Below are 136,139 nucleotides of genomic sequence, written 5' to 3'. Positions count from 1 at the left end.
TGTGTGTGTGTGATGCACATTGCCCCTTTAAGTATGCTGACCCCACTCTAAGTACATTGCCTTTTTAAGTAGATCAGCAAGTTGAGACAGCAGCTGCGGTCAGCAAGCTCCCTCTGTCCTGAGCTTGTTGTGTACCCCACCCGCCTCTTGGGAGCAGCTCCAAGGCAGAGGGCAGGAGCAGCACATGGCAGTGGGGGGAGCGACAACTGAACTGCTGGCAATTGATAGCCTGCTGGGCGGCTGCTGCACAGGGAACCTAGGGGAGCAGGGAGATGATGGGGGGGCTGCTGATCCACCCTGGTTCCAAGCCCCCACCGGCTAGCTCCAATGGGCTGCTCTTTCTGCAAGCAGTGGACAAAGCAGGCGGCTGCCAAACAACGTTATAAGGGAGCATTGCACAACTTTAAGCAAGCATGTTCTCTAATTGATCAGCAACCTAACAATGAAACAACGTTAACCGGGACGACTTTAAGTGAGGAGTTACTGTAGATGACTTGGCTGTCTTCTTACCATGTCTCACCCCTAGAGGGCAATAAATCATAGTTCTTCCATCTTGACACTTCTGAGTCCTGATTGAAAACAAACAAGGAAGATTTTCAGTTTTAATTGATATGGGTTTAGGAACTGCTGTGTGTGCGGTGGGAGAGGGAGCGAGGTTAAGAGGCTGAGGCCCAGTGCTTCAGGAATACCTGTGGAGGGCTCCATGTTTGGAAAACTAGAGGCTTATGCGGACACGGTCGAGAGCATTTTCGTACCTAAACAAATGACATTTATTGCCCTAATGCTTTTTGCAAACACTGACTTCATTCCTTGCTCTGAGCTGTATGGAGCATCTGTCAACATGGCAATGGATTGTTTGCTGCTTGTTTACCTGAGTGTGACCAGTGAACAACGCCATCAGCCTGTCACCCCTGCCCTGGGGATAGCTTGGGGATGGTAAATCCTAATCCCATCCAAAGTACTGCAGGCTCTTAGAAGAGCCATTAGCAGACCGCACTCCTCTCGCTACTTTTTACTCTCTAGTCTCAAATTTCAGTGGAGTTTGCCCAGCCTGAGCCAGCAACCTCCTGAGATATTTGAGGTTGAGTTCCAGCCTCTTTTGCTGTCCGAAATATAGGGATGAAAGAAGTCTCTCTTTTTCATTCATGAGCTCAGACCAGCTGAGTGGGGCATGGACCTTGCCTTAGTTTTTGGCTCTGAGGGACACAGAGTATGGATACGGTAAGGGTGAGGGAATGCTGTGCCCTGGGATGGGAGGCCAAGCACTAGTATTGCTTTGGCCTGGCAATGCCTAAAAGTGACTGTAGGTGCACTACAAAGGTTCATGAGACTAGTGAGGGACGAAAATGTTTTTTTATTCAGGTGTCTGTTCATGGTAAGGAAATTCTAGCAGTCGACATCACTTGGATGACAGAGGATGTTCCAGAGCTTTCCCATGATGTTCCACAGAAAATATAGGACTTGAGGATCTGTACAATGGTATCTGGATTTTAGCTTTGGTTCCTCATTGAGTTCCTCATAGCTCTTCTAGCTGAAAGTGGAGGGAAATGCAGGGCTCCCTGGGTCAGGGCTCAAGATCATCGAGTCTTCCAGCCTTGGGGCTGGCTGGAGGTTAGATCATCCTGAAGAACACAATGAAAGAGTCTGATTCTCATTTACACTGACATCCCTTCACACCACTCTGGTAGGGTAAGCGTAGTGTAGCTTGCAAGCACTTTAAGCCTCATTGGTATTTCCAGAGAGTTGTAAAGGGGGCCTTCTCTTCCAGGACACACTCTGTCATGCCTCTCAGCCGGCTAAAGGACTCAGAGTGCAACAAAGACCCAAAATGAGGGACATAGAAAAATCACTTATGCAGGAACATCAAATGCTGTCAGATTCCTTTCGTTAGAGACAATAACTCTTCCTACAGCCTCAGCAACAGGGTTTTGCATTTCTGATTTTAACCACTTTCAACAATGGCAGTGAGAGAGCCTCAGGTGGGGGTACAATGGTGGGGCTAAGACGAGTGATGTCCCCCAAAAGGAGGGACCCGAGAGAGCTCTGTCCATGGTTTAATCCTGGCTAGATTTCATCTGGAGTTCACAATGGCTACTTTCAGATCGGGCGTCATCTAGTCTGAGGCACTTTCACTTATCAGCTCATGCTTGTCTTTATTTGCATCTTTCATTATTACTGATTAATATTTGTATGGTAGTGCCCAGACACAGGCAGACATCATTTCAGCTCCAGAGATTACAGTCTCACTATCTTAGTTTGCATTTATTCTTGTAGAAATTAAATAAACCTCATAATTGGTGCAAAGTAAATTCCCCTTTTAAAAAAAAATTCCTTTCCGTGTTAATTATCTAAGGTCTTATTTCTAACATAGGTGAGAAAAATGGCCAGGTCGGCAGCTGGTGTGAATCAATGTAGCTCCACTGAAGTCAATGGAGACATGCCAATTTGGTCTACCTGACAATCTGGCCGATGATTTGTAACCTGACATGGCCCCTTTAAATCACAGCAAATGATTCTGTGCTGCCTGAGAAAAACAAATAACAGAAAGAATCTCTTCTTGGGAATGTCCCATGTAGCACCAGTTCCCTTACCCACTACCCCGTCAAATCTGGGCTGCTTTCCTAGCGGGATGTGAGGTCATGATAGCCAGAGATAATTCAACGGAATAATAATGCTTGGAAATAAAATATCAGAGTGGTAGCCGTGTTAGTCTGTATCCACAAAAACAATGAGTCCGGTGGCACCTCAAAGACTAACAGATTTATTTGGGCCTAAGCTTTCATGGGTAAGAAGTGGGGGGGTTTACCCACGAAAGCTTAGGCCTAAATAAATGTTAGTCTTTAAGGTGCCACCGGACTTCTCATTGTTTTTGTGGAAATAAAATGAAACTTGGAGAGTTCAGTCACTCCCTAGATACAACATGGATGCCTGCTACCATGCCAGAGGCTATGTCTGTGCCCTAGGGAGTGTGAAGACATGGTGTTCCTCCAGCCATTAACACTGTATCATGGGCAAAGAGCAAGGGAATAGATGCTTTGTGACTTCACAGCATTGGAAGGTGGAGGTGGCCCATGTTCCAGCTCAGAGGAGACTCTGTTCCATCCCTGGAAGAGGCAGACACTGTGAGGAAGAGGGCACGAAATCCCACCTGAATGGGACAAGTGAGATGCCCGATGCCACACGGCGAGTTGGTGGAAGAGTGAGGAACAGAATCCAGATCTATTGTCCTCCCAGGAGTCCTCAAAGTTCTCCCTCCTAATGGGAGGTTCTGGCAGGGCGACGACTCACTGGCATGGGACCTCTTGCTGATTGTCCAGAGAATTAGCTCTTTTTCAGCTTCTGGAGCACCCTCTTCCGGCTGATGCCTCGCCTGCCGTTGGCCCCAGTGTCCCTCCCAGACCCCGGTGCCCTTGTATACCAGGGTTCTGCCCCCAGCAGTAACCCCTCTGTCTCTGGGTCTCCCCTTCCAGGGGACTCCCCACCCCTCTACCCCCATCTTGCCTCAGTGGCTACTGCCAGTCATCTTCTAGTCCCTGCTCCCTGGGGCCGACTGCAGTCTATAAACCACTCATCATTGGCCAGGGGGGTTGGACCAGCTGCCTCTGCCTATTCCTGGGCCGTCCCTCTGCAGCCCTGGTACCCTTGTGGGCCCTTAACGTGGCCTGCAGCCTGGGGCTTAGCTAGGTTGGAGCTCCCCAGCTCCCTCTGCCCTTCCCCAGCACTGCTCCTCCCTAGGTACCCTTCTCCGCTTCACAGGCAGCCAGGTCCTTCTGTCTCAGAAAGCTAGAGAGGGTGTCTGTCCTTCTGGCCCACAACCCTCTTATAAGGGCCAGCTGGGCCCTGATTGCACTATCTACAGCTGTGGCTGCTTTCCCAACCAGCCCAGCTTTTCTCCACCACAGCCCTCTCTACAGGGGCGGCTCCAGGTACCAGCGCAGCAAGCACATGCCTGGGGCAGCAAGCCACAGGGGGTGGCCTGCCGGTTGCTGAGAGGGCCTGGAATAGCAGAAGCAGCTGCAAGTCAGGATTGTGGTGCATAGGCAGAGCTGTGATGAGGCAGCCCCATCCCAAAGGACATGGACAAAAGGCTGGACCATAGGGAAAATCCTACCTTGGCAAGGGGGACAGACTGAGAGGACTAACAGGTCTTTCTCCAACATTAGTCTCTATGATTTAAAGCATCTATCCACTCTGCACCTGGTGTTAGCCACCACTATCCACCCGCCTTTCTCATGAACCCTGAATTCACCCCAAAGGGTTAAAGAAGCAGAGGAAAAGAAAGTTTGGATCAAGTCTCTTCTCACAATAATTAGCCATCGAATTATGCTGCTCCAGTCTGGGCCCCTCGCCCTGGGCAGCACATGGTTCTGTCTGATTCTATACACTGGACCAAGCTGGGACTTGGTCACTGCTCATGGCGATTGTTCAATTCACCTTTCAGCAAAGGAGGCTAAAAATGGCACAAGAGGGGAAATGGTGTGTATGGAAATGTGCTTGCCTGTGACAACTAAAAACAACAGTCCCAGTCACTGTGCCCGCCAAAGAGTGTGGTAGAAATCTCCCTGCAATGGGAATTACTAGAGATGAGCATGGGTTCTAGCACATGCATTTCCAGCAGTTGCTCTCAGTCACGCAGAGTCTGCTCTCACTCACGCAGAGTTTGCACCAGTCTAACTCCACTGACTTTAGCAGTCACTCCTGATTTACACCAGCGTGAGAGCACAAGCTGGCACTCCGTGTTCATATTCTGTTAATGCCTCAGGGCCCTTTTATGGGCCTGAAAGAAAGGGAGATCGGATTTCAGTTCTTGGACAGTGGAAATACCACGAGAAGAACAGCTCTTGTGTTTCGGAGCCCCATAAATGGCTTCCCAAGGCACAAAAAAAACCAAACCAAGCCAAGAAAACCCTCTGAAAAATGTATCTCGAGATAAAGACAGAAATGTCAAGAACGCTGGTTTCATTTGGTTTAACATGCTACCCCTATTTCCTGAGGAAGATGGATGCCCAACAATAATAACAATTACAAGATTTTGTACAATACTGAGATGTCAAACAACAGCCCTCCGAACCTCGGAGGAAAATACCTTAGTTACCCAGCAAGTTGAGTTAGCCACCCAAAGGTGTTAAGTGGTGTTAAAGTCTTTATATCATCATATATATAAATGTAAGGGAGTATAACAGAATGTTAAATATATAAGTGGGTTATGGCAGTCATGTTTAATTTTGCTATCTCAAATAAATATGACGGAAGGGATGTTGTGACGGTAGCTTCCAAGTAGGGGATAGTATGCTTCTCTACAGGATAATGTCTGGGAATGTGGAGAACTCCACTTTCAGGAAGTGCGTGATAAGAGAAGATATGTGGAAGATAGGGTTGCCACTTGCCTAGGTGTTCCCAGGAGAATAGCTGTCCCGGGAGATCCATGAAGGTACACAGTACCTCAGTATGCAGTGCCAGTTTTCCATTCTTATGGATCATCCTGGATGTCCCAGTTTTTTGTACCTCAAAATTGGGAACCCTAGTAGAGGCAGGCCTAAAACCTGAATGTTGCACGGTCTTGGCTCTTTTGTCTTATCCTTTAATATTGAACAGAAGTATCAAGTTGGTACAAACTAACTGTCGTGCTTTTATTATGAAAATGAAAATATAACTCTGAAATGTTGCAATATAAATTGTGCTGCCTGGTGCCACGAGGTCTGTGCACCAAGTGAAAAAGGAAGGAAAGAAAGAGAGAGAGCAAGTGTTGAGTTCTGTTCTGTCCTCTATCTTTGACTCATGGCATGACTAGGGACACTCAGTTTGCTCATCTGTAAAATGGAGCTTATCCCACTTTGGGAAGGTGCCTGGAGATCCCCAAATGAGACATGCTGTAGAACAGCAAAGCTTTAGTGTCAAATCACTAATTTCCAAAGGAATGCCCTGGCCCGCTAACACCCTGCACCAACATTTCTTAATCGTTTTATAACTAGATTGTTACACAAGTTACTTACATAATGCAAATATCCAGGCTTGTCCAACAAAACCCCCCAACTACGATAAAACCAGACAAAAACCTCTTTCATGTAATAAGGGATCATAAGACACAGGGTGTATCTTCACAGCAAACAAATGTGTTCTGCATTTGGGTTTGTTAATGGCTTAAAATAGCAATGAAGACAGGGCAACTGAGCTTTAACTCAGGTTATCAGCTCAACTTCAAGCCTATAAGGGAGTGGGGATAAACTCGAGCTGAGTTAACTAGAGTTAAAAGCCGACTTGCCGTGTCTTCCCTGCTGTTTTAGCCCAAATTAGATAACCAGAGTTAAGAACCTTTTATTTGCGGCATAGATGTATCCCAAGGGTGAGATATTCAGAACTGCTCAATGGTCCCTAACTGTATGCCCATTGAGGTTAATGGGGAGCTTTAGAAAATCCCACTCTCAGTGTAAGGGATCTTTTTTTCCTCAAAGAAACGTGCTGACATTTGGAGCTACGCTGTGGCTGGAAGCTTCAGCCTGCACTGCTTAGGGGTACAGAAGGGCTGTGCTGCTGTGAAAGCCCGTTTGAGGAGTTCTAGCTGCCCCAACCAGAATTTGGTTTGGGTAGGGTAAGCTAGGGAAGAAGTACACACTGCCCAGGACACTCACCATACAAATATGCTCTTATTCGGTCCCATGACCATAGAGTCAGAGCACCTGCTTTGTGTTTAATTATAGAAATAACTACAGCTGGTTGTAAAATGAAAACAATATGCCAGGGGTTAGGTAGGAAGGTACTTAGTGCTCTTGTTATGTAAGAATTTGTTCTTCCTCTTTCGAAGGCTCTCTGGTGATCAGGGGCCAGTTTCTTTGTTTTCGTTCTGATTCCTGGATTGTGTCACGACAGCCCTCATAGTGCTTGAGCATTGAGCCTTTTCTTTTTATCCGGTTTAACATCATTAAGCAGCGTGACAGGAATCATTGGCACTTTGGGCTGTTTCCTATGCTAGTGACAGGCGCTCACGCGAGGCGAGATGGCTGCTGCCAGATTTCCTGTGCACGTTTCCCTCTCGGTGACGCGCAGGAGCCATCCGGACCTCACGGTGTCGTGCATGAGCGGGGAAAGCTATCAGGCAGGCAGATTGTTCAGGACTTCAGCAGTGTCCTGCATCTCAGTCTCAGCCCACCATGGCACCATGATCCATCCCATCCTCCCTGGAGCCAAGGCAAAATGAGGAAGAATTAACAGGGTAGCAGGATGGAAGGCAGATACCAAAAAGCAGCCTACAATTAAAATACTTCCCATCCAGTCATCATTTGATACCACAATGTCACTGCCACCCGTCTGCAGGTTTCCATCCCAACAGCATACACTTCCTGCCAATCGTCTCTATTTGGAGGGGACTGTATTTGAAGCCAAATGTTTACCCTGTTCCCTACTCTGTCCTCTTCTAGTCCAAATAGATTTCAGAAAGAGAGTGTCTATTTGTCATTGTTTCCCTGTCTGGCTTTCAAATGCTAGCAGGGCTGTCTATGCCCCAGGGCTCCCTTGTGGGTGTGACACACCATGGGCTGCATGAAAGGTAACCTAGAAACCACACACCCCCTACTTGTCTTGCATCTGAGGAAGTGGGTATTCACCCATGAAAGCTCATGCTCCAAAACGTCTGTTAGTCTATAAGGTGCCACAGGATTCTTTGCTACTCCCTACTTTGGTCTGCCAGACATAAATAACACACCCGAAACCTAACCTTTTAGCCTGGGGGGTGTGGTTAGTTGCCGGTGGCCATTTGTGGAGGGTAAATGGGCAACCCATTATATTATGATACAGATTGTTGTGTGCTGTAGCTTTGTAGTTCAAATTTTAAAAGGTGCCTACAGCATGGGTAATGTGCTTGCTATCAATCCGGTCTCAAATTTGGGAATACTTGGCGGTACAGCGTAACCAAACTGCCGTCTTCTGTTCCAGAATCTCAGCTCCTGATTTAAAAATGTTTTTATCCCTTTGTTGTGAAGTTGTGAAGAAACCCTTTGAAATATGGCATGAGTGTAAATGATGTAGCAACATCTGATTGAGTCTGCAGAGAGTCCGGAACAAAAGCTAAGAGAAGTGTGACTTGCCCCATTCATCTCAGTGAGGTGTTAACTCAGAAGCTTTGCAAGGATCATTTAAATGTCAGCATTGTTACCTATTTCATTAATGATGAAGGCATAGAAGAAAAGACAAGGACAATTGTATCATGAAGAGCTGCACAATCTATTCTGAGTGGCATCTAATTTTGGCATCTAAGTGGGCAGAGTTCCCGAGAGCACCACTACTTTTTTGCAATTTGACCCATACTTTACATCTCACTCAACTAATCAAATCAAATAAATGTTTTAAGCATCATGTCTCAGTGGTAGCTGGCTATCTTATCCTTTATCTTATCTTTGCTTCAGCTTCCCTATCAGCTCTTACATGTTATCGAGCTGTTGGCCCCCTTCTCTGCTCTGCCAGCACTGCCAGCTTTCATTGCCCATTAGTGCAAAGGCATTTGAGGGGATGATGAATTTTCTCCCACATCATCCCTTGCGTAAGGGAGGGTCTCTGTCAAAAATTCCATAAAGCCACTACCTTTTCTTCCTTCAAGTCCCTTTTTAAAACTCAAATCAGGTGCAGTGGTAGAGCTGTTCACTATCCCCAGCTCTGTCGTTTCCATGTTCCCCATCCTTCATCCCACTGAATTGCTTTTGTCCACGTGTTGTATCATTGTATGCTTGGATTGTAAACTCTTCGAGGCAGGGGCTGTCTTTTTAATTTCACATGTGCACAGCTCCTAACACACTGAGGTCCCAATCCCTTCCTGTAGGGGTGCTACCACAGTTCAAATCAATAATAACTCTTCAGTCACTCTGCCCGTACTGCATACCAGATCCCTACCATTCAAAAGCTTGGTACTGCATTCTGAACGTGTTGAGTCATCCAGGCATTTCTCCCCCACTCTTTTAATGCACACTAACAGGTTGTAGTCAAGAGGCCCACTGCATTGTATACAATGCACTGTGTGAGAAGGGCGGGTTTAATTTAAGCAAGTTATGTTATGTTTAGTGCCTCTTGGCTCTTGCTGGGGCTCCTACCATTCATCTCTTATAGGCTGCCAACCATGCATATTTATGATCTCAATTATAGTTGAAACAAAACCCGTGCTGCTGGGAAAATAAGTTAATTTTAATTTAAATTGCCCACTTTATATACTTCATGCACCTCTGTGTGGCTGAACAGCTGGTGTTTACCAGTCTCTTCATTACCTTCCCATGTCAACTCAGGGAGATGCTGATCGAAGGCTATCATTCCCCCCATAACGCTCACTGGGATTCTTCCCCAGAGCCAGTCTGCCCTTCAGATCTACCCAAAAGTTCAGCCAACCAAGAAAGAAACCAAAGCACAATGTTAATGAAAATGGAGAACTAAAGGAACACTCATGGGCTGTCTCCACCTGTGAAACACGTGGGTCTGTGTATGAGTCTCTTTGGGCAGAGTATAATGCTACAGTAGACCTCAGTTACGAACACCTTCGGAATGGAGGTTGTTCATGACTCTGAAATGTTCAGCACTCTGAACAAAACATTAGGGGTGTTCTTTCAAACGTTTACACTGAACATTGACTTAATACTTAATTGAAACTTTACTCTGCCGAAGAAAAATGCTGCTTTTTAACTAGTTTAATTTAAATGAAACAACCACAGAAATAGTTTCCTTGCCCTTGTCAAGTCTTTTTTTTAACTTCTACCTTCATTTATTTTATGTTTAACACAGCACTGTACTGTATTTGCTTTTTCTTTTCTTTCTTTTTTTTTTTTTTTTTGGCCCTGCTGCTGCCTGACTGCGTACTTCCAGTTCCAAATGAGATGTGTGGTTGACTGATCAGTTCATAACTCTGAGGTTCTACTGTACAGTGGTCAGACAGATGAAGAGAAAGGTGCCATTTCTGAGGTCCCAGTTCCTGACAGCAGCCCCCCAGTGCATGCGTGAGAATCTCAGGACTGATTAGCAGCTCGTTAGTATTTCCTGACACACAGGCTAGCGTCTGTCATATTGGGCGGCCACACAGACGCGGCTCTGGCTCTCGCAAGCATCCTGAAACGCTCCCTCTGCCAAACCGCAGCTGCCGTTTCTGTGTGATTGGGGGAAACGAGCCCTTTCCTTCCCCGCCTTCGACAGGGGTGAGAGGCCTTGGGTGGTATGAAAATAAATGTGAACCACGGTCAGACAAAAGCGAGTCCCAGAGCCAGATACTATTGTAAACAGCGTCTTTCCTTCCCCTCCCCCAGGCCCTGAACATTCCTGGTGGTTCCCCTCCTGCCCCTGACAGCAAGGCTACTGTCTCAGGGTTTGGCTTAGCATGAAGACTTGGTTGGTTTTGGTGGAATTTTCAGATAAACACGTACCCTGGACCAGAGAGATGGGCAAATCCTCCCTAGTAATTATGCAAGCACCTCAAAGGAAGTTGAGGAGGGTAGGGCTGGGGAGGAGGGCGGGGGAAGGAGTATCGGGGGGATGGTGGAGGAACTGGCTACTTGTTTTACTTCTAATGTTCTGGTAGTTCAGAGCAAGGGTGGTGGTGCTTGATTTCATTCACCCGCTGCTATTCCAAATCAGCAAGGAAAGGGATTTTAACCCAGCTCCCTCTCTTCCTTGGAAAGTCAGTACATGTGTGTCCATATCAATGGGATGATGACCCTCCCAGGTGGATGTGAGCTCCCCTCGGGACATAACAGAGCAAGTTTTGGTTAGTTTGCAATGGAAATGGAGCAGATCTCTCTCTCCTTCTCCTTCCTTCACTTTCTAAGCAGCAGGAGTTTAGGGCAGGAGGAAATAGCCTCGAGTGAACAAGAAAGATGGAGGTGCTGGTGTGAAAATCAAGTAAAGGCATGTTACCCTGAGTTCCCTTGAGTGGAGGGAGCTAGGGTGTAGAAATAGAGACTAGACGCGTGGCTCATCAGTTCCACAAACTCAGGACCATATTAGACCCTAGCGCAGAGGGAGGACACCCTTAACTGGCAGTAGTAGAAGTTCTTTTATCATTTCTGTAGACTAGCCACTGGGGCGATATTTTTCTCTCTCTCTCTCACACACACACCATTACACAGCAGTCAGTGTGGGCACACAAACAGTTGGACAAAAGACAACACGGGTCTCGGTCACTATTGATTACCCGCAGCCCTGTGGTGGCTTCTCCACTCTGGGCTAACTCCATGCAGGCCAGTGTTCCCACCTCAGAGGAAGGTGAAGGAATGACCAAGACCAAGCTCAATGCCCAAGAAAACACACTGAGTGACTGCAACCAGGTCCGCTTACATTCTTTGTAAAAGGGGAAGCATAATACCAATCCACCTGTGAGCATCTCAGGCCCAAAGTGCTCAGAGCCAATAACTCCTTGATGGCTACAGCACTAGAGCTGAGACTCAGGAGAGTCTCCCACAAAGGAAAAGGTTAATCTCCTGTTTTAACAATTTTTTGACTGGGCATGTCGGCTCTTCCTGATCTTGCCAAGACACCCATGCTCCAGGGTTCTCCTGGGACAGAGAACCAAGTTAATTTAAAAGATATGACAGCTTTTAACTGAACAGGTGTGGAAGGAGCAGGTCCCGAAGGAAAAGGCTGAAGGTATCTGGAGTGGAGAAATCTTCACAGAGGACAGCTGGAAGGCTTGATTGGAGCCCTTCTCTGGAGTGAGACAGTGAGGGGTGCCTCAACTGTGTGACAGAGGTGGCAATTTCCTGCAATACCTCTGGGAGATCTCAGTGATTTAAGTTTAAATAACTTGGGATTCAATTGTATTATGAATACAAAATTTATGTATCATGGCAGGCTTGGTTAAGCAGTCTGACTTGTGGAGGAATTCATGGTGTAGGCAGAGAACTGAGCATCCAGGAAATATCTGATCGAGAGGGAGAAAGATATGGGTCTCTCTCTGCCCAAGAGAGGTGACAACTGAGGAGCCTGGAGTCTAAAAGTGAGTGCCCACACTGGACCACAGAGGGGGAATACAGGTGCAGTAGCCCTTAACTGTAACAATCTGGTCCTTAAATTGCCTTGTATATGTTCCTGTATTCTGAATGAGAGACGTGCACGCAGACATATGTCCCCAGGCTGCTGTTGTGATAGTTGTGTGACAAAGTGCTGGGCCATGTGATAAATTGCTTTTGTCATGGGTCTTTGACCACCTCACCAGCACTTGGCTCATTAAACTGTCTCTGTAGCATATATATATATATATATGTATAAAAGCAACCCATTAAACTGTCTCTGTAGCATATATATATATATATATATATATATATATATATATATATATATATATATATATATATATATCTATAAAAGCAACCCACACAGTTCTCTGCAGATTATCCTATAAATAGAGAGATGAGCTAACATTTAACTCATTTGGGAACTTGGCACGCAGAGTCTATGCATTCATCGCTCTCTCTCTTTTTTAGAAGCTTTAATTAAGCTAGATTTAGCTGCAGCAGGCCTGGGGACATCTCAAGTCAAGACATGTTATGGGTAAATGTTTACACATAGTAAATATTTCTTCTCATTTAGTTAGAGGGTGATAATTGTTATCAGATTCTGAAGGACTCAGAGCTTGTGTAAACACTTAAATTATCCTCCTCGGTTTCAAGAGACTAGTCAGGGACTGTTTGGAAATCTCTTAAGTTTCCATAGAGCCCATAAACCATCCATTTGGGTTCTTTATTCCCCTCGAAGAATTGCTCATCGTTAGCCATGCTGCCAATAGGCAGTCTTTAGCTACCACAAGATTACAGGCGCCAGCCTCACAATAAGCATCACCATAGCCGGAACTGATTGGCAGCACCAGTAGATGCCAAATCCTGGATCAAAATGAACCAACCACAAAAATGTAAGAGTAAAATACTTCCGAGTGCTGTAGCAACCTGCCTCTCCAGGGCCTGATCCTGTGAGAGACCGAGGGCCAATTCCCACTGATTTTAAAGGGAGCTGAGGGGCCTCAGTATCATTCAAGGATTTTGTGGTGTGCAGTGAAAGCATTTCCATGGACAGGATATACTTCAGCTAATGTTGGCATAGGCATGATGTTGCATTCGTTATGGATCTGACAGTTATTGTTGCAACAGCAGCCACTGGGGACTGAATTGAGGATTATAGCTGATTGGGCATTTTTCGGTGAAACGTTTTTTTTGTCTGAAAATGCCAAGATGCAGGTTTAAGTCCCTGCTCTGAATCACGCTATCGTCTATTCTTGGATAGCTCTTGTGCTCATCCCCTGACTAGGATGATTTAGTTGGGGATTGGTCCTGCTTTGCGCATAAGGGTTCGACTAGATGACCTCCCGAGGTCCCTTCCAACCCTGATATTCTATTATTCATGTTTTTCAGTGAACATTTTTGAGAGGTCTCATTTTTGTTCCAACATGGAACAAAATCAAATTTTAAAACCTCTAAACATTTTGTGAAACAGAATGTTTGCTTTTTTGGCCAGCCCTGCCAGGGATCTCCTGAAATAAAAGCATGAGTTGCTACAGCTTGAGCAAAAGAACTAAGCCTGTATCTAGGAGCTGTAGCAGGCTCACACCCTCTGAGGACTGGGCACAGTGAGGAGCATAACACACAATGAACAGTGTATTGCATAGTCACCACAGATCCATGGCACTCACATATTTCAGGCTGGGCTTCTGCAAGGAGCCTGAGGAAGCTAAGCACTCAACTCCCATTGAATTCCAGTGGGCTTCAAACACCTTATTTCATAGATTTTTAAGGTCAGTGATCGGAGTCATTAGGATCATGTTATCTGACTTCTTGCACGACACAGGTCATTCCTCAAGTCCATATCTTCTGGTTAACATATATATAGCATGTCTTTTAGAAAGATATTCGGTCTTGATTTAAAGACTCCGAGTGATGAAGAACCAAGCACACCTCTAGGTTATTTTTTCTCATGATTAATTACCATCACCATTAAAATCGTGCATTATTTCTATTCTGAATTTATCTCATGTTAGCTTCCAGCCACTGGACCTTGTTATACCTTAGTCTGCTAGAATGATGAGCCCTCTATTATAAGAAATCTTCTTCCTGTGTTGGAACGTACTGACTGTGATCAAGTCACTCCTCAATGGTCTCTTTGTTAAGCTAAATAGATTGAACTTATTTCATCTCTCACTGTAAGGCCAGTTTTCCAGACCTTTATAATTTCCTTATACATCCGGCCAATCTCTACAAATAATGTGTGTGAGTGAGTGTATAGATGGAGTCTTTCTAAGGGGGTAAATTACCTTTTCGGGGTAATTTAATATTCTGCAGAATTCTACAGTCAGGTTGGGGAGGACACACAGAGTTTGATAATTTTCCTGTCTATTACAACATTCATTTGATGTTCAGTTCATCAGTTTAATAAAAATGGCCCTGTTCTTGCAGCCTTTACTCACACAAAATGCTATATAAACATATATCAAGAAATGCTGAAGCATTTAAGATTCAATAAGTGGATGTAATAAACAGTCAGAGAGGACTGAGGAGGGAAGACAAGGGTAGCAGCTAGAGGAGCATGTGGTTATGTTGACTTGCTATGTACAGAGTGAGATGGTCTGAGTCATTTGATGTTTTTAAAATGACAGACATAAGTACTTACAAGAGATCAGCACTGGGCCAGCGACATGTGGTAGTAGAATATATTGCCTGGTTTTTAGGGGGGCTGAGGAGGGGTAGGAGCCGTGGGTCTTCTAGTACCTAAAAAAAAAAAAATCAGGCTTTGCGGATTGGGATTTCCATCTGGTATCCCCCATTGACTGGCTAGGCTTGTGTGGACAGTGGTGGGATTCTTCAGTTCTCTATGATCCCGCTGGCCGTTCCTGAGAAAGATGCCAAGATTTAACAGTCACTGGTGGGATAAGAACTGGCTCAGATAACCCTTAAATAAACGAGAAGCAAGGTTCTAACAATGTGACTAATGTGTGACAGATAGATGTCTGGATGGCACGTTCCAGAACAGACTGGTTTGTCTGCATGTACAGCAGAGACAGCGTGTTGCATGAACATGTATTTGTTTTAGATGTGCCACACAGGAGGTTCCTCATTCCGGCAAAGCAGGTCAGATTTAAAACATTTTGATTTCACAGCTGAAGCCATAGAATGACACAAAAGCAGGCCTGATGAAAGCCACAGTGCAAAATCCCTGAGAATGGGGCTCTGTGCAGCTGGCTATCCTTATTTGGCAGTGGGGCTGCTTGCTGCTTTTCCAATACCATAGTACAGTCCTCTGTGCAGTCCTCCCAGTCTATTATATTTCAGTAACATTAAATATTTGTATTCCTAGTTTTCTCTCCCAGTGCCCCTGTTTTTACCACTCAAAGCAGGGGCAACTCCAGGCCCCAGCACGCCAAGCGCGTGCTTGGGGTGGCAAGCCACAGGGGGCGCTCTGCCAGCCGCTGCGAGGGCGGTAGGCAGACTGCCTTCGGCGGCTTGCCTGCAGAGGGTCCACTGGTCCCGCGGCTTTGGCAGACCTCCCAAAGGCAGCCTGCCTGCCGTGCTTGGGGCGGCAAAATGCCTAGAGCCGCCCCTGACTCAAAGGCTGGCAGATGTGGGAGTATGTCTGTCTCTCATTACAGCCCCCACCACCAAGTATCTGAGCTCTCTCAATATCTGTTTTTGGAAGCAGCGTGTAGTAACTCCCCTCCCCTCTCTGAAGCCAGTACTGGGTCTTGGATCAGCCCTATTGATATCAGCCTGTCAAACAGCAGATGATTTTCAGGATCTCCACCACATTCCCATCAACATGTGGGTGTCGACACCTCCTGTGATGGGTCTCTAGGTACCTGGGCCTGTGAGTCATCTTGTCACCAGTGAGAGGAAGACTAGCTTGTGCTTAACTGGGTGTCAGCTCCCTGACACCTCTGCTCTGGTAGCCACCCAAACAATCTTCCCCAGGGCTATGCCACCCTTACTTTGCCCTGCAGGCTAACAATAGCTGCACCCCATTCCCCAAACCCTTTAGAAGTGTTCTTGTGTAGAGTCCAGCCCCTTATTCACTGAAGACTCATAGTAATAACCAGTCTGCTGTCCCAAGGGAACAGTGTTTGCACCAGCTTGTATGATTCAACTCAGGACCAGCTCCTTGTACAATACCACAGCACTGAGATATATTAATAATGAAGACAATGATAAATTTACTATTAAAGGTTTAATATTAAAGAGACACTGAGTAAGGATAATGGAAACAAAAGGTTTACATATAAAACAAAATCATTACACAATCTCTAGAGGCTAACCTCCTGTCTAAGGAAATTTATCTCACCCCAAATGTCCTTTGGCACTATACCAGCCAAGGCTAACTGTGATCCTGTTTTCCTGAATGTAATCACACTGCCTGAAGTGCAAGATAAAGGGGTATTTTCCTTACCTTCTCCTTATATCCCCCAAAGTTCATTGACTGTACACCAGAGTCAGGATAACCCTCCCCCACCATAGCTTATGCTCTAGTGTGCTGCTTCTCTGTTGATTTGATATCTCCCAGTTGACTTAATAAGTAAATGAAGCTTCCACTGTGTTGGCTTACAATGTTTAATTTACATGCCGACAGACAGACAAGTGAATAAGAACGGTCTACTGGCTCAGACAAATATTCCATCTAGACCAGTATCCTGTCTTCTGACAGTAACTAGTGCCAGATGCTTCAGAGGCAATGAACAGGAACAGGGCAATTTACCAAGTGATCCATCCCCTGACATCGAGTCCCAGTTTCTGGCAGTCAGAGGATTAGGGACACCCACAGCATAGGGTGACTCTTCCCCCAACATATTGTGTTCATCTGTATGTCTGATAACTCTGTTCTTTACTATAGTTTCAACTAATTTGCCTGCTACTGAATTTGGGCTTACCAGCAAGGTAATTAACAGGACCACCTCTGGAGCCTGATTTAAGCAGCAGTTTACATACCAGGGTTAGTAGCTCTGCAATTTCATATTTGAGTTCCTTTAGAACATCTTTTGTCTGACAGAAAACCCATTTGTCAACCCTTTCTTGATACAGGCTTTAGAACACATTTTCAGTATACCAGCATAACACACTACAGTCTCTGTGCATACATTTCACAATGATAGTAATGACCAACATGACCCACATGATATCTTTGGTGAACCAGAATGTACATACCAGAATCAAGATATTCGTGTAATGCCCTTGCCAGCTGGCACTGAGAGGTTCTTAGGGTCACACCTCCTCACTATGCATATAAGATTTTCAGCAGAAATCTGGCTTTCCCAGAGTGTCCTGGCCTCAAAGAGAGGAGAGCATTCAAATCTGACTGGCTGCTCTGGTGCTGCCTCTCATGTCATCCCCAGAGCAGATACATCAGTGCTCCAAACCAATATCTTCCCCCTTCCCAAAAGTGGGTCTCCAACATTCAGTTCACTTTAAATAGGCAACTTCTGTTCAGTAACTCTGCACAGTCTGCCTCTCTCAACATCTGTAGAGCTCACAGTAGAGATTAGCTGGACTGGAGCAGCCAACCCAACTTGATCAGCCCAATACGGACTCTTGTCTGGATTGTAGACACCATTATATTTACCATTAAGAAGGGAGAATTTTTCATGCAGCATCTGATCTTTGGTCCATCAACTCTGGAATCCTGCCTCTAGCAGTGACCAATACCTGGTGCTTCAAAGCAAGGGGAAAAACCCACAATGCACCTTGCCTTTTCAAACAACAGTGTACCAGTCTGTCTGTGTCATTGCCACAGTGTGGTCTGCTGAGCAATTACAGAGCCTGGAGGGGTGTCACTCTCCAATGACTCAGGAGGCCCCTATCAAAGGGAACATTTGTAATCTAGGCAGAAGGCCTGACTCTGGGAGCCTCCAAAGAAGTACCTTGATAGTTAAAAATGCCAGAGAATAGCTGAGAGTATGGAGAATATGGGAGATATCTGTATTATGTTTTATAAATATTGTATGTGCCTCTGTCTATGAGATTACTGTCACACTGTCTGCTACATGGGGCAAAGAGTTAACTCAATCCAAGCTGATTTTATACATGTTCACGAAGAAGATAATTTCTGGTATTTAATGGACAGTACAGTGAATCCAGTGCTGGAAGGCTACCTCCAACCTCCTGGTTTGGTACATAAATTGGATTGACCAGAGTCAGGGGTCCCAGGGAAGACAAAGGAACTTTGAAATGGATAGAGAGATTGGGAGCTCAGAGGGGAGACCCTGACTGAGAATCAGACAGAGGCAGAGACTGGACGGGGTGCAGACTGTCTCACCCAGCCCAATGCTAAGGGGTGCCTGGGACAAGTGACGACTACCTAAACTGGAAAGGAAAGGCTAAGGTTTAGGTAAGGTGATATGCCTATAACTCTTTCCCTCTGTTTGTTATGCTCCTATGGATAAATAAATAATACTTTGCTGTGACTAGGCTGATTTCCATCGCTGCATTTTCGTACTGAGCACAGGCTTTAGAAGGAGGAGCCAAAACCCAGTTAGGACTGCTGAGGACACCCGGTTGGAGAACCTGGAGACCCAATTTAGGAGTGTGGATGAATTGTGGGCTTACACCATGAGAGCAGGGGTGGCTTCAGGCACCAGCACAGCAAGCGCGTGCCTGGGGCAGAAAGCCGTGGGGGGTGGCCTGCCAGACGCTGAGAGGGCAGCAGTCAGGCAGCCTTCGGCAGCGCGCCTGCAGGAGCTCTACCGGTCCCACGGCTTTGGTGGCAATTCGGCGGCGGGGACGCCAATGGCATGGCACCGGTGGACCTCCTGCAGGCATGCCGCTGAATCCGCGTTACCGCCCACAGGCACACCACCGAAAGCCGCCTGCCTGCCGTGCTTGGGGTGGCAAAAAACATAGAGTCGCCCCTGCATGAGAGCAGTAAGGGCGTAGGCCTGTCGCTTAGGGGTACCTCAAAGACAGGGAGTAAGGGGTAAAAAGTACAGCTCACCCCTGAACTGTAACAGGCAGTATCTCATTATCTGCTCCAGGACAGTTTGTGTGGCTGAAGACCTGATCCATTGTGGGCCTGATCCAGAGAGATTCTGAGCATTTGCAAATGCCTGCGCTCAGCATCCCACAAGGTCAAACCTGATAGGGGATAAATCCAACACCTGAAGCTGTGGGGACTACCTCAGCTAACTGCACCAAGGTCTAGTCCAGGTACAGGACTTCCTGGATCCAAATTTGCCAAATTCAAGTGCAGTAAGACAGCAAGAGTATGGCCTTAAAATAATTGAAAATACCTTCACTGAGGTTCAGCAACTATCTGGGGGAGTGTACACACACACACACACACACACACACACTTGCTAGCTGTCAATCATCTGCCAATCTTTAATTATTATTTTGCAGCACTGTGTTTAGTTTTCTAAATAAAGATAACAAAACCCACAGAGAATACCATTAGCCACACATTATTTAATTAATAGATAACTGCCTTATTAGCCTGAAGTCTGGAACATACTAGGAGAGTTACTGTGGTGCGTGGTATACAGATACAAATGGATTTTATTTTCCACAGAGCACTTTGTATTTCTGTAAAATATATCTGTTACACAATTAATCTAGAAGTTGGTCTCAGTTGGTTATCCTATTAATGGTTCAATGATCATCTAGGTTAGGCCCTGATCCTACAAGGAATTCCCCATGGGTCCCCACCTGTTCCTACACGAAGTCACACTGAAGTTAATGGTCTATTCCAGAAACAGCAATCTGTGCCACTCAGCTGCATTGGTGAGCATGCTGGGGGTGGTTAGCAAGTTAACTTAAAACTTTCTGAGGACTTGAGTTCAGTTCCCCAACTGCCACAGACTTCTTGTGTGACCTTGGGTAAGCCACCTAGGCTATGTCTTCACTGCCAAAACAGTGGGTTCTTTTGCAGGTGGGGGAGGCAATATCTTTTATTGGACCAACTTCTGTTGGTGAAAGAGACAGACTTTTGAGTCACACAGAGCTCTTCTTCAGCGTTTTTGGTGTGGGATTGACCTTGGCTAGTTTACTTCACAGTAAAACTACAGCCCTTTGTCTCTACTGGGCTTTTACAGCTGGATAGCTGATAGGTGTTAGTTATCCTTTGGTAAAACACTCCTTTTTTTAGCAGTCTAGTGGTAGAATACAAAGGCTAAGTCTCTGAGCCTCAGCTCCCCCTCTTTACAACAGGGTAAATAGCACTTTCCACTTCCCTTCCTCACAGGGGTGTTGGGAGGGTAAATACATTAAAAGATTGGGAAGTGCACAGCTTCTGTGGTGACTGGGTCATACAGTACCACGGATAGATTCCCTGTCTCTCCCCAATCACCTGCTATAGGTGGGGAGTAAGCAGCCATGGTTAGCCCAGGCAGGGGCATAAGGGGGTGATTCTTACTTGCCCTCACTCCCCTGTGCACGTGCCTAGCTCAGGTCACAGCCTAACTCTGAAACCTTGGTACTTTTCTCTGACTGGGGTTGAATTCTCCCAGAAGCAGGAACCCCGGCATTGTGACTCTCCAAAGAGCAAATGAGCAATGATGGCCTTGAGTCAATTGATAAAGGAGATGTTAGCAAGCAATTGAACCCATGTTTGAGAGATTCCCTTTGGCAGCATCCAAGTGGGAACATTATGCAAGACAGAGATAAGGGACACCATTGACATAATAGTACTAATTTTCTAAAGCTGCAGATGGTTGCTTTGTTGTTCGTAATAACTGTCTGGAAAGTTGTAGCTGAAATCTATGTCCTTAAAACACATATTTTTCTTCACTGTGTGTGCAGACCAGTTTGTTATTGTATGGCTGTTTGTAAGTTTGGAGCTGCAGACTCTGATTTTTTTGTTTGTTTGTTTAGAAGTCGAAGCGTTTGTTTTGAGGGGGGAAAATGTAAAGAATTGCCTGGATTTTGCAGAATGCTGGTAGGTCAAGTTTGGGAATCAAACTGGACGATGTCCCTTTAAAATGGATGGAAAGAAGATACATTCCGTCTGCTTAAATGTATGTTGTTGCAGCATGTGTGAAACTTGGCCTCATGCCTGATGCCTCATAGTGCGCCTGACGGGAGTACCACAGTGAACAATTAAATTACCCTGTCATGTCGTGTCCTTGTCATGGCTTAATAATAGGTTATTATTAATTAATTAAAAGGTGGATGGCAAACACTGGAAATGAAAAGGCCTCAAAAGGAATTTGTAAGGATTTCAAACTGCTAAACTATGGTGAATTTGGAAAGTTAAGCAGAATGTACTAAGCTTTCTGAAGCCTGCAATTTAGTCTTCTTGTTCCTGTCACCACAAGGCCTCACAGGGGGAGAATGAGCTCAAGAGGAAAGCGGACCATAAGGTAACACCTGTTTTATGCCTCAGGAAAACAGAACTGTCCCATGAAGTTCTTTACTTTATTCCACGAACACACTGTACGCTTGCGGAAGCCTCTGTTCACACATCATCTGAAGCCACCAATGGACACATGGCAGCTTACACACTGAGTCGCTCCCTTCCTGCAGAAAAAGAGCAAGGTGAGCCAGGAGGATTCCCCAGAAATCTTCCTATACATCAGTTATTCACATGTTGCAGCCGCCTACTCTGCCATCAGAGCCACCTTGACGTATGTCTGTACATCCTGATTGGTTGGCTGCCTGTGAATCCATCATAAGCTACATCCTCATGAGTGAATTCCCGTGCTCTGTGTTTTTCCTAAGCCTGGTAGGTGATTTTTGTTGCTCTGAGTCACCTGAGAAGTGTTGTTATTAGTCTTATGATTGGTGATTGTTTTGTTTCAATTTTGCTCAATTCCCTTCCTGCAGGATGGGTGGTAGTGTTAATCTGTTGATTAAACAAGTGATACTTCCTCAACTTTTCAGCATAGTTTGAGTTATTATGATGGCAATAGGCATTCTCAACCACACACCGTCACAGACCTCGCTAGACGGGCTGGTCGCTTAGGTGACAGCTATGGAACTCCTAACTTATCAACATTGAGCCATTGGCTAACAATGCGGCTGTGCACACGCATGCTGTACCTCATGGAGATTTCTTACCTCCGTGACCTGATTTCCGCTTCACAAAGGGGCCTGCAAAAGGAAAGTTTCTGAGGCCCACTGCTTTCCCATATACCTTTGCAGTCAGGCAGCTTGGAACTCATTTCCATCTTACCATAAGCTGCTGGGAGATGAAGTGCAAGCTAAAGCAATTAGTTCTGGTGAAGCAAGCCAGCCAGAACTTGGAGAAAGGCTTCAAATGAACAGGAGATTTCTTTCATACCCATCTTTGAAGCTAGGACAAGGTAAAATATTATCATGAAATTTGCTGAAGCTTGTCATGCTGTCTGGAGTGGCTCACGACCATGAGTGCCAATCTCAGGGTAGAGTGTCAAAAAGCAGGGCAGAAGCCCCAAACTGGTTGTATGTTCTATAATTAGATTTCACCAATCCAGTAACAAGTCCTACAGCACTATAACAGTTTTACCATGGAATCACAAAAATAGTCCCCTTGGGCATTCCAGGCTATTTTCCACCCAGGCAAGCCAGGCTATGTGATAGATGGTCATTTTACACCAAAAACCACAGCAATATTCAGGTTACTCCCAGGCCCAAAGGACCAGTCACATACCCCAGATCAATTGGTACTCTACATCTTATACCAAAGACAATGCCTGTAGCCAATCCCATAATAAACTATCAAAAGGTTTATTAACTAGGAAAAAGAAATATGAGAGTTATTTATAGGTTAAAGCAAGCAAACATACATACAAATGAGTTACCATCTAAATCCTAAAGGTGACAGAGTTGTCGAGATCTGTCAATTTAAAGTGTATTTCAGGGGCAGATCCAGGAGATAACCCCTGGAGATCTCTGGCTTCAGTCTGGTTTCTCTGGCCCTGTGAGAATTCAAACAGCAAAGAGATTAAAAATCTTCACATCAACTATTTTGCATCTGACGAAGTGGGTATTCACCCACGAAAGCTCATGCTGCAAAACATCTGTTAGTCTATAAGGTGCCACAGGATTCTTTGCTGCATCAACTATTTTATTTCCCTCTTCCAGCATTCAAAGTGATGAGACGAGGCCTTCTGCCCATACTTCTCCATGGGTGGATGGGGCAATTAATAACGCTTTTGTCTTATAACGGCCTACTTAAAATTTGATAGTCATCCTGGGTGGGCCGCGGGGGTGGTGGTGGGTGGATGATTCCCAGGCCTGAGTTCACAAGTTCAGAGCAAACATTTTCAAAGTTATAAAGCAAAACTTACATATTTTCTTACAGCCTGGAATACAGCCATTACAAGTGAGATTAACGCATGCAGTCATTTACAAGCATTTCATAGTCTAAACACTAGATACATCCTATTAGACTAATACCTATCCTGAGCAAAACTAACATACAGGTGAACTGGTCTGGTCTCCAGCGATGAGTCTGTCAGTTCTTAGCTAACGTCTGCAGCCTGGGCAAGAGCTGGCATCTGGCCTGCCAGCATCACAAGGCTATCCAATTGCACAGACATTTGATCGGACTCCTTCCCCTCAGAATGAGAGCAAAGGGGAAGCAGCCAGGGGTGGAGGGAGCAGCCATTGGTGGGGGTTTAGGGAGAGCAATGCCCAGTGGGCCCAGCTGGGAGTTGCCCTAGCTAAGGAGATCTGGCAGTGAGTGACCAACTGTGTGGATTTGACATGGGAGCAGGGGAAGGAGGAAGGCCCAAGCCTGACCAATCACAGTTGGGATCTGTTTCCAGAAAGACTGAGTGAGACTGACCCCACTGGGGATTCATATCCAGCCCAGATTGAGCAGGTCTGTCTCTGGTAGAGACTGGAATCCAATAACATTAACCCCAGCAGGGATGGCGATTACCTGATATCAGACCCAAAGGTCTAGTGGTGTGGGCCCCTGGATACCGATTGGGAATCGGCTACATGTTCCTCCAGCTCCACCACTTGCCAAACCAACATTACAGTCATCATAATACCACATGCCCTCGGTGAGGGGGGTCTTGCAAAGGCATGGATAATATCGGCTCTTGAAATATTTACAAATCCTTCTGCACCAATTTTCACTCCTTCGCTGCTGGGAGAGGGGCTTACAGAGGGCGATTTATCTGACAGGCTCTCTTATTCACCAGTACTACAACCAGGCAGCAGCCCTGAACCCAGCAGGAGCTCTCTGGCTGAGAGCGGGTCCCAGTAGCAAACAAGGACTGGGTTCTGCTCCCTGCGAGTTGAGGACCGGACAATCCTCTCATGGGAATATGACTATTAGGTGGCTTGATTCCTTCCCTTTATATTCATCCTTAGACTATCGACTCTGCTTGACTCTGTTCAGCAATGTAGTACTGCTCCTCCGCTAGGCTTATCAACAGAGCCTAGACTTTGTGGGGATTGTTGTTTGACTGTAGAGAAGTTGATGGAAATGGTGTCCAAAGACATTAAAAAAATCAAGGAAACTTTTTTAAAATTTTTATTTTGGTGGGATTGTGGCGGGTTTTGCAAGAGTCTAAAAACATTGAGAGGTGTTACCCCTCAGGTTTTCCTGTTTGTATCGCCAACCCAAACGGAGTGTTTGGGATTCCTTTTGATTGGATGTAGCCAGATCCTTTCAGTCATGGCTCCACATCTACTAATAAAGATCTTGGTATATTCCAGAAGTGCATGACAATACTTGCCCCATTCCTGCTATTCCCTCCAATGCCCTGAGGTCAGAGAGCCAACTCATGTTTCCTTACAAGTTATTTGACACACAGCCCCCGCCACCTTGTTTAAATGAATGTATTTCAGATTTAAGATTACCCTAAACTTCATGGGCCTGTGGCCTTGGTTTTTAATAACGTTTCTAGATGAGTCACAGGCCTGCTTGTAGCACTGTAACATGTTAGAGAGAACGGTGTATTATTCTCTACACAGAAATCAAAGATAGGATTTCAAGAGCATGGAGATGGAAGGTAAGGACTGGTGGACTGTTAAAAAAAAATTCTGGAGTATGAGCGTTCTCCTTTACCAGAGAGGCTGCCTAATAGAAAAAAGTTAAGAAGAAACTGTCTAAAAATGTTCACTTGGAATGATTTTATGCTCCACATAAGAACAAAATGAACAGCCAAGTTATTGAAGTAAATCCTGTTTGGCATATAACCTGTTACTTAAATGAAATCAAATGGCCCAGATTTAGGCTTTATTGCTTAAGACCCATGAATTAATCCATAAGGTTAAAGATGATAATTCTGGGAGAAATAGACCTAATTATAAAGTCCTGGGGGCAGTTCACTAGCACAATTTTTCAATAGCAGCTCAAGAGAAGGAGGTAGAATGACCACCTGGGCCTCATCAAGACTTTGTAAAAACTTTAATCAGGATTGTCTCATGGAATATTGTTGGCCTCAAAAGCAAATCTTGGGATTTGGAATGTAGGCATTACTCATCCCAATCTGACTTGGAGTCTTTACATCATGATTGGAGGATTTCAGTAACTCAGCCAGAGGTTAGGGGTCTATTCCAGGAGTGGGTGGGCAATGTTTTGTGGCCTGCAATGTGCAGGAGGTTGAGACTAGATGATCATGATGGTCCCTTCTGACCTTAAAGTCTATGCGTCTATGATAGAGTTTTCCTTCAAGAAACTTGGCTCACTAAAGATGAGTCATTTTATCTCCCAGGCTTTGAATCCTTTCTAAAAGCAGGTGTTAAGTATGCTAAGAGGGGTAACACCTGCAAGTTGTCTGGCCCTTTTTGTTTTAATTAAACTAAATGTTATAACCATCAAGTTAACCTCAAGTAACTTTGTTTCCAGTACTTTAGTTTTATCCTTCCACATAAATCTGTTCTATTAGCCCTGATGGTTTATTTTCTCCCTCTTAATCCTGAGTCTCTCTGGATGGAGCATGAATCCCTCATTGACTTGCTTATGGAAAAGAACTCATTTAGCTAATTTTGTTCTTTTGAAAGATTTTAATGCTTGATTTGGTCCCAGGCAGAGGGAAATTTCTTAATCTTCCCAGTGACTCAGCAAAAAGGGCATTTCCTTTAAATTCCTCTAAACAGTCTGGGGACACGGTAAGAAATACCCTGCGTTGAAAACTTTCTGTAATTTTAAATAGGTTTTGGTTGGAGGGTTTGAATAGCAGAGGATACGATGATGCAGAGGTTCACCTTACATTTACCTCTGTAAGAGGGGGCAGTGTAATGGATTACATCCTGATTGTCAGTTGGTCTTGATTTTCTAGTTTTATTGTGGCTTCTAAACTGGAGTCATAATCAACCCCTTCCGGTGAATTTTTGTTCACTTGCCACCTCTGAATGGGGGGCTATTTAGCTCAGGCAGAATGCGTTCCATCCCTGAATCTGAAGTTGTAAATTTGAGACAAATTAAATGGAATGCCTTAGTTAAACTTAAAATCAAACAGAAATCTGTGTCTAATAACCAGAGAATTTTGAAGAACCAACTTTTGGTCCTTAAAGGTACATTGCTAGTCTGTATAGTATTTACTGATATTGGTAAAAATACTACTGGGTGATTTACCTACCAAGAAAGGATATTTTCATCACATGAAAGATAAAAGAATCTGGTATGATACAGATTTCTTTGGCTATAAGAAACAGCTTCAGATTATAGCAAGGGCAGTTAGAAGTAGAAGTTCACCCCAGAATCCATTAGGGAACATAAAAAAAAATTAAACAAAAAGTTTGGCAGGAATTCAAACTCACCGCTGCTGACCAAAAAAAAAAAATTACTTTTCTTTTGAAAGTTGGTGGCAAAGGGCTATATGATAACCTAGCCACTACCCCTTTGGCATGGTCTGTTCTGATGGACATTACCTATCCCACTCTTGCAGAATGGCCACCAGTTTCCATTAGAGATATTAAAACTTTAATAAATCAACATCATAATACATTTCCTGCTGAAACCTTTATTCCAGCAGAAGTCTACGAGGATCATATCAATTGAGGTGTTTCTGTTTTATCAAAATTATTTACCAATACAAATAATACAGGGATCCCAGCTGATTTATCTACTAGTATTATTGTCCCTCATTATCAAAAAAGGTGAAAGAAATATCCTTGGGAATTAACCTCCAAGTCAACCTTTCAGCTGTGATCTTTAAAATCTACTCCAGATACTTCTTAGGCAGATTAGAAGACCAGGCTGAGAGCTGTAACCCATTTGCAGAGGCACATGCTAGTTTTTGGAATGGCCCTGAAACGAAGATAATTGTTTTGTGATCTCACATTTTATTTATAAATACTGCTCCCTCCAAGGGAAGTTGTGGTGCTAGTAGAGGGGGAGCAATACTTTACCCCTAAAATTCTAAACCAAATATCAGTACCACTGTATGAAGATGACATGACTTTGTTGTCTCAAACACTTCTGAGTCTGAAGCATCCTTGAAAGGATTTTAGCATTTTCTGTTGGCAGAGGTGTATGACTACAACCAACCAGAAATCTAAAGGAATTTCCTTTGGCTGTAAACCAAAGTTGCATAAATGGAGAATCGATTATCATTGTATTGAGTTAAATCCTTTTCTTATCTGGGTATTTGCTTTACATGCAAGGGTGACTGGGATAAACATAGAATCATAGGACTGGAAAGGACCTCGAGAGGTCTTCTACTCCAGTCCTGTGCACTCAAGTCAGGATTAAGCATTAACTAGACCACCCCTGACAGGTGTTTGTTTAACCTGCTCTAAAAAGCTCCAAATTCCACTGCCTTCTTTTTAGGCAATTTATTTCAGAGTTTAGCTACCCTGACAGTTAGGAAGTTTTTCCTAATATCCAACCTAAACCACCCTGGGTGCAATTTAAGCCCCTTGCTTCTTGTCCTGTCTTCAGAGGTTAAAGAGAACAAATTTTTGTGGTGCATTGAGGCTGTGAACTTTCTTTTTAGGCTCCAGTTACACAAGGGAAACCTCTTACAGTGGAAGGAAATGTTCATATGTGTATTTTTTAAGGCTCCAAGCTCCCAGGCTCTCTCTTTTTGGCTACACATCGTGGTTGATCTTTCCCTAAGACTCCTTTCTCTAAACAACACTGCTCATTCCAAGAGACAGGAAGCACAAAGTCACCTCTCCACGAAAAGTAGCGTTTCTCAGGACTGAGGGACATTGGAAATTGCATTTATTCAAGGTCTACAAACCTGGAAATGGGCTCAGGGGATGAGGCAGGCAAAGTGGGCTGAATCATGCTTTCTTTCCCTGTAGCACCTAGGTGGGTTTTTGTTCTCAGTAATAAGCAGCAGCCATCATATGCCCTTTGTCAAGACATCTCTTTGTCTGCCTACATACATATCAAGAAACTTTAACAAAGGATTCCATGGGAGAACAAAGAGCAGGAGGTCATGTGACTTTAGCACTGTGAGCGAATAGATAACAGCAGCCATTTATTCCAGCAGAATAGTTGGGGATAGGAGAGCTTCTCCACTCCCCACTATTGATGGCCTCAGAATTAGATAGTGAAGGTGGGAGGGGTTTAAAGAAGAAGAAAAGCTGATGGAGGAGGAGACTCAAGTGGCTGCTTTACAAACTGTTTCACTTTTCTTCAGAATGAATTGACTGAAATCAGACAGGATCTATTGTTAAAAGCCTGCAGTCACTTTTTTAATTACCTGATTGTTAGTACAGCCTGCTTAGAAAGTAGAAAATCACTCCCCCACCCCGTCCTCTGCTTTTCTTCATTTCCATGTGGGGAAAAAGCAATTACCAGTCTACATTGTTAAACTGCAGGCACCCCATAGCCAAGGGCAACAGGCCTCTGGAAAAATCCCCAAATAATAACAACACTAATAAAAACCCTCTGTAAAAACTCAGCTGAAAGAAAAACAAAACCAACCAAAGCCACAAATGTATCTGGGGGCATGGAACAGGGAAAGTACGCTGTGAGCCTACAGGGGAGATACCCTGGCATCCTTTATCATCTCCAGATGTGGTCTGGCAAAGGACTCCGATCCCACCAATCTTAACTGCCCCCTTCAAGAGTATAGTGCCAGTTTACTGGGTTTGATTTATACACACACATCCGTGTATGCTAAAGCTCTGCTCAGAAAATGACTCAATAAAAACGGCACGGCAGCATTCCATGTTTTCTGGATGTGATGATGTTCGTCCATCGTTGTCAATGAAGACCTCAACAACTCATTCTTTCGATGACCGGACTCTGTGCGTCCGAAGGTGACTGATCAGTCTGATTCGGGCATGGAACGTCCTGTCACACGTTGGGCAGACATGTGATGGCACTGTCGATGATGTGCGGGCAGCTCTGGACTTGCGCAGCTCACGCTTTCTTTCAGCCTCAGCAGTACGCCTCGCCTCAGAGGTATTACTGCCTGTGTGAATGAGGCTGCGCCATGCTGGACGGTTCAGTGCGAGGGTTTCCATGTGGCGGTGTTAATCTCAAAGGACTTAAGAGAGGTCTTCAGCGTGTCCTTGAACTGCTTCTTTTGTCCTCCATGGGAGCGCTTTCCCTGGGCGAGTTCTCCGTAGAAGAGCTGTTTAGGAATGCGCTCGTCTGACATTCTCATGACATGTCCAGCCCATCTGGTCTGGGCTCTCATCAGCAGTGTGTGAACTGACGGCAGACTGGCTTTGGTAAGGACTTCAGTATCGGGCACTTTGTCCTGCCATCTGATTTTTAGAAGCTTTCGCAAACAGGAAGTGATTGAGCCTTCGTGCATGACTCCGATAGACAGTCCACGTCTCGCAGGCGTACAGCAGAGTTGGAAGCACCACTGCTCGGTAGACCTTCAGCCTCGTTGGTAGGCTGATCCCTCGATGTTCCCAGACGTTGGAGCGCAATCGGCCAAATGCAGAGCTGGCTTTAGCAATTCTGCACTTTACTTCTTCATCGATTGACACTGCTCGAGAAAGGGTACTGCCCAGGTACGTGAAGTGGTCCACTGCCTGAAGTCTCTGTCCATTTACAGTGATGGATGGTTCTGAGTACAGAGTGTGGGGAGCTGGCTGGTGCATGACCTCAGTCTTCTTGATGTTAATGGTGAGGCCGAAGCTGTTGCATGCAGATGAAAACTTGTCCATACTGGCTTGCATTTCTGGCTCTGTACTAGCATTCAGAGCACAATCATCGGCAAAGAGAAAGTCTCGAAGTACAGTTTCCTTCACCTTGGTGATGGCACGCAGTCGCCTCAGATTGAATAGTTTCCCTTCGGTTCTGTACTTCAGGCCTACTCCTTCAGTGCAGTGTTGAAAGGCATCAGTCAGAGTGGCAGAGAATATCATGCTAAACAAAGTGGGTGCTAAAACACACCCTTGCTTGACACCGTTGGTGACTGGGAAGGCCTCAGATGTTTCACCGTTATCCAGGACACGAGCCATCATACCGTGATGAAATTGACATACCATTTGTATGAATCGGTCTGGACAGCCGAATTTCGACATGATCCTCCACAGGCCCTGGCGACTGACAGAGTTGAACGCTTTCGTGAGGTCCACAAAAGTTGTTTAGAGTTCACAGTTCTGCTCTTGACATTTCTCCTGTAGCTGACGCGCAGCGAAGATCATGTCAATAGTCCCACGCCCCTTGCGGAAGCCGCACTGTGATTCTGGCAGTAAGCCCTGTTCCAGGTGAGTGATCAGTCGGTTCAACAAAACCCGTGAAAGAACTTTCCCCGCTGTAGAGAGCAGCGAGATTCCACGGTGATTGTCGCATACCTGGCGATTGCCCTTCCTCTTATAGAGGTGCACGATGGACGCGTCTCTAAATTCCTGTGGAATGGATCCCTGCTTCCAGAAGGACTGAAACAGCTCAGTGAGTTACAAGTACAAAGAAGGGGCTGGCGAGGACGGGCCGCGGTCAGCTGTGCACTTGCAGCTCAAACCGGGTTCTTCCCCTCTCCAGTCACCCCCAGTAAGGTTTTGCAGGCCAAAGCCCTGCCTGAGTCCCATCATATTGTGTTCAGTGGGCTCGGAAAGGCGTGACTGTCTCCCCTGGTGATGCACAGGTGCATAAGTTGGCCCTAAAGGTTGGAAAGAACTAGCTGTCATTTGGGGGAATAGAAAAACTGCCTTTTTGCTGAAGGGCACCCACACCACAGCTCTGCCAACCCTCAACTGTGGGAGGCTCCAGAATGAGGATAGAGAAGGAAGCTGGAAATGAGGCCTTTTAATAAACCCCTTAGGAGCCACTCGTGGAGCTCTCTGAGCAACCATTGAGTTCCATGGCAATGTGTCACATGGAAATTCAGTAGCATTCAAAGTAGGATAGCTTGCAGAGCCGTCCCGAGGGTATGGCGAATCGGGGCGACCGCTCTGGACCCCACGCTTTGGGGGGCCCCACAGGCCAGCACGGTCGGTCCTGGAAGTGATGGATTTGTCACTTACTCCCTGGGCGCCACCCCAGGGATGGGCCTGATAGCTTGTGACCACAAAGACCTCATAACCTGTTGCTGGTGGGTTTAGGCAACTGACTAGCATGCTGACCAATATCATCTCAGCGTTTCTTTTGTCTCAGACAGTAAGAGCCAGGATCTGTCTTCAAATTCTGTGTTTGTAAAGCTCCTGGCACGAATGGGTCCTGGTTCATGGCTGGAGCTCCTATTACTGGACACTGCAGTAATAATAATTACACCACCTGTGTAGGGCATTTATAGAAGTTGAGCATATACATGGCTTTCTGCAGTCCGGCTCTCGTGATTCAGCATTTCTTATGTGGTGTCCTATCCAGGCTATTTATTCTTAGGGCTCTGGTTATTTAGTGGTCCCTCCACATGGATGAGGTATAGGGAACTGGCTTAGCTGTGCAGGCTGACTCGCACTTCTGTTGGCCACATCAATATTCATCTCTTTGTAAACATAACCTGCCCCTACTGCTTGGAATCGCTTGAGATTTTTCATATTGATTCAGCAACCAGTTAATGATTAAATACAATGTTCCTCAAAGCTAACATTGAACAGGAAAACCTGATTGGATTTGCTATTTTCTGCCTCGTGGAATATTCTGTCATGGTGTAAATGAAGAATCACCCTATTGTCTTTTAATAAAAATTTCCATCTCAGAAGAATTTGCATCCTAGTGGTTAATTAAATGTACTATTAGCATATTGTGCACAGTACAATCCTCACTGTCACCCAAAACCTAATGAACAAAAGCTATCTCAAGTGAGGCAGCTCCTGGAGGTTTGCAGGGCTGTGCCCACATTGCAGGTAAAAGTCCAGATGCAGGGGGGAGGCGGAGATTTGTCCCCTGTCTGACACTCATGCCGGTGGAGTGAGAGCATCAGGACCGGAACAGGGGTGCTAAAGTCAGGACTTGGGTGCATTGGCAGAGCTGTGTGGGGCCAGTGACTTGAACAGCAGGAGGCCAGGATAGAGGTGCATTAGGACAGATGCATGGCGATCAAGGACTAGAATAGTAACAAGCGCTGTAGGTCCCAGCAGAGACACATGGACAGGACTGTGTAGGGTAGAAACTTGCAGCACACTTATCAGTACTTTTATGGCCATTACCTTATTACCATTGTATCTGAGAGCCTCGTAATCTCTAACATATTTATCTTCACAAAACCCTTGAGTGGTGCCATTATCACATTTTACAGATGGGGAACTGGGGCACAGAGACACTAAGCAATTTGCCCAAAGATCACACTGTGGCAGAGCAGGGACTATGAACCTAGATTTCCCAAGTCCCCATGCTAGCTAATCACTGAACCGTCATTCCTCTCCACACTATCCCAGCCTCTGTCACACCTGACACACTCTGCCTGGCTCTAGCCAGCTCTTTCCATTCCTCAGTTCCATGGGTACTAAATTCACTCAATTTTTTAATGAACAAAAATTAGAAAATAATATTGCCTAACATTCTGTAGCTGGCCAAGAGTCAGGTCACTCACTCACCAGACAGTTACACTCCTCTGTCAAACCCTGTTTAGACATGGGAAGATCCAAGTCTAAACATCATAAAGTCACCATGCCTAGGCATCCTGCCAGCCCACCACCACACTTCTCAGGCTTGGTCCCATGCCTACAAAGTCTGCAAAGACCAACAATAAACATCTTCAAAATTATTGCAACCTGAACAAGCTTGTGCAGCCCTGGACACAAGCAGGGGAAGAATGGTGAAAACAAACATGCACTGTCACGTTAGAGCAGCTTCACTGGAGCTGACGTAAAGCAGCCTGGCAGAGGTGTGTTGTTGTCTATGAAGTTTTCACCACGTTGGCTCTGCAAAGAAGACCCTTAACAAACCCTCATGGAAGAGCAAACCCACCCACACTGAGCAAAAATAGATGGATATGGACTTTCTGTGAAGCTGCAGGAAACATCTTTACACTTATTAGCACACATCTGAGATCACAATAGCAGATGGACACGTCCAAGTCATGGTCATGTCTAATTAGTTCTGAGTACAGTAAACTAGTAGCCAATTTATCTTGATAAAATAAATTCAGGGCACAGTGCACCACACCTTTCGCTGGCCCGCCTCGTGGATGGCAGATGATATTTGCCTGATCAAAGGTGTCACCATGAAACTGCTGCTGGAAGCAGACCAGCTGTATCCTGCATACGGTCCCTACTTCACCATCACTCCTGGCAAAGCAAAGCAACAATGGGATCTGGATGGAATGGGGCACATAGGCTTAGTAAACAGAAGTTAACATGCAGAGGGAAAACTCTTTGGCCATGGTAAGGCTTTGTAGAAACCTCCCAGAGAAGGGTGGCGTAGGGTGAGAAAGGCCAGAGCAAAATCAAGCTACAGTTCTCTCTATTTGGGGAGTGGAAATGCTGGGCTAGGAACAGAACCTGCATTGCTTCCATGGCCACTTTTATCCATTGCTGCCCTGAGGGCAAAAAGAGACAGAACTATTCACTGGAAGCGGTTAACTCACATGGCATTGCAAAGCATTATTAGCTAGGTCAATGGACTGGCTCATCATGGGCTCACTGTGCACAGTTTCCCATTGTGTTTGTAGGCAGTGGCTGTGTCATAAGAATTACCTGAACTCCATCACCTCCTTTTAGCTATTCCTCCAACCCCCGCTTCATTCCCAGGGTCCTGGTGATAGGAGGCCAGGTGAAAATAATTCTTCTTAACCTTTTCTCCATCTTAGTTCTTCTGCATGGTAATGAAACAGTTCTTTGCTTTTTCATTGGCCTTTCCCATTCATCAGCTCAGCAAGTTTCAAATTAAAATGAAATTAAGCCTCACTTGAAGGCAAAAGCCATTTAACGATTACACAATTTCTCCATTAAAGATGAAACAAAGCATAAATATTTATTCATGCCTGAGAGAGCCTGCCTGGTGATGGCACCACATGTTGCTTAGGTAATGGGAATAGGATTGCTGTCTGCACTCCTTACAGCAGGTTTCCTATATTTCAGCTAGCTGTAACTCTCCATGTTTACACAGTATTAATAGAACTGTTTTTCTGTCAAGTGATAGAAAACGCAGCAAATTAATAAGTAATACACAATTTTGGCATAGCCCTTTGCATCCAAGGATCTCCAAGTGCTTTGCAAACATGAATAAGAACCTATACAGAAGAACTGTAGTCATCCATCTGGGAAAGACGGGTATTATTACTCGTCTTTTACACAGGGGAAAATCAGGGCACAAAAAGAGATTAAGGGACTTGCCCAAGGGCCACCACCAAGTCAGTAGCAGAACTAAAAAAAAGAACCCAGAAGCCCTGCTTAATAACACTCTCCTCCCCTATGTTCTTATGTGATATAGAAATCTGGGATCAGGTAAGCAGTCATCTTTGAATGACACCTCCCTCAGACACATTCCTAGAGAATTCAGTCTCCGTGGTAGAGATTCTTGTCAGATATGGATTCTGTGATAAATGCAATCGGTGATCCCTGGATTTCCTGACTCAGGAATTTGCCCTATGCCATATGGATTATTCTTTCCCATCTCTCCCCACGGCCAGCCTTATGAGTGGGTGACATGGGCAACTGCCCAGGGCACCATGGTCAGGGGGGGTGCCGAGATCAAGAGGCAAGAAGTGGGGCAGGCCTAGGGTGCAAGGTTGTGGAAGGAAGTGTGGGGCAATGGGGGGAGGGGAGGAAGCAGAGCCTGGGAGTGATAGGGTGGCTGAGGAGTCCAGGGAGGCAGCAGGGGCCGGTGGTGATGGGAGGATGCAGGGTGGGGGATGCAGCAGGGGCCAGGGCACCAAAATACAAGTTCGCCCAGGGCACCATTTTCCCTAGGGCTGGCCCCGTCTCTCCGTTCTCTTAAGATGCGTGTACTCGAGCTAGAGAAGTGATTGAGGCTGATTTCCCCATACGAAGCCCTTCTTGGAAACCGGAACAATGGGACTGGTGAAAATGACATGCCTTTGTATTATATACCCTTTCTAACAGTCTTTCCCTAGCGGTTCTATACCTGTGGCGAAAGGCTTAACTTGTTCTGAAGTGTCCAAAGTGTAAGCATCTGTCCCAGCAGGAATCAAGCAATCCTCTTGCTTTCCATTCCTGTTTGAATACTGAGGTGGGCTGTAGTTTCCAGCTCTTTTCCAATCAGAGAATGTGTGATTAGTTCTGTCCCCCTTCCCCCGCTCCCATCTGAGGACATCAGATGGCTGAGAGACCGGTCTTCCTCTCTCCCCGACAGGGAGAATGCACAGTCCACAAGTGCCGGCAAAACACTTGAAACCCACCGCTGTGGCTCGGCTGACCCTACCTCAGAACGATATCCTTCTGCACATATGAACTGGTTCTCAGAGCCTCTGGGAGATGAGTTCTGTAGAAGAATAAGGGCTTTATTTATACCCTAGACATTACACTCCAAAGCACCTGAGAGCAGAGCACTGGTCCAAGAATTACTGTCTTTCGAGGATCTCCTAAGCTGCTTTTTGAATGGCAGCCAGGACTAGTGAAATTGGACTCCCTGGGTCCTGGCTGAAGCTGGGGTCCCAAATACCATTTCCCTTTTGTCTGCATGCTGCCAGTATTGATATGAGAAACCTCACAAGAGAGCGTGCCCCGAAGACACATGGAAATGTATATTTGCACAAGTATTGGTGCAGGAGGGATCTCCATGTGTTGTGTCCCTCTGCTTCAGTAAATGTAAAGGGGATTCTTTATTGAGGCTGCTGGACCAGACAGAGCCTGTGGATTTCTCTGGAAAGACAGATTCTGATTGACCAATATAGACCATGTTGCCTAATGCAGGGGTTCTCAAACTGGGGGTCGGGACCCGTCAGGGGGTCACGAGGTTATTACACGGGGTGTCGCGAGCTGTCAGCCTCCACCCCCAAACCCCGCTTCACCTCCAGCATTTATAATAGTGTTAAATATAAAAAGGGTTTTTAATGTATAAAGGGGGTCACACTCAGAGGCTTGCTGTGTGAAAGGGGTCACACCAGTATAAAAGTTTGAGAACCACTGGCCTAATGTCACCAAAGGGTCCCCTAAATCCTGTCCTGGACGTCAGACAGGGAATGGACTCTTGAATATATGACAGCCAGGCTAGTTTGGAAGCTCTTTGTGAGGTTAGGAGACATCCAGTGAGGAAGCAGAAACAATACCAGTGGGATTTAGACGGCCAATCACCAAGTGGGAATAGTAAACTATGCCTAATGAACACCTGAAGCTGTAGACACGGCCAACATCCAAGCAGCTGCACATTGGCTGAGCTAGGCTTCTGTGAACCATTGCTGAATACTGCATATGGAAGCATCTGTCAAAAGTGAAAGAGTTGGTTCAGAGACAAAAGGGCAAAAATCTGTTTAATTCAGTTCACCCAGCTCTAGCCATGACCTTAGATGTAGACCTAATCCTTCTGTGATTCCATCGAGTTCAGAGGATCAAAGGAGAAGGACTGGTTTAGTGCTAACAAGTCTTAGCAGATGCTGCCTTTCTTGTCCTGGTGAAAAGCCCCCCCCCCCAGACATAGGCTGCAGCAGAAGAGGAGCTGTGGGGAATGCATATGAGATTCAGCCCCACCTTCATTACAGCCAGAGGCATAGGTGGACTTTAAGGCCACGTCACACTCAGCAGGTTTGGAAGGGGGAAGTGAAACCTTTGAGAGTGTTTCAGGCACTGATCATTTTGTTGCTGTAAACTTGTATTTCTGCAAAGCTCGTAGCTAGGAAACTGCTCACCAACTGTGCAGCTAGTGCTGCTCAGCGTGACTTTCCTTTTCTACCAGCCCCCAATTGAAATGACAAGGAGATGATTTCCTTTCTCTGCAGCTTAGGCTCAAGCTGGGAGAATTAGAAAGCGAAAAAAACTAATTGAACAGAGAGCACGTTCAGTACATCCACGAAAAAGGCTTGTCCAATTTATCTCTAATTAGGAATGTGGATACTCAGAACAACTCGTATCACCTGCACTTTGCTTCTTTGTTGATGTCCCCAATGGTGGAAGGAGACTAGCTGCTGGGAAACGCTGCCCCACTTGTGTGTGAATGAACACACATCACTCCTAGGACCTCAGCATTCCTTTCAGAGCCTCCAGCACCCTTCACCCTCCATTTCATGGCCACAGCACAATACACCAAGCTGTGGACACTCTTTTCACTTGAGAAGGACTGGATATAGATTGGATTCATCTCAGAGTCCATCATGGTGGCTCCTTCATTGCCCAGATGGATTTTGCTCAAGAGATATGGGACATTCCCTTCGCCAGAGTCCAATGCTTATAGGGCCATGAAGGATTAACCCTTTCTTTAGCCATTAGCCAATGCTAAAAATGTTATTCCTTACCCCAGCTTGCTCTACTTAAAGCTTAACAGTAAAGAACTTGCCTCCATCCCTAGAGGCTGCTAAAGAGCCTGACAAAGAACATGGCAAAAAAGGAATTTTCAAGCATATAAGAGAATCCTTTGGACACAGCGTTCTCGTGATCAGAGAGCCTGGTATAACACAAAACGTGACTGAATCACATATCAAGATGACTGTGGAGAAAACATGAAAAATCTTCTTCATATACCTTTCCCCCTCCCTCTTTTGGAGGTCCTGGCTGCTGCTTCCATCTCCTCTTGCCCCAGGCTTTGGTAACCATGTCACTATTCCAGTGTCCTCCAAGTCCCTCTTGGCTCACGGGGACAGAGAAATGTGACAGGAAGTGGAACTCAGGGCTCCATGCAGAGCAGTAGTCACAAAGCCCACTGGTTCAGGCTTGATTATTATGTATCTAGGTCATTTCATGTGTCCCACCTTATGTATTTTATGATTTTAAGGCAAATGATGAGACACTACGGCACCCTCCTGCCACAGTGATGGACATTTTAGAAATGCACTGGCAGAAAGATGTAGGTGTAGTTCAGGAGGTCTTTAATATTTATTGTAATGAGCCTACTGAACAGTAATAGGTCAGCAGAGGGCAGCGTGATGACTCTGCTAAGGGGGAAGCAGGAGGACGATAGGGAACCGGGTGGGGAGAGGTTCCTTGGTAGTTGGGAAGCAGCGGATTACGGTGGCAGCAGGGCACAGGCCCCTGACAGGAGTGTGGTGGCTGGAGGCAGTGGGCAAAATGTTGTTTGCGATCCAGTAGCTGAAGCACCTACAGCACTTGCCTGGGAGTGGTGCACCTGACAAGGTACAGGGATTGGTGTCCCAGGTCCCCTCGTGTCCCCACAAGGAAGTGACTGCTACTCTGTGTAAACTATAGAAAGGTGACCTAGAGAGTTGTTCCAGGGCTAATTTGTGACTTCAGTAGTGTTCACTGTAGCCTGAAAAGTCAGTGCTCCCCACCAGTTACCCACGCCACAGCACCTGACTAATACAGTGAGTCTACATCTACTGTAAATTCTCATCTCAGGCTGGTAAATTTTAACTGAAAACCTAGCACATCAGTCATAACAGGAAAACCCTCGCCAGCTATCAATGAGCTCAGTGCATTTCCCCCAAGCATGTCCAGAACCCTCAGTGCATTCCCAGAGCCCCGTCGTCTGCACTGCTATAAAATACCTGAGAGCAGCAAGAGCCTTCTAGGTGCTAGAGCCGTGCAGAGAAGTGCCCCGAGTAACCCCCTTCAGAACCCAGTGCTGATATTTAAATGAAGCTGGCTCTTATTGGTCAGATGTTGAGACCTTCAGACTTTCAGAGAGACCATTCAAACAGTTCCATCGGGTGCAGTACAGTACAGTACATTTTCTTTTTTGGCCCTTTAACACCTTCTCCTTTGTGAACTAATTTATTACATGGATGATCATCTGTGAAGGGCAACAGGATCCTGAATTCAGGATCAGTTTGTTTTCTCGCTTAGGGTTGGGGATAGATTCAATGTGGTTCCTTCCCTTGTTTTTTTAGGTCAAATGATTTCCCCGCCCCCATCCCTTATTTAGACAAAGATGGTGAAACCATATAATTTCAAAACCAGTGGATTGTCCTCTTGTTACTATTTTAGCACATGCTTTGTCCAAGAATATTGCAGCATATGTAGCAAGGGGAGCATCGTGATTTTGCTTTATCAGCGCTGTGCCTTTAAAGTTCGAGAAGGCTTTGATGTGCTGGGGGAAACTGCCAGGTGATGTTCCAGTCAGACTCAGCCTGTTATAGAAAAAAAATGCATGGGATCTACCTATTCTCTTATGGAGACTTGACTTTTGTTCTCTCGTTCTCGTTGAGCCTAAAAGAAAAGCAATTAAGACAAACTATATGGTCACTCTTTATGTGTGGAAAACATAACAACAAGGACAGGATCTGCACAGGGACCTCATTTCAGAAAAAAATTTCAGGGCTGGGCAAAGTTGTGTCAGCATATAGGATATCCTATGTGATTATTTTATATTCTGCAAAGTCGGGGGGGTGTGTGTGGAGTGGAAGACCTAATGGAGCTATGAAAAGTCAGGGGTGGAGGAGAGGCAACTGCCCCCCTAAAGCCATAGCAAATCACCATCTGGATCTAAAACAAGGAAGCACTCAGAGAAAGTGAAGTAGACATAAAGAGTTCTTCTGGTGAAAGAGAAAAATCTTAAAATTATGATCCCAGATGTATCACTTCCAGTCCTCATCAAATGCCTTGAAGAGGCCAATTTCCATGTAATCACTCACTGCAGACAAAATTAGCCCTACACTAATGTTATGAATTTGATCTAGAAGCACTTTCATTGCCTGATTTTGCATAGTTGAAAGTTTCCACCTTGAGGATTTGGTTTTCTATAAATAACCAATGACAACAGTTGCCTCTACAAGAGCCTTTAATGTTCCTTTGCTGAACTCGATCAGAAACAGAGGATAACAATTGTAATACCTAGCTCTTAGGTCAGCTTTTCATCAGTGCATCTCAAAGTGCTTTACAAAGGAGGTAAGTCATCCCCATTTTACAGATGGGGAAAACCGAGACACAGAATGGGGAAAATGGACTTGCCCAAGATGGCCAAGCAGGCCAAGGGCAGAGCCAGGAACAAAACCCAGATCTCCTGAGTGCTCTAGCCACTAAAGTACACTGCCTCCATCAGGACAGACCTGTTGATCATTAGGAGTCTGCAGACAAAACACCTTTAGCAGTCACTGAATCCCAGCCATTGTCAGATACTCCAAAGATTAAGCTCCTTCCTTCTGAACAAAAGTTTCCTGCTGCTGTTTCAGTGAGCTCCTGTGCAGGTATTTGGACACAACACCTGTGCATCACTAGGGAAAGGGCTCTGTTTAGACTCAATGAGATGTGATCCACTTCACACTATCCTAATGACAATACTGGAGCCAGGATAACAGAGACACCTGTCAGGACTAATTTAGGAAACAGAGACCTCCTGACTCAGCCCTCCTCCCCCTTACAGTGAGCTCATACCATGTCAAGTGAGGGCTGCTGGAGTAAGGGTCATGGAAAGTTTTGTTCTTAATGGAAATTTTGGGTCAGGAACTGGCTTACCAAGTCCCCTTGTAACACACAGCTCAGGTTATAACTTTGTAGGTTTTTAGTGGCTGCAAAGAACCTTACAGAGAGGCCCACTGGTGTAATTTGGAACAAACTTTGCTCCTAGAGCTGTGCCCATTCCTGGGATCTCAGGTTCGGTTTCAAAGGCACAATGGTTGGAGTGAATCCCTATTAAAAAAGAAGTGAGAGTTGAGCTCACGTTTAGACTCCTTCAGGGGACTGTCTGTCCCACTGGTGTCTTGGAACGAGTTAGAATTTCACAGCTGCAATACCCAATCTAAATCCATTCGCTTAGCTCACCCTCTGCCTGCAGCCAGTGCATGGCTTCCACTTCAGTAACCCTCTGGAGGGACTCTTATCCCAGGGCAGCTGCACTGGGAAGATGTAAAACAGCCCAGATTTGCAGTGTGGATTGTAGACCAGCACAACTAGGAGACCAAACTGTAGGGATATTTTAGGGCTGCTTTCCTACATCCTAGAGGGCAACGTGAATACACTGCTCAGGGGCGGCATGCGCATGCTCTTGTGCACCAGGCATATTATTAATGATCATCATCATCAATTATCTGTATTATTATAGCACCCAGAAGTCACAGTCATGGACCAAATTCATTAAAGAGGCAACAGTAAGAGGGTTCTCTCTCCTAGATCTGGGGTCAGCCGGAGACCACGTAATGACAAACAGGGGCACCACACCCCATAGGGATGGCTCTAAGAAGGGCTCGGTGTGGCCGCTTTGCACCAACACAATCAGTGCAAATGGGCCACAGAGCTACTGTGGCTCAGGCCCATGAAGCGTACAGGCCGACTGAAAATTCTTTCAATGGAATGCAACACATTGTGTAAACAGGCCTGAACCAGGACACTAGATCCCAGCAGACTCCCAGGAAGCAGGCTTTGAGTCCCCACTATTCTTATCACTAACATTAAAGCAGTGCCTAGAAGCTCCAAGCAGGAGGGGACCCCGTCGTGCCTGGCCCTGGCAGACATTCCAACCTGCACTTTTGAATCCTGTAGATAACTGGTGAAGTTGGCAATACCCTGGGTGGGCTGGAATCAGTGGCTTTGTTTCTCCGTAAGCGTTAGCCTTGGAGCCACTTTCAGCAGCATAGACTCTCTCCCTCCCTTGCTATTTTAAGCAGGCTACAGGTTTCCTGCATCTAAGTGGCGGAAGCTGGGTTGGCCCAGACAGCTTGCAGTACCACCATGCAGGAGAGCTGGGTGTGGTTTCCCATTACATCCTCTGCCATACCGCCTGGCAGCAGCTGGGTGTGCTGCAGAGACCCTGCACTTTGGCTATTTAGGGACAAAAATATCGTAACTAAAACAAGGGATTCTGACACAAACTGTAAAACAAACACGGCAAATGTTCTTTATGCAAACAGATGATGAATCCTCTCCATCAAGGACAGATCTTACAGTGATTTGCATGCAGACTGAAGCATAAATGAGATAACAAAGGTGTGCTATTTCTCATCACAGTAGCTGATCTTGGCAGCCAAGCACACACTTTTCAAGATTATATTGCAATTAATTCGATTTAACGCCATAGCTACTTTTGTTGTTGTTGTTCCATTATTTTTTTTCAAGGCTTCGTCAGACCTGAACTTTCTCTTTAGAATTACTGTCTTCTCAACGCAAGGGGAAGTTATTGCCTCTCACATTTTATTTCCATGGCAACAAATTCATAGACCCAAACCCCAACAAATCGAGTCTGTGAGATGCAAATGTATATCAGGCAAGAATAATTTTTAACCATGGGGAAAAGAAATTAGAACAATTCATCCAGAAACAGAGGAACTAATTTTGCTTGAGTTAACCCTTCACGTAGGAACACGTGTTGTCAAACTTGATTAGAGCATTGGACTGTCGAGTCCAGTGTCTTGCCTCCAGCTCTAGCTAAAGTAATACCTGGTACATCAGAAGATAAAACAACCCTGTAAAGCCAACTGTGCAATTCTGTTCTTCTTTTCCCTTACCCCAGGCAATCAGCTGAGGCCCTGAAGCTTGAGCTTTCAATCCCTTTACGATTCTGTCTGGAGCCTGCAGAGCGGCAAATGTTATGGATGATAGTCGTAAAGTAATCTGGACCTTTGTAAGAGCCAGCCATGCTATTTAGCTTGATGTCTTTCTGCAGCAGTTACTCCCACAGCTCTGCCATAAGCTAGAGGGAGAAATATCGCCCTCTCTTTGCTTCCAGTTAGAATCTGCACATTCACGGAATCTGTACATTCACTCCTAAAGTGAGTGACACAGCAGCGTCTTAACTCAGTCATGCCTAGAAAACAGTATCTAAAGCTAGAGGGTAAGACATGGCCAAGCGTGAACTAGGCGCCACTCTAGGAGCAGGGCCAGGATTTTCAACAGTGATTCTAGGTGCCCTACCTGAGACTAGAGCTAGTTGAAAAAAGTCCAACAAAACATCATTTCACTAGAATTTGCCAATTCCACAAAATCAAAGTGTTTTCAGGAGATAGTTCAGTTCTCCAAACAGAATCCTGCCTGCCAAGCCGGCTGCTAGACAACCTGGTCTCACAGGGTCTGCAGCCCACCAGGTGGATTGCCCCTGAAATGGGGACATCAGAGCTTCTAAGTTTCACAGCACTAGGGCAACCTAGCCATGCAGGCTCCAGACCCTTTAGAGGTGAATTTCCAAATTTGGGGGCTGGGGGGAGGCAGGAAGGGGAGGGTTTTTCATAATCAGAATGAAACCAAATGCCAAAATATCAAAATCCTCCAGGAAATGGAATTACTTTTCTCTGCTCAGCTCAGCTGGCACTACCTTAGAAGGGCCTGGTTTCCTGAAAGTGCCGAGCTCCCCTCCTCTGAAAATCAGCCTGCTTTACAGTATTTGAGTCTGAACACCCAAAATCTGAGCGCCACCCCCCAACCACTAGCTCTTTATGGAAATTGTAGCTAGAGTGCCTTACCCTTGTCAGTAAACACCGTGGTCCCTCACCACCCTTCTAGTCTGCTGGGGTCCCGGGGCCAAGATGGCTCAAGTTTCCTTGCCATGCCCTGGTTTGCTATTTGTTTAGAGATCCCCTGAGAGCAGCACTCCTGCTGGGGTGAGAGATGCAGGCATCCCATTTCTCACCCTCACAAGGCACTAGAACCTAGACTTCTAGTGATACTGAGGAACCCTTAACTCCCCATAGAAGTCCATGGGAGCTGCAGATGCTCAGGCCCTGGGTATTCTCATTTAGTATCCCCTCTTCGAAGCACCCTGGTATAGGCATGCATGAATATGGACAATACACAGCATAAGAATGATCCTTCTTCTCTCTTGCTATCTTTTCCTTTAAAAGTCTGCTGGTCCTTCTTTCCATCCTTTCCCCAGCACAGAACTGAAACCACCCCTTTCCCATGGAAGAGGCTCCTTAGATAAGGGAGTGATACAGCAGGAAGGCAACTCAGCTAAGCTTTGGACTAGAATCTCTTAGTGAAATGGAAAATCTTTAGCCTAGTTCCCCCCTACCATTTTCACTAACCCACAAAGTCAAGAGTTATTTTAGCTACTGAGGAAATAGCTTCCTTACCTTAGTTCAGTTGCCAAACACTAAATCTATGAAACACTCAGCTACTAACCACTACCACTAACCAAGCTCAGCTGAGGCAAATTTACAGAAGCACCTGTGTGATGACCAGCTGTTAGCAGGAAATAAGGCAGTAAGGGTACAGGTATAAAAGGCCTGAGGTCATTTCTGTTTGAAACTGTAAGGGGATTGATCAGAGTGTAGAAAGGGTAGACTATAACCTGAATTATAGTTTGGGACTGTACTCAAGAGTTAAGGAAGTATAAAATCCTTTAACATCTTTAATTAGATTGATCTGTATCCTCGTTAGGCAGTGTAGCTTGATGATATATATATTCATTTCTTTTAATAATAGCCCATATATTATTTCCCAGAGGGTTCTCTTACAGAGACAGTGGCTTCTAAGTCTAGGGGGACACCACAGCTGAGTGGCCTAAAGTTAGATCTGCTATTGGTTCCAATCTGAAATCAGGGCTCACCCAATACTGTATTAACAAAGGTCATATAAGTTAACTCAATAGAGAGGTTATACTGTCATTCAATGCCTGGTCTAGGAGGCCCACTGGAAGTGTGCAGGGGGCATATTTCAGTTGCTTCCCTCTGCTTGATTGCAGTAATGGAGTAGACAAGCAACGTGGGGGCCTCTGGTGTTAAGGAGTATGCTCCACCTTGAGTCTGGTGTTTGGGGAGGGTGGAACTACTTAAAGCTTCAATACAGATTCAGCATTGCAGCCTGGGTTTGGTGGGAGCTCTCCCTGATTCAGAAGGGCAGTTTATTTTGAGGTAATAGAGGAGGGGATGCTTGATGCTCTTCAGCCCTTCTATTCTCTTGGGGGTCATATGCCATTGCCATCACCATAATATCTGTGCTGCCAGTATCCCCTTTAAAGCTAATCCCCTCTGGGTCTGTTTGGATACGAAGTCCAAGCTGCTGACCATATGCATAGATAGGTCGGCTAAACAGCCACATGTTAGAGCAGTTCAGCATTTGCAAGCCAGCTCCCATGAGGTAGAGGGTCTCAAGAAACAGCCACCAGTAGATTCTTGCCAAGTGAACGGTTGCTTGTATCTCCTTAGCTTAGTTCTTAGTGGCCTCATGGTGCAATTTCTACCTTAATAAATGATCTCATTTATGAATCACAACCAGACTGCCTTCACCTAAAGCATTTTTCTGCCACTGCAAAGTATGCCCTGATCAGCAAAAGACAGAGAAATAAATCTGACACAGACTGAACCCAGCATTTGAACAGGGCAAACAGCTCTTTCTCACCTAGATGAGCACAGAGGGATGAGAGGAAATTTCCCACTCAGTGAAGCCTTTTGTCTTTCTTCTACTAGGACTTTAGCACTGGAGGGAGAAGTTGGCAGGCGTAACTCCATTGCTCTCAAAGCACTTCACAGAGATCGGTCTTGTCATTCCCATGTTATTGTCAGGGAAACAGGCACGGAGACAGGATGTGATTTGCCCAAGGTATCATAGTAGTTCAGTGACAGAGGAGGGAATAAAACCCAGCACAGTTAAATCCCATCCCCATGCTCTATTCTCTGGACCTCTTGCCTCAATATAACTTTATTTGTTCAGTGGGAGGTTGCCTTTGAGTTCACGCTGGGGGAGGCAATGAGGGAGAGAATGCCTGTCACTGGGATCCCTTAGGATCAATCCCCAAACATCCTCTGCCTCAGAGGTGAGCTCCACTTGTGTAGAGTCTCCCTGGCTTAGGCTGATGGGCAAGGACTCAGGAGGGAGCTACAAACAGAATATGCATTCATCACTGCGTCAGAACTTAGCTCACTCAGAGGTCTTAGACTAGGGTGACCAGATGTCCTGATTTTATAGGGACAGTCCCGATTTTTGACTCTTTTTCTTATATAGGCTCCTATTCCCCCCACATCCCTGTCCCGATTTTTCACACTTGCTGTCTGGTCACCCCATCCTAGACACACCAAGCACCGGATCTGCCTCCTGTGATTTAAAAAAGTCTCTTTAACAGTTCAACAAAAGCTAGTCCCATTCCTCAGGGATAATAAAAGTCCCTCGGAGCAAGGAAAAAGCAGATAGCTCCCCAGGCTTCTCTACTTCTTTTAAAGCAATCCCAACACACTCTCTCCCTTCCTCAAACCAACCTTCTTTCATCTCTTGATCAGGATCTTCCTGCCTCATTGCCTCTCTGCAGAGAGGGCAGACAATGGAAGTTAGGAACCTAGCTACCTTTAAGAATCTGGGTCCTGAAGACTTTCAGAGGGGGAGAAATGTAACCCTTTCACCTCCCAGCACAGGGGATGTGGAAGTTATGGGAAGCAGACCCCCATCGGAGAGGTTAGACTTCTGCCTATTTGTATTTTCCGGGCAAAGCAGGGCTGGTCCCTATGGAGCCTCAGAGGGTGGCCTGAACACAGTGGGCAGTGTCTGCTGAGCACCCAGCCCAGCAGCTAGCTTTCACTGGGAAAGGTCATCAGTGCTTGTGAATGGATTCCTGGGTGGGCTGTGGCCTCCCTGCTGCAGACGGCTGGAAAAATGGAGAGGAAAAAGACTAGTCCGGCAAGGCCACGTGAGGAGCCCGCCAGCAGTCCAGAGTAGCAGGGAGAAGAATGTTAAGGGCGGCCGTGAAGGGAACTTCTGTCATCAGGCAGACATCTGCGTGGGGCAGGCCAGAGCGGCTGAGCCTCCACAGGCAAACAAGGCCCTGGAAAGACTAATGCCAAAAAGGGGATGGAAAAGTAGCTCAGTGATGAACTTTCATTCCCTGGTAAAGGACCTGGAGGGAAATTCAGACACAGGTGCAGCCAAGGCGAGGCTGCAGTGAGCCAAGTTCTTTTTCCTCCCTCTAATAATACCATGTGACATCCCCCTCTCCCCCCGTAGAAGTGTTACAGGGAGTGAGTTGTGCCCTGGGTTACATTAGGTCACATGGAGTCAAGCACTGAGGGAATCTGAGCTGGTGAGGCTCCAGGGGAGAGGCAGCGGTCAAGTAATTCCACCCGTGGGCATGATCCTTTTCTCAGTTACACCCGCTATGCATGGATGTCACTCCACTGGCTTCATTGGAGTCACCCCCGATTTACTCCAGTGTAACTGAGAGGGGATCAGGCCCAGTAAGGCTGGCCTGAAATCAGGGTGGTTGATGCAGATACAGGTAGCTGCAAACTCCAGCAGAGGACTCTACCCGGGATGGTCTCTAGGTAATGAGATCAGCTGGTGACTCTTTCTAAGAGAATGAAAGTCTTAATGGAGGCACTCTTCCCCTCCCCCAACTCAACCCTATAGCACCCCTGAGAGCTTTTAGGGTACCCCAGGATTTGGAGCTGTGGGCTCCCCTGGAATAGAAACTAACAGCTCCTCTGGCAAGGGAGAGGGTGCTGTGGGGAGCTATTAGTGAAAGAGCATCTGCAATGCACCCCCTAGACATTAGTGATTGGTGCTACATAAATAAAACCTTGCAACAAATCCAAACTGTCTCCTCACCCCAACCTCCCTCGCCAAACGCTTGTACTAAGCCCTGCATGCGACTCAAATATGAATAGGATTTATTAACAGCACACACATAGCAAACAAGCCTTTATCATCTCCCGTGCCTTGATTGGGACAGGAATCCAGGCACGAAAAGGGAACAGACTCACGCCCCCTCCACAACCACTCTGACATGTGATCTTCACAGGGTGTAGGACTGCTGCACTCTGGAGGATAGAAGCTATGTCATACACCAAGGATATCATCCCATGGGACGCTGTGCCAAAGTTCCACTGAGAAGCCTCCTGTATTCGGGGCTATATAATGGATCAATTAATAAAGATTAAAGCTTCATTGAGTTGCCTCCTGTTGCCATAGAGCCACAAAGAAGCTGCAGCACTCAGAATGATAAAGCACGTTCCCTGCAGACCTGCTGCCGAGCCCTCCATGCTAGAGTAAGAAGAGGGGCTTAGAAAGGGCTGCCTTTCTCCTTCCAAGCACCTCCAGAGGGACCCCCTCCTCAGGCCAAATCCTTGGCCCATTTAGTACCAAGAGGCAAGATTTGGGCTGTGGGTCCTGAGCGGGGCAGCCAGATTCAGGCTTCTCTATTCAATGGCAGCTTCCCCAGGGCTGTATGTTGCTTGTACCGCAGTCCAGAATCCACACAGCTCGCAATGGGGGTATGACCTCTCTCACCCCCAGCTCTGACCCTGCTTTGCCCCCAGTGCCAGAGCTTGCAAGGGAGGGCAGCGTAGGGACACATCAGCCCTACCCTGCTCTTGCACCTGGACAAGGTCTCCCTTGGTACAATGAGACGTTTGCTGTACTCACGGTATACAGGGGGCAGAACTGGCACCTGCTCTCTGTATTTAGGCTGCCAAAGGCACTGTGTTTATGCTGTGGACAATACGGTTTAGAACCCCTCCCACACCTTGCCTATGAGCTCATTTCATGTAGGCCAGGGATCGGCAACCCTTGGCACACAGCCGTCAGGGAAATCCGCTGGCAGGTTGGGACGGTTTGTTTACCTGCAGCGTCCGCAGGTTCGGCCGGTCGCAGCTCCCACTCGCTGCACTTCAGCGGTCCTGGCCAATGCGGGCTGCGGAAAGTGGCAGCCAGCACATCTCTCGAACCTGCACCGCTTCCTGCAGCCCCCATTGGCCTGGAATGGCAAACCGCGGCCAGTGGGAGCTGCGGGTGGATTTCCCTGACCAGCCATGTGCCAAAGGTTGCCAATCCCTGATGCAGGCCATCATCCCAGAGTTGCAGTAGGTAACAGCACCTGGTCATTGTGGATCTGGGCTACGTTAAAACCAGTGAGCAAGGAGTCTGTGTCCCACTGCCTATCCCCTAACACTCTGTCACCATCAGCATGTGGCCTTTTCTTGTTCACTGTACCTTCAGAGCAGCACAAACCAGGATGTGATCAGGGTTCATTCATATTCATTTTCCCTCCATCTTCTGTGTGCTCCCTGCTAGCGATCCACGTCTGCTCTCGCTCATCTTGCAACCCCAGACATTCTCTGCCCCTTGGGCTGGCTTCAGTCAGTCCAAACCCTGTCTGATGGTTTGGACTCGCCTGATTTTTCTTGACAGTTCTATTATTGTAACCTAATGTTTGCTCAGTCAAGACCTTGCCTACTGCTGCTCCTGGTGCTGTTGATTGTGTGAGGCTATCCCTCCATTGTAGGGTCATGCTCTTGTTAGGTTTAATTACTCAGACATCGAGTGAGTTCGGTACTCAGATACTGACTCAAAATGCGGTGTGGAACCGGCTTCTAGCAATGGAGCTGGTAACTGATTCATTACTAGGCTTACTGTAAGAAAACTGTGCCCAGTTTGCTCATCCCTAACTAGCTGAATATTCAAAAGGCCAGAAAGTATCTCAGAATGCATCAGATGTGAGATGTATATTTGAGCAAAAGGATTTTCATTTCAATTGGCAGTGGCAGCCATCGTGCTTATAAAACTTAGTCCAACTTTTCTGCTCTGACTATGACTCTGCATGAATCCCTGCACCTTCTGAACTCCTGCTTCTAATCCCCCCAGCTCTCCAAATGCCCTGAGATTGACAAAAGGAGGAGATGTAGCAAAACAATTTGATTCTATTGCTTTTTCTCTCCTTTCACAGCTCTTCTGCTATATGATAATGCTGCTTCTCTTTCTTGGTGTTGATTAAAGCATCTAATTTCCTCACTGAAACTGCCCACCCAGCTCAGTGAGAGGAAATTGCGGTGTGCCAGGTTTGTTAATTGAGAATTAAACTTTGTGTTTCAGGGCATAAACTGATCACCAGCAAAGCAATCAGACAGATCCCCCATTTTGTTCCAACCTCTCCCTCTCCCCATGCCGAGTGCTGAAGTATTACAGGCATTTTATACCTGCCTCTAAAACACTGGCTGCTCTTGGCGATAGACCAGATCTAAGGTCTATTATCCTGGTGTGTTAAAGGCTGGATGTCAGACTAGGTGGAACATTGTTCTCTTCCAGCACGATGGCAGGAGGGACACCAAGCAAGAGAGACGGTTGATCTTTTAAAAATTATTGATCTTTTGTATTGATAGCGCCTAGAGACCAAAACCTGAGATCAGGACATGCAGCAGATCAGTGGATAAGCTGAGAATAGGGCCCAGGTCTCCTGACTTGTAGGCTGGTAGCCTATCCACTAGGCCACACTGCTCCCCAGAAGAACCATGCTAATATGGACCATGTGTACCAGATGTAACACCTTGCACAAAAGAAGAAAAATGGCATATTAAGGCTTTGCAGCGGTGCAGATTCCTGTGGGAACATCTACAAAACCCACATTAATACCCTATTAGTTTATTAGGATTCATGCTGGGGCCAGGAAGTCTTCACCAAAGGAATGAATAACAATGAGGCCATTATTTTGCAGGGTTTCCTGGAAACAATTACTTTTTTTTCCATGCGGGATTAGTGTAGTGTAGCCAGAAGGTGATGTTCTAGGCAAAGCTGAGAGATGTTGTCAAAATGCAGTGATCTCCTAACTCCTACCAGCTGGCAGCTGAGCCTCTCTTTGAAAGTCCACTGTCATGCTTCCCTGCTTATTTTTAGAGACTATGACTTCCTGTCTGATAGCAGCAAACCATCCCAGAGCCATTGCAACCATGCAAAGGGTCACCTGGGAGAATCCAAAACTGGTCAAGGGAGTGACAGCTACTGACTTCTTTTGCCTACTTTCCTCCTCTTTCTCCACTGCTTTTAGGAACATAGGACTGGAAAAATGGAACAGTGGCCACCATTTTCTGTGGGTGAAAATGAAGCTGTGTCTGAGAAAGACCAGGACAGATCTTACGCTCACAAAGGACAGTGATTGGAAACAACCAGAAACGTCATCTATCCACTCATGTTTGTGGATATTTGCACTGGGAGATCTGTCTTTCCCCTGTCTATCTGTCTGTCTTGCTTCCCTTGTATTCTTCTCTCAGTGTGTCTGACTGTCTTTTCTCTCTCTCTCTCTCTCTTCCCCTCTTTCTGTCTTTGTTCACTTCTCTCATCCTGTCTTTTTCTAAGGCTTTGCCATTGAAGGATCCCTTTTACATGGGGAGAAATGGGGTTTGGCTGTCACTGAGGCTCAGCTGCAAAAGTGACATTTTGAAATCGGCACTTTCTCTGAAAACAACCCCCTTGGAGGTGTTCTGACCCTACCCTGGCATCGGGTGTGTGCAGGCACACAGGGTGGGGTGTAGTCTGGGATAACGCGTGCGATGCCTTCACCTCCTAACAAAAAACCCCAAACACCTGCAAGGCTAAACTCCTCAATGCACAATTCAAAATGAAGAGGGGAAGGGAGCAGGCAGAGGCAGGGTCCCCAGCCAGTGAGGAACAGCCTTAGGCAATACAAAATGCCCTCATCTCTCGCAAGCTGACATGCAGGTGTCTGAATATGGTTTGCTTTCTCCCAGCTTGAGTGCCTGCACAGCCTGACACTGCATGAAGCCAGCTTCTTCTGCTGCTTGTTTTCTCACCCGGAGGTGGAAGCACAGCCATACTAATTCCATCCTCAAAGCTCTCCATGTGCTTCCCAGTACAGGTGCAGATGAAAATTGCCTGCCTTGTTTTTTCAAATCCGCCAGAGACTCACCCCAGTCTCTCTCCCATCTCCTCCCTGGTCCACCAGCACTGCACTCCTTTTGGTCCTGCCACATGATCTGGCTGCTGTTGACAACAGTCTCTGGATCTCCTGCCATCTGGAACAGCTTCCTCTGTCTCTCCAGACGATTGGCTGTCCATCTCATTTCAGATCTGATGAAAGTCATCCCTATTCTCTCAAGTATCAGAGGGGTAGCCGTGTTAGTCTGGATCTGTAAAAGCAACAAAGAATCCTGTGGCACCTTATAGACTAACAGACGTTTTGCAGCATGAGCTTTCGTGGGTGAATACCCACTTCTTCGGATGCCTATTCTCTCGCATCCTTCCCCTCCCTTCCCACATCCCCTGGCTATTTTTCTCTGGGATTCTATCTCCCAGCTCTGTAAAGGGTTGAGGGATACAATTGTATGAGACACACTTGGCTAAACAAAGTTACACTGCATTGTGCGGATAGCATGCGGATAGCAGCTTTGTCCCCACATTCATTATTTTCCTGCATTTTTGTAGCAACATCTAAATGTTGCCTGCTTAGGAATTTGCCAGGAGTCAGAAGGGGTCTCACTTTAGATCGGCTTCTAACCTGGAACTCAAAGCCAGTAAAGAAAGGCCTGTCAAGTCAGGCTGGGTTTTCCCCTCCAGTTGCTCCTAAGGCAGGGGTAGTACATGTCCTGAGCTACATTCTCTTCAAACTCGGCTAAAAACAGCTCTTTGAATTTTGGTCCCAATAACCCCTCCTGCTCTCAAGTGCCTTCCAGAAACAGTGCTGTGAGTCTGTGCACACTACACATGTAATAGTACCCATAAGCTTCGTCTTCTCTCAATTCCCACTAACATCCAGGACTTGCACTGTGGGGCTCAACCAAAACCCATTCAAATCCATGGGATCTTTCCGTTGAATCCACTGGGCTTTGGATGAGGTCCAATGGGAAGAATGGATTCCTAACGAGGCAACACAGCTATGAAAAAGGTCTCCTTTCCCTTTTGGAGGGGTGGCGGTAGCACTGCTGTGGGCAACTCTCTAACCTGCTCTATTAGAAGTGGCAATCGCATGTAATTACACTTAGCATGAAGGTGAGTAGCCCCATAAGGGCTAAATCTTAAAGGTTCAATTTTACATCTATTACATAGAGACACAGTGGTGTTCAGGGCTTCACTGATTAATTGTATCTGGGAATCATATATAGATATGATTAGCTATTTATGCTAATGATATCTATATATGATTAGCATAAATAGCTGGTACAGCATGGGTTTGTATTCCAGTGAGACTAATGAAGGCTCATTCTTCTTCCAAACTCAGTGACAGAAATTGCATTAAACTAAACCTACCCAAGGGACCCTAGTTTGAGGAGGAGGAGACCCCAGGAAGTATCTGTTTCCTGATCCTGAAACCTCAACAAGCTTGTACCGAATATTGCATTTTTGGAGTCAATATGGCAATGATTTGTAAGTTGCTTATTCTTTCTGAAGAAAGATTTATAATAAAAAAAATCTCAATAGGGATCTAATATGCACAAACTACTCTGTAAAATGTCAGGTGTTTCTTTAATGCAGCACATTGAGTTTATACCCTCTGAAATATCAATGCAGGTTAAAATGACAGGAAGCACACAGTCAGAATCAAACAATGCATGAGCTTCCTTTGCACTGCAAAAGATTAACAGCTGCAGGAGAGAAAGGCACTTTGAATACCTGCTACTGCACCTGTGACTATTGCATGGCATGCCTGGCATCTTCATTTCAATGGCAGGATTTGGGCAGACACCAGGCTATAACTGGGTATGCATTGAATACCCATGTTACAGTGCCCAGCACAAAGGTCTTGCCAATGTAGAAGGGCACGGGTGTTCCATCAACTCAGTAGCTAATTTAATTATCTCAAGGTTTACTTTCAAAGAGTGACTCCTGAATGTCCTAAGACACGAGATGCCACCTGGATGGGTAGCTTGAAACATGATTGGCTGTTATTTCAGTAGAGCTGGCTAAAACAATTTAACCAAAAAATGGGATATCATCAAAAAAGATTTTTTTTTCAAGGGAAATGTCATTTGTGGCTAAACTTTTCATAGATAAATTATGAAGCACAGCCAAACATTTCATTTCGTTATGAACTGAAATTTTCACTTGGTTTCAGTTTTTCAAAATGTTGAATTTTTGTTTTTCCCTTTTTGACTCCTTGGTTTGTTTTGGTTTTTGTTTGTTTTTTGCCACTGAATGCAATAGAATGAATGATATGGAAGGTATTTTCCTTACACTTTTCCAATCATTTTTTCTTCCAATCTGTAATATTTTAAAACGTCTCCAACAAAAGAAAAAAAAGAAAAGGAAAAAAAGAAAAGAAAGCAACCAAAAATCCTGGCCATCGTTCACTTTATTGCTCTTGGGCAAACAGAGAGAAGGGTAAGTGGGTGGGGGAAACAGTTTTTCAGAGAAAAAAATCATGAAACGTTGCAAAAATGACAAATTGTTCCATTGTGACCCTTGCAAAATGGAAACAACTTTGAAATTTCAACATTTTTGTGAGATTGTGCTTCCATTTTTTTGACCCACTCTGTATTTAACCTAGTCTTCATCGACTGATGAGTGGAGATGGCCAGTTTTGCAATATTTGTTGTGGTCTGTTTTTGCAGTGGCTGTGGCTTATGCGTGCTTTTGCAATAGCCAAGCAGGAATAGATGATGGAAACCAGATGGGAATTTCAGTTCTCCAAAGCTGAGAGGCTAATGCATTCATCACTTTGTGGCACTCTAATGGCAGGTGAGGTAAAATGTATCTCCACCACTGTTCTGCCTGCCAGTTATATTACCTATGTCAGGCCTGATCCAAAGCCATTCAAGTCAATGGGAGTATTTCCATCCACCTGAAAAGTCCACAGTCAGGCTCATTGTGATTTCATTGGTACTTCAAAGACAACCAGCTCACCATAGAAGTTGCAGCAGAGAACAGCAGCTTTAACAGTCCATTCTGAAGCATCGAGTACCCTTCTGCTCCTTCAATTTCAAGTTACAAGTCTTGTCCTGATGAGGGGAGCAGCATCAAAAAACAGGTCTATTTCTTTGGCCAGGCATGGATACATTTTACTTTTATTTTCTGGGATTTAATTACCAACATTTTCATTTTGGTAACACCATTTTCTCCCCCAGTTTTCACTTCCTGTTGTCAGATCAGGGCCTTGTCTGCACAGATCCACATTTTCATTATGAATTTCTTGGGCAAAAAACATAAATAAAAATTAAAAAACCACTTTGAGCAGATGAGGCAAAATCCTTCCCAGCAGCGCATCCTCTGCCAAGATTATGCATTTTAAAGATGGCCCTTTTGTCAATTTCCATGGAAACCAAAGTGGAGTGTCAGAGTCTCAAAGTTCTTTTATAATACTCAAAATTATGGTAAATTACCAGCATGCAGTTATTTAACCCCATGTTTACTGACAGGTGGTTTGTGCCTAATAGATTGGAAGGCAGATGTGATTAGGAGAGGCAAAGATCTTCTTTCCAGCCTGACAGAGCTGTCTGACATTGTTAGACTCTATTAAAACAGGACTGGAAGCAATACTGGTGCTTCTTCAGTGGGGAACCAGTGTTGGCAGCAGATCCGAGAAGTCCTGCTGGGGGAAGGCAGGCATCAGGAATGGCAGGATAAGGCAGGGAGAGCAATTGGAGGCTCTTTATGCTTCTGTCTCTGGCTGACTTGGAGCAAGACAATGGGGAGGCTGACGAACATGAAATAGTGGTGTCATAGGCTCCCATAAGTCAGTGGGTGTCTTATACACGTGTCTCAATTTTACAACAATAAATTGATATTTAACTCAAGATGGCCAGCTGGGCATTAAATTGCATAGCATAAACCAATCTTTTGCTGGTCTACACAAAAAGGTGTCAGAGTTAGGCCTCTGACCAGGCCAACTGTCGTGGGTTAAAATATTAGAAATCCATAGTCTGCTGGCCCCTGGAAGAAGCAGACAGTCTTTTCTATCTTCCCTCCTAGGCCTTGACTGTCTTCTGCCTGCTCCCAGCTCTTCTAGACACTGGAGGACCAATTATTTTTGGATCTGCCAACTGCTGATTCTGACTGGCCCTACGCAGCTCATGGAGGTCTGAACTTTCACTGCTCTTTCTCCAAAAGTACGCCTGCTTCAGGCATGCCAAGGGGCCTCCAGCAGGGGGCAGCAAATGCCTGGTATACCTCCTCACAATTCAGGATCCTACAACAAGAAAACACAGATGTTGCTGGTCTCTGGAGAAGAAGAGCTTCTGAGGGAAGTTCATGCAAAACCAGAGAACACTGACTGGATATCATTAAGATATACTTGGGCCACATCACAGGCCGAGAACTATGGTGGCTGTTGGGCAGATCATCGTGCAGCCATCTATTCATCATCTTCTGAGACCAGCACCCATTGCCACAATATCTGAGCCTCTGTCACCTTTTGTCTCCATGATCTGATGCCTCTGTTCATGAAACCCAAAATCTCACTGGTTTTTTTCATTAAAGCCAGTGGTAAACAGGATGCTAAACAACAGCTACTAAGTTAGACATTTTAAAATCAGCAAGTCCTGATAATGTGAATCCAAGAGTTTTAAAAGAGCTGGCCGAGAAGTTTGGTAGACCATTAATATTGACTTTTTAATAACTTTTGGAACTTGGGAAAGTGCCAGAAGACTGGAAGAAAGCTAATATGCCTATATTTTAAAAGAATAAATGGGATGACCTGAGTAAGTTTATGCCTATCAGCCTGACTTTGATTCCAGGCAAAATAACAGAGCAGCTGCTACAGGACAAAATTAATAAAGAATTAAAGGAGGGTAAAGTAATTCATGCCAATCAACATGGATTTATGGAACACAGATCCTGTCAACATAACTGGATATCTTTTGCTGATGAGATTACAAGCTTGTTTGATAAAGGTACTAGTGCTAATGAAATATACTTGGACTTCTGTAAGGCGTTTTACTTGGTACCACATGGTATTTTGATTAAAAAACCAGAAGGATAGAAAATCAATGTGGTACACATTAAGTAGATTAAAAACTGGCTAACTGACAGGCAGGGGCGGCTCTAGCTTTTTTGCTGCCCCAAGCATGGCAGTCAGGCAGCCTTCGGCGCCTTGCCTGCGGGAGGTCCACCGGTCCTGCGGCTTGCCTGTGGGAGATCCACCCGTCCTGCGGCTTCAGCATACCTGCTGCCAAATTCTGCCGAATCCGCGGGACCGGCAGACCTCCCGCAGGCACGCCGCCAAAGGCTGCCTGACTGTCATCCTCACAGGGACTGGCAGGGCGCCCCCCGCAGCTTGTCGCCCCAGGCACGTGCTTGGAGCACTGGTGCCTGGAGCCGCCGCTGCTGTCAGACCTTAAACATAATAGTAAGCAGGGAATCATCATTGAGCAGGTGTATTTCTTAGTGGGGTCCCCCAGGGATCGGTTCTTGGCCCTTTGCTATTTAATATGTTATCAGTGATTTGGAAGAAAATATAAAATCCTCACTAATAGTTTGCAGATGACACAAAGATTGGGGAAGTGGTAAATAACAAAGAGGTCACTGATTCAGCGCAGTCTATATTGGTTAGCAAACAGGATGCAAGCAAACAACGTGCATTTTAATGTGACTCAGTGTAAATGTGCACATCTAGGATCAAAGAATGCAGGCCATGCTTACAGGATGGGGGATTCTATCCTGGGAAGTGGTGACGCTGAAAGAGATTTGGGGGTCCTGGTCAATAATCAGCTGAATGTGAGCTCCCAGTGTGACGCTGTGACCAAAAGAGTTCATGCGATCCTTGGATATAGAAATGGCAATCTCAAGTAGGTGTAGGGGGGTTACATTACCTCTGTGTATGGCAGTGGTGTGACAGCTATTGCAATATTGTGTCCAGCTCTGGGGTCTGCAATTCAAGAAGGATGTTGATAAATTGGTGGGTGTTCAGAAAAGAGCCACAAGAATGATTAAAGCAGGGGTGGGCAACCTTTCAGAAGTGCTGTGCTGAGTCTTCAGTTATTCACTCTGATTTAAGGTTTTGCATGCCATGTAGGGCCGACGGGGGGAGGGGGGTACAAATTACCGGGGTCCGGAAGTGGGCCCAGGGCCCGGCTTCCCTGGCTTTGTCGGCCCTGTTTAGCTGGTCCACACTTGCTGGGGGTCCCAAAATTTTTTTTTCACCAGGGCCCGCTCACAGTGGCCCTGCTTGCCAGTAATACATTTTAATGTTTTTAGAAGGTCTCTTTCTATAAGTCTACATACAACAATAATTTAGTTATATATTATAAAGTAAATAAGGTTTTTTAAATGTTTAAGAAGCTTAATTTAAAATTAAATTAAAATGCAGAGCCCCCCCTGGTCCGGTGGCCAGGACCCAGGCGTGTGAGTACCACTGAAAATTAGCTCACGTGCCGCCTTTGGCATGCATGCCATAGGTTGCCTACCCCTGGATTAAAGGATTGGAAAAAATGAGAGAGATTCAAGGATCTTAACCTATTTATTTTAAGAAAGAGACGGTTAACAGGTGAGTTGATTACATTTTCTAAGTACCTATCTGGGAAACTACAATTTGATAGTTTGATACACGGCTGCTACTCTGAAACCTACAATTTGATAATGAGTTAACAGAAGAAGGTATAACAAGATTCAATGGCTGGAAGCTGAAGCTAGACAAATTCAGACTGGAAATAAGGCACATTTTTAACGGTGAGGGTAATTCATTATTGGAGCAATTTGCCAAGGACTGTGGTGGATTCTCCATCATTGGCAATGTTAAAATTGAGATTGGCTGGGTTTTTTGCTAAAGGATATGATTTAGTTCAAACAGAATTAATTCAGGGAAGCTTTCTGACCTGTTTTATACAGGAGGTCAGACTAGATGATCACAGTGGTCCCTTCTGGCCTTATAATCTATGAATCTGTAAGCCTGGCACTCAGAAATTTAAATTGATACAGCCTTGAGATAAGTATTGGAGTGAAAAATAAACAAGAGAAGGCTGCAGGAATTTGCAATGCAGAAAAAGAAATGATGGACAAGGTAATACAGATGCTATTGAAGCTGTGTGTGTGTTGAGTTATAAACATCTCGCTTGACCTGCTGCAGGCCTGGCACCGTGTTCATGATTGTAGCTGCCTGTCTAACATTGCTGTGATGGCCCACTGAATCACTGCACAAGTAAAGTAATAATGGCACACCATTAACTGAGATTCAAGGAGTTGGAAGTCAGGTGATGGCAGCCCCTGCCTAGGAGGAAGGTGCTATTTCTTCAGACCAAAGAAGTTGAGTAATGAGACCTGAGCCAGAGAATTTAAACGCCATGAACCACCAAAGATTAGCAAAGGATAATGCAAACAGGAAACAAAGTTTATATTTGAGACCAGTCCATTCTTTTTCCTCTGGCTGAAAGAGCAACAGGCCTCAGAGTACCAGGAACCTTCTCCTGAATGACTCTCTCTGTCCTTTTTCCATTTGCCGCTTCTTGTGACTATCCAGGGTAGAGGAACTCTGGAGACAATCCAAGCTGATGGTTATTCCCCAGCTCTGCTCATGCTGCAGCTCTGGATCAATCTAAAGGCCTGGGGCATGCTCAGGGGTGCTAAAGTTGCCCCCCATCCTGAAATCCCAGTTTTGACCTGCCCCACATCCTCCTAGGCTAGAGATGGTGAGGCTGGGAGGATTTGAGGCTGAATTCATTAACCTCTTTAGGCCCTTCCATCCACCTGTTTCGAAGAAGATCAGACTATTATGGAGATTTCCTGATATCACCACCATGTCATTCCCCTCTTTGAATCCTTTCCTGACCTTCCTCCTACTTGCAGCACCAGGATCAAATTTCTCATTGTTCAGGTCCCACACAACTGTCTCCAGTTGTTGTTGTTGCTATTATTACCTAGATTTTATATAACACCTTTCATCTGGAGATCTCAAAGAAATGTCTACAGGGAGGTCAGGATTATTATCCCCATTTTGCAGATGGGGAAACTGAGGCACAGGGAGATGCAACATGCCCAAGATCGGCCAGCAGCAGAGGCAGGCATTGAACCTAGGTCTCCTAAGTCCTAGGCCAGCACTCTCTTTCCTAGGCAACCCTGCTTCTTGAGGCCTCCACTTCTAAGTCTCACTCTTAGTCACGTCCTTTGTATCCCACTCTCTTTTTTAAGCTTTCTTCCATGCTGTTATGGAATGCTAAACTGTGTTATACTGTTCAGCCACTAGGTGGCATTGTGTGTAAAATACCTTATTTAAAAGAAACCTCAAGGATTCTATGATGAGGTATGTCTACACTACGGGATTATTCCGATTTTACAGAAACTGGTTTTTTTAAACAGATTGTATAAAGTCGAGTGCACGCAGCCACACTAAGCACATTAATTCGGTGGTGTGTGTCCATGTACCGAGGCTAGCGTTGATTTCCAGAGTGTTGCACTGTGGGTAGCTATCCCATAGTTCCCGCAGTCTCCCCCGCCCATTGGAATTCTGGGTTGAGATCCCAGTGCCTGATGGGGCAAAAAACATTGCCGCTGGTGGTTCTGGGTACAGCCTCACCCCTCCCTCCGTGAAAGCAGCAGCAGACAACCTTTTCGCACCTTTTTTCTGGGTGAACTGTGCAGACGCCATACCACGGCAAGCATGGACCCTGCTCAGCTCAAGACAGCAATCATGGACGTTGTAAACACCTCGCGCATTCTCGTGCAGTCTATGCTGAACCGGGACCTGCAAAGCCAGGCGAGGAGGCGGCGGCTACGGCAGCGCAGCGACAAGAGTGATGAGGACATGGACACAGAATTCTCTCAAACTGCGGGCTCCTGCACGTTGGAGATCCTGCTGGTAATGGGGCAGGTTCTAGCCATTGAATGCCAATTTTGGGCCCGGGAAACAAGCACAGACTGGTGGGACCGCATTGTGTTGCAGGTGTGGGACGATTCCCAGTGGCTGCGAAACTTTCGCATGTGTAAGGGCACTTTCATGGAACTTTGTGACTTGCTTTCCCCTGCCCTGAAATGCCAGAATACCAAGATGAGAGCAGCCCTCACAGTGGAGAAGTGAGTGGCAATAGCCCTGTGGAAGCTTGCAACGCCAGACAGCTACCGGTCAGTTGGGAATCAATTTGGAGTGGGCAAATCTACTGTGGGGGCTGCTGTGATGCAAGTAGCCAAAGCAATCACTAAGCTGCTGCTACGAAAGGTTGTGACTCTGGGAAATGTGCAGGTCATAGTGGATGGCTTTGCTGCAATGGGATTCCCTAACTGTGGTGGGGCGATAGATGGAACCCATATCCCTATCTTGGCACCGGAGCACCAGGGCACCCACTACATAAACCGCAAGGGGTACTTTTCAATGGTGCTGCAAGCACTGGTGGATCACAAGGGATGTTTCACCAACATCCATGTGGGATGGCCGGGAAGGGTTCATGATGCTCGCGTCTCCAGGAACACTACTCTGTTTAAATTGCTGCAGCAAGAGAATTACCTCCCAGACCAGAAAATAACAGTTGGGGATGTTGAAATGCCTATAGTTATCCTGGGGGACCCAGCCTACCCCTTGATGCCATGGCTCATGAAGCCATACACAGGCAGCCTGGACAGTAGTCAGGAGTTGTTCAACTACAGGCTGAGCAAGTGCAGAATGGTGGTAGAATGCACATTTGGACGTTTAAAGGCGCGCTGGCGCACATTACTGACTCGCTCAGACCTCAGCCAAACCAATGTCCCCTTCATTATTGCTGCTTGCTGTGTGCTCCACAGTCTCTGTGAGAGTAAGGGGGAGACCTTTATGGCGGGGTAGGAGGCTGAGGTAAATCACCTGGCTGCTGATTACGCGCAGCCAGACACCAGGGCGATTAGAAGAGCACACCAGGAAGCGGTGCGCATTAGAGAAGCTTTGAAAACCAGTTTCATCACTGGCCAGGGTAAGGTGTGACTGTTGTGTTTGTTTCTCCTTGATGAAACCCCCCCTCTTGATTGATTCATTCCCTCAATCCACAGACAGGGGAGGGGTAGTGGTGGTGGACCCCCCTAGAATTGCATGCAGCTCAGCGTAGAAGCGGCATGTTTGCGGCCCTGCCCCGGACCTTCCGTTTGCTTCTTTGGTTTTCTGGTAGGCTTGTCTGAGCTCCTTAACTTTCACACGGCACTGTACTGAGTCCCTGGTGTGGCCTCTCTCCATCATGGCCTTGGAAATTTTTTCAAATGTTTTTTCATTTAGTCTTTTGGAACGGAGTTCTGTTAGCACGGAATCCTCTCCCTATATAGCGATCAGATCCAGTACCTCCCGTGCGGTCCATGCTGGAGCTCTTTTTCAATTCTCAGACTGCATAGTTACTTGTGCTGATGAGCTCTGCGTGGTCACCTGTGCTGATCAGCTCTCCACGCTGGGCAAACAGGAAATGAAATTCAAAAGTTCACGGGGCTTTTCCTGTCTACCTGGCCAGTGCATCCAACTCCAGATTGCTGTCCAGAGCGGTCACAATGGTGCACTGTGGGATAGCTCCCGGAGGCCAATACCGTCGAATTGTGGCCACACTAACCCTATTCTGAAATGGCAATACCGATTTGAGCGCTACTCCCCTCATCGGGGAGGAGTACAGATATCGATATTAAGAGCCCTTTATATCGAAATAAAGAGCTTCATTGTGTGGACGGGTGCAGGGTTAATTTGGTTTAACGCTGTTAAATTCGGTATAAACCCGTAGTGTAGACCAGGCCCTAGTGTGTATAAGTAAGCTCTGTGACCAGTCCATATTTGGAATAAAAGAACATGACATGGTGTCAGGAATAAACTAAGAACAGAAACAGAAGGAAAACAGCAACAAAGTTTGCAGACAAAAGGAACAAAGAAACAAAGGTTGCAGGAACTCAACATATCACTCTTCAATGCACAAAGAACTTCAGCTTCAGCTTTGACAGGCAGAGCATATCTTTAAATCCTTTGACTTTACGGAAGACAGTCACAAAGATGACTATAAAGGGTTCTGGCTATGTTTGAAGCATACTTTATATCCCAGAGAAATTTTGTTCATAGGCGCCAACTCCATGGGTACTCCGGGGCTGGAGCACTCATGGAAAAAAAAATAGTGGGTGCTCAGCACCCACCGACAGCATCACATATCAGCTCCTCCCCTCACCCTAGCACCTCCTTCCCACTGGCGCTCCTGCAGATCAGCTCCTCCCTCTCCCTCCCACTGCCTCCTGCCTGCCATGGATCAGCCGTTTAGCGACGTGCAAGAGGCACTGTGGGGGGTGGGGAGTAGCGAGGGTGGGGTGTGCTTGGGGGAGGGGGCAGAGTGAAGGCAGGAAGAGGAGGGGTGGGGGCTTGAGGAAAAGGGTGAAATGGGGGCAGGGATGGGGTGAGCACCCCCTGGCAACTCATAAAGACAGCACCTATGATGTGGTTTATGAAGAAGCATGTTTTCACCAGAGAATTCAACACCCGGGGGAAATGTTGCCTGTTTTATAAGAGCTCTGCATATGTTGGCTGAAAGCTGTGGTTTGGGAAATGCAAAACATGAAAATATCAAAGAGAGGCTGGTTATTGGGTTAACAGATAAAAGCCTTTCACAGCAGCTACAATTGAAGAGAGATTTAACCCTAACCACAGGTATATAGATAACAAAACAGTCTGAATTAGTCAAACAGAACAAAAGGCAGGAGCAACTTGAAAACCTGAAACTAGCTAGAAACAGACATATGAATGTTAAAAGTCATTATCAGTCTCCAAAGTGGCCAGACAGGAAGAGAGTAACTAAAACTGATACAAAGGCTAAAAGAGCTTGTGAACACTTTTACAACAGAAGTCACTCAGCTAGAAAATACCAGGTCCAGAACCTGGTGACTGTGTTCATGTCAAATTGGATGGAGAAAAAGGATGGACAACTCCTGCTGTTGTGAAGAAAAAGAATTCAGCCCCCAGATCCTATGTGACTGAGACCAACAGTGGAGAGTTGAACAGAAACCGTTGACATCTACAGTTTGTTCCTCAGAAAGAACAATCAACAGAGCAAACTCTATCGATGGCAGATGCAGAACAAGAAGCCTTAAGGATTCCAAACCAACCACAGCCAGTCGTTGCCCCTACTGGACAGCCTGGTGACCAATTTGTTATGCATGTGGGCCATGTGATTAGAAAACCAGTACAATTCAGGGACCCTCAACAGACTGATATGTTCTGAATGTCAAAGGCAGGTGATAGTGTAAATATTGTAAATGGTAGGAATGTAGAACTTAAAGGGGGAGATGTAATTGAATGCTAAACTGTATTATATACAGGGCTGGCTCCAGCTTTTCTGCTGCCTCAAGTGGCAAAAAAATAAAAAAAGATGAGCGGTGGCACTTCGGTGGCAGCTCAATCGCACCGCTTCTTCGGTGGCAATTCGGCGGCCGGTTCTCCCTCTCTTCCTCTTCGGTGGCAATTTGGCAGCAGCTTAAAGAGGAGGAGAGGGAATGAGGGACCTGCCACCAAATTCCCACCGAAGACCCAGACGTGCTGCCCTGATACCGGACGGAGTCCCGCCCTTTTGAATTGGCTGCCCCAAGCACCAGCTTCCTACGCTGGTGCCTGGAGCCAACCCTGATTATATAGTTCAGCCCTACTGATGAACCTCAACCATACCCGGCAGAGCATTAAAGGATCTTATGATGACCACATCGGGTGTATATAAGCAAGGTCTGTGACCAGTCCCTAACTGGTACAGAAGAACATGACACATGCCTTCTCTAATGCTTATCTGTAAGAAGCACAGATACAGCTCGGAGGGGCTGTACTCCACATAGTTCACATCAGTTGCGGTGGATACCCTCCTCCAACATTAACAATGGGCTCGCCACCGTGGCTAGATAAAATAATTCAGAGCGTGTCAGTAACAAACAAACAAGTTGCAATTAATTCAGGAGCAATGAAGTCTTTCCTGCTGCCTTGCTGTAGAAGCAAACTGGATGAGTGAAAGATTTGTGATGTCTGCTGCCTTCTGCACTCCCTACTGTTTGCAAGATAGTAACAAAACCAAGCCAGATGTGCTTTTTGAAAAATTAACCAATTTACAGTTGCAAAAATGAAACACCTGATCAGGTGCAAAAACGACACAGTGCTAGAGAAATCTAGAGCATAGAATGAGCAAACTGATATTAAAAGCAGTCCTTTTGCTGCAAGGCATAAGCAAGAGCTGTTTGCCTTTTGTAGAGATTAAACAGATTAATAAAATATCCCCACTTGGACACCACTGTTTGTGAGTGCTGCTGGTTCAGTCAGATTAACAACAGCCACATAAAGCAATTTTACATTCTCCCATCAAGAGAATCTAAGCTGCCATAATTCATGTTTGTACATCTAACCATGAAAGGATGAAGCTGTGTTTTATTGCAGCCATATGCCTAGGATGATCTCCTTGCAGTTATTTTTGGGGCTGGGGGAGAAGCTTTGGGCTGCATGAAACGTTTTGGAACTTAAGAAAAATATTTAGATCAATTGTGGATGTCTGGTTTTGTTTTGTTTTTTGGGGTTTGTTTTTTTTTAAACTTTTGGAAAGCATGGCTCAATTAATCACTCTTTGTCCCATCCCTAAAACCAAGGCAAACCTCAGTGCTTGCTCAATTTTAGAAGCTAAAACATCCACAATGTTCAGTATGTGGGGAGTATAAAGAAATGTTGAGTTGATAAATGGATGGTGGATTAGGTAAGCCCTATTGAAACTATGTGGGTTGGCAGGCTTGGATCTGGAACTAGACAGAAAAAAGATACATGAAGCATAAGTGTAACGGGTTTTGACATCCTTCGGTGGAAGGTGCCATAGGCATACAAAGTGCCACTTCTGTACCTTCTGCTGAGTTGTGCCCGCTAATGCCGCAGCTGAATATGCCCTACAGTTTTCTAAGCCCTGTTTCTTGGAATCAGTGTGTCAGTACATGTGTTGGAGACTGAGAGATGGGTCAGCTCCACAGAGCAATTATCTCGTGAGGAGAGGAAGGTAGGTGGAAAATGATCCAGTGAGATGAATAGGCCAGCAAAAATACTGATAACACCAGGACTGGTTAATAGCCAATGACATACTGCTGGTGGAATGCAGGCTTGTCTGGCCCATGGACATTCTCCGCCAAAGGATTTGCCAGTCTCTCTGAGCAGCCATCATGCCACAACATCCGTTCAATGTTTGTCTCTTCTGAGCGGGAGTGGAGGGGGAAATTGCTGCAGAAGGTCTGGGACAATATAACACCATCCTGATGGGGGCGGTTCATGGCTCAGTGGAGAGTGAATATGCCAGACTATAGATACCGTCCCAATGTCGCTCAGACAGGTCACTGTGTGTATAATGCAAGGCACACTCATAGTAACGTTAAATGACTGGCTCAAATATCTGGAAATATTAAGGCCCTGGCTAAGCTCTCTTTTACATTTAAGATGCAGACGATGTTTCATAAGGCATGGGGTAATGGTGAAATTTGGGTAAAACAATGTGTCGTTTACATTCTCTAAGGATGCAGGCATTGGATGCTTCCCTGACTGGTGCTTCTGGTAAAGCTGTACATCTAGCCTTGCTATCCACTCCACCCACCTCAGAACCAGATGACTTCACTAGTGGCCGATGCAGGCACTGGCTGGGGATCTAGTATAGAGGACGTTATGGTACATGCCATGTTGTGGTCTGAAGTTGTTCAAAGAAGAAGCCTTCAGGTTACATACCTTGAAGAGTTAAAGGGTGATTGTCTCGCCGCCAAAATCTTCTGTCAGGATACTCTTACTCCTGGAGAGCCCCAATTTATTTCCACTTTGATCTGGCTCTTGTTCTCCTCCTCGCTCCGGATAAAAAGAGGAGACTGATACAGTTCTCGCCTGGTCTACGCCAGCTCACAGGCTGCTCTCCCGAAAATGAGGGATCCTCGCTCTCCCTGACAGCATTGCTGTTACCAGACTAAGCACCCCGCCCAACCCCACAGCAGCGACTGGAGGCAGTGGATGTTGACCCCTGTCCTGGGACCCTCCCTCATCTCAGGTGGTGTGGGCCAGGAAGTAAAGACCAGCCCCTTGTATTCTTTGGGAGGCCCAGCACTCCTTGTGTCAAGCCTGTATTGCAGCTGTAGTGTTCAGTGGTCGCCCAGGCTCAGACTTTTAAAGGTATTGAGGTGTGGCTGCACTCAGTGTTCCAACACCTAAGTCTCATTTTCAAAAGTGATTTAGGCACTTGGGAGCCTAAATCCTATTGCCTAAGCACCGCAAAGCCTAAATACCTTTAAAAACATGGGCCTCAGCACTTAAGATGCTTGCAAGAGATCTGCTTAATTTTGTGTCTGGTTTCAGTTGGCTGTGCATCGGGGTAGCTTTAATGTGGGTTCATGGGTTCAACTGAACCTACAGAAATCATGGAACCGAGGGTGCAGAAACAGGTAGACATAGACTTTTCCCAGCCCAGTGTGGAGGGGAGGTCCCAGGCGGTTGGGTATTGGAAAGTGAGCCCACCCTGCATTCATCCCTGTCCCACAGGGCTTGGTCTGGCTCCCCCCACCAGGCGTTGTGACCTGGTGCATGGGGTCACAGTGCTACTCAGGTTTGACCCAGCTTCCCCTCTGTCATGGGGTCCCTGGGACCTCTCCTCCACACCAGGCAGGATTAGGGCAGAGGGTGCTGCTGCAGGTGGTCAGTGGCCCCTTGACAGTTTAGTACAGTGCACCCACTGAATCAGGAAGCTACATCCACCCCTGCTATGTATAACAAGAGATTCACAGTGCCCTGGCCAGACTCTCTGTCTGGGAAGCTCAGCCCTAAAAGGCACAGCCTTTTGTACCAGCACATCCTTTACTTATTTGACTTTGGGGCAGAGACCATTAGTCACATACCAAGGAGGTGTTTTCTCTCTGACCCCAGCATAGACTCTAAAGTCCTACTGGAACATTTCTCACCAGATACATTTGACAGGCAACTTTTGGACTGGAGTTTTGGTGCCCACCCGAAAGGCAGCCCGCAAACCCTGCCTTTGTCTCCTCTCCTCCTACATCACACTGCCACAAATGCCAGTGTGACAGCGCTGCTTTCTGTTCTCTTCAATCTGACGAGAGTCCCTTCTCTGATCCACCCCAACTTTTGGTGTACAGTGAAAATTCAGGACAAAGGAACAGGGCATTTCTGACTTTATTTGTTAGAACAATTTGTTCTAATTGGACTTCAGGTTCACAATAGCACTCAGAACAAATGCAGCGTACAAAGACTCCCTATGCAAGCCTGCCACGTGCATTCACTATGATTACGTGCAGCTTTATTCTGCAAGCCTACAAGGCGCATGTGCTTCTGTGTGTTGAGCAGTGTACAATGGCGCTCTCAACATGAACTGTGGCATCAACCAAGGTGGCACCAGAATAAACTGTGCCCGTATGCCCACAACTGATCTTATAAAGTTCTCTTCCCAAGAGCCAGGGGTCAATGCTGTCACACGAGCTGCTAAATGGTGCTGCGTGCCTCCACTAGCCAGTCTGAATTTGAGGGAGCTGGTTTTGTTTGGGATGGAGCCTTGGTCCTATCCTGTTGTCAGCAGGATTTAGTCCCCTCCTGGATAAACTAGTACTTGTCACTGAACTTGGTCCAAATTCTGTGTCACATGACGTGACCCCTCATTGTGAAACCTGTGTTCAGTCTTCCCAGGTGGTGAGGGCAAGGTCAGCCTCACGCATGCTACTGGGGTGCTATCAGTGCACGGCTAGTGCTTCAGGCACTGCTACCTGAGCTACTTTGAAAAAGGATCTGTCACAAACTACTCACAGCCAGAGTAAAAATTGAATCAGCCTATTTGTATGTTAGATTAGAAGGAGTTTAGAGAATAGCAACAATCAGGGAGCTGGAGAGACTGAGCTGCAAGGAAAGATGAAAAGAGCTAAAGAGGCAGAGCTTGGAAAAGGACATCTTCCCTTAGACATGATAATGAGTGACATGGACTTGAAAGGCATGACTAGGTGTAGGTGTGATATTAGTAGAAGCTTCCTGACCTTGGCTCCCAAGGGAAGTGGTGAAAGACCCATTGGCTGAGGCATTTAAAAATTGACTTGACAAGATACTAGCAAATGTAACATAGAGAACAAACCGGTAGGGCCTCGGTAGATGGACTGGATAATGTCTAAGAGATTTCTTCCATTGCCTATGACTCTGTGAGGAAGCAATTGGTGGTATATAGATCATAGCTGACTTTGAGGGGGTGTTTGTGAGCTACCAGTGAGATTGTGTCCATTTTTGTTACTTTTCCTGCCAAGTATCAGGAGGTAGCTGTGTTAGTCTGTATCCACAAAAACAACAAGGAGTCTGGTGGCACCTTAAAGACTAACAGATTTATTTGGGCGTAAGCTTTCGTGGGTAAAAAACCTCACTTTTTCAGATGCATGGAGTGAAAATTACAGATGCAGGCATTATATAATGATGCATGAAGAGAAGGGAGTACTTCACAAGTGGAGAACCAGTGTTGACAGGGCCAATTCAATCCACCCTGATCTAATTGGCCCTGTCAGCACTGGTTCTCCACTTGTGAGGTAACTCCCTTCTCTTCATGTGTCATTATATAATGCCTTCATCCTTAATTTTCACTCCATGCATCTGAAGAAGTGTGGGGTTTTACCCGCGAAAACTTATGCCCAAATAAATGTTAGTCTTTAAGGTGCCACCAGATTCCTTGTTGTTTTCCTGCTAATACTCTCTTGTGTGGGTGTGGGAGCAGTTGACAGTAACTGAAAGGATCCTGTCTTGCTCTTCAGCCTGAAGAGAAAACTCATGGTACCATTTCTAAGAGAGACTCCATAACTAGTCAGTCACTGTAATGACTCCTAGGCTTTGTTCTGTAATAGGACAGTCCTCAGACGTTAACAGAGTCAGGCCTAGAGTTCTGTCTCCAGCATAAAAACTCACGGGAAAGTGTGCTAAGGGATAAAGAGGTGAGATTCATGGCCTAATTCAGTCACACAGGTTTGAATGGCCTAGGCTGAGGGTGAGCTGTTGAGGAGAAGAGAGTGGCTACCCCATTTGCCTACAGAGTCACTTGGCAGCCAGCATCTAACTGGCTGTACTATACTGTATGGTAGCGTAGGGTACGTTGGAGATACTGAGCCAGATCATCAGATGCTGCCAACTGATGTAGCTCCTCTTCAGTGGAAATATGCCAACTCACAGCAGCTGAGAACCTGGCCACCAGGCGCTTACAAGGCAACTGTATATAAAACAAATTTGATTCTGTTGTTTTCTCAACGCTGCCATCCACAATATTAAGAATATAAAGTACCAGTGAGAGTCTAATTAGCGTACAGACATGCATTTTCTCTCTCTCTCTCTCTCTCTCTCACGCACACACATGCGCGCACACACACACACACACACATTCTGTACCCTTCACATCCTGCACAGCAGATAAAGAAGGTCAGACTGCAGCCTCTTTTTTTCTAAACGTCAGGCAACCCCAGTGAAATGGCTTGCTTTTATTTTGCTAGAGCTGAAGGCCTGCTTACGGCATTACAAGAGTGGTCAGTGGTTCCCACTTGCAGACACAGGTTAGGAAGCTGCTCTACAACACTCCACAGTCTCGTTTTTGTGTTACAAGTTTTCCAGGTGGAAGCCCGGCCTGTCTGCCCAGTTCATGTCAAAACAGGGCTGCGTGTAAAGCTCAGAATTTCCATTACCGCTGCTGGTGCTTAGAACTCAGAGGGCTGATAAGCAGAATCCTGCACTCACTCATCTGAGCCGGGTGCTTGGCATACAAGACTATTCTTCTGCCATCAGAAATTGCAAGAACATCCCAGCTTTCCTACTGTTTGAATTTGTCTTTCCAGTGGTTCGCTGCATGGACCCCTAGCTCTCTGCCTCTTTCTTTGCAACATGGGTAAAGAGATGAAGGGCCTCCTGATCTTTTGAGATGCTGAGCTCCTGGGAGGTGCTGGTCACCAAACTCCCCTGGGTGCCAGTGGGGATTGAGCGTCCCGTGGACAGTGCTAGACAGCCTCTGAACCTCACCGGATCAAGCCCTTAATAACCAAACTAGGGCTTTTCATTTTGAATCCTTTTGTATATTTAATAACCCAGGGAGCTCAGTTTTCAACAAGGATTGACTTGCCTGTGCACTGATTTCAATACCCGAATGAGGGATTTGAGCCTTGTATGGCATTTGGGGCTCAGGTCTGAAAACTGGGCTCCAGGGGTGTGGCGGGTGCTGTTTGACCATCAGGGCTGAAAAGCGAAAGGTGAAGCAGACCTTTTCCAACACCTGCTCAGTGCAAAAACATGGGGTCAACCCTAGCGCCTTATAGTCATTGAAGGCAGCGCCTTGGCGGTCGGTGGGAGTGTTGTCTGAGTAAGGACCTCAGATTTGGCCCATGTTAATGTTCCTCTTCTACCTGAGTAGGACTGAGTGGTGTATTGAGTATTTATTTGTCTATACAGAGGAAAAGACAGAGAAGATGCCATGGGTAGAAGCTAACACAGAGTAAATAGAAGCAAACTTCAGCGTTCCTTGTCTTTCTAGTCTTTAAAAGGTTCCTGTTTCATCTGAACCCCACTGCCAGCATGTGGACAAGAAACCCATGGCCATGTTCCTAGCAATCCTTTGGCCAGGCCAGGAGGCAGTGAGCTTGGCTTCTTTTCCATGAATTGGCCAATGGAGAGGACAGGGCAGCCCTAGGGCTTTCTTGCCTTTTGAAACGATGCTTTCCGAAGTTGATGTGACAGGGAAACCCCTGGATGTCTTTTTCCTCCTGCGTGGAAATTCAGCTCATTCCGTGCTGTGCTGTTGGGCCATGCTGCCACCTCCCCAGAGTGGATCCGATTTCACATGGCTGGTTCCTGGGATGTGGCTCTCTCAGGGCAGATCCTGCTCTTATATCCCCCCAGATGCTTGATGCGCTGATGGATCCTTGTCTGGTTCGCTGCCACTCCTTCATCAGCTTCTCCTTCGGGTGACTTGCTATGGGTGATGGGCTGAGATGAAGGCAGTTGCCAAAGCAGTAGTTTCCCACGGTTTCACCAGTCTCAGAGAAGCATGGCCGTGCTCCTGCATTCTCTCTCCAGAGCCCCTGTGAGCTCAGCGTGGTGAGGAACACACTTCAGCCCATTCAACTTTCAACCATTCCAGGACACCCAGGGATCTCTGTGGAGCAGAGAGAAAAATGATCAGCTTTGTGCATTACAGCTTTACAGGCCTAGAAAAAATGAAGACTCAATACTGAGTCCTGGGAAAGGGATTACACCTCCCCCACTGCAATTTATCTGCTAGTGGTGTGGGCTGTATCCAGCAACTACAGCCCAGTCCCTTAAGCACCCAATCCTGCTCCTGTTAGTGTCAGCAAGAAAAGTCTCCTTGGCTCCACGTGGCCTATACGTGTATTTAACCAGCTAATGGAGACCTCGCCCGGCAGCTCTACACACTAAGCATGCAAGGCACACATTCCCACCGCCAAGACTCAACCTGGGAGACTCAGTGAGCAAAGCCTGGCATTCGTGAATTTAGATGGAAGCTCACCAGGCACCATACCCCAGGGGATGTCCTCGCTGGCATTTCCAGTGTATTTCCAGGGTCTGTCTCCTCTCCGCACCCGCAGCATAAGCAAATAAAACATCTGGCTGCATTCCCTTCATGCAGCTTTAAACTCCATAACAAACAGTAGACAGAGGACAGCACTCCCCAGAGCTGCTCACTGTACAAGCAGGATACAAACTCAGCAGGAGCTGCTTGTGTCCTTCAGGGAGAGAAGCTAGTTTCTGACTTTCCGTCAATGCCCCTCACCCTCTTTCAAGTCTCTGGGCCTAACTAGGCTCATCCACAGCTAATTACCTCAGCTGCAAGCAGCAGGCCTAGCTCTAACTCAGGGAGCCTCCCAGATAGCAAAACTGGTGAAGAACCATTCTTGGGACATGAACCTCTATAAGACCCTCGCCCACCATCTTTAGACACCCCCTTCGGACACCACTGGCTATGTGGCACCACAGAAGCTGTACCCCTCATTGTGCTCCTCTGCTGCTGGTAGCTGTGCTATGCTCCCTTTATCTGGAGAATGCTCTTTGCACACCTCAGAGTGCAGCTGATGCTTCTCCTTCTGCAGGTAGGTGGAGCTCTGCTGTCACTGTCCCTAGAGACATTTCCACAACAGTCCTGTGATCTCGGTTCAGGTACTCAGAACAATCTCACCAGCTGCTCAGCAGAGAGCACACACAGTTCTGGCCATTTTAATTGCTAAACAATACTTTCCCCCAAACAGCGACCCCTTCCTTCCCCCCACCCCCAAAATGGTTCAGTATCACTTCCCTGCAGAGAGCAAATAACAGAAATAAACTATGAATGCCTCCTATGCACTCTTAGGGTATTACAGATGATCACGGAGCTTAAGGCCAGAAGGGACCATCTAGCCTGACCTCCTGCACATCACAGGCCACTAAAGGTTTCGTTTGTGCTCATATACCCCAGTGACCATAATGATAGAAGAAAAGAAGAGCTCTCAACTTCCTGAAAATGAACGGGTGTCAGAGAGAAAGAGAGAGAATAGCCTGGGTCTGATTTTGTTTTTATTTTTAAATGCTATTTTAATGAATGACTTGATGATTTTGGCACAAAGACATAGTTTTATGGATCTTGGAGGGGTAGGGGAAGGACCTTTCAGTTCTATGAAAACACAACCAAGACTGAAATAAAGCTAAATTTCTGGTGTGATTGGAAGTCAAACTTCCATAATGAGACAGATGATTTACAATAGCGTTGGCTGCCAATTCTGTTTGGTTTCAAAGCCACCAGTGCTGTCTCTGTTCTGTAAAATACAGACCCCTCCCCACCCTTCCTTCCTTCTAACTTACAGGATTTCTGGCTCTTGTGATGATAGTTTCTGCAGGGCTTGAAGATTATTTTGTACACTGAAATCAGCAGAGGGAGGATGGGCGCTGAACTCACTGAGATGAGCGGCACATTTTTCTTGAGGCTTTTTGGAGAGCATTGCACAGCATGGATACAGAGAAATGGGGCTTCCCTGGGAAACCATAGCGGCATTAGTGTTCCACTACTGAGACATGGAATCAACCCAACAGCTGGAGAAAAACTTTGCAATAAAGTGTTCCCAGACACTCACTATGGGCCTGATCCAAAGACTACCCACGGCAATGAAAAGTCTCCCATAGACTTCAGCGGTGTTTAGATTAGGCCCTGATGTGAGTAATACAGTAGAAGAATTGGCTTAAACTTTCTGCTGTGACTTTCACATAGAGATTGAGTCCTCAGCTGGGGGAAAGGCTATCAAGGGTTCTGGTCTGAATGAATAAGCCAGTGAGTACTCTTCTTTCTTTTATTGTGATTAGGACTCCTAGTATCCAGGGTTCAGAATTATCCAAAGAATCATTTCCATGCATGCTTCATGTAGCAGTCCAATGGCGTTGTTTTGGCAGCATTGGGTCATGGCTGGCAACATTTGGGGGGAAGAGAGAGGCAATGTAAATAGGATTAAATTTTAATTTTATTGCTCATGAAAGTGATGGGGGGTGGATAGTGCTGACTAGATCCAGGATAGCATGAGAAGAAGCAGTGCAAGTTTCTCTCACTCAGCTCTGCCAAGGCACCACTATCTATTAAAAAAGAACTAAATAAGTTCATGGAGGATAGGTCCATCAATGGCTATTAGCCAGGATGGGCAGGGATGGTGTCCCTAGCCTCTGTTTGCCAGAAGCTGGGAACGGGCGAGAGGAGATGGATCACTTGATGATGACCTGTTCTGTTCATTCCTTCTGGGGCACCTGGCACTGGCCACTGTCGGAAGACAGAATACTGGGCTAGATGGACCTTTGGTCTGACCTAGTGTGGCCATTCTTATGACATGTAGCAGCTTCTTCTATGCCAGCTCCTCTCATAAAAAAAGACTCTGATCTATTGTGCAGTGGTTTTGTGTGGATCAGATAAAGATCTCCAAACTCAGCAGTGACTTCAGCCGTGTTGGGGGAGGGGGGTGGTTATTCAATAACAATAGTAGTTACAAATACTAATTAAAGGAAACTTAAAACTAAACTTCAAAGACAAAAATAGAACATTTTAAAACACTCTAATTACTATGAAGGCTTTTATTAGTCACACAAAGAAAAAGGAAGAGAACATGGCCCTTAATATTTGCCCGTCCAAAAAGGTCTACTGACAGTATTTCTGTTGTCACAGCTATTAAAATACACCAAGGGTTTGGTCTGATATACACTTAACACTAAACTAGGGGGAAAACAATTCAGTAAATAATCTTGGATTCTATTATTAATAATCATTTTATTTAGTTTGTTTCTCTCATTGTCCACAGTGTATCATAAACTACTGAAACATATAAGAAATCATGATCCCTGCTCCAAAAATCTTGCAATCTAGCAGCTCACTAAACTTGAAATTCCTTAAGGCTTCCCAGGTGGAATGTGGTAGATATCAAGATTCCATTGGTTTCAATGCACAACGGCACCACATTAGGTGCAGTGAAGGACCTGGAGCTAAAGGTTTAGCAGCAAAAAATAAGAATATCATAAAGTCTGAAGTACCGTTGCAAAGGTGAAACAAATCAGTCTCAGCAATGAAACATGAAAACCACCCTTGAGTGACAGACAGGAAAACTAGAATCAGTGAGTGAAGATTCTCCTCCTATCTTACCAAGTTGAAACCAGAAGGGATCTTTTTCAGTTCCGCTACAGGTGGAGCTTTTGAGCTGACATTGACAAGGAAACTAACTTAAAACCTGGGAAAAAGAACGAGGAGTACTTGTGACACCTTAGAGACTAACACATTTATTTGGGCATAAGCTTTTGTGGGCTAAAACCCACTTCATCGGATGCATGCAATGGAAAATACAGTAGGAAGAGATATATACACAGAGAACATGAAAAAATGGGTATTGCCATACCAGCTCTAACGAGACTAAACAGGCCCACCTTAATTGATTAGTCTTGTTAGAGTGTATATGGTAACACCCATTGTTTTACGTTCTCTGTGTATATATATCTTCCTACTGTATTTTCCACTGCATGTTTCCGATGAAGTGGGTTTTAGCCCACAAAAGCTTACGCCCAAATAAATGTGTTAGTCTCTAAGGTGCCACAAGTATTCCTGTTCTTTTTGCTGATACAGACTAACATGGCTGCTACTCTGAAACCTTAAAACCTGGGGTTTGCAGAAGTGCCACACTGCAACCTCTGAGAGGTTTTCAAGGGATTCACTTTAAAATAAGGGAAAGAATATGCTGGGCAAATAATATGCTTGAAATCTGAAATAGGAAGTCTGCAAAGCAGATCACAACTGGGTTTGATAGGACATAGCAATGGCAACATAACTACCCACTTCTTTAACTTTGGAAGAGCCATGTTTTGGCTCTGCTACACACTCAGTCTTGTAGGTATTGACTGCCCACAACTCTGAGGTCTAGTCCTGAGGTCCTTACATAGTTCTTACTCAGACAAACTCCCATAGAAGTCATTCTCTGTCTGTAGGTAGTTTATGAGGAATTTATTGTGATTATTTGGTATTCTAAATTCAAACTGTGTTGGTTAGTTTTGATTGGACAAATCAATTACGTTCCATATTTCTGCTTCCTGATTGGACAAGCTGAACATTTAGACTTAAATTTCCAGTGAAAAATTACCATTTCATTCACTTTTTGTGACTGTTTTTCAACAGTGTCTTAAAGCGTGCTGATTCCTGCTAGTGAACTCCTCTCCTAGCATAGTCACAGACAGCAAACAAAAGAGGCAGGAAAAGTTGTGCCGCATTTTCCCATCTCTAATCGTTCCCATCTCAGTAACACTAAGCAGCGATTTTCATCTTCCATTCATGCTTAGATCCAGGAGCTCTGCCTCTGGGGAGTTTTTTTTTTACTTTGATGGGACAATAAGTGTGAAATGAAGAGCGACGTCTCATTCTCACACCACCGTACACATCCATCCTGTCCAATCCCCTCGAGCCACATGTATCTCATAAGAACTTAAAGGGACGACTGCATTTCTGCTTGGGTTTGTCATGTTCCCTCTGTCTGGGACACTGGCCACTGCTGTTCTGTGATGGGATTTGTCACTTCTAGAATATCCTCACAACAGAGCTTGCCAGGAAACCTTTTCTTTTTTTTCTTTCCTGGGGAGATTCATGCCCCTCTTCCTCCCCTTTGGTGCCTCATGCTCTGTGACTTCTTAGGAGCGGTACCAGGTGTGGAATCACTTCACTGTATAAACTCTGCTGATGACACTACTCTCTTAGCACACACGCACTATTAAAAAAAACACAGTCATTTAAAAACAATTAACAAGCTGGCCAGAAGCCAATAAAGGACGCCAGGCCAGTGGGGGTAAATAGGCATAGCTCCACCACTGACTTTAATGGAGCCACGTGATTTATACCTACTGCAGGTCTGGCCCTCCCCTTCTCCCGCCATCAGAGCCATAAGACCCCCAGACGCTTGCCAGTACTTCCTCAAGCAAAAGCCTCTTTAAATCCCTGAAGGTCGACAAGCTCAGGCTCCCACGAACCCTCTAGGAAACTGAGTTCCTGAGCCAAGGGCCCTTTCCTGAAAAATCCGTTTCCACCTTCCCCTTCTGTTTACAGCTAGGGGCTGATGACAGCTTGAGCTGCTGTGCTGTAACACAAGGAGAGAGGCAGCCCTGAGGTAGCCAGGACCAAATGGTACAGGGTCAGATTTTCCCACTTTCACTTCCTTAGTCTTCGAACAGTCCCCATGGGGAGTAAGGGGTGGGAGGAAATCTGGCCCACAGAAATGTAGAGGTCAAAGTCAGTGCCCTGAATGACACCCAGTAATGAAGTAGAGGCCAGTGCAGAATATCTAGACCAGGGGTCCCAGGCTTCCTGCAAGCAGAACCGCAAAGCAAGCATCCCACTGCATTTCGCTCCAGAGGCCGTTTCAGGTGCACCTGCAGACACTGTGGGACATCTACATTTGGGGCCAGTAGGTGCCATTCCACAATTAATTAATTACTGTTTCAAGACGGTAAGTAATAAGGGACAACAGGGAGAGGCTGCTGCTGCTGCCTAGGGAGTATAACCTGAGAGGCATGAGGCATGCGTGTTTGCAAAGGCGCCGGGTGTGGTAGCGATATTGGAAGGTAGCACCCTTCCTACAGAGTCTCACTGCTATCATAATATGGCTGGTGAAGTAAACTAGATGGCCAGATTCATTCCTGGTGTAACTCCACTGAAGATGGCCGATTACCCCATGGATCAACCTAGCCCGACAAGCTTTATGTAGAGCATAGGTTAGTGCTTTGCTGAAGAAAAAAATAATCTACATATTTGCCCCCATTTCTCAAGACCTCACACTGGGATGATGACAGACCAGATTTTGATCTCTGTTACACCAGTGTAAATCAGGAGTAACTCTAATGGAGTTACACTAGATTTATATTAGTGTCACTGAAATCAGAATCTGGCCTGATTTTATATTATCCTGATTGGGAATGTCCAGTGGTCATCCAGTTTCTTATCTCTGAACATTTTGGGCCCAATTCTCCTCTCACTGGCACTGGGGTAACTCAGGAGTAACACCATCAGAGTCAATTGTGCTGGTTTTCCTCTCATTTACACCAGTGCAAAACCATTGTAACTCTCTTGACGTCAGTGGAAAAACTCCTCATACACTGGCGACAATGAGCGGAGACTCAGAGCCAGCATATTTACACTGCTGTAAAACTGGTGTGAGAGGAATATCAGTTCAGCAGCATACAGTACATAGAGGCAGTGATGGAAGACAGGGCTAGCTGTCCTAAGAACTGCATCGCCTAAAGAATTCTTATTTATGGTCCCTGAATGTGTGTGCGCATGTAGGAAGGAGGCTAGGAAGATGACAATTAAAATAAACTTCAGGTCATTTTTCCAAAACATCTGTCAAATAAACGCAAAAATCCAGATGTTGTTCTGGAATGCGAGCTATCTGCCGCGCTGCATAACCCAGCGGGAGCTGCAGCTTGCCTGACCTCTCATGGTCTCGCTTCTGATCTGTGAACTCTCAGGAACTTAGTTCCCAAACTAAAACATGGGTTTCAAAACAGAAGCCAGCTGAAGAAATCTCCCAATCCCTCTTCATGACTCCCAAACTCTGCTTGCCTATGAGAAGCCCAGACTTCATAAAGGAACAGACATAATGGTATGATGAACCACCTGCAGACCAGTGTGCAATGGACATGACCAGGAGACTGGGCTGTGTGCCAGATGAAGGAATGTTACGGCCTACATATGTGTGTATCTTATTATGTTGCTAACTACTAAGCCAGTTGGAACTCATTAACCATATTGCCTGTCTTTGTATCAATAAGCCCTGTGATGGGTTTTGAACCTTTGGGGTGTCACCTGATGTGCTGGGGTGCTACTGAGCCAGCCTATTCTGCCAGCCTGGGTCCCCTTTACCTGGCCTTGCTGGGCTAGGCTCACAAACCTCTTCCAGCCAAGCACACAGGCAGGGCCACACCCAGCTGCACAGAGAGACAGAGATCCGCCTTAGGGGCTCGCCCCAACACCCTGGTGCCCCTGCCATTTGAGGGGGACAAACCCAAAGGTTTTATGAAATTCGCCCCCTCCCTCAATGTGGAGGGAGATATGCACAACTTCTTGCCCCTGCCCCCAGTTAGAAATTACATAAACTGAGTTATATTATAAACAAGAAATAAGTTTATGAACTACAAAAGGTGAATTTTAAGTGACTATAAGAGATAACAAACAGAACAAAGTAGATTGTTGTCCTAGTAAAGCAAAATACGCAAGTTAAGCTCCACATACTTAAGAGACCGGTTACAAAATGTAAATTCTCACCCTAAATGTTATTTTAGGCAGGTTGCAAAGATTCTGTGGTTCAGAGTTCCAGCTATATTCCTTTTCAGACTGGACCCCTGTCTCAGTCTGGACTCCCCTGCAGCCTTCCCTTCAGGTGGCTTTAGCAGTCTTTCTTCTTGGGCAGACAGGCCATGGAGAGGAAGAGTCCCATTTGCCTTCCTCCCCACCCTTAAATAGGATTTACATAAGGCGGGAATCCTTTGTTTCCCAAACTTGATGACCCCCTCCCCCCCGTTCCCTTCCAGTGGAAAGTTACAAGAAGTCCCAGGTAACGTTTAATATCAGTGAAAAGACCACCTGACCTAGTAGTGTCACAGTTACGTCCCCGGACACCTCCCAGGATAGAGAGAGATTAGTATCTTCATGGTTTTGTTGTTCCTTCCTGATGGCTCATCAAATTTGATGGCCTGTTGTCTGGTGGTTGTCTTCCCAATACATACCCAGTTGTATTTGATACATGCATACAAATTGGACAATCTCTTCAGTAAATCATAACCTTTCCAATGATACCTTACAAGACCCATCTTGCATAAAGTATATCTCAGTTATGTCATATTCATATCATAAGCATATTTTCATAAAGAATATGGAGTGAAACGTCACACGCCCATGAAAGAGGTGAAAAACTAGTGTGGGGAATGCTTCTATTCCATTGGGATAGTTACAGTACAAGCGTTAGGGCAGCCATTTTGTAGGGGCACTCATTTGTTTCTGAGCAAAATGAAAATGACACTTGCACACACAAGCCATCCATATTTCTAACTGGATGTCAAAGGGCATTCTGAGTAATGAGGATTTGTGGTGAGGGGTTCAATGGAGGCTGGAGGGGGAGAAATCATCTCCAGGCTATGGATTGATAGCAGAATGCTTCAGTGGCTTCTACTGTGTCCCTGTAGGAGCCCCTGTAACATGCACACCCTCTGAAAGGGCTTGGTGGATCAGCACAGTCATGGATCGCTGGCCCCACCCCTCATCCAGCTCATCCCCAACTCCCCTGCCTGTGTCGAGGAGCAGAGAAGCACAGCGTAGCAGGGAGGGATGGCCACCCTGTAGGCAATCTCCAAATCCTGCTGTCCAAATCCACCACACTGGATGCTTGGTGTCCACTGGATTTGGGGCTAAATGGTGGCTGGGGCAAAACTGAAGTTAGGATTTACCCTAAATCCCTCCAGCATACTCAGCAAATCAGAAGAGTCCATTAGCTAAGCATTGCAATGGCTCTGTGCTAACAAGAGATGTCTCTTTTTGTGTTTTTTGTAGTCACTGATTCCCACATCTTCACCTCACTGCCCTTTCTGCCTCACCTGAATTGCTCACGTATGAAAAGAGAACTCATCAGGAACTCGTATTGTTATATCTCATGCCCCAGCCACCTGTCACCTGTAATTTACATCTGGCCACACGGTTCAAAAAGTGCATGCTAAACAGCTACCACTCCATCCCACAAAGCAGAATACAAAATGGCTCTAGGGTAACTGACTATAAAATAATCTATCAGTTACTTCTTCATCTCAGACTAAAGTACAAAGGAACCTGATTCCCAGTGCGAAACCAGAGGATGAGTTGTATTTGCACAGAATGGCTGCAGGATCCCTCTAGTGTGTCAGCTCTGCCTGGCTGCTGTATAATGATAGGCGCCTGGGAGCTGTGGTTGTTCTGTAACCCGATTTACAGAAAAGGAAAGGTTGAGCATCAGACCTGTTGGTCAAATGTGAGCTAGGCAGAAGCTGCAGGGAAGATATCAGGGTTGGCTGGAAAACAGCAATTCCTTTTTGTGAAAAATGTTGAGGTTTTGAAATACATTTTTGTTCCAATGAGGAACAGAAAAGAGATGTTTCCTGAAAAGACACACACGAGAGACCAAGTTCTACACCAGAATAGTCAGTAGCCCGGTGGAGGAGACACAGCTTCAAGTTCCTGCTCTGCCTGACTCAGAGTGATCCAAGATGAAAAGCTCTGCTCTGAAAAGCAGTGGCTTGTAACTAGGTTTCCTACATCCCCGATCAGTATCCTCACCACTAGCACATACCTACCTCTTTCCAAAATGCAAAGCAGGGTTTCAATCTGCAAACAGACGTTTTGACACACATCTGCTTTTGCAAAGACTTTTGAAAGTTTTCCGATTGGTTTTCCTGTCTGCTCCAATTTTTACTCAATTTTCCTTTGTACCAGTCTCTCCTGAGTGGATCTGATAATGATTGAGTTTGAGCCAAACTTTTTAACCCAAGCTTCAGTAAGTGGATACACAAAGGCCTAAGCACTCTCATGTAGCTATTTATATGGCTCCCATGACCATAGCATCTGAGCCTCTCACAGTCATCAATGTATTTATCCTCATAACACTCAGGTGAGGTAAGACAGTGCTACTATCCCCTATTGTACAGTTTGGGAACTGAGGCAGAGAGAGACCAAGTGACTCGCCTAAGATCACACAGTCTGCGGCAGAACAGGAATAGAATCCAGGGCTTCTGAGTTACAGGCTAGTGCCCTGACCACATCCTTCCTCTCTGCTAATCTACCACTTATTACCTGTTCCCTGACTTAACTGTACAACACCCCCACATGGTGGCAACATTATCCTGCACGTGTGAAGACTTAAGTTCCTTCTTTCATTTATCACTAATTTGACATCACAGATTTCACATCACAATGCCACCTCTAGGTATCACCAGGATACCAGTGAAAATCACTGGCTCGTAAAGTGGTATACATGACAGTCCAGCTGCTTAGTTCCAAAGTGGGTTCTCATTTACTTCAGTGAGAAATAACGTCCGAATACTAGATTTTAGGGACATTTTCTCTTCCTGGCAGTGGATAATTTGAGTCACTCTGGAGTTTAGTCAGAATGTGAAAGAGCTGCAAGGCAGCAGGAATTGAAAGCCAGTGTTATCCTATTTCTCTTGTTTGCCTGGCCCGGCTTTTCTGATTTTGTTTTTAAGTGCCTCAACAATTTGGACCTTGGTCCCAGAAGTGCTGTAAGTCCCTTGAAATCAGTCTATAAAATCTTCACTCTGGCAGGAGTTTTTGGTTATATGAGAGTCAGGAGAGCTTGGGGTGTTTTTGCCAGCAATAATTTTTTTCCTCTCTTGTATTTCCATGACCGAAAGGCTACGTGTGTTAGTGCATGCATGCAAAAATATTTTCATGTGTTGCTTTTGTGCATTCAAATCTGTGAGGCTGGTTTCATCCACCCAACAGAGCTACTGTGATGTGAACTACCAGGGGAAAAGAGTGAGAGAGGAAGGCCTATGAAGATGGAAACCAGTCCTCCCGCTCCCCTTTGCCCCCGGATCAGAAGGGAAACTAACAAACTGGCTCACCCCAAAATATTGGCAGCAGTTTCATTTCCACCCAGGAAACATTTGGTTATTGTCAAAGAGAAGGGGAAAGGAGGTGAGATTTTACAGAAACCAGACTGTTGGGTTACTTCCCTATGTGGGATTCACGAGGGAACATACAACAAAGATAAAGAAACCACAGCCTTAGCGTACACATTCCTTATATTCAAGGCCCTGACAGCTTTGTAACAGCTACATTGCGATGACGGGGCGCCTGGTTACAGATGAGCAGATGCCCAATCCCAATTTGCTCTTGCAGTGTAGATGAAGCCACACCAGGCTTTTAAGCCTACTACGGACTTGACCTTTGGGGAGCTGCAGCAGAGTTTGCGAATGCTTAAAACATGCTTCAATCTTGTCTGCCCGGCAAGACCAAAGCCCAGGTTTTAACTATGACAGAGACAAGAGTTTGTAACTAGGTCCCCTGACACTGTAGTTATACTGTAGGCTGGACTTTGGAATCCAGTGCACATTCTTTCTTGTTGCTGATATGGTTCTAGCATAGTATGGACAGGACCCTGGCTTGGGTTTAAATACTATTATCAATACACCACGTTCAACTGCTACACCTGGAAAAAATAAACAGCAATGTTACATTGACTAGAAAATCTCACTTTTCCTGTGGGGATAATGGAGCATTCCAAATGCACCCCTGCTCCTCCATCTATCACTGTAGTATCTGAGTGCTGGAGAAATGTCAGGGCACGAATCGGGGGCAGGGGCATGCAGGGTCATGTGTCCCTCCCCCGATTTGCTGCTTTTGCTGCTTGTCTTGTACTGAGCATGCTCACACAGACTGCTCCCCCCCCCACACACTGCTTGGCTTGTACTGCCCCCCCCACACACACACACTGCTTGGCTTGTACTGAACATGCTCACACAGAATGGCCCCCGCCCGCCAATTCCTCCCCGCCACTATCTGCAGGTACAGTTCATAGGGCTTCTAACTCCCCATCCACCCAAATCAAAGCGGAAATGGAGACCGAGACAGCTTCCTTTTACAGTATTTAATGACTGCAGATTCCAGTTGCTCTCTCTAAAAATGTGGATCCAGACACTCCTCTACTGACAACAGAAATAAGGTTCAGAGGAGTCGTAAGTGACGGAATCAATAATGATAGAAGGGATTAAACACAGCTGTTGGGATCACAGATGTCTGCATGTCTCAGAAGGTTGCACAACATGGCTGTGGCTCCTATACATGGGGATAACAGCATCCCTTCCTTCCTACCAGGCTTACCCATGCAGCCATCATGTGTCAATTGCTCCGTTTAATTTTCCTGCAAACTGCCTACTCTTGGGTCACACAAGATGCCCTCACTCTATCTCTTCCCCAGTCAAAAGTTAAACTCTGTGTGGCAGGCTCCGTGCACTACCAGATGGCAGTGCTCTTGAGATGGGTTGGGAGTAATCACTGCTGCACTAGAACAAGGAGAGGCGTCCCGGCTGCAATCTCAGTCAAGGGTTCCTTGGCGATTTTTGCGATTAGTAAATTCCACCAGCAAGAGCCCTTAACTGAAGTGTTGCTCTGGTCTCTGAGTGGAGAGGAATAATATATGTGAAATCAGAGGGGTCCTGTCAACTTGATTAAGCTCTAAACCTGACCTCTTTAAATGTTGCTCCTTTGATTCTGAACCTTTGAATCCTTTTCCAACAATTGATGTTTTAATTAATGATATAATTAATATAATATAGTTTGGGTTATTTTAAAAAACTGTATCTAGCCTTGACAAAAGCTACCAAACCCGACACCCCGAGAATCTGAAGCCCTGCATGCACTGAAGAGGCACAGCACCAGTGCAAATCTTGTTGTCTCCCCAGGCCTATGTGCCTCAGTCTGGATGGGGTAAGATTCCCACTGGGGATGGGAGTTCAGTCTCCATGGTTCATTCAGTCCTTTGCCGTTCTGCTAGGCCTGCCATCAATAGGGGTCCTTCGTGCCAGTTCTGGTGGTGTTTTTAGTGAGGTGGCCACCTGCTCACTCGGAAAGGGACAGAGACGCATCAGCCTCCCCAAAGCCGTCAGCTGGAAATGGCTTCCAATGGAAATGCACGCTTCAGAGCTGCCTATTCTTGTTATTGCTAGATGTGTTACCAAGCCAGTAACAAAGATAAGCTTGGCCAAGATTTTCAACCCTGACTAGTGACGACAGTGTCTCAGTTTCGGAGTGTCCAGAGGGCAGGTGCTCAGCACCTTCTGAGGAGAAGGCTCCTTTATGGTGTCTCGAGCTGGGCAGCCCAAAATGGAGACAACCAAACTCCCAAGTCACTTCGGACAGTTTAAGCCAAGGTCCATGCGCCGTCTAATTTTAGCTGCAACCCAGTGAGTGAGAGTAAGGAAGAAAAGGGCCATGGGCTGAGGAAGGACAGGTCTACAGTCACAGGGTGGTAGAATTACTCAATACTGGCATGGGCACATTTTGAGGATCCAAACAAACATACCACATTTCAAATATACCACATTAAAATTGGTCCTGAGTCTGAAGGAGGAAACCTTTGTGGACACTTGGCTTCAAGTGATGGAAATACTTCCCCAGCTGTAAGACAATCGTTTGTGAAACTTGAGTATGAACTTCAATTCCCCCCTGACTGCTGAGCTGTTACAACAATTCCTGGGAAACTTCATAAGTGTATTTTTGGTGGCTTTTTTGATTGTGGTCCATCGTTACGACTGTGCTATCCAAAATAATTGGGGGAAAACCAATAATAATGCTCACTTTAAAAAGTCCCAACTTCATGACCATCCAATCTATGGATAAAGCTGTGCACACAAGTGGAGTCCACTGGTTGTTTTCGGAGCACACGAAGGGAAGCTTTAGTTGTTACCATCAACAATTTCTTGTTATGCTTTGCAGTTATGGCAAGACGACCTGGAGGGTGACAACTACAAAAGAAAATCCCTTCTCAGATCTGTTGAGGGATTAGTTGAGTTGACAGCTCCCGTTTAAATGCCAGAAAAACCCCATCCTCCCTATGCCGAAACTCTGGTGAGGGTCTGACTTGAAATGACGAAGGCTGGGAAATTCAAAGTTAAACTGAGTATCAAGGTTAATAGATTTAACATGAGACCTGTCAGCTTTATTTTATTGTGAGACCACAGTCACTGCAGTCTCCCTTCCTGCTTCCTTCTTGTGAAATGGCAGGGCCTAGAAACCTACAAGAATCCAACAAAAAACACCACAGTAAAAACACAGCATTGACAGCAGCAACCCTACAAAAACCAGTCAGTGGTTCACATATAGCTCATGTAACCAGCCCCAAACCCACAAGTAACCCTACATTTACACTCTACCATGTGCAGCCAAGTGGTTATGAGCAACCTTACAATAATGCATTTTCTGCTTATATATTATGATGGAGGCTACAAAATTGCTAAGGAAATACATTGCCATTCTAAGCACCACACTCGCACTTAGGAGTGAGGCAACAGTACAATCCCTTTGTCGGGACAGCAGGAAATGTCACAAAGTTAACACGAGATTGGCCCTGCACTGACTGTCCAATCCAAAGACACTGCAAAGGCTCCATTATGGTCCTCCCCGTGAACTCCACCTGAACGAGTTTACTTGCCAGAAGAATCACTTTGAATAGTTGGTACCTTACTTCCCAGCCTCTCTTGTTTTCATTTTTTCAATCCCAGTGATTGATATGTCTTATTACTGCAATGGTTGCAGGGTTTGAATATCAATGCATGTATATATATAAGAAAATTCCAACAGCATCCCTGTTTTAACCTGCTCTCTGTACTTTAGAGGCATTTTTGCAAAAGCCTCTGATCCTGCAGCGATCCCACTGAGATTACTTCTTGAATAGAAATACCCCGTACCAGACCCGATGAGGAGGAAATTCTCCATCCCTCTGTCATGTGCGTTTCCTGCTCTGTGGCTGCGTCCCCGGCGTAAATTGTTCCCACGTGAGCCCACCATGCGGAGGGTCAGTAACTCAAAGTGGACCAGAGCTGAATGTGGGAAATGATTTGCAGCCTTAGAGCCAAGTCCCTAAACCCCAGGCAGCCTATTAACCCAGCGTGTGCGTGGGGGAATAGATGCAGTGTGAGGAGGTTGGAGTTAAAGACTTTTACCCTTCTCTTTCAAATCGTGGTGCCCCCTGCTGCACCACAGCTTTATACTGCAGGAATTCATTACTGGTACACATTTCTTTTCTGCAGGTGAACTGGGACAATTAAGCTAAATCGAGCTGAGCTGGGCGTGCGTGCTGCTGTGACAGAGACTGCTTCCCTTTTGCTCCTTTGCTCTCTCCCCGACTTCGAATGCACTCTGCTCCTCCCCCACATCTTCTTCCCACCTCCCCCCAGGCCTAGTCTACACTTAAAACTTAGATTGACACAGCTAATGCTTGAGGAAGAATCCCCCCTCTGAGTGTTGTTGGCTATGCTGACCTAACCCCCACTAAAGGCGCAGCGATGTTGATGGAAGAATGCTTCCATCAACCTAGCTGCTATCACTCAGGGAGACGGAGTTAGAGAAACCCTTCCACCGCTGTCATCTTTGTCTGCACTACAGAGTGATGCAGACATGGCTCCGGCACTGTAGTGATGCTGCTGTAGTGTTCGTAGTGTAGACATGGCCTCAGTCTTCTCTGTGTCACTTTTCTCCTCTGATGACACACAAATGGTTGCGGGGTGAGATGCAAAACCTTCCCAGTTCCCCAAAGCCAGCCACTCTGCATGAGAGTAGGAACTGTTAAGAGCTGAATGTGGCTGCACAAAGGAGATGGCTCCTTTAACCCTGCTGAAGAGGGAAAGTAGTGCTGCTGCATGAAATTCATGGTGGGCTAAGGTACAGATAATGCAGTAAGTCCAAGTATGTTCCTAGACACTTTATTCCAGCCAAACCTCTGGTGTTTTGGGTGTACAAGCAAGGCAGGATCCCGTCCATAGTTATTAATGTAATAATACCTCGCTCTCATGTAGTACCTTTCATCTGTTGCTCTCCAAGCATTTTACAAAGGATATAAGTGTCATCATTCCCATAGGGTGAAACTGAGGCAAAAAGAGGTGAAGTGACTTACCCAAGGTTACACAGCAAGCCACTAGCAGTCAATAATAAAACCCTTGTCTCCTGAGTTCCAGTCCAGTGCCCTGTCTTCTGGACCAGTGGCCAAGTGGCTCTTTAATGTGTCTCCTGTGGGTCTTTGCAGCACATGATATTCAAACACTGTGTGATTTTATTATTAACTAATCTAAGTTATTAACCAGTCAGAATGCTTTTCCTATGTTATTAACCTAAGTTAATAAAATAATAATACTTGATCAATCATTTTGCTGTGAGAATAAAATCTATCTATAAAATCTATTTCCCCTGTCACACTGTTTACATATTAATATACAGTACTACAGTAAATGAAACAATGAATTCACACCACTGTGGCTGTTTTGGGTAATGTTGATCGCTAATTTGGCTGCTGAACCACTGAGTTCTGAGTGTCACTGCTCTGGACTGTCATGCTGTCTCATACTATGAATTATTCATAATAATGTATACAATAACACAGGTGTGCATGGCACTTCACCAACAAATACACAACTGGATCTCTCCTTTAGGAGTTTATGATCTACACATTTCTTATTTAGTTAATTTCTTTTGACTTATAAACTGGATCTGACAGAGCTACAGTTGATGTACAAAAGAACAAAGGAAAGTCCTGAGATGTTCTTTATTGTACAATACACATCTTGTTACTTCCCAGGCTTTAAAAATATTAATTATATTTGCACATAGATATTTGAGACCAGTGTCCACCCCAGAAAGAACTCTGGGCCACGGGTCAGGCCAATGATGTAAGGCACAGCCCCAAAGCAGTGAGTTCTGAAGATGGGTTTGATGATTTATTCCTTAAGCACTGTTTTTTAGAGTTGTACCAGGAAGACTTCACATTCTATTCTGTTCAGTTTCTTATACTGGGTCCATCTCTTGTAGTATCTGACGACTCTGTATCAATGTATAGTTTTGGGGTGCAAAGGGATATGTATTAGTTAATCTTGTTTCAGAGGGATCCTTCAGGATTTTTGTGGGTGTTAAGGGCACAATGTGTGTGTCTGGTCAAGGACTTACAATCCCTTTTTGTTAGAGCTTTGGTGGAGAGCTAAAGCTAAAGGGGAACTGTCAATGAATTTTAGCTCCAACAGGGGCAGGCAATGTTGTCAGCTCTCGTGATTTTAACATGAATCTTGTGATATTTGGTGGTTTTTCTCAAGTCCAGTGCCTGGAGGCAAGTGATTAGGTGAAGATCTCAGCTTAAAGTAAAAAATAAAAGAGTTCCTAGCCCTCGAATTTCCAGAGGAAAGCTTAAAAACTTGACACATATTCACACTAACAGCTCATTAAGCAGAAGACAGAGAAAAAGGACCCAGACGTTCTTTTCTAAAAATACCCAAAGACATGATTTTTGCATGCTTGGGGTGGGCACTGTTGGGGAAGAGGTTACATTACAGCTGGTGGAATGATTCAGCAGGCAGAAACCAGCCACAATCAGCAAAACCTCTTCCTCAAGAATTAGGAGAAAGTAACATAAGCATCAGAATGTAGACAGGTTGGGCATCATTCCAATCTGAATACCTTGGGTGTACAGCATTATTTCCCCAAGATACACCCCACTCCCAGTAGCCACTCTTCCAGCCCTTCTCTGACACTGGTGCACGGTAAGGCAGAAAGCTGGGCTAAAGTTAACCCTTTGTTTGCCAGGATCCAGATAGTTTCCCTGCCCCTGACATTAAACCCTAACCTGAACAGTTCGTAGTACATGGGTGTGTAATTTCCGTAGAAACAAGTGTGCAGGGGATAGCATTTTTGTCTCTGTTTATTTTTTATTTGAAACGTCACTTCCCCTCTAATGATGGAATCTGAAAGAAACACAGAGCCTTGTGTTAGCCTAGGACAGGATCGGCCACTTTTGGCAGGCCGTGGGCCAAAGGTGGCCGATCCCTGGCCTAGGAGCACCCCGACTGAGACGGACTAGAACCAGCAGTGACACTGACTAACCTTCCTCTGCGCTCTCCTCCTGCGAGGAGTGTGCAAATGAAACCAGCAGTGTGTAAATGTAATGGCACGCACATTGGATCCTTTACAGTTCTGTCAGCTGCAATGAACATGTTGTTAGTGACACAGATAAGAACATTTGTTTTAATAAAACCATGCCAGCCGGCTTTATAAATACCACAAAGAACTGCAGCAAGCCCACAGAGGATCTGTGCTTAGCACTCTGTGTAGCAGGCGGGAGACTCTGGCCAGAAGAGTCACTGCTGAGCAAGACACCTTGTTGGCAGCCCTTGCTAATTTAGGAAGCAAGAGAAAGGAAACTGAGCCAATCTGAGTATAATGCTGGTGATCTCAAAAGGGAGTTGCCATCCTGCCCTTTTCATCTGAAGGCAGGTAGCAATGGCACCAATCCTTAACAGGTCATGGGGTCTCTGCTGTAGCGGAAAAAACTTCAGTTCAAACTGGATGCTGCAGGGTGGGGTACAAGTGCCTGTTGATAATGAAGATTCATCTCCCTGCAACGACGCCTGGGTGGCTACTAACGCCGGCTGCTTTTAAAACCATTTTATTTTTCCCTTACAGACAATTTGACCCAAGTAACCATCTTCCCACTAGCTATAGGCTGACCTACACTAAGGACCCAATCCTGCTCCTTTGGAAATCAGTGGCAAAGCTCCCAATCATTTCAGCAGGACCAAGCCCATAACGTGCTCCTCACCCTAACGCAGCAATGCCCGTGTATTAATGAATACTCCTGTTCTGGGCTGAGTTGTGGGAAGAGAGCCCCAGGGACCTACGACTGAGTTTGCTAGTTTAGAATGTAAGTGTGCTCCAGTTACTTTTGGATGCCCTGTGTCAGGACCCCACATCTGTGTGAAAGTGATGGGTGCTGCAATGGTTGCAGAGGAGTCCCAAACTCTCTTAATATTAACACTCTCTTGAGTCTGCGTCTAGCTCCTCCACCCCACAGAAAAGCTCTAGCAGCAGCCGCAGAAACTGAAACCACACAGAGCTCCCTGGCCTCTGACACCAGGCTTCTAAGTATGTCTCCTTATCAGGCACCAACCAGCAAACAAGGACCAGCATCCTGCAGGCAGTGACTACCCTCTGACCCTGCTCATTGATCTTGTGTGTCCTACTCCCCTGACCAAAAACTAATTGCCACCAACAAACCAAAGAAGAGAGCAGAACAAAATGCCATTTCACTCCATAATAGCCTCTTCCTGTGATTGCACATCTTTCCCCTTCCCCCACATACTTTGCTGGGGCAGTTGTGGGGAAGAGAGTCCTCTGCCAGAAACCAAAGGATCCCTCTCATTTTGACTGCTGTTCACACTGTCACTTTCACCCACGGGGTCTCACTAGGCAGTCTTCATCTATCAGGGCAATGAGAACTGGGCAGGGTTCCCTTCAGGGCTGATCAGCATTGGTCCTTAATGGAGGATACTATGCAGCAGGACAAGACATCTCATTGCCTTACTGGGGTGGTCGGTATGTTTCCTTGGCAGTGGTATTTTTTTGTCTGGGTTGTCCAGGGCAAATGAAAGCATGACGGAGAGTGCTAGGAACCAACAGCTAAACCTGTACTTTGGACAGTTAAACTGCAATTAATTCCCCTCAGGGTGGACCTGATGGGCCTAATTAGTGGGCTAGAATGGGCTGGGGGAGGGCTAATGAACAAATTGACCCATTAACACAGGAAATATAAGAAGGCACAGGAAGGATGTGAAGGGGAGAGAGAGGCAGTGTAGCAGAGCTAGAACCAGGAAGAATTTCTGGGTAGAGAGATCTCTTCCCAGCAGAGAACTGAGGAGAAATGGAAACGGCAAATAATTATAGTGTAGGGGTCAGTAACATGCTGAGAAAAGCCAATGTAAATAAACTGCGCTGGATGTTTAATGGCTTCTGAGTCTGTGTAGATGGAGCAGAAAGCAGGAGCAGGATGCAGTCCTGTCACAGAGAAACAGGGGATGGGAATCAAATGGAGTCTCCTGCATGGCAGTTGCAGACAGCCCTGGCTTTGCCTGCTAGCCCAGGGCGAATGAGAGACCAGGAATGGAAACTGAAAGTGGAGCTCTCGTATGGAAATGCAGAGCACAGATCCAAAACCTGCAGGGTAGTTGGCAAATCATTGTGCTCTATCTATAATAAATCATAGGCTGGTGGGTTCCCTCACTGCTGCAAGCTCCCAGGGAAGTAGAAATGGAAGGTCTTAGTCTGGATTCTTTTCCTGATTTGAGACCGAGCACTGCTTGGCGAGCAGCACTTCTTACTTTCACCCTTTATGCCTGTTGGATGCTCCTCCAGTGGAAAGCCTACCTTGATTGTCTCCTTGCACAATACATCAGTAGAGTCTCCCTGCCTGAATGTATGGCACCTGACTGTTCTCCTCGCTCCTTGCTTTTTTCAGTGATAGGTAACCGGAATAGAAAAAACTCAACAGGCCAGATTCTCATCTCAGTTACACTGAAGTAAATGAAAGTAAATCCATTCACTTCAAGCCAGTTATGCTGATTTACACCCAGGTAACTTGGCTAAAAACAGGCAGAGTGGCACTTTTTCTAGCCTGGGCTGTGCCATTTGGCGTTCTGAGATGTTATCCTTTATGGGAAATCCATGGACCTACTGCCTTGTTACTTCAGTGATGGTCATACTAAAATTATGTAGCTGGATGAATGGATGGGATCGGGATGAAAAAAAACACCTGTTTTTTTTAATTCTCTGGTGCAAGATAAATGTAGGATAAAAGTTTCAAATGCACCCAAGTGTCTTAGGAGTCTAAATTCCATTTTCAAAATTGGGCAATAGTTCACTCATCAAGGGTGAGTAATTTTTATTTGACAATAAGTGGAACAAAATTGATTTTACCCTAATCAGCACCGTGAAGGGTGGAGCAAGTAGATTTTGTGCCTGAGTGGATAAATGTTCCTGAGTTTTGCACAGGTACACCGGTGAGCAGAGAGCCTGTGAAAACGATGTCAAGGCCAAAGGTGACCAAATTATAGTACTGTCTGTTTGGCCTCATCTATCAAACCAACATTACAGCCAGCTGAGCAACTGGTGCAACTCTGAAATGCTGGGCCACTGATGATCTAGCAGACAAAATGTAGCATGACACAATGTAACCCTACAGGAGATGAGTGACCTAGTTCTGAAATACAAACAAAATAAAAGTAATGACCTGAAATTCATGGGTGGAGCACATGTAACACCCAGATAAATAATATCCCAGCAATGGGGCCTGTTTTTCCAGGCCCTGGTTTTGGGTGGTGATTGCACCACGTCAGCCCCTTGGGGGCTTTTCTGCAGAGATCTCTGGCAATCACCATCTTAAATGAGCAAGAGATTGGCATCTGCCACAGGGATATAAAAAGATTTCCATGTGAGGCAGAGCTCTGCTTGCTGATGATATCATGGTTTCAGTCGTGGTGATCTTCCATGCTTGGTTGGAACACCCAGTCCAACATCCTGCTTGTTCCCTGCTTTGTTAGCAATTTTTTTTTTTTTGGCTATGCTTTCAGCCAGGAAACCCAGGCGCTCCTAACCTGCCGATCTCCAGCTCAAATCTCATCCTGACGTACAGCTCGACGTAAGGACACTTCCTCCCTATCCCCAGAAGGGATGGTAGAGATCAGACAAGGCTTGGAAAAGTTCCAAGAGGGGAAAATAAAATCTAAACGTCGCCATCAAGATTTGGAAACAGCTGTTGCAGGATTTTAAAGGGACACTGCGGCCCAACGAACATCAAATCCTTACATTACAACATCATGACTCTGCAGCACAATTTCACCTCATATTGTGAAGGCAAAATATAACATGGTACCAGATTTAAAATGTGGATGGTCCCATGATATTTGGCAGTGACAGTTTTGTACCATAGGCCTAACTGGACCTTCATCACTGCTGTGGTGATCTCCTGGGGAAAGTCCTCTGGATTCCCTTTTTTTTTTTTTAAAGGTAAATTTCATAGTGACAAAAGATATGCCGCTGACAGACCTAGAGACTGAAGTCCTCGATTTACCCAAAAGAGAGGTACAGCACAGGCAGTGATAGCAGAAGTTTCTCTATCACTGGCCTCCAATATCTTAACCCTGACCCAGAGGGAACCCAGGAGAGATCAGTCCTCATGACCATTGGCCTCTTTGTTGAGATTGCCAATAAAGGTACAGATTATTATCATTTGTGGTGTTGGTTTCAGTAACATAGAATCCACTGAGACTTAGGGCTAGTCTACACTTACCAGCCGGGTCGACGTGGTGAGTTCGACTTATCGGAGTTCGAACTATCGCGTCTAATCTCTGATCGATAGAAGAAGTCCGGAACTCCGACGCCGACTCGTCCGCAACACCACTGCCAGGCGGGCGGGGCGGGAGGCGGAGCTGGAGACTTGAACTACTCACCCATCCCAATCGCCGCAGGCGAACTAAGTGTATTTCTTCACAGCACGCTATTTGCTTCAGCTGAATTTGCTACCCTTCCGCTCCTAGTGTGGACTTAGAATGAGGGCATCAGAATTTATTTCACATAAGCTACTGAACAGCTATCACATGCTAACACCTTCCAAAACAATCCTTGTAAAAGAAGGTGCTAGCAAGCTACATTTATTCTTCTTTGCCATCACCTTGTCCAGTCAGGGTCAGTGGCTCTAATTCTTCATCTTCAACAGTTCCAGTGTTGTGTGTCTTCCAAGATGATAGCAATGTTCTTCATGTCTTTCTTCAGCATCTTGAACCACCATTTCCTGGGTCTTCCTTATGGCCTTTGTTCTGTGACTACGATTACGTGTATTCTCCGGCCAACATATTCTGTGCTTCGTCATCTCACATGACCCAGCCATCTCAACTGATACTGCCTTGGCTTTTCTGTGATGGTGTCTACCCGCATCATGGCTCATACCATTTTACTGTGTAGCCTATCAGTTCTCATCTTACCCAACATTCACCTGAGCAGCCTCATTTCAAGATATTTATATATTGTGGCAAAGTTCCTCCTCTCCTCTAGTAGGTCCTGCGCTTATTGGCGGATTTTCTCCCCTCAGTGGTCTTCCCCTTGGATGAAACCCACAGTCTGGATCAACTCCTCCTATGTCTGATTAGGAGTAGCGAGGCTTGGGAGGAACCCGGGCCCGCCCTCTACTCCGGGTTCCAGCCCAGGGCCCTGTGAATTGCAGCAGTCTCTATAGTGCTACTTGTAACCGCTGCTTGACCGCTACAGCTCCCTGGGCTACTTCCCCATAGCCTCCTTCAAACACCTTCTTTATCCTCACCATAGGATCCTCCTGGTGTCTGATACTGCTTGATTGTATGGTGTTTCCTCAATCCTCCAGTAGTACACCCTCTCAGTTTTTAGTTCCTTGTGTCTCTTGCTCCCAGCTCCTCATACGCACTTCCTTCCTCTAGCTCCTCCTCCCTTGACTGGCATGAGCTCCCCTTTTTATACCAGGTGCCCTGATTAGCCTGCCCTGATTGGCTGCAGGTGCTCCAATCAATGTAGCTCTCTCCGGTGCCTTCTAGAAAGTTCTTAATTGGTCCCAGGTGCCTTGATTAACCTGCCCTGATTGGCTGCAGGTGCTCCAATTAATGTAGCTCTCTCCGGTGCCTTCTAGAAAGTTCTTAATTGGCCCCAGGTGCCTTGATTACTCTGGAGCAACTGCCATTTTGGTTCCCATGGTCCTAGGGATTTGCTTAGCCTGGGGCTAACATACCTGTTCTTCAGTACTTTCCTGTAGCCATCCGGCCTTGCTCCATAACAATATATACTTAATTCTATTAATCTCTCCTCATAAACCAATCCTTCCAACCCTTCAGTTAGTTTGGTTGCTCATCTCTGAATTTTCTATTATATGTTTCAGAGTAGCAGCCATGTTAGTCTGTATCAGCAAAAAGAACAGGAGTACTTGTGGCACCTTAGAGACTAACAAATTTATTTGAGCATAAGCTTTTGTGGGCTACAGCCCACTTCATTGGATGCATGTAGTGGAAAATACAGTAGGAAGATAAATATATATACACAGAGAACATGAAACAATGGGTGTTACCATACACACTATAAGGAGAGCGAAGCCATCACCTTCAGCCCCCAACTAAAACCTCTCCAGCGCATCATCAAGGATCTACAATCTATCCTGAAGGACGATCCATCACTCTCACAGATCTTGGGAGACAGGCCAGTCCTTGCTTACAGACAACCCCCAAACCTGAAGCAAATACTCACCAGCAACCACGTACCACACAACAAAAACACTAACCCAGGAACCTATCCTTGCAACAAAGCCCATTGCCAACTCTTTCCACATATCTATTCAGGGGATACCATCATAGGACCTAATCACATCAGCCACGCCATCAGGGGCTCGTTCACCTGCACATCTACCAATGTGATATATGCCATCATGTGCCAGCAATGCCCCACTGCCATGTACATTGGCCAAACCGGACAGTCTCTACATAAAAGAATAAATGGACACCAATCAGACATCAAGACTTATAACATTCAAAAACCAGTTGGAGAACACTTCAATCTCCCTGGTCACTCGATTACAGACCTAAAAGTCACAATATTACAACAAAAAAACTTCAAAAACAGACTCCAACGAGAGACTGCTGAATCGGAATTAATTTGCAAATTGGACACCATTAAATTAGGCTTGAATAAAGACTGGGAGTGGATGGGCCATTACACAAAGTAAAACTATTTCCCCATGCTTATCTCGCCCCCTCCCCCCCCCCCCCAGTTCCTTACATCTCCTTGTCAATTGCTGGAAATGGGCCATTTTCATTACCACTACAAACAGTTCTTGTTCTCTCCTGCTGATAATAGCTCACCTTAACTGATCTCTCTCTTTACAGTGTGTATGGTAACACCCATTGTTTCACGTTCTCTGTGTATATATATCTTCCTACTGTATTTTCTACTACATGCATCCGATGAAGTGGACTGTAGCCAACAAAAGCTTATGCTCTAATAAATCTGTTAGTCTCTAAGGTGCCACAAGTACTCCTGTTCTCTATTATATGTTATTAATAAGAAGAATTTATTTATTATTTGCATTGCAGTAGCACTGATGAGTCCCGGTCATGGACCAGGACCCCAATGTGCTAGGTGTAACACCGAAAGACCCTGGTCGTTGATGGGCAGGATCGAACCTGGGATCTCTGGAGCTTAGTGCATGAGCCTCTACCGCATGAGCTAAAAGCCAGCTGGCTGTTAGCAGACTCATTTAACTCTCTCTCTACATGGTCTTGGTGCCACTAGAGGGGACAGAACACCACACGCAGGCAGTGTGTGGGTTACACTAGGCACTGTACAAACACAGAATAAAAGGATGGTCTCAGTGTCAAAGAGTTTATAAGCTCAGTAGATTGCATTTTGTTGATATCTTTCATGTACTGAAGTGCTCAGAACTAAGAAAAGTAGCCAAAAAATTTTGAACAGAGTAATTTAACAAGGGTTGCAGTGGATTCACCATCACTGGCAATTTTTAAATCAAGATTGGAGGTTTCTCTAAAAGATCTGCACAAGTTCAGACATGAAAGAATTCAGGGAAGTTCTATGGCCTTGGTATACAGGAGGTCAGACTAGATGATCACAGTGGTTTCCTCTGGCTTTATCATCTAAGACTCTGTGCTGAACGCATATATCTTGGTAAATCCAGCAGACGAAAGAATATGAAAGGAAATACTGAGATCATGAGGAGATATTTAAAAGCATAGAACATGCATAACTTGGCCAAATGACAACATAAAAGGACTAGTGGAACATAACTGATTATAAATATTTGAGAGAGACAAGGTGGGTCAGATAATATCTTTTATGGGACCAACTTCTGAGAGTGGATGGGACAAGCTTCTGAGCTTCACAGAACTCTTCTGCATGTCTGGAAGAGTTTGTCTCCTCCACCATCAAAAGTTGATCCAACAAAAGATATTACCTCACCCACCTTGTCTGTCTCATTTCTTGGAACCAACCCAGCTATAACAACACCACAACCCATAAGTATTTGAAGCACGTAGATACTAAGGAAGGAAAATAATTATGAAGATTACAAATTTGTGGTAGCAAGGACCAAGATTTCCTTTATGTCTTGTATAGCACGTCTCACACTGTCAGTACCAAACAAACACATTCTTATAATCATTGTTAATCATGGTTCATGGGGAAATAACTAGTAGCAATGGGATGAAATTGAGCAAACATCAAATGTAGGCAGGATAACAGAAAATACAAGGCATTGAGGTATATTGGAAGGATCTCCCAAGGGAAGTGGGGGAAGCCCCATCATTTGAACTGGGTAAAGCACTCAACAATATTTATTTTAATAACCTTGCAATTATTTACCCAGTGACGTGTAGGCACAACGCAGGTGTAACTGCGTACCCTGTAGTGCAGGAACAATCCGGCACTGGGCTATGGGCAAGGGATAAGATGACCTAATAGGTCTAATTCTATTTGTCATCTGTTTGTAACAACCAGCATGTGGAAATCCTGGCTGAAATCCCTAGGGACTTCCTCAGAAAAAGCCAAGATAGGATCTAGCCCTATGATTCTATAATTAGAGTGTGTACAGAAACTTACCCAGTAGAACCCTCCTGTTCCTCTGGCCTGATTCACTCTGTAATTTTGCTCTGGTGTTTGTGATATAACAACCCAGCATTAAGGAAGCAATTGTATCACAAACAGCAGAATGTAGCATCCCTGAATGAATCACACCATAGGGTGGGTATAAAGAAGAAAGTCTTGTGTAAACCAAAACCCTCTTGGCAATCACTATAAAACATGCATGGTCTACTAAGGACTGTCATGTCAGCCAGAGTGACCACGGTTGATGGTGTCACACCAGACAACGTGTAGTGAAGTTCCCAGATCAAGCTCAATCCTGCAAATCCCCAGTTCTCTGGGATGACCCCGTGGGTGGCACCAGGTAGAGTGACCAGACAGCAAGTGTGAAAAATCAGGACGGGGGTGGAGGATAATAAGAGCCTATATAAGAAAAAGATCCCAAAATCGGGACTGTCCCTATAAAATCGGGACATCTGGTCACCCTAGCATCAGGGCATGCAGCCCTTTGCACGTTGATGGAAACTTTTGATAGCACAGTGTTCTGGGATGGTTTTGTCCATGCTGGTGACATGGCCAAAGAGCATGAAATGCCACTTTGAACATAACGAACAATTGAAGAAAGGCGAGATATTTGCAAGATTGTAACATTTCACATAAAGTCAAACCACTTTATGCTCAAAATTTTGCAGGGAAGGAAATACAGGAAAAGTTAATAAGCTCTTAGTGTGGAAGGCAAGATAGGTTTTTGTTCAGGGGACAGTTGGTTTTAAATTAGGCAGGATTATACAGAACTAGCTGACAACTATAACACATAGAGGGTCAGGACCTTCTACAGCTACTTGCTAAGAGTTACTCTGCTAGCTCAAGTAATTGTGTCCTGTGCTTTAAAAATAAAAGCCCTGGGTTTTCTCACTGGCTATTTTACAGACAATCTCACAACACTCTAGGTAAGAGCTGGCAAAATAACAAAATGTGTTGATTAACAGCTAGCAAAGTCTTGCTGAATCTCTATTGGTAACTGGATCAGGCTGAGGTTCAGCTTCCTTTGAGGATGCCAAGTAATGACAATTTCTGGCACTTATAAAGGTTCTCCAAAGATGAATGAATTTACTCTCTCAGCCAGTATGTGAGGTAGGTGAATGATATTAGATGAACATCATTCTGGGATGTATTAGCAGGAGTGTTGTAAGCAAGACATGAGACATAAGTCTTCCACTCAGCACAGATAAGACCTCAGCTGGAGTATTGTGTCCACTTCTCGGCACCATACGTCAGGAAAGATGTGGACACATTGGAGAAAGTCCAGAGAAAAGCAACAAAAATGATTAAAGGTCTAGAAAACATGACCTATGAGGGAAGATTGAAAAAGTGGGGTTTGTTTAGTCTGGAGAAGAGAAGACTGAGAGGGACATAAGAGTCTTCAAGTATGTGCAAGGTTGTTATAAAGAGGGGGGTGATCAATTGTTCTCATTACCCACTGAGGACAGGTACAAGAAGTGATGAACTAAAATTGCACCAACGGTGGTTTAGGTTGGACATTAGGAAAAACTTCCTAGCTGTCAGAGTGGTTAAACACTGGAATAAATTGCCTAGGGAGGTTGTGGAATCTCCATCATTGGAGGTTTTTAAGAATAGGTTAGACAAACACGTGTTAGGGATGGTCTAGATGAAAATACTTAGTCCTGCCTCTGCACAGGGGACTGGACTCGATGACCCACCAAGGTCCCCTCCAGCCCTACAGTTCTATGATTCTAGCTCATCTTACTGATGAGAGAACTGAGGCATGGGGAAGTGAAATGACTTGACCACAGCTGGGAACAGAACACAGATTTCCTGACTCCCAGTTCTGTGCCTTAACTATAGACTATTGTTTCCATAGCATGGGGGTGATTTTTCCGGCCCCAGCAGATCCTGCTTCTCATGCCTGCCACTCACAAATCCCTCATTCTTTCTGAGAATGGAGTCAGTCCTCAAATGAGCCCCAGGTATTGAGGAGTCTTTGTGCAGAGCCTGAACAATTAAGGTTGCAGAGGCACACACCACAAATTCACACACGTTTTAGTACCAATGAAGACGCAATCGCCATTCACTAACCCTGACAATTGTGACGGCTCGTCAGTGGAGATTGCATATGTGAGACTAGGAGTATGTCTACATTAGTCAAAGGCCATGTCTACACTGTGAGCTAAGGGTATGATTCCAACCTGCCATACTCATGCTAGGTCCCACCGAGTTCATGCCAGTGTGAGTAGTCACATAGCTGCAGTAGCAGTGGCAGTGATGGCATGGCTGAGCTGTGCTGCATATATACCCACCAGTTTCAGGTGGGTTTATACTTGTCACGGCTTAGTTATGAGAGCGAGAGCGAGTAAGTGTAAGTGAACTGGGAATCACACCCCTAACTCATAGTGTAGACATAGCCAAGAGGTTAGCTAACATCTTAGCTAATCACTTACTAACCATAACTTTTTCTCTAGTGTAGACACACCTTCTACACCTCTCTGGCTGGTTGAGTTTGACCCTAGGGCAGTCAATAGTTACATATGCTTAAAGTGAAGCATGTGTTTAAGTGCTAGCAGGATTGAGGCCTTTGACTGTAAACTCTTCAGGGCAGTGACTGGCTCTTCCCGTATGTTCGTACTGCACCTAGTACAATGGGGCTGAGATCCAGAAAGGGACCATTGCAAACCACTGCAAACTGACTAATATGAATTAAAAATCAACTAAGATGAGGGAGCAAGAAGAGACCGACAGTAGGGTAGAGGAATCCTGAACACAAAGCAGAGTCCCAGTCAGTGAAAAGCCTGTATTTGAACTCCTTTCTTTCCACACTTCTTTCTATGGAGAGAGGTAAACAACTTTGATTGTTGCAGGGAAAATGCCACATCATTCACTGGCTTTCAAAAGGTGGCCATGCTTAAAAGCCAGCCCAGTACCAGGGAGGGAGTTACAGGGGAGAGAGAAAAGACCATGCAGATTTATCTCTGTACCTGTCGGATAAATTCACTGAAAAGGGATAATGACTGCCCCATCTCAGAAATGACAGCCACACACCTGCTCCACACCCATTGTAATAATGGGCCTCAGGTAATTAGAGCAGAAAGCTGGCTTGCTATTAATCTTAAAGGGACACATCAAAAAACAAAACTCCCAACAATCAGGCAAAGCTTGGTAAGGGAAACAATGAAAGAACTGTATTGCCACAGATAGCCTGGTCTCTGTGCCAGGGCTTGTTGAAGACATTCTTCCAGACACATAGCCTGGCTTTATAGTCTCCAGCAGGAGGGAAAGGAAGAGGCTATGTTAAAAAAAATACCTGGTGTGAGTTTGAGCAACTCTAGAAGAGGGAGGAAGGAAAAAGAAGGGAGAGGAAGATGTGATAAGATCCCCATGCAAGTTCCTGGCAAAGATCAGCAGCCTGTCCCCACCAGTCTGAGCTGGCCTGCTGGCCCCCTTTCAGCCATAGAAGAGACAATCACTGCACTGATACTGCCAGCCCCAAGCTCCAAAAATCAGGAGTCAGTCCTGCCCCACCAAAAAATCATAGAATCATAAAAATATAGGGCCGGGAGGGACCTCAAGAGGTCATCTACTCCAGCCTCCTGCATTGAGGCAGGACCATGTAAACCTAGATCATCCCTGACAGATGTTTGTCTAATTTTTTCCTAAAAACCTCCAAACAATGGAGGTTTCACAACCTCCCTTGAAAGTCTATTCCAGTGCTTACCTATCCTTATAGTGAGAATGTTTTTTCTAATATCTAACCTAAATCTTCCTTGCTGCGGATTAAGCCCATTGTTTTTTGTCCTGTCTTTAAAAAAATATTAAAAGTAGGTTTATTTTTATTTGCCTTCTGGATTTTTAGCCTTTAGGGGTCATGTTTTCTAGCATTTCTCTGCAACCACATGGGCAAGTAACTTACATTTTTTAAATGAAGGCTGAGATTCTGTTGTAGTCACATGACGCCAGGAGCTGAGACATGACATACTATGAAGTTCGCAAAAAACACGTGAGAGATGGCAACGCTGCCATGCTGTCCCGCCAACCTCCTGCAAGGCTCTGCCAGGATGTCTCAAGCCTGACATGCAGCACCCGCTGCTACCCCAGTCACCTGACATCCAGTCACTGCTGATAATGCCTCTCAGTCCTACACTGCAGCACCGCCCATTGTTTCAAAGGAGTGTGGGAAGGCACCTTATGTGAGCCAGGAAATCAGTTCTATTCTGGGGTCCTGTGGGATCAAAGGCTGAGCCCCACCATCCCTGGGAAAGTGGGGAACTCACCAGTTGCCTGCTCCTCCTGCATTGTGCCCCAGGTGTCTCCAGAGGGGGCAGGGCCCAACCCCTGCTGGTGGCCTCAGCAACTAACACCAAGGCCATGCATCCAGGAGCAACAGGGAGGGGGAGGGGCACTACTTTGCACCCCCCTCCATGTCACAAGCCCAGAAGCAGGGCCGGCTCCAGGCACCAGCTTTCCAAGCAGGTGCTTGGGGCGGCAATCTGCAAGGGGCAGCAGTCTGTGTGTTTTTGCCGCCCCAAGCAACGCGCCGAATTGCTGCCATGGACGGCGGGGGCAGTTCATGTGCCCTTAGGGCGGAACGCGCATTTCTATGGCAACGGCAATTCGGCGGCAGCTTCTATGTTCAGCTGCCCGCGGCGGCAATTCAGCAGCTTCGCATGCTGCCCTAACGGCACACGGACTGCCCCTGCCGTCCGCGGCGGCAATTTGGCGCGCTGCTTGGGGCGGCAAAAACAGTAGAGCCTGCCCTGCCCAGAAGGTTGTGGTTGCAAGAAAAGCCCCTGGTGGCTGCATTTGAGAAATGCTACATAGACCACAGGAGGGCTCTTGCCGGAGGAAACCTCTTCAGTGACGTTTGCAGGTCTCCGAGAAGGATTGAATGAATGCCCTTGACTAGTAGTGCTGTGAGGACCCTTGCTCTGTAATCTCAGCCTTGGCTGAGTGAGCGTGCTCAGGTCACGCTGGGTTATGCAGAAGAGCTAATATGTAGGTGTACGTCAGTCACATAGGGGCCATATATGCAGCCCGTTGGAAAACAAGGCACCTTTTGCCAAGATTTCTCTATGAGGTCACTGTTTGGACCAACAGCTGCTGGACTGTTGGCTCCCGACTTCCAGTAAAAACCTTTGACAAAATGCAAACTTCAGTGTTTATCACAGCAGAGCGAGTGTGAAATGAGGCTTGGGGCTCATGTGGAAATGCCACAGGGAGCTCAGGCTGGAAGAGAGTCAATGCTGAACAAGGCTGCTGTTCATCGACATTCCCAGAACCAAACCAAGGGAAGGCCTGTTTGACAATGCTCCCAGCTAGTGGCAGCTCTCACAGGATTAACATATCAACCAGGCGTGTCACAGCCGCCTAGTGGAAGGAAGGAATGTTCTGAAATGGTTTCTGTGGTGCTGGCAGCTGAGACTAAGTGATGTGGGGAGGGAAGGGGAAAGATGACTCTAGCCTGCTACAGGTTGGAAGTCCATTCTTCCCTGTACAACAGATGATGGGGCAGGTATAGGTGAGAGAACAGGGGAGAGGTGGCCATGCAGGATGCAGCTGTGGGGCCAGGTGCAAAGAATGCTGGAGGGGGCAGACAGGGCTCAACAAAGGGCGCAAGTCAAGCTGCAGCTATGAGAGCAGGTGATGGGCTGTCCATACACCGTCCTCAGGCACAACCGTCATGAATTAGCTAAGCAGCCTTACAAACTCTACTCACTCTGGCGCCAGTAATGCCTTTTGATGGGCAAGTAAAATATCATTCATTTTTTCCATTGCCACTGTCATTAGCATTAGTGCAAAGGGCAGGAAAGTTGATTTTTTATGACCGGGCTAGTAAATTTCATGTCAATTTACCAAGGCTGAGCCACAGGGTTTCGAGAGATTTAAAAATTGCAATGACACACTCTCACTGGTGCTCTGCATTATCTTCATCACAGGTATATTCACACACAGGTATATTGAAGTCCTAGGCACATGGCTCATGTCTGCATGACTATTTTGCCTAATGGGGGATGGCAGAATGCTTTTCTTTCTTTCTTTCTTTCTTTAAATCTCTTGAAATCCCAGTGGTTGAACCTAACATTACAAAGTGCTTTGGTTCCCAATAGCAGCCATGCATTTTATTACTATTAATTATTAGAGTAGAGCTTAAGGACCCACCAAGAATGGAGCTCCATTGTGCTAGGCACTGTGCAAACAGTCGTAGATGGCCCCTGTCCTGAAGAATTTACAGTCTAAGTAGTCAAGACAGATGCAGGGTGGGGGAAGGGATAGAACACACAAGCAGAGTGAGCAATGTGATGGCAACAAACATTGTGTTCGTTCCAAATGGGAGGGGAGGGGGGTTTAGTAAGGAGGGCATCAGCTAAATGCACAGGCCAGAACAGTGCTCCAGCACTCTTGCCACATGGTGTGATCTCACGCGTATGCCAGTGGGAGTTTTCCCGTAGTGTGGAGCTCGTTCAGGGGAACAGGAAGACAAGGATAAGAAGCAGCTAGTGTAGAGTGAAGCTGAGGGGAAGAGACAGTGAAGGAGGGGCCGAGGGAAGGAGAGGGTTGGAGTAAACAGCCAGTCAGTGCAGGGCAGAGAAAGTCCAGTCAAAGCTGTAGGAAGTTCTCTGAATGTTTAGAGGTTCCTCCTTGGGCTGCTTCTGTTTCAGCCGGCTGCAGTCTCTGGTTGGATCCTCTCTGCAGTTTTCCCCCAAGGTCACATAAGAGGGGGAACTACCTGCATCCTAGGAGCCCAAAGGTGAGGGGGAGGCTCCCTGCACATATTAGGGTGCTGGGGAGAGGGGTGGCCCCAACTGGGTCCCATTTTACCTCATCCTCGCAAGTGCAGCAGTCCCTTCTTTAGCTGCTTCTGCTCCTACCAGCTGGAGTCTCCAGCTGGCTCCTCTCTACTCGTATCCTCACTAGAGCAGCACTTGTCTCTAATGCTCAGGAGGGGGGAAGGCAATACCAGCCTAGCTCTAAGGTACCCTGTGCCAATGGTTGCCATGGAATCGTTACTTGGACAGGCGGGAAGGGTGGCAACCCAGTCTAAATGGAGTTCCCCAGCCTGCCACTTAATTCACTCTTGAAACAAACACCCGTTTAAAGAGTTGGAAAGCCCCAGGACCCAGCCTGCCTACACATGTTCCTCCTGAAGAACATTTTCCAAATAAAGGCCCTAAACTGTATACAAAGGTAACAAAAAACAATGAGCACAGGTGTGTCTGAGTTGATTCCCGCAAGAAACTCTAGCTGTGACCCGGAAGTCAGACACTTCCTCATCACCAGTGGGTGAATGGTACCAAGTTAGCTCCAAGGTGGACCTCTTTCTGCTATTTTTAATACTTCGCGGATAGGCCTGGAAAGTGCAGGATCCTGCATGAAGATGCTGCATGTGGACCAGATTCACCAAATGTTTCCATCACATTGTTTGGGTTCTGGTTTCAGTTCGGAGTCCCATCAGACATGGGATCATGATCATCCCTAACACTACACTAAGTCAAACCTGACTGTCAACCTAGCTGCCAGAGTATGTACCCAGGGGTCAGGCAGGATGGTACTTGGGTGACTAGCCCAAAACACCACCCGTGCCACCGCAGCCTCACTGCCATTTTTAGGTGCTAGCTTGAGCACAGTTAACATGTATACATCCACCCGAGCTAGAATCACACCTCCCAGCTACCGTGTAGATGTGCCCCTACTGACTGCACAGCATTTGGGGTTTGTTCAGAACACTCATAGCCCACTGGAGCTGGGAGCTTTTCCATTTTCATGGCTTCATTCAAGACCTCCACTGGAAACCTGTGGAATTCCATGGTGGACAGCTGTGTAACTGGAGAGACGTGGCCATTTTCATCCCTATTTTAACTCCGTTTACTCTACTGGGGATATACAAGGGCTGAATTTCACCCATGATGTTAAATTGCAATGGAGAGTCTTAAAAGTAAAGATGTGTTTGAATCCTGGCTCTCATGTATTCTTTTTACATTGATGAATCCTGGAGTTTATGACCTAGGAAACTAAGGGTCTGTCTACACTGCAATTAGACACCCGTGGCTGGCCTGTGCCAACTGACTCAGGCTCGCAGAGCCTGGGCTAAGGGACTGTTTCATTGCAAGGTAGACATTTGGCTTGGGCTTGGACCCTCCCGGACTCCAGCCCAAGCCCAAACATCTGCATAGTTCCTTAGCTTGAGCTCTGCTGGCCTAAGTCAGCTGGCCCAAGCCAACTGCAGATTTTTAATTGCAGTGTAGACACACCCCAAAGAAACAATAAAGGGGCATAAGTGACACAGCAGATTAGTGCCCTTGCTTTTCAGCTCTGGAGATGTGAGTTCAAATCCTGCCTCAGGGTCACCAGTGAACACAAAGAGTGGGAATTTTCTTCTAGGACTAAATGCTGGCCAATGCCACAGCCCCCTTTTGCCTGCTCCGGGGATGAATTTGGCACATACATTGTGGCCAACTCTTGTAATTTTTAATAGGAGTCTTGTGGGTTTGGGTGTTTTTATTAGTATGTAAACATTACAGCTTTTTTTCTTTTTAAGTTTCTAACCTTCCTGGCTGGAAATAAACGCTTGAAAAGGTGAACCCTAAATGCTCAAACCCAAAAGGAAGATAAACAGAATCCACAATGTATTCTTAAAAAAAACCCTCAGGATTCTTATGTTAATCTCATCATTTGGGGAGGCCTAGCTCGTGGATTTTGAACCCTTGGGGTCGGCAATACTGCTATTATTTATTATTGTTGTTAATTATTTGTATTTCCTAACAGACCCAGCTATAAGCCCAGGTCCCTATTATGCTAGCACTGTACATAACAAAATGATGCCCCTGCCTCAAAGAGTTTAGTGCTATTGTTGTTCTTCCAACACTTTCAGCTTTAGAGGAAACTCTTATGCAGCAGAAAGATATTCATTAAAGCACATGGGGTTTGATGTTCAGCTCTGGCATAGAGGATAACATGCTATAAGAAAAATATTCCAGTTTATGAAAAGCCCCCCAAAGCTTTGCAGTATCACTGTAGCACAAGCGTTAGTGTTTTGGTCCATTCCCACAGAACACTGTAGTATTGTCCTACAGGGGGAGACATGTTGTGATGTTTGCCCCGGGTCAGAGGGCAGAATGAGCCTGATAAATGCCTGCATCCAGAGGAGAGATATGAAGATGATGCCACATCTCTGGACGTCCCTAAGCCTGGAGCTGGAGGAACATCCAGACGTGCATATGTGATCGAGATCAGCAGAGCAGAATGTTTCGCCAGCTGGCAGCTACAAAAGCCAAAGAAGCTGAGGCTTTGTGGTTTGATTTTTTCTTCCCCATAATTTGTTTTTATCTCCACAGGCCAAAGTAAACGAGTCACACCTAAAAACAACGGCCTTGACTGCCATGTCCAGCCTGCTGCCGTCACTGCCTTTAGTTCTGAGGCGGGTGACGCTTCATTTGCCTGCTGTGCTCCTGACCTTTCCTTACTTGGAATGGCCTGGGCCCTTTGCCACGGATCACTTGACTCTTGTGCTCCTCATTCTGTTAGGTACAGTGCAGCTGGATAAGTCACACACACACACCCCCATCCTCCCCCATCCCCGCCCACTGCTGGCGACATACAGTATGTCATCACCTTTTATTGCTAGTGAGAACTGACCGCAACTGTCACTTACAGTCTGCTAGCAAATGTCAGCTCACAGGCTGCATTAGGGACTGGGGTGGGGGAAGCACAGAAGGTGCAGGCTGTACGTTACTCTTCTTGCGGGAGACTGAAAGATGTTCATTCAGGAATGGAGAGTTCAGTGATACCTCTTTGCAGGGTTCCAGACTGGAAATATACATTTCCAGGAACCCCTTGGAGAGGGAATTATCTCCCCTGCTGATCTCCATGCAGGGGCTTGGACATCCTGCCAGTTTTTCACAGTGATCTGAATAAGCCGAATAGCACATTTTAGTGGGTGCTGTCCTTTTTTAAGTCATACAATGCCTTTGCCATGACTTTGTGCTCTCTCTCTCTCTCTCACACGGTCACACGCACACACACACACACACACACACACACACACACACACCTCTACCTCTCCCAGCCCTTCCCCCAGGTCCCCTCTCTCCCATCTCCCTCTCTCATTCGCTAATTGTACTGAACACATATTAATTAGTTCAAATGGTCTCTGATCCTGCCAGCTGCTGAGTCCCTTCCATTCCCCTGTTCTTGGGGTGGGGGCTCTCATTGTCTTACAGCCACCAGGGTCCCCACTCTGCAGTTGCCCATGATCTTCCCAGATCTTCTTTGCCATTTGAAAATGTTACCCCGTGGCGAGTGTGTGCTACAAGAGCCCCTCTGTGCCAGGCCACAGAAGATCTGACTCTGCTATAGAGCAGTGAAGCTGTAGCCCCTCACATGTTTGTCTCTGGTTCAATCCCTGCTATGGCAGCTAAGCTGACAGCCCTCACAAAAAGACAGTGTCCCCAGCCAGCTGGGGTAGGAGCAGAACTTGGGAAGGAGGCTCAGCCTGGTATGGCCGGGTGTATTTGGTTCTCAGCCTCCTGAGCAAGGAACTGCGCTGGCTCCGTGGGGACGATTATATGTCAGGTTTGCTCCCTCAAGAAGCAGGCTGCTATAATTACCCCAGTTACAGACTGCTGCCCATTTTCTTTTTTAAACTGGCTGTTGCCTTCGAGTGGAGATAATGTTTTAGGTGAAGAGTGACAGGGGAGGGAAAGGTGTCGGTGAGTGTCAGAGCGGGAGAGGCTATGGAGGGCTGGTTCTGATCTCACCCTGGTTTTGCACTGCTGTAGCTATTGACGTTAATGGAGGTACTCCTGATTTACACTCCCAGGAGAGAGGAAACTACGAACTCGATTCTGACTTGCACTACAGGCTTGTACATGGGCATAGTTGCCAACTTTCACGCGGTAAATAAGCACCCCGACTTTCACAACCAGCCAAAAATCAAGAAACAAAGCCAATCCCTAAGAACCCCCACACTCTATGTGACTAGATCGCCCCCGGCGTGCAGTCTGGGACTGTGGTGGGCCCGCTGTGCACCCCTGACTCTCTCCCACACCTTGCCCCTGCTTGCCGGGAGCCGATCAAAAAAAGAAGCAACAAGCCAAACAAGCAACAAGCTGCAAGCTAAAAACTAGCCCAATTTCTGTGTTTTTTTTCCGCAGGTTTGGCATATCTGGCACTGGGAGGAGTAAGCCCCCGTCTTACACTCCTGCACAGGCCACCTGGAACACAAAGATGTGAATGGGCACTGCATGCCTCTTTCTTCCCCCGGCACTGGCCAAAGCAGGCAGGAAGCCTTGGCACTGTGCCCCAACCCACGCCAGTGCAGTAGGTGTCATAACTCGGTGCTAGTACAGAACAGCAAATTACTGCTCCCCTAGAGCAGGAGGGAAGCAGGGAAGGAACTACCTCCAAGGGATATCTCTGAGGCACAGGGCCCCCTCAGGCTGTGCCTGGGGCAGTGCATTTTGTATGGCACCTCCTAGTTCAGGGCCGTGACTAAAGTCTCACAATCAAGCCCTGAGCCAAATACAAACTGAAGACACTGACACCTTGTCTACACTAGGGAAATTTGCCACATTGAGTAACATTTGTTCCACCGGCACAGTTGTGAAAGTCGCCCTCTCCACGGTCGTTTCACAAGCAGGCTAGCAGCTGTGGGTCGCAGGTTATGCTTTTTCAGAGTTTAGTATCAGTTGTTGAATTTGATGTCAGTGTTGTGAACTGCAGATTTTCACCAGTGTGGCGGAGAGCAGAATCTGACTGTGAAAGAACAAATAGGCTGAATAATAGGCAACACTCTTAAAATCGGTGCCCCCACAGGTCACAACACGGACACGCCTCCTGGGGAGTTACAAGAGCTGAAGATATTTGGGTTTAATTAGGATGAGTCACACAGGCCCTTTGCTTCAGAGTCCTGACCAATTGACAGCACATGTACAGAAGGTGGGATCAATGAGGGAGGGATGGGAATGGGAAAATGGAGACCTGCACATAACAAGGCATGGTGGGGAGTTTTAAATCTTCCAGTGAGCACAACCTAAAACCTAGCCTCTGAGATTCAGCATTCATTTAGCAACCCCAGACCAGGCAGGGGTCACTCTGATGTTTCTCCCTCTAATTATTAGGATTTCTTTTTCTTTCGATTAGTTTGGTTGCTAGGCAGATCACACAAACCTTATACACAGGAGACTTCTGCACCTAGAACAAAAGGGATATTTTAAACCTAGAACGTGCATGGAAAGAAAAAGGGCCAGGTTTTGAATTCAGCTGCACTAGTGTAAATCTTCAATATTATGATTATTGATTCATATTACAGTAGTATGCAGGGACTTCAGTCAGGATCAAGGCTCCATTGGGCTAAGCACAGTACAAACACACGGTGGGAGAGAGTCTCCCTTCCCTTCCCTGGCTGATTGAAAGCAAGGGATGCCAGGTTCATTTACACTAGTGTAACAGAGACCTGGCTCATGGGGCCTCATTTCAAGCAGGAGCTTATTGGATATGGAATGACAACCTATATTTAACATACACGGATACCTGCCATCTATTCTCAGAACAAATAAATCAGGTGGGACCAAAAAGGGGTGGGGCTTCCTGAGCCAAGAATGAGAAAACACTTGGATAGTGAATGGTGCAGAACTGGGGTCCAATATTAATATATTGATAAATGAATTAATAAATAATTAAAGTAGTTCCTTTTCTCCCTCCTTCCCCCACCTCTGCAGGCACTGTAACTCTCTGGGAGCTATGTCCCACAAAGCAATATCTCCTTTTAAAAACATGTGACCTAGAAGACTTTTCTCATCAAGCCATCTGCCTCAGCTCACAATCCGGATGCAATTTACTCAGGTTTTATTCAGAGCTTACTCAGGCGAAACCGCTAGTAAAATCAATGAGTAAAGGCTGAGTAAATACCTTCAGGATTTGGTCCTGCGTATGTAACATTATGAGCACAGTTACACCCAGGGGTTTGAGAAGCAAGTGTTCAGGTTGCAGTGGCTCCGCTGTGGTGAGATTCAGAAAGGGTGAGTAATGCTCTCAGCTGGGTGCGTCTGAGGGAAGTAAGGACTGACGCCTCAGGGTGAGAGAGCCCTTCCCTCCATGCCCAAGGTTGCCTGAAGGGTTTCCTCCTCTTTGTGGACCTAAAAGATCAAGGAGACTCTTGCACTAGCATGCACTTGAGAGAAGGAAATATTTACCTAAGGAGAAAGGACTTGGAAGGGCTTTCCCTGAGGCTCCTTTTGCTGTCTACATTTCACAGGACTGGGTTGAAGCTTCAGGATTCAGCTCTGGAATTTGAACACCTGGAGCCCAGGAAGGGGTGTTTGGAACTGGGGGTTGGGACTGTCTATAGTAAGGATCCCTGCCTTCCAGACCAGGTTTCCCGGCTGCTTGAGCCTGCCATGAAGTCAGGTTAGGGTGACCAGACAGCAAATGTGAAAAATCAGAAAGGGGGTGGGGGGGTAATAGGAGCCTATGTAAGAAAAAGACCCAAAAATCGGGACTGTCCCTAAAACATCGGGACATCTGGTCATCCTAAGTCAGGTGTTTGTGAGACGGCAGGTAATTTTCATAGTAACCACTGTGATGTCACATTGTCCTCACCACAGTGACATCACTGCAGGATCACACCTGAGGAGAAGGCAGGTTGGGGAAGGAGGGAAGTCCTGGTTCAAACACAAAAGGATGTGGGAATTGGTGGTCATGGCCTCCAAGGGTAAAATGCCTTTCTATGCAGTATGATGTGGCTGGAAATTTACTCCAAGATGAGGACCCACTTGAAAGCGTGGGGCTGATCCTGTGTGGTACTGAGTGCCCTCAAAGCCCATTGAAGGTCTGGCACCAACTCAGGGCCCACCCTGTCAGGAAAGGCTGGGCTCTCTCTAGTGTTCTCAGTCCTTTTTAAAACTAATACTTACTAATGAAGAAAATGATTAGATTCTGGATAGTTGTGGTGGCTTTGGCAATAACTGGATTTAACCACTTCCCTGCCCAAGCTGTGCCCATGCCTCTGCAAAGCCCTGCTATTGTTTTTTGGGAAGGGGAAATGCTAAACTACGTAGGGCATACACAGGCCTTTCACTGCAGAAGCCCTTATCATGCCCCTAAGTAGCATGAAGAATGCAAAATACTTTTCACTGCAACACTCTGGGCTGTGTTTCTGGCTGTGTTTCATCTCGGACACCTGCAGTGATCGGGTCCCTTGGAGCAACCAGAGGAATGAGGTTCTGGATCAGCCTTCCACTAGGAGTAGTGGGGGCAAGAAACCTAACCGCTTTTAGGATGGCGCTTGATAAATGTATTAATGTGGGGTTGCCTGTGATAGCAAGGGACTGGATGACCCAGGATATCTGTTATAGTCCAGTGTTCTTATGTTCTTAACCAGAAATCTTTATCTGCATGGTGAAATGAGCCCATAAAACTATTATACTTTTCAAACACCCCACCTAGTTGCTCCAGCCCTGACCTGGGTCTACCTTCAAGGAGTTATAGAAGGTACAAATGGAAAAACATATTAAGGTATGCTATTGCCATCGGGGCGGCTCTAGACATTTTGCCTCCCCAAGAACGGCGGCATGCCGTGGGGGGCGCTCTGCCGGTCGCCGGGAGGGCGGCAGGCGGCTCTGGTGGACCTCCCACAGGCGTGCCTGCAGAGGGTCCGCTGGTCCCGCAGTCCACAGGTCCCGCGGCTTTGGTGGACCTCCCGCAGGCGTGCCTGCGGGAGGTCCACCGGAGCCGCCTGCCGCCCTCCCAGCGACTGGCAGAGCGCCCCCCGCGGCATGCTGCCCCAAGCATGTGCTTGGCGTGCTGGGGCCTGGAGCCGCCCCTGATTGCCATTCCCTGCCAATGTAGGATTGGTCTCCAGGATACATTTTCTAATGCTCGGTCCTGTCTCCTTTTAAATGATCTAATCTAGCAGGGGAATGTTCTCAGTATTTTACCTCTGTTTCTCTGAAGTCCCACTGGAAAACTGGCACTGGGGACCAGCAACCAAATGGCTTAACGAAGCTGTAAATAAGTGCATGTGAGCACCTCCTAGGCAGGCATGTTCTGTGGCAAAGGTACATTATTCATTCAGGATACAGTGGGGGTGAGGTAATATCTTTTACTGGCCCAACTTTTGTTGGTGAAGGAGAGAAGCTTTCAAGCTAAACAGAGCTCTTCTTCAGGTCTGGGCTCTGTGTAGCATGAAAACTTGCCTCTTTCACCAATAGAAGTTGGGCCAGAGCAGAAATTCAGCCGGAGCTGGCCGGAGCAGAGCTCTGGTAAATATTTTTGAGCTGCAGTGTGCCTCCCATGGAGCTGAAACCCCAGCGCACCCTCCCCGCAGGGGGCTGAAGCCCCTAGCCCCACACCCCACAGGGCAGAAGCCCCTAGCCTCGCCAGCCTGCAGGGCAGAAGCCCTGAGCTCCACTCCCCCCGGGCCCAGAGGCTGAAGCCCTGAACCCTGAGGCCGCCTGCTTCCCCTCCCCCGTGCTCAGCCCTGGAGTTTTTATAGCATGTTGCAGTGGGGGGAGAGGGGGCCCAACACGTCAGTTTTATTCTGGGAAATAATCTATGAGAATTTAAGCTCTGAGTTGGTCCAATAAAAGATAGTACCTCACCCACTTTCTCGCTCTAATATTCTGAGACCAACATGGCTACAACGATGCTGTACACAGTAGTTATTCAAGACAGTGATATGTTGTTTGCAATGTGATCAGACAGAAGAGCAGACGGATTGTTTGAAAACCATTAGAATATAGCCCTGGATGGTGAGATGAACCAGAGGGAGGGCCTATCCTGGGAAGTGCTAAACACTCTCTGTTCCTGCTGGATTCAGGAGATGAGGGTGCTCAGTTCCTCATAGGATCAGGCCCCAAGAGAGGAAAACCTTATGCAGACTCAAGAAGGTTTTGCATCCTTCCTGCTAATGCACAGCTGGTGGCTTTGTTTTGTTTCCAAATCTTGGAGGATTAGGGGAAAAGTGTGAGACATTCAGCCAGCCAAAATGACAGCAAAACAAGGGCACAAGCAGTACCATAAATACTCTTTATTTACACACATGTCAAACAGTAGGGCCTGTAATAAATACTCAAACTTTGTACATACATATTTTCATATATATATATAGTGTGTGTGTGTATATATATATCTAGCTATAAGAACAAAAATATGTTTGCATTTCTTTACTGCATATTTTTATATAAACAATTGTGCAAAAATGACCTTATCAAGGACAGTAAACAAAAAACTATTTCCCCATGCCCTCTCACTGGCACCAGCAATACTGCACAGGAATTCAGAGATCCTTTCTTGCCATTGGGAAGGTGAGAAGATGGGAGGAAAGCTGTCATTATGTTAATGGGAGGATCTGCAAGACCATTTTTGTGATTCAACAATATTTTTTCAAGGTCTGACACCTTGCAAAATATTGGGCCCGATTCTTCACTCCATTACACTGTGATTCCCGTGTAAAACTGGAGTCAGAGTGGTGCATCGTGGTTATTATGGCATGATCTTATGAGTATCCCCTGGTAGCACTTTATAGGCAAGATGGCCCAAGGAATTATACAGTGCAGCCTTCATCTTTAATACAGATATGTGGCTAATAGAAACTACAGTTCCCACCATGCTCTGTCTTGATCCAGGCTGCATTACTGAGACCTGCTGGGGTACTTCTACATTAAAGATTAGGTTAGTTTATAGTCTGCTCCATATTATGCAAACATGGGCCCTCATCCTACAGCTGATACATATGTGGACTGCTGTGCCCACGCAGAGCTTGCTGTAGCGTCAATGCGGCACCCCGTGGGTGAAAACAGTCTGCCCTGTGCTGTCAGCTGCAGCATCAGGGCCTTAAAGCGCAGTCTTAGGGCTCCTGGCAAGCTGCAGTGTTGGGCAAAGGTTGAGTTCCCCGCTTTGTAGTATCACAAGAAGTGGCTGGTCCTGTGCACTCCCTTCAGTACCCATTGGGTATGTCTACACTGCAATTAAAAACCTGCAGCTGGCCCGTCCCAGCTGATTTGGGCTCACAGAACTTGGGCTACGGGGCTGTTTAATTGTGGTGTAGACATTCGGAGCTGGAGCTCTGGGAACCTCTCACCTTGCAGGGTCCTAGAGCCTGGGCTCCAACCCAAGTCTGAATGTCAAACACAATTAAACAGCCCCTTAGCCCAAGTCAGCTGGCATGGGCCAGCCGCAGGTTTTTAAATGCAATGTAGACATACCCATTATGATCAGTCTCCTTACTCCTGAGAGATAGATGTGGTGAGAATAGGGTCTAGCAAACCCCTTTGAAACATGACTGTGTTTTGCAGCACTTGTGATGCACCTGCTGCGAGGTGTTCTGGCTGAGGTGGGGAAGAAGATTAGGGCTAATATCCATTTTCAGACCACCACTAATAAAAACAATAACAAATGAAATACCAGTGCCAGTGGGTGCAGTGTCATGAATTGCAAAGATCTTCACATAGAAAGAGCCTTTGCTACACAGATACTAAATGGTGCTTGGGGTCCTGCATGGCAAGCAGAGAAATCAACTAGAAATGTAAAACAAGCCTTGTAAAATCCTAAGTTCCAAGCAATTCTTAAATGGACGCAGAGTAACTTAAATCTGCTCTTAGTAGGATCGTGTTCCAAGGGCTAGATTTTCAAAAGTGCTCAGCACCCAACAGCTCCCATTTAGGCACCTAGATACTGAGTACTCTTGAAAATCTGGCCCAAGTCTATGCATTGAAACCTCACTTATTAATTTTAGCAAGGGAGATGGGCTGGGACATGGGACATTTTTCCCAGTATGTGTCAGTTACTGATAACAAGGTCATGCAGGAACCTTGTTCCATCCTACTTTATAGGGGAGGGCAGTTTCCATTACACGGGTGGGGATCAGAGATCCCAGACAGCAGAAAGTGAACCTAGCAAAAGGAGAGTAAACAACAGAGTAAGCCTGCAGCCTGAGGAAATGAGCCATTCCATAAGCTGATCTCACTGGGAAATGGATTTACTGGGCTGGTGAAAAGAAGCAAGCGGAACAAGTGGAAGAGAAAGGCGAGAGAAAGCAAATCTTTCCTGTTTGCCAGCCTCAGTGTTTCTGGCTCCTGGAGACAGGGCTGTTGTAACACAAGAAGGCAGGGAGATTCAGGAGGAGGATCTCAGCATTCTGTTAGCTCTTGCCCAGCATTGTCAAAATTGGAGGCCTCGCGCACCGGCTAAAATAGGTCCCTTATAGTAAGAAAGTAGAGTCTTGTCACAGGGTCAAGCTCAGGGGTGGCCAACCTGTGGCTCTGGAGCCACATGCGGCTCTTCAGAAGTTAATATGCGGCTCCTTGTATAGGCACCGACTCCGGGGCTGGAGCTACAGGTGCCGACTTTCCAATGTGCCAGGGGGTGCTCCCCTGTGCCTGCCGTGCCCTTGCTCCTCCCCACTCTCCCCCAGAGCCTCCTGCACGCCATGAAACAGCTGATCAGGAGATGCGGAGAGGGAGGGAGAGGCACTGACTGGCAGAGCTGCCAGTGGGTGGGAGGCTCGGGGAGCTGATGGGGGGCTGCTGACGTATTACTGTGGCTCTTTGACAATGTACACTGGTCAATTCTGGCTCCTTCTCAGGCTCAGGTTGGCCACCCCTGGCCAAGCTGGAGAGCATGGTTTGTGCTTGCTCACCCTTTCATTACTTCTCCAGAGAGGCAGGGGCTCTTTCTTGTTTCTTAACTTTTTAAAATTTCAGGCTGCTAATATTTCTGGCTATTTAGTAACTAGCTCTCCTCATCCCTTTCCCTGCCTCCGCTCACTGTCTCAACACAGCTCTCGCTCTCACCTTTAATGTGCCCAGCACCTTAAACTTCAGCCATTTAGGAGCTAAACACCTGGCCCAGAATGCATGGGACAGAATGCGGGGTAGATTTACATGTACAATCAGTGGAACCTCAATTGTTTGCACTTGATCCTTCAGATCCCACAATCTTGGCTCCTCTATATACATCCATCCATACATGTCCTTTTGATATCACACTACAGTATAATATGCATTGACCTGCAGTGCCTTTCATCACCAACTTCCTATAGCAATCAGCTATTTTCTGACTTTGGGGATATGAATTAGCTAGGTTCTACAGCATATGCCATATGTCTGGACGAAGGAAAGCACAGCTGAGAGAGAGAGAGAGGTTCTATACTAACTAGAGATGGGCACCGAGCAAAACCCTGCTTCCAAAATTCACCATAGGCAGAATCAAAGCACAGGGTCCTGAACTTGCAGGTGTGAAAACTAGGTGTAAACCTGGACTTCTCCAGAGCTTGGGGTGTTTGGAATTGGCCCATTACAGAAAGAGGGTTGAGCTGCAAGAATTCCCCATAACTGGATCAGCATACTTCTCATAGGTTAATAGTACACACATCAATAATTCTCTGATATTGGCAATTCATCTTCTGAGGCCTAGGCTTCCCACAAAGCAAAAGCAAAAGCTCTCTGGGAATGTCTCCAATGAGGCAAAAGACTGACACAGTGACGGGACTCTACATACTATGTCTGCTGTGGAGAATGGAGCGAAGCCAGCTCCTGAAGTGGAAAATGCAGCGACCAGAGTAAAAAATGACTCTCGGATCTGCAGCTACACCACTATTTTGCAACAATGCAAAAGCAGCAATTACAGCACCAAGACTTACAAGAATTCAAAGAATTACACAACTGAGCATGAGGTAATGCCAAACTCTATTCATCCAATGTGCAATAGGCAATAGATGGGGAGGGCACTTATCCCCCCTATAACATATATTCACAAGGACCGTATACATACATACACAAAGGGTACCAAATATTCCACTTGCCTCCAGTGCAATCTCCGTGACACAGGATTTGTGAGACGTACAAACCAGCAGCACAGAATGGCCTGTGTGCTTTCAGTGGAGTGCATTGGTTTAGGTCTGGACACGGTATTTCATTCCAGTGACAGCAGAATTCTCTAGGATTTTATTTTCCACAAGTGAAAGCAGCACTATGTGTATTATACGCTCTGAGCCAGATCCTCGGCTAGTATAAACAGACATAGCTGCACCGAAGTCACTTTACACCAGCTGGGGATCTGGCCCAGATACTTGATCTATATATACCTATTTCTGTTGTTTTCTAGGATATTTTCTTCATTACAAAATAAATGATCAGACAAGAGGTTTTCCTTGCTGCGTTTTTTAATCACCACATGGCAGTTTCTCTAGGGGCCCATTTATTGTGTGTGTTATATTGTAACTGGTTGGTTCCATGACAGTTTCATTCTCTGAACTGTCACGTTTCTATGGAAAGTCAACAGTTTTCACTGAGCCAAGTCCAATGAGAGTTTTGGCTGAGTAAGACTGAGTAACACGTGACTAAGCCCCTGAGAATTTGACCTATTGTTTGGTGGCTTTCCAAAGAAGTTGCTGATCCTTTCCTTCAACTTCAGGTGGCTTGAGACGTCCACAGCTCACACCCCACCTGTGTTGACTTCAGAGAGAAAAGTAAAATCGGCAGCAATTGTCAGGTGATCTATATGCAAATCTCAGGACTAATGATGCCTCCTTTACCCATCCTGTCTGTGTTGATCAGAGTCACCATATCCAGGTCATCTTCCCAGCCTTGTCTCACAATGAATAGTCTATTGCTTCCTGACCCTTCCACCTTCCAGTGCTTGGAGCAGCACTGTGGTTCTGAGATAAGCCATGTCCCCATTTGCTCCTCTTCTTCAGATACACACAGCAACAGCATTTGAAGTTTTAATACCAAGTAGCCAAACAAATGTGGTCATGGACAAAATATGCACAGCACTTGCAATGAGGACACGGCATTTGTTTGCACTCAGGGCTGGCTCCCATTCCCACTGAAGTCAACGGAAGTTTGGCAGTAATGTCAGTGACAGCAGAACTGGGCCCTTGCTAAAGAGAATGTCACCCTGCCACTTGTGAGGGGATGCCAGTTTCCTCCTGTACTTGGCCCAATCAATCTTATAAGCTACCCTGTCCTGGTGTGTATCCTCCATGTCACCTGTGCATGTGATTCCATTCATGAGGGTATATTCATATTACAAACACTGCAAGCGATTGTCGGTTGCTGGTTGTTCAGACTAAAAAACACAGGAGAGGAAATTGAGAACCACAACTTGTAACTATTTTTTTTACTTCCTCTGTATTGCTAAATAATAATAATTAATATACACCCACTGATGCAGCGTATGCAACCTGTAGATAATGAATGTGTGTTTACATGCACCCACTGTACTGTACAACAGCATTCTGTATCTAAATCCTTGTACTGTACAGAACAAGCTTCATTAACAAATGGCACCTGATTTTCTGAGTTCTTAAATCTTGCACTGTGTCAGGTTTCATTCTGCTAGGACACCCTGTTAATGTTTATCTGGAAAGAGATTGTTTTTGTAGACCCGGTGACTTCCCCTAACAGCAATTGCATGTACCCTGTAACGTCATCACTATGTGTTTGCTTCAGTGGGACTGGCTGTATTTTAAAGGCTTAATATGGGAATTGAACTGTACACAGGATCTGCTTACAGCCTGACATCAACAGCAGGGAGAGATGCACCAGGCAACCTCCTTAAAGCAAACCCTGTTCTCTGCTTGGTGCTAGGGGGCAGTCAATGGTAGACAAGCAGGGACATCCTGGAACTCATTTCCCATAGGAGGTAGACAGCTAATGAAAGAGGAAGAAGCTTTCTCAGGCCACATTCTCTTCCTCTGTATATACTTTGGGCTCAGCCCTGCAGTCCTGACCCAGGCAAAACTCTCTTTATAATGGCAACCACACCTGCCATCCTTTGAAGGAGGATTCAAGGATCAGGCTCTTTTAGTCACTCTTCCCCGAGGACCAGGCCCACCTTGCTGGGGAGAGGAAGGAGCAGCAATTTCAACTCCTCTTCCCCATAAAAGCCAATAGTTGAGACAAGGCTTCACATCTATGTGTGTTGGGTGCACGTGGTTCAAAATGTTTCAGAGCTGAATTCACTGCAGCATCTTGTATCACCATTTATACTAGTGCAAAGTGAGTGTGACAACAAAGCAGAATGGCAGCGTTTACACCTGCTTTGAACTTACTTCACAAGGGGGCAAATGACTGCACAAGGTGCAGGTCAATGGTGAATTGGACCCTAAAGGGAATGCGGACAATACACAGTTATCTCTACAATCCTTCCACAGACTTCCGCAGGGTTGAATGCTCCGCAAGTTTAAAGAACGCCTGGCATTTTTCTTTTCAATTTTGTTGCCATTAGTTTTTATTTCACATTCCACATTTTTAGAGGCGATTTGAATCATACACACCCAGAATTCCTTAGTTTTTCCTGCACATACACTTTTGTAGTCTCTGAGCTCGCATCACCTTGGCGGAAAAACTATGACACAGTGGGCCCACGTTAACTTGCAGATACTCCTTTGCAAAGTAGCACAATAGTGCAAGTGGGTGTACTGTGACTGCAAAGTCTCAGCTATAAATAGTCCCACTTCATTGTGTTGCATGGTATCTGGCTTTATGTCTTTTAATTTGGCCTTCTCCTTTAAGGACAACTGTTAAAGGTGCAGAAGATAACGCGGCATTGTTTTTGTGGAGATTTGCCTTAGCATTCTTCTAATTTCACAGATGCAGTGAGTCTCTCCCTTAATCACACTTCACAGCTGGCCCCAACCTGCAGGAAGGGCTGTCAGAAAGACACCCCCGCCCCATGCATTTTGCTCCAAACTCTGCTGCAGCATGTCCTTCCCGGTCACCTCTCTTGAACCCGACTGCAGGCTTTTTACTGCCTTAATAACCACCTTGCTTGGTGTAAACACTAATCCCAAGCATGACTGTGCACAAACTGAAAGGTTTATGAAGGTGTTCGGGCTACATATGCTTACTGGCTGCTAACCAAAGTGCTTTCTCTGTGTTGAGGGTAGGTGAGTGAGTTAGATTCTGCAAAGAACAACTTCCACATGGGAAAACTCAGCATACCGTTTGGCCAGGGGAGACGTTCTTGTGTGCACCAGAGGGGGGGCTCCACTAATTAATTACATCCCTCTGGCATCTGCAGTTGACAGATGCAACAAAAATCTAACCTGAAAGAGAGCAAACTACAGATTTCTGATCAAGATGCAGAGACTTTAGCCTGTAAAAAATCAGCAGGCAAATCCTCACCACTCACTTGACAATCTCTGCAGCAGGCCTCCCTTGATAGGCCAACGCTTAGGAGATCAAGCTTCCTGACTGCTCAGCAGCTCCCAGGAACCACAGAAAACTTCCCCAACCATGTGCAAAAAGTATTTTCAATAAGAAAGAAAATAAAAGCAAAGACAATCTATGCTTCACATGGACAGCTTTCAGGAGTGATCACAAATGATTTGCAAAGACTCACTCAGAAATTCATTGGAAACACCAATTACCGTTTTCAGAGTGGTTGCCGTGTTAGTCTGTATCAGCAAAAAGAACGGGGAGTACTTGTGGCACCTTAGAGACCAACAAATGTATTTGAGCATAAGCTTTTGTGGGCTAAAACCCACTTCACTGGATGCATGCAGTGGAAAATACAGTAGGAAGATAGATATATATACACACAGAGGATATGAAAAAGTGGGTGTTGCCATACTAACTATAACGAAAGCAATCAGTTAAGGTGGGCTATTATCAGCAGGAGAAAAAAACTTTTGTAGTGATAATCAGGATGGTCCATTTCCAACAATTGACAAGAAGGTGTGAGTAACGAAGTCACAATACTCCAACAAAAAAACTTCAAAACCAGACTCCAACGAGAAACTGCAGAATTGGAATTAATTTGCAAACTGCACACCACTAAATTAGGCTTGAATAAAGACTGGGAGTGGATGTGTCATTACACAAAGTAAAACCTATTTCCCCGTGCTAATTTCCCCCCTACTGTTACTCACACCTTCTTGTCAACTGTTGGAAATGGGCCATCCTGATCACTACAAAAGTTTTTTTTCTCCTGCTGGTTAATAGCCCATCTTAACTGATTGCTCTCACTATAGTTAGTATGGTAACACCCACTTTTTCATGTCTTCTGTTTATATATCTCTTCCTACTGTATTTTCCACTGCATGCATCTGATGAAGTGGGTTTTAGCCCATGAAAGTTTATGCTCAAATACATTTGTTAGTCTCTAAGGTGCCACAAGGACTCCTCCTTCTTTTTACCAATTACAGTGACAATATTCTTGGTGAAAAGTTTTTTCACAGCAAAGGCGTGGGTGTGTGGTGGAATAAATGCTGAGTTTGGGAGCAGCTCACCACTGAACCCCACAAATCTTTGCATTTGTTTTTTTGTTTTGTTTTCGCTGATATTTCTTCCCACTAAGATGCTATTCCAGGAAACTCCTTGTTGGAATCCTAGGCCACAGGTCAAAACGTTCTTCGTTGCCTAACCCATGCATGACTCCAAGATTGACCAAAAGCTATTTCAAGCAAATTAGTCAAAGCTCAAAGCAGTTCCCTAAGACAGCTCGCCTGTATTAACAGAATGCAATAACAAAGCAGCAGAACAGAAACATACCAAGATATTAAGCATTCAGATACTGTGCTGAGGGATCTGGTGTATAAATACATAGAACAGATTGGAATGTAAAACGTGTCACTGCCTTGTAAGGGACCCAGTGCGGAACCTTCCCTCACCTCACTCTTTTCCACGTGTTTTGAAAGGACCCTTCTCTTTCACATCCTCTTTGCAGTCGTGCCGCACCCTTTAAAAAATGTCTACCTACGCCTAAAGGAAGAGTCCCGTTTTCTGATCACTGCTTCCTGCCTCGAGAGGCAATGGCAGAGCCGCTGCTCTGCTGAAGAGTAACAGTCCCCGCTCGCTCCCCCCAGGTCTCTGTACTCCTCCCCGCCCGCACCTGTCCACTTGTGTCTGAGTATTAGCTTCCCAGCTGACAGCCCCGCGGAGCTTGCAGCCAGCGTGAAGCAAGTTTTGCAAGCCAGGAACAAAATGTAAAACCTGCCAAGAGGGAAAGCTAATAAACAAATAAAGCGGAGCCACAAAAACAAGGACTGACCTAACCTTCCATGTCCACCGTCTCCTGAGACCAGACGCTCTCTGAGTTAAATAAAATTCAAAGATCGGGAAACCCTTTAGCTAGAGGCATTTTCGGTGATTTTTAGCAGCACACAGGACAACTTTCCAGCTACTTTCTCAGTGAAATTTACAATCATAGTCTTCTACATTCTCCCAAATTCCCCCAGCTTGTTTCTTTTTTTCTTTTTAATGAAAAAGTCCTATAGAATTTAATAGAGACCATTCTTTAGTTTCTTTAAATCATCCTACCAAATTTAATCTCTCTTGTATAGAGTTCTACAGAGCGATTCTAAATCCCGCCAGAAATTCTCATTTCCTTTAAAAATCTAAAGGTTTTACGGTAATTTTAAAAGCACCCTACAGAACTTTGCTGGCGTCACCCCTGTACAATTCCAGAGGACTTTTCCATAAGCAGGGATTTGCCCCGTCCCCTCCATCTGAGGCTAAAACTGATTCGTGTTTTGACCGCGTGTTTCATTTGTTTTGTTTTGTGCAACAAGAGAATTCATGTTCAAGAGCCGGTTTACTGGATGTGGAGGGGGGGTTTCGCTGTACAACAGCCTGGGGTGGCCTGGGTCATGCTTCGGTGTTCCTGGCCCTCATGAGCTGGGGGACACTGACTCTGCGATGCCACTAAGTGCTTTACAAGAGCACTATAAAAGGGCAGACGGCCGGCCCCAGGACCCCACTACCGCTGGGACTAGTGCCGGGGTGTAACCACCGTTGAAAAATGGGAAGGCTAAAAGGGGACATTTCAGGAGGGGGCAAATACTGCCCAGAGCAATTCGCTCAGTGACCCCCCAACCCCACCATTCGGAGCCTAAGCTCGCTCCGACTGGAGGGGTACAGCTCCGAGCAAACTGAGTGCTTAACAAATAACACAGCATATAATGACCCGGATCAAACCACCCTTTATTCAGCAGAGCCCTGCCTACGAGCCCCCACTGCGTGTCCTAGCCTGCTCCACACTCGGCCCTCTGAGACCAGGGGAAAGCATCTCTACTGCGAAGATTGCCACTGGAGTGGCGCTGAAATGGTTTTAGAGTCCCCATGTAAACGGAGCGAGCTGCCACGGGCTACTCGCTGAGCTGAAACCTGTTGGAACCAGCAGAGCGCTGCTCTGACCGACCCGTCCACCTTTCCTAGCAACGCTCGCTCTCCTCCAGGGCAGCGAGCTCAGCCACTGGGGGTGGCCGGAGAATCAGGCTCAGAGTGACCAGAAGGGAAGTGCTAGTTCTCGTGTTCCAGCCCCCGCTGCGCTTCCCAGCCCCCTGCTTCTGGAGGATGTCAACTGCAGAAACCTAGTGCTGACCATTTTATAATTGTGGGCTTAATCCTCATGCATCCCTCTGGCATTTAGGCTCAGACCTCCCCAGATGCCAAGAGGGAACAAAGATCCCAAGTGAAGGACACTGTGAGGGCAGGAAGTGTCCAATAATGGGGAAAGGGGCTGGTTTCTTTAGCATAAGCGGACATTGCCCATTCCTTTCACAGCCAAGGTTTGGGGATTTAAATAATGCGCAGTAATGAAAATGTGACCATCATATTGGTGTGGGTGGAAAGGAAGCATAGGCCATAGAAAGGTATGTTTACTGTACTAACATGAAGCCTGACCAGCTGAACTGGGATTAATGGGGATTTGGTGCGGGGGAGACCAGCCATTCCTAGCAGAACTGAGTCTGAAGCCATTCGAAGTTGTCACCACACTTTTATACAGTGGACAGGACTTTGGACAAACAGGTGCAGTGAGGTCACCCTTACACCAATATTCACTGCACAAAGAAGTAAACTTCAGCCTTGATTCGGGAAATCGAACCCTGACTGGTCCCTGAAGGAAAGGCTCCAGAGACAGGCCTATCACCTTCCCCTCTGATGGGAGACAGCCCAGTCACCAAAGAGACAGGAGTCCAGCTAGGCTTGAGGGCAGCAGTTACGTGCTTATTATTACTAGATCTATGAGGTAGATAAACACAGTAACAAGAACACCACAATAGTCATCAAGTCTTCACGGGATGAACCTCATCCACGGTCTTAAAATAACCCTCACTTGCCAGAGGATTTTGTACATCCTGCAAATAAACAACCTGCTCCCTCCCCGAAGGGGGCACTCCCACATATTTGTATGAAGGTTGCTAGTTCTCTTGCAGCTACTACATTATAGGTGCCTTTTTCATAGGGCTTTTTTTTTTTTTGGTAAAGGCTCCTCTCTCTACAATATGGTGTCGTGTGTGCTATGATTGATGCTCTGGGACTCAATGCAACCGTTCAGCACAGTACCTTTACAGTGCACTAAGTCCTCACTGGCAGGTGGGCCCGCTCCTTCACACAGCAATTCACACGCTTTGTCTTGTCCCAACTGATATCCATCGTCCTCCTCGTTGAAGTCGCTTTTCCCGTTGCTGTTGGAATATCCATTGGCGTGCATCTTCAGGGCAGATCGCCGGAGGCACAGGAGCTCCTGGAAAGCATACCTGAAGTCCGGGCTTCTGCAGTAAATAAGGGGGTTGAAGCCGGAGTTGATGTATCCCAACCAGTTCAGGAGGATGTACAGGTAAGAGGGGATAATGTTGTCCTGTATCACGTGCACGATGTTGACGATGAAGAAGGGCAGCCAGCACAAAGTGAAAGTGCCCATGATGATCCCCAAGGTTTTCAGGGCTTTGTGCTCCTTCAAGCAAAATTTGGAGGTTCTCCTGTGACTTGCTCTCCCGTTCTGCTCCTGTTGGTTGTTGTTCTGGTTATGAAACCTCCTTTCACATTTGTCTATCTTCTTCAGCTGCTGCTTAGCTACCTGGAAGACCCTGGCATAGACGAAGACCATGACCACCAAAGGCAAGTAGAAGGAGATGATGGAAGAAGTGATGGCATAGGCCTGGTTAGTGAAGAAGTCACAGCAAGTGTCGTTCTGGTAACATATTTCGGCTTCCGGGCGCGCTGCTCTGTACCAGTGCATCTGGATAGGCAAGAAGGAGGTCAAAACAGACACCACCCAGACCACGAGGATGACAATCCTGGCTTTGCTTTTGGTCAGCAGGCTCTGATACTTGAAGGGGGAGGTGATGGCGAAATACCTGTCCACGGCAATGACGCAGAGGGTCTCGATGCTGGCCGTGACGCACAGCACGTCTAGGGAGGTCCAGAACTCGCACCAAAAGTTCCCAAACTTCCACTGCTTCAGCATGATGTGGCTGGCCCCGAAGGGGACCACGGCCAGCCCCATCACCAGGTCGGCGCACGCCAGGGAGGTGATGAAGTAGTTGGTGACGGTCTGCAGCCGCTGGAACTTGGCGATGGCGGTGATCACCAGGACGTTGCCAAAGACGATGACCAGCACGATCACAGACATCAGGATGCCCATGCCCACCATCCAGACGTCTTGCGAGAGGCTGGAACTGTCCGGGTCCTTGCTGCTGCTCACATTGAGCTGGCTGGTGGGAGTCACCGATCCCATGGCGTCCTACCCGCAGCAGCGCACGTTCTGCGCTCTGCTCCCTGTTGACATGCAAGCCTCGGGCAGCCCCGCGTCCGATCCCCGGCCGCACAGCGCGGGGGCTCTTCGCAGGCAAGCCTGGGGACGCTCCGAAGTCCCGTGCCCGCTGCGCAGCGCCGGCGCTCCGCTCGCGCGCTTTCCACGCCAGCTGTCACCCGCGCTCGGTGCCCGCTGCGCCTGGCGGGGGCCCGGGAGCAGGCACACGCGCGCTGTAGGAGATCCAAGCTTGGCAGCCCCCCGAGAAATGCCGGCGGTGGCTTGGCCGGCCTGGGGGCCTCTTGCAGTTAGACTTGTTGACAGACTGTTTGGGGGGCAGGAATTTGCATTTGTTTGTTCCCCTCCTCCCGCCCCTTCTGCAGCTGCAGCTCCTGCCCTGCCAGGAGTCCTGTCTACAAGTGTCCTGAGCCCGTTATGTGTTGGGGAGCTTATAGGAACACCCAGCCGTGACATCAGGCAGCCCCCAGCCAATGGGCTGCTAGTAGCACACACACACACACACACACACACACACACGGCTGAGAGTGTTGCCGGTGTTCCTGCTGGTCTGCCCCCTAGAATGGTTCTCGCAGCCCCAGTTCCGGTCTCCCCCCTGGTTGACCCGGGAGCCTCCACTTTGATCCGCTGCAGCCTGCAAACGTCCCCCTCTCCTCACGCCCCAGCTCTTGGCAGAGCTCGCAGTCAGCCCGGATCGCTGCTTGCCCCGGCCGCATCTGCCTCTTCGCAGGGCGCTCCCTGGGAACACAGCCCGCAGGTTGATCCCTGGCTCCGGGCGCTTTTGCTGACAGAGACAGAGACAGACGCGCCTTCCCTGGCGCTTTGGTTTCGCTGTTGACACTTCAGCCCTTTTGCAGCGACGGTTTCGATTCTGCTGCGACCAAGGTGGGGGTTGCACAAGTCTCTGCATTCACCCACCCTCCCTTGTGCATTGACAGTGAGGTTGTTTTGCGTGCGCCACGCTCAGTTACCAGCGAACATTACCGCTTCGCGAGCAAGGTAATTTCCGTGCATGCTAGATCTTTGGGTGTTTTCCGACACACAGCGGCTGCAGCAGGGTCCTGTGGAAGTGGATTAGCCTAGAAACCACCTGTGGAACCGTCCAGTGAAAAGTGATAGCTGCTCAATGTAAAAGGGAGGAAGAGGAATACTTTCCCTGCACACTTTACCACCTAATCCCCTGGGGACCTACTGCTGGATCGCTCGCAGAGGCAGTTTGCCAACAGCCTGTTAACTGAAGTTGTTCTTCAGCTTTAATTAAAATCATCTCGTAGGGCTGGGAATGGGACATTTCTGCAGTGTCCCAACTAATCCGCCAGTACCCTGAAATGCAGGTAGTTCTAATCACTGAGACGGCTACCCATCTCTCTAGCTACTTTAAACGTTTAGCAAAGTTACATCGGATATAGATCGGTATTGTGCAGCTATGATCGACATTAAAGTTTTTGAGCAATAGGTGCAACTGCTTTGTTTGCTAAATTAGGCTTCGAAATAGACTTCGTTTCTCTAATTACAGTATTTATCTTGCAACACCCTCTCTTTAAATGCATGTCTAAACTTAGCACATGATCTCTGGAACCAGGTCATTTAACCTGTGTAAGGAAAACTTCCTTCCTGATTATGGAGGGGTAGAAGAAAATACAACGCATCATTTAGTCTGGAGAAAGCAAAGAGTTAGAAGCTGAAAGAACAGAGTTATATTGACTAGGCATCGTCACTTTGAGACAGGACCCGAATCTGCCTCCCCCTCCAATTATTCCCGCTAGAGCGAGGGCTATTCAGCGGGACACTCGCACAGCAAAATAGGGCTCAACGGGAGTAAGGGTGGCAGGATCGAGCCCTTTCATATTTTTCAATGTTTGTTTTAAAAGCAGGCACAGTATGCCATTGCCAAGGGAAGTCATGTAAACTCATGGATTTAACTGACAGGGCAAAACTGGAACGGAGGGAAGCTTCCCAAGGTCTGATCCGGAGAGGTGTCGAGGATACAACAGTATAGATTTTTCATTGTTAGTTTCCATCCAGATACTGTCTGTCTGCCGGGGAGCTATCAGCTGGATAAATCCAAGAGAAAAAAAAGAGTCTAGAGGGAGACCATGTGTCTTGGAGTGAGTTGGACGATGGCAGGGGAAGCAGAGTTCAAGAAATCTGGAAGAGATGAGGCCCCAATCTCAGACACATTGTTTGAGCTACATCTGTGCTCTCAAAGGCCATATACAATTAAAGACCAATATAGTCTTTTTTTATAGTCAGTTTAGCTCATACTGACCCTTAACACTAATAGAAAGACCTTATTCTGCCTTGGATTGTGCTGCAATTTAAAGTTTTTGACTGGAGAAAAGCAATATACAAGAAGAGGAAGGAATTTTTTATGTGCTTTTCTTACACCATAGCTTTGTTTCTTAGTTTTTTCCCCCCTCTACCTTACATTGGAATTGTTATTACAGATTGTACCTATTTTAGCTGGCTGTACTCTCAAAAGATAATATTTTCAAATTAAAGGTTAATAACCTTCTAATTTACATGATTTGTGGCACACGCATGGGATGAGTGAGTGCCTTTTCTCTCAACAGCTGGAAAGGTTTCTCCTTAATGCACATCTGCTTGTAATCAGTCACAGCTGTGACCCATCTCCAGTAAAACCATGGTACTGAACAAATTTATTCAGTGATTCCCGAACACTTGAGAAATACTGTTAGAAATATGCCTGAGCTGACCATATAACTTCAGTGCATTCCACTTGGTGATGCTGAAGCCAGATATGGTTAACCTGGTGGTCTGAGTGTAAAAGCATTTTCCCCCAAAGCAGTTTGCTATGTTAGGGAATAAAGACTACCGCAAGCTCCTTTTCATCTAAATGGAGATAATTTTGCCTTTTATGTTTAATATCTGCTTGTTTGTTTATAATGAAACCATATTGACTCAGCCCTTCTTGTTTCTGAGATAACTTGCATTCCATGCAGTGTGTGAAGTCTTTTGGACATGACTTTAAAACCTGGGGTCCTGTGGGCTGTGATTTGCATGGACTTAAAGATCTCCTGGCATTTAAGGTTAAGGATTGCAGTAGTGTCTTTGGCTAAAAATACACTTCCATCCATAGTTGTGCAGTGTGCTGTGCACCTGGTAACTGCTGCCCTCCACACAAGAGATAACTGCATTCCAGTGATGCTACATATATGTATATATACACACACTCTTATTCACAAAAGCAGGCCTTACTCACAAGAGTAATCCCACTGATTTCAGCAGAGCTACCTCATAGGGACTGCTTATGTATGCAAGCATTTGGAGAATGGGGCCCACAGTTTGCAAAGCTCTTTGGGATGAAAGGTGCTATACAAAAGCAAATATTCTTAATTAAATGGTTTGAAGTAGAGGGCTGATGATTAATCTTCTTTAGATTTCTGGAGGAGTAATGTTGAATCACACTTTAAAGTTATTAAGACATTAAACATTCATAGGGTTTCAGGATTCTGCCTCATTTTTCTATTGCTAATTTTCTAATTAAATGTAAAAGTAATAAAACCCTAGATGTTAAGTTCTGCTGAGTAAACCTGCCTACAGTTGCTCTGCTTCTCTCATTGTACCCATCGCTTCTCAGGCCTTGTGGTATGAGCAAACTTCTCAAAACCTACTGCTTCAAAACCACTAGATGTTCCATGTCATGCAAATGCTGCTCTTAGAGGATGTATTTTTTCAGCCCAGAGCTGCTCTTGACAGAGTGCTACATTGTACATAGGAATTTTTTAAAAAGTTTTGCAGTTTTATAAAAGAAGGGCTAGTGAGATGCTAGAAACAAGCTGTGAGGTTTTTGCTAGGTGTTGCAGACATTTTTCTTAAGACGTATCAGCCACAGTACTGCTAATATTTTCTGACCCTACCCCCAACATTTTGTAGTTAAAAGCCACCCCCGCACACAGGATCTTTAACATTACTAAAATGAACAGTATTTAAAAAATAAAATGGCTGGTCTATACACCACCTGTTTCCACTGGAACTATCCAAGGCCTTTGGAAAGAATAGGGTTTAAATAAGCAAAGCATGCTGAATGTTAAAACAGGAATTTCAGTTAACCAGAGATTGGGTAAATGGGATTATACTCTAAATACATCTCTATACATAATTATAGGGCCAGATCCTCAACAGGTGTAAATCAGCATAGCTCATTGACTTAAATTGAGTTACACCAATTGATGCCAGCTGAAAATCTAGTCTGTAATTGTTTAATGCAGTCCCACTTGCTTTGAGACCATTTAATAGCTTGCTCTTTCCATTCCTCTTTTGCACATGCATTCAACCCTCCCTAAAGCTAATGGTGCACGTTTTGCAGTGGGTACACTGAAGAAAATAATTAGGAGAGCACACGGGATATTAGGAGAGCAATATCTGAGAAGAGATAATGGGCAAGCGGAGTAGGGAAGGGAAGATAGGATGCACTTGGGAGTTTAGGCACCTAACTACCTTTGGGGATCTGGGTTTGTCACAACACCAAACCCACTGGCTTTTTGTCCTGTCTTAAGAGCTGGTCAAATAAATCAGAAAATGATCAACAAATGTTTTTGTGAATAAAGTAGGAAGTTCACTTCACTGTACTTTGTGAGGTATGTTATTATTTATTGATTGTGTTTAAACATCTGCTCCAAGAGTTCAAAACGCAGATGACAATCTCATGACGTTTATTTCTAACCTGCAATAATGCATACAATCACCATATCCCTAAATATTCCTTTTTTACACACACACACACACACACACACACACACACACACACACACACACACACACAATATGCCTGTTTGCATCATTGGACAAAAGCATCATATTTTGAAAAGAGGAGGAAATTTACTGGAAAATACCTGGGGGATAGTAAATGCTGAATTATTTGTTTGCAAGTCCAAAAGTGCTGCATGAGGCCTTACTGCTTGCTCTCGCTCTCTCTCTCTCTCTCACACCCACACACCCCTATCTACCTCTAGCAGCTGGCTCACTTGCTCCCCTCACAACCAATCTCAGAACTCTAGAGCTCTCTATCATTTGGGTGGAGAGAGCCCCTCAGCCCATTTTAAGTCTTTGCTGATTTATAGACTCCATGAACCACTGCCTAGCAGGGTACAGTGAGGAAGTTGGGAAAGGAAGATTTCCACTGGCTCAGGCACCTATTGGTTCACAGGGCCTTGTGCCTGATGGGCATGAGATATGATAATATTATTTAAATGGCAAGACTTGTCTCTTTACAGATATTCGATTGAGTTTTTGTATGAAGATGGTCCATTGACCGATTTGTCTGGGCCTTGCCCAGCTTTATTAACTTAATATAATCTGCTCTGCTGCTCTGAAAATGAAGATCTCATTTGTTATCTCCAACACAATGTTTTCAAGAGTTGACTGTATTGTTAAGAAGTGACGGGGCACGTTCTTTGTTCCACTAAGGCCATGATACCAGCCAAAGATTACCAGCAGAGAATTCTCCCTACCTAGATGTGAGGGGGAGGAGGAGACATGTTGAGGAGGTGATGGAGCTGAGGTCCATTTCACCAGTCCTCTGCTGGTCGAAAGACCCCTATGCCAGCAGTGCCAGTGGCATGAGTTAAAGCAGGATCTCTCTCCTTACACCAAGGCCAGGCAGCTCTGAATCAGACATAATGAAGAATCAGGGCTATTATATTTATAGCATGAGTTCGAGGGGGTATGGGAAAATACTCCAAGTGAAATGCTGGCTCTGGTGAAGCCAAATGCCAAATTCCTATTGACTTCAATGGTGTCAGGTTTGCACCACTGACATCTTATCAGAGTGAAGCCTTCAGAGGTCTCTGGGGCTTTAAGCTATAAAATTGGAGCTCTAGTAACATCATGAAACATTCACAAGACACCATGTGCACATCAGAATGGATGCTGCAAACTCTGGGATGTGTTTCTGCAACCCTTTCTGTGTAAAGAAGATTGCAAAGCCACAATACCACTATTCAAATAACATCGACCCGTTCTAGTTTTTGTGGTCACTGAATAAAACCAGACTTTGTTGTGGATGGACAATTAGTGTGAATTTCTGATCTGCTCTGGGCATAGCTAAGGGGCAGAAGTAAGATTGCTCTATTCTCAGAGGTTAATAAGAACAATTTTTCTCCCTCCTTGTAACACCCTTTTATGTACTTGAAAATTGTTATCATGTGTCCTCTCACTCTTCACTTCTCCAGACTAAACAAACCCAATTTTTTCAATCTTTTCTCTTAGGTCATGTTTCTAGACCTTTAATAATTTTTGTTGCTCTCCTCTGGACTTTTTCTAATTTGTCCACATCTTTCCTGAAATGTGGTGCCCAAAACTGGACACAATACTCCAGCTGATGCCACATTAGGGAGGAGTAGAGCAGAAGAATTATTTCTTGTGTCTTGCTAACAACACTCCTGCTAATACATTGCAGGAGGATGATCTTTTTTGTTTTGCAGCAGTATTACACTGTTGTCTCATATTTAACTTGTGATCTACTATGGCCCCCAGATCCTTTTCCACAGTACTCCTTCCTAGGCAGTCATTCCCCATTTTGTATGTGTGTAATTGATTGTTCCATGAATACCCTGAGAGAATCTGATTCAAGAAAGAAATAAAACCTTCTCCAACCTCACACCTCTACTTGTCACCTGCCACCCCATATTAGAACCTATAAGGGTATCATCAAACAATTACAATCCATACTCAAAGGGGACCCCATCCTGAAATAAATCTTTTCTGAACCCACTCTTCTGGCCTTCAGGTAAGGCCAGAACCTCACCAAGCAAGCTCCCCCACAGGCCAGGATACACAAACTCAAAGCAGCACCAAACCCTGCCAGAACAACAGAGGCAAAACTTGTAGCCATATCTCCACTGCTACAATGATCAACTCTTCCCCCCCCCCCCCACATCTTTCAAGATCCAAGGGTCCTACATATGCCTATCACAACATATGGAGAGGTGTTAACGGGCCACTTAACCTTCAGTGGTCCCTTGAAATATGAGTTAACTACTTATGCTAAACAATCAGTTCCACCGTATATTTAGCTGTGAGCTTCTGAGAACATTTCTCAGACCTGAGGAAGAGTTCTGTGTAAACTTGAAAGCTTTTGTCTCTCATCAACAGAAGTTGTTCCAATAAAAGATATTACCTCACCCACCTTGTCTCTCCTGGGGCTTGTCTACACTTAACACTGTACAGCTATGCTGCTGCAGCACTTCAGTGTAGACACTACCTAAACTGATAGAAGAGATTCTCCCATCTGTGTAGGTATCCATGAGGCAGTAGCTCTTCCATTGACTTAGCGCTGTCTACATGGGGACTTAGGTCATCATAACTATGCAGCTCGGGGGTGTGGACTTTTTACACCTCTTATCAACATAGTGAAACCAATCTAATGTTCTAGTGTAGACCAGGCCTCAGTTTGACTCTAACACTCCGGAAAGCACTCAGACCATTGCTGTGTGGCTGCTGCTCTGGAGCCCAGCAGCAGAGATCGAATACAGTCCCTACAGCAACATCTGTGGCAAGTATGACTGCTGTGGTGGAGAATTAAAAACAGAAACGTCAATGGGAGGGTTCACAGCTGATATTTAGCTGTGAGCTTCTGAGAACATTTCTCAGACCTGAGGAAGAGTTCTGTGTAAACTTGAAAGCTTTTGTCTCTCATCAACAGAAGTTGTTCCAATAAAAGTTATTACCTCACCCACCTTGTCTCTCCTGGGGCTTGTCTACACTTAACACTGTACAGCTATGCTGCTGCAGCACTTCAGTGTAGACACTACCTAAACTGATAGAAGAGATTCTCCCATCTGTGTAGGTATCCACGAGGCAGTAGCTCTTCCATTGACTTAGCGCTGTCTACATGGGGACTTAGGTCATCATAACTATGCAGCTCGGGGGTGTGGACTTTTTACACCTCTTATCAACATAGTGAAACCAATCTCATGTTCTAGTGTAGACCAGGCCTCAGTTTGACTCTAACACTCCGGAAAGCACTCAGACCATTGCTGTGTGGCTGCTGCTCTGGAGCCCAGCAGCAGAGATCGAATACAGTCCCTACAGCAACATCTGTGGCAAGTATGACTGCTGTGGTGGAGAATTAAAAAACAGAAACGTCAATGGGAGGGTTCACAGCTGATGAGGGATTTGTCCCAACTTCAAACAAAAGAGCCTGGCAAGAGGCATGTCGCTTTTATGAGGGGATTGTTGTGGTAACAAAATAATCTGGCCCGGTGGTTCTTTATTTCTCTTCATCTTTCTCTTTTTAAATCGTAAGGTGGGGCGACTTGAGATTAACCTGGCACCATGAATCACTAGAGAAGGAACATGTTTATATTTGTTTTGAGCCACAGCCTGCTTGCCTTAATCTGATTGGAAATTAACACTGAAGTGACACATGAACCTGAGTTTTTCCTGTCAGGGTTTCCTCCATTTCCCTTTGAAAGTCCTGACCCCCCCCCCACACACACCTTTTATACCCTCACTCTTGAGGCCCCATTCTGAAGCTGCCATTCCTACAACCAAAAAGGAACTAGATAGGAGCTCCCTTCAGAATCTATCAACATTTCTGCCAGAGGGCTTGGTTTATCATGGAATAAATATGAAGCACTCCCTTTCTTTTCCTTTCCCACAGTGGGAGACTGTGCCACCTCTGAGCTCTGGGAAAACATGCTCCCCTATACAATGGAGAAGACATTTACATTAGATCTAGGCTAATGGCCCCGTTCAGTCATCAGGCTGGCAGGAGCTGTAAGTAATGGAAGGACATCATAGGTGGCAGATGACAAAGAAAAACTTCTTGCTTCATTCAGTGATGATCCTCTTGTTTAAGGAGTGATGTTGGGCTACTGGATGGCTCAGCAGATTAGCTGTGGGCTACTGTTTCTTTCATCTCTAAGTCACCAATCCAAATCCAGGTCAGTAGTGATTGGAAGGTGTTGCTGTTACAACCTGGCCCAGTTTTCTCTCCTGGACCCAAGTCCTGGGCCCCACATACTTCCAAGCCCCACCAGTGTGGGTAGTGACTGATAACAATTCCTAGCTTTGGGTCTTTCGGGCACAATCCCAAGTATAGACCCTTAGTGTGACACCCTTCTTGGGCAGTAGGACCCAGGAATCCAGCTGCCTTATCCCCTGAAACCAGTGCTGCAGCCTTCTCAAGCCAACAGTTGCTTAGACATATTCCCCCAGAGTCCACTTGGCGGTGGGAGCT

At 46.0% G+C, this 136,139-nt stretch overlaps 1 protein-coding gene and 1 long non-coding RNA gene across 3 annotated transcripts; both read right to left on the bottom strand.

Annotated features, from left to right (window-relative positions):
• Positions 1-20,460: 20,460 nt before the first annotated feature.
• On the bottom strand, positions 20,461-28,177 carry LOC120370800. Its single transcript, XR_005583946.1, has 3 exons — positions 28,049-28,177; positions 22,700-22,816; positions 20,461-21,437 (listed from the first exon to the last, which is right to left on the bottom strand). It is a non-coding gene; the product is annotated as an uncharacterized LOC120370800 (long non-coding RNA).
• Positions 28,178-70,091: 41,914 nt separating this feature from the next.
• ADRB2 (adrenoceptor beta 2) lies at positions 70,092-127,272 on the bottom strand. 2 transcript variants are annotated; one of them, XM_039484781.1, is made up of 2 exons: positions 125,728-127,272; positions 70,092-71,854 (listed from the first exon to the last, which is right to left on the bottom strand). In XM_039484781.1, exons 1-2 carry the CDS (start codon positions 126,899-126,901, stop codon positions 71,820-71,822), a joined length of 1,209 nt encoding a protein of 402 aa, XP_039340715.1. In that variant the 5' UTR covers positions 126,902-127,272; the 3' UTR covers positions 70,092-71,819. The 2 variants fall into 2 exon arrangements, with proteins under 2 accessions (XP_039340715.1, XP_039340716.1); XM_039484782.1 differs by lacking the exon at positions 70,092-71,854 and adding an exon at positions 117,772-119,503.
• Between the last annotated feature and the right edge of the window lie 8,867 nt (positions 127,273-136,139).

This window comes from Mauremys reevesii, linkage group 8 (assembly GCF_016161935.1).
Source record: "Mauremys reevesii isolate NIE-2019 linkage group 8, ASM1616193v1, whole genome shotgun sequence".
NCBI lineage: Eukaryota > Metazoa > Chordata > Testudines > Geoemydidae > Mauremys > Mauremys reevesii.
Note: the sequence above shows the minus strand (reverse complement) of the source record. Positions and strands in the feature narration are given on the sequence as shown.

Excerpts from the sequence above, each read along its gene's own strand:
- ADRB2 (XM_039484781.1), bottom strand. The coding sequence starts at position 126,901 with ATGGGATCGGTGACTCCCACCAGCCAGCTCAATGTGAGCAGCAGCAAG. Across the intron at positions 71,855-125,727 it reads GGACTTAGTGCACTGTAAAG|AGATCCCTGGGTGTCCTGGA; the intron begins GTACTGTGCTGA and ends TCTGCTCCACAG.